At 42.8% G+C, this 136,192-nt stretch overlaps 1 protein-coding gene, 1 long non-coding RNA gene and 1 other non-coding gene across 3 annotated transcripts; 1 reads left to right on the forward strand and 2 right to left on the reverse strand.

Moving 5' to 3' along the window:
- Positions 1-4,053: 4,053 nt before the first annotated feature.
- LOC128106384 (uncharacterized) lies at positions 4,054-9,057 on the forward strand. Its single transcript, XR_008216684.1, has 3 exons — positions 4,054-4,150; positions 6,382-6,467; positions 8,843-9,057. It is a non-coding gene; the product is annotated as an uncharacterized LOC128106384 (long non-coding RNA).
- Positions 9,058-56,650: 47,593 nt separating this feature from the next.
- LOC128106783 (U6 spliceosomal RNA) lies at positions 56,651-56,762 on the reverse strand. Its single transcript, XR_008216834.1, has one exon. It is a non-coding gene; the product is annotated as a U6 spliceosomal RNA (small nuclear RNA).
- Positions 56,763-68,453: 11,691 nt separating this feature from the next.
- Positions 68,454-119,647, reverse strand: Cog6 (component of oligomeric golgi complex 6). Its single transcript, XM_052730134.1, has 19 exons — positions 119,462-119,647; positions 117,977-118,120; positions 114,366-114,437; positions 111,602-111,660; positions 108,684-108,795; positions 106,513-106,595; positions 106,089-106,159; positions 104,152-104,245; positions 98,930-99,058; positions 98,763-98,854; positions 95,625-95,689; positions 91,644-91,735; positions 89,510-89,627; positions 86,437-86,568; positions 85,965-86,132; positions 82,497-82,604; positions 81,133-81,186; positions 78,645-78,724; positions 68,454-69,573 (listed from the first exon to the last, which is right to left on the reverse strand). The coding sequence occupies exons 1-19, from the start codon at positions 119,612-119,614 to the stop codon at positions 69,426-69,428; spliced, it is 1,974 nt and encodes a 657-aa protein (XP_052586094.1). The 5' UTR covers positions 119,615-119,647; the 3' UTR covers positions 68,454-69,425.
- Positions 119,648-136,192: the final 16,545 nt, after the last annotated feature.

Raw genomic sequence — 136,192 nt, forward strand, 5'->3', positions numbered from 1 at the left:
ATGAGGGTCTGTTTCAGAGGTGAGCGTGTATTGTTTTGAAAGCAAACTTTAAACATTTACCCACTGGTATGTTTTTGATATTTGGATTCTTATCCCCAAAGAGTGTGATAGATGAAGCCAAACTTCACTGAATTTCTTTCTGACCTGAGGTCACGCCCAGACGGGAGCTGTTTCCTTAACTTTAACAGGATTAAAAAGTTAGTTGAAACAACTGACTGCTAAAAATAAAAAATATTTTAAAAAAATGGCAAAATTGACATCTCTGAGTTCCTCCTTTTTTGCAAATTTCTTCCAGAACTTCTGTGAAGGTTTTCATAGTGTGTTAGATATCTAGGTTTATGTAAAATATGAAAACTTAAGAGGCTTTGAAAATCCATTTTCTTTCAAAGGAAGCCCTAATTATAAGGGTCAGGTCCCACAAAACTTGGACCTGCCCTCGAGCAGATCACCCATTGAGCATGAGATCTGCACTGGAGCATTTAATAACAGAACTGCAAAACAAGTCTGAAAGTTGCCCACAGAAGGACCTGAGTGAACACAGGGGTAGTTGGGAAGTTAGAGAAGTCTCAAAGATCCTTCCAGCTTGTTATTGTGGAGATTTTTTTTCACTGATGCAGCTGCTTAAAGTATGATTTTTGGCTACTTGAGTCTGCATCACACTTTCCATATTAAAAATTATATATATATATATATATACATATATATATACATATAGATACATGTCTTCAAGACATTTTAAAGTGTGTATTTTCCTTTCCTATAAGTTATGCAGTGTCTGTGTTTGAGACTAAACTCTAAAACGTCAAGTAACAAAGGCCTCTAATCCATGAGACTGTATCAGGTATCACTGCATTACGTAAATGAAACGTAATAATATAATCCCTGATACCAATGTACAATGAGTGCTGTGCTGAATAATGGAGAAAGCCGGACGCTTTCATTTACTTGAATTCCAAGAATGGTCTTAGGAGCAAGAGAACTTACTGTACCCGTGGTAACCCTGAAACAATACTCTCACTGGTTACACCTGAGGCTCAGAATAACTCATAACTCTGGCTGGCATTGTCTTCAGGATGAAGAAAGTGGAGTCTGGAGCAGTTAATTCTACACCAGGGAGCACTAACACTGCTCTTTCTCTTCCCAATCCTGTGCCAGGCACCAGTGAGCCATCACCACATTCTCTGACACGCCGAACACAGCCCAGTCAGTAAACCAGGTCTAGACTAAGAATGCACAGAGGTCAGGAGATAGGGAGGAAGTGCGTGGATAAACACCCCTCACCACTTCCTCCCACTCATCTGTCATGACTGCTTCATATTTTGACACCTTCTTAACATGACTTCATTCTCATAAATACTTGTCTTTAAAGAAAAATAAGCCATTTATCCAACCGATGACTGGAACGATGCTTCCTTCCTAGTGACTCTCTGTGGTCGAAGATGACCGAGAATTCTGTCTTTTGACTCGGCTCTCCCAATGACCTCACACACTTGGTGCAAAAGTCTCCACTTGCTCCCCCATGGCCCACTGCTTCAGGCAGACTCTTGCTTTCTCTGGCTGGACACACTGTGTGAAGCCATCTGTCTAAACACGGAATCCCTTAGCCCACATCCTCTCAGAGCTCATGTTGAGGCCCTCTCAGCTGTCTCCAGCTCCAGCCTGGGCAAACATCAACAAAACAACTCATGGCGGCGCTACCTTCTTTCTGAATTGTATTTAATCATGGAAAATTAAATTTCATAATAAGTGATGTTTTTAATCTTCTGTGAATGGCTTTTCTTTCATCATCCTGTATTCTCAAAGCAACAGGTAGAAAAGATACCCAGAAAGAAATAGATTATTTTGAAGGGGAAAACTAATCAAATAAAAGTGATAGGCACATAAGTATATTTTATCTTAACAGTGCTTATGGAAGTGTCTAGTGATACAGATGGTATGGGGGAATGGAGGCCACCTTTACCCAGTACTCTCAATGCTCTCTACAGCATAGTTGAGACCTCACTCCAGTGAAGGGACAAGTCCTGAAATATTGCACACTTTTCTTCCCAGCTTTCAGCAAGAACTGTGAGTAATGCATATTTTTCCTGTTTTAGTGGACCTGGGTCTTATTTATAAAACACAGTTCCTAAATAATTAGACTAACTAATGAACCCTCCCTTCATTCCACCTGGCCCCATGCTAATAATGTTTAAATCCTGGAAATGTCTATGAGTTAGGAACTTAGGTGGCTGGGAGAAGGAGAAAGAGCACCATTTTTCAGAATCCTTCATCTCCCCTCCCCAACCATTAACATATTTATTTAATGTACATCACCTAAGGGCAGGTACAGGGAATAAACACTGATTTCTAAAACCTAAATATACACTCTAAAAATTAGATGTGGGCATTCCAATTTCTTAGAGACCTAATTTACAATAGGTGAGTACCTATTCATTCCCTACTCAACACTTTCATGGAGGTGTTAATTATTCTATATTTTAGCCAAGTAATAAAAACAGAGACTGAAAAATGTTTACAGCTTAGCCTGTCTCCAAAATAAACCACGGCCTCAAAGGAGCTCAAGTCAAGCAGGTCCAGCTTCATCTCCCAGCCCTCACAAGGAAGGGAGAGAGGCAATGTGTGGGTTTCCCTTCCAAGGGACAATCTCACCGGTGGGTCTGGAGATGAGGCTGTTGGAAGGTGGGGAAGGAGATCCGTGTTTAGGGACCTCTCAGCTTAGCCTGGCATGTTATGATTCCTGGCATGCATCACCCACCAGAGGAAGCAGAGTCACGCTGTCTCCTTTCTTTGTTAAACCTTCAATAAACTGGTTGGTTGGTCTTGAGGCCGGAACTCAGGAATAACCTTGAACTCAGGGTGTAAGGGAGAGGGACCTCCTGGCCCTCTTGTCTTCACCTGTGAGTGATGAGATAGTTGTTGGCTGTCATGTCCATGTCTGTGTGGTTCTGGAGCTCAGACCCAGGGCGTCGTGCATGCTAGGCAATCACTCTTAAAAGCAATATCCCAGCGTTAGATCTCCAACAGATTTAATAAATGTCTAAGAGAAATGCATTCCAGCATAACTAGTATGTCCCTGCCTATTAAAAATTCTTGTTGCTACTGGGAGATAAATCAAGCCTCTTAAGGAAAAACTCATAGATTAATGGACTTTTCAACAGCAAACCCTATAGATTTTCTATTGCTATTGTCCAATGTGGCACCATAATTTAGTTGCCATAGGTTATTTTTGGATAAAAATGTTGCTTAGTGAGTCTTACAGATCATGACTGGAAGTCTATTCCTGAACTGAAGAGAATATATGTTCATAGATAAAAGTTCCACCATGTGGCATGGTAGTAACCACTGAGTTCAGCTTGCTCTCGTGAAGTGATTTCCAAACCCTGAAGTGATCTAGACAGATGAGTAAATTTTCGGAGTAGGTGATTGCCTGGTTCCTGGGAGAAATGGAGAAGAAAATCAATCAGGAGACTCATCTGAATAGGATCAAAAATTCACACTGGAAACCCATGCTGAGCCATGGAGGAGGCTCAAGAGCATCATTGGGAAACAAAACATCTAGTGCTCAACATTTGATTATTTTGCAAGGAAAAGTATAAATTCAAAAATCCCTTCAAATAGAATGTGAAACGGGACTGCATTGACAACTTTTGTTTTGGCAGTGACCACTTTAGATGTTTGCCTAATAGGAACTGTACAAATAAATCATCAACAGAGTCTACTATTATAACTGAGTGCCTTTGTTAGGAAATTCATAACCCCAGAAAAACATGGAGTTAAGCAGCCAGTCTGAGTGTCACTGAGGGGAAGCAAAGACCTGAAAGAAGGCAGTGTGTGTGTGTGTGTGTGTGTGTGTGTACATGTGCAGTAAACTGCTACTGTAAAAAGGAAGTACCTCCTTCTACAGCCGTGGGTCTCAACCTTCCTAATGCTGTGACTCTTTAATAATATAGTTCCCCAGGTTGTGGTGACCACAACCATAAAATTATTTTTGTTGCTACTTCATAACTGTAATTTTGCTACTGTTATGTAAATCTCTGTGTTTTTGATGATCTTAGGTGACCCCGAGAAAGAGTCTCAGACTCCCAAAGGGATCTTGACCCACAGGCTGAGAACTGCTGGTCTAGAAGCTTGCTCCTCCACACAGACAACAGTAGGTAGTGGTGTCTTGATCCGGATTCCCCACTCCCAGTGTCTGCTTTTCCTCTGTGATATTTACCTTGAGAAGTCAAGGAGAACATGTCTTCCGTTCCACTCCAGACAGACAGCAAAGGGCAGTGGCTGGAATCAGTGACACAAACTGCCGGTGCTGCCCGAGTGGCAAAGCCAACCAATGCTTGTGTCCCAAATCTGTGGCTTCCTCAAAGAGCCATGCTGCAGCTAATTGGAGTCACTGGATTTTCTGTTCTTTCTTTTCCCCCAGTGAGATGATTCAGCTGCAGTAATTAAGGGACCAGACTGCAGCACTCTCTCTGATGGCCAACAGCATCTCAACCAGACCACTCCTCTGGTCCAGAAACAAGCTCGGGATCATGTGCTCCAATTACGGGTTGGAGAGATTGTGTTTTCTTTTTCCTCAAAGTGGAAAAACTGAATAGCCTCTGTTTGCTGCTTTGCTGTGTTAGTCACAACAGAAGCTTAAACCGCTAAGTTGATTTCACAATTTTTTTGCACATGTTTTTACAATAGAAGCATTTATACAAAGACTAGTTGTTTTCTTTTCTTTTATTATCATTATCATTATTACATAATCATTACTCTTAGTACTGGGGATCGAACCTAGAGTCTCTTGCATGCAAAACAATGGCTCTACCACTGAATTAACCTCCAGCCCAGACTGTGTTGTGGAACATTCCTTTACACTGTGAAGATGTATCACTGTAATTGGTTTAATAAAGAGCTGAATGGTCAATAGCTAGGCAGGAAGAGCTTAGGCAGGACTTCTGGAGACAGAGAGGTCTTGGAGGAGAGGATGACAGATGACACGGAGAGGAAACAGGAGCTGCAAGATGGAAGGGAGGGAAAAAGCCACGAAGCAAAATGTAGATTAATGTAAATGGGTTAATTTAAGTTATAAGAGCTAGTGGGACAAGCCTAAAATATAGGCCGAGCATTCATAATTAATAATAAATCTCCACGTTGTTTTTTTGTGAGCTGGCGGCCCAAAGAAAAATCCATCCTCAAGGCTGTCTTTTCTTTAACAAAAGAGTCCCCTGCTAAACAATGAAGATGTGCCGCTGGGTTTTCTCACTCCTCTCACCTATACCAGCACATCAAGTAGGGGCCTTCTGAACATTTTTGCTTAAACATCCCAGGACCAGGACTGATCTCAAAAGGGAGGTTCTTGGAACACTCTCCAGCTGAGTCATGTTCACACCCACCCGTCACCCAGAGACTCTCAGAGCCCCACAGTGGTTCTCAACCTTCCTAATGCTGTGACCCATTAATATAGTTCCTCATGTTGTGGTGACCCCCAGCCATAACATTATTTCATTGCTACTTCATAACTGTAAATTTGCTGCTGTTATAAATTGTAATGTAAATATCTGATATGCAGGATATCTGATATGTGACCCACATGTTGAGAACTGCTGGATTGGAGTTACACTCATTTGTGTATTCTGACCTGAGAGCTACATCCACGCAATCTAAACCACAGGAAACAGGAAGTGAGCTCGCTGGGCTTCTCCTTTTACAACTTACCTACTCTCATCTCAACCTTGACAAGCGAGTTCAGATTCCTCTGCCTCTGCCTCTCATTAGCTGTGCAACATGTGGTCTACCCAGAATTCCCCTTGTCAGTTTGCTCCTACGTTCCAGACCCATGGCTCCAGTGTAGCCTTGGTGCTTCTCTAGAGGGCGGATCTCCCGCTCTTTTTCTGGGCTATAATATGAGTAAGGAACATGGCCACAGCAATATTGATTCTTTAGGAATGAATGCCAAGTTACTATTACCCTAGATAATACGTGTCTATTTAACCAGGAGTAGAATATTACATGAATGAAGATTTACTATACACGTTCACTAGTTATCTGATGAGACATCTAGTATCTTTGATTTAAAAAAAAAAAGAAATGTCACAAGATAGTATGTAACTTTCCATCAAATAGGTGGATATAAAGTAAACCGTATCTGGGCACAGTGACCCTTAGCTTTCATCCTTGAACTTGGGAGGCACTGGGAGGCACAGGGAGTCGGATTTTTGAATTCAAGATCAGCCTGACCTACATAATGAGTTCCAGACCTGCTGGGGCTACACAGTGAGACCATGTCTCAAAATAATAAGTGAATAAAGATAAAGTGAACTGTACCATTAAAAAAATGCTTTTTGGGCTTTCATTGGGTGATTGGCACTAGGTTAATGTGTGACTTACTTTCCACAGGACGGTGACCAAAATATCTGACAAAACCCCGGAAGGGAAGAAAGACTTGTTTGGCTTCTGGTGTCGAGGGATACCAGGCTATCTTGGTAAGGAAAGCCCACTGGAGCATCGTCATGCCTGGACTACAAGGCCGTGGCCTGTGTATGGTTGCAGACAGACAGCAGAGAAAGGCAGATTAGAACAAGGACAAACATAACCTTCAAAGCCTGCCCCTTCTAACCCACTCTGCCAATCTGACCCTAGGCCTCCACAGCCTGCAGAACAGCACGGCAAAGGAAGGACCACATTCCCACAATATGCACCCAGAGAGCACATTCCAGCTCAAACCTGTTAACAGCTGGGAGGAGGCAGGCAGGGCCCTAACGTCACTGGAAATCCTTTCTTCCCAACTCTTAAGGCAGAATCCTGGGAATGGCCCTTTCTTGGTTGTTTGTTTCTGTCCTTCCCAGAGAAAGCCCTGCTTCATGTCTTCACTTCTTTCCACTTTCCACCTCTGCTGGGGCCGTCCATGTTGGACTATTCCCACAGCTTTCTTCTGAGTGCCATACTTGTTCTTCCATCTTTCCCCAGGGATTTCCCCCACATAGCCATAGTAAACTTTTACAAGGATGTGCCAAAGCCCACACAGGCTGTCCCCTCTGCCAGGTGCCCAGTCTCATTTCCAAAGGATACCCCCCTCCCTTCATTTTTCAGATTTTTATTTAAATGTCTTTTTCTTCTTTACGTGGATTCTATCTATTACTCTCCCACTTTGCCCATTCTTTCTCACTCATGGGTTTGCTTCCAATTTATTGTCTGTGTCTCTCAAAGGTCTCTGAACCCCGGGCAAAGCATGCTGGTTTACTCGCCAACATGTGCGGAAAAACCTAGGAAGCAAATTGCTCAGTTCTAAATGATCAACGTTTGCTGCGTGGACAAGGAGGAGCAACTGGAATTGGGTGTTGACAGTAGAGAGCATCTGCTATTAGAAACTAAGGTTTAGAATTCAAGTTGGTGAATGAGTTCGATGGAGACAAAATAACAGAGAAAATGGAAAGTGGGAAGTTGCTGGGTGTGTGGGGGCACTGGAAGCAAGTGTGTGTGTGTGTGTGTGTGTGTGTGTGTGTGTGTGTGTGTGTGTGTACACACGGAACATCTGGGCAAAGATGAGTGTGAGGACAACTAAGTGCATCTTGTGACTGCCTAGGAATTGATGCTCTCAGCTGGTGCTGCATGTCTTCCAGGACAGACATCACCCTGTGCCTCATGTCAACCCGAGTCCCAGAGAGGTGCCATTATCAGTTTTCAAAGCATGTTCCACCAAGCATGTAATATTGTACACTTGAGGCATTTCTACCCAAAGAGTGATTTTGTATACATTCAATTGGTGTCCCTGACACATCTCACATGGCTGTTCCAAAGTGGACAAGACATTTGTGAAGGAAGTCTGGCAGAGACATTGGGAAAGCTCTTGGGAATGTAAGCACATGCCCACGGCAAGGAACTGTAGAGGAGGGATACGGACCCTGTGATACTGAACCCAGCCATTTCCTGCCCATAAGAAGCTTGAATGAGGACAGTGGAGGCTTTGCGTTGTCACTTAGAACCCATTTAATTCTCCACCTTTATAACCAATGGGGATTAAACACCAGAACAACAGAATGCCTACCAACTAAAGGTCTCCAGGGAGAAATGAATTATGGAGTTTCTGGTAAATCTGATCATTGACATAGGATCTCCCTCCTCAGTTCAACACATTAATCCTCTAGTAAAAGGGCCAGGTGGGTGGGACACAATCTTTGCATTCACTAGCAATCAGACCACAGTCGTGTTCACTGCTTTCAATCAGCAGTATCTCGTACCCAGGTGGTGGGGAAGTGAGACCGGGTGATGATATTTCGGTAAGTTTCTTAGGCCAAAGGAAAGTCTGTGATTTGCCCAAGAAAAGTGAACAATGAGCAGGAGAGGGACAACCTTGGCCTTTTCCTTTGGCATGAGAAGCCAAGTATGGGAGAGTAATGTTGGCATAGTTCCTCAAATGTTTCTTAATCTCCTGGGGAGAACAGTGTTAGACTCCTAAGTACTGTATTGTGTGGATTGCTCACCTGTAGGAAATTGTAAGCATACTCAGAAAGCACCAAATTCTTTGCCGTCTTTAGCTCTCTGATTAATGGTTCACCCTTCAGTCTAGTATGTTGTGATTGGGGTGTGATGTGTATGTTCAATACGGTCTGTGTCTGAAGATGTAGACATCAGATCCAAGAGAATCATGTAGAAAATCAAATGGTGTAGTCATGAAGGTTTGAGAGGTTGTGGCCTGGAGTTTTTCAGGACCAGGTTGTTAATTCAGCTTCAATAAAGGTATGAGAAAGTAAAGGGAGTGGAGTGGATTGCTATAAGGGCAGAGAATTGGATGTTTGCGGATCAGATCAGCCACATGTCCGAAAGGACTAGAACTGACAGCTGTCTTCCTGTCTCCTAGAAACAGCTGCTCTCTAAGATGCCAAGTGCCCACACCTGATAGCCACTGGGAAGCCCACTTCACATTGGGGAGACCATTCCTCCCAGCAACAGCTTGGATCTCAAGGCTCGCAAAAGCTCATGTGTGGTCTTCAGAATGCAGCTATTGGTAGGCAGTGGGACCTTCAGGAAGGAGAGCCTCCTGAGAGGCCCTTGAAGAGGATCTTGAGACCCTGATTCTCCTTCCTTCCCTTCACCATCAGGTGAGTGATTTGCTCTCCACACACCTTCATCGTGAAGCACTGCCTTGCCACAGGTATAAAAGCAATGAACTTGGATGATCATGAACCTGAACAGCCAGCCAAAATATCCCCTTTCCCTTTTTAAGTTGGTAGGCTCAGATACTTTACTACAGTGGGAGAAAGCTAATACATTCCACTCCCAGAGGGCCAAGAAACAGAAGAACACTTCTCAACAGTGTATGACCATCAACTGGCATGGGATCTACTCAAAGGCTTTTTCTCACTTCTGCCCATGAAACTGTCTTTCACTGGAGATGCAAAAAAGACCTTGTCAGAGTCATGCACCTCTACAGACTCCCACCCAGATACTTTTTACAAGCAGCTCCCATCCAAAGAACCCCAGTCACCATGGTCCAAAGTGACTTTTATCAAATATAATAAATTAAATTATTATAATTTTATCAAATTATCATTTGATTTTGATATTAATTATCAACATTAATTATCAAACATAAATTAAATATTAGATATTAATGAGACATTAATGTAAATTAAATTTCCTTAGTCTATTACTTCCTCACAACAAATAAAATCTAGTGTTACTTAATTGTCTAAAAAATATTGCTGATGGAAATCTTCATTTCCTTCTGTCTCTGCTCAGTTTCTCCTATTCTTCCTCAGAATTCCATCCAAAGTACACTCCTATTACCACTAATCTGTTCTCCATTTCCATAATTTGTATCCATAATATGTTTATCAATGGAAAAAGAAGCATTGTGATATACTGAGTAAAGGTGCAACAAAGACCCATGTAATAACACCAATTCCATACCCCCAGTACATTAGACTACATGGCAAAAGATACTCTGCAGATGGAAGTAAGAATCTGAAGGGGGAAAGAACACCCCAGATTGTCTGGTCAGGTCTGGTATAATTACAAAGGTCTGATGGTAAGAAGGCAGGTAGATGAGAGCTACAGCAATTAATGGAATGGCGAGAAAGCACTTAGGAAGGACAGCAGGATGAGGCCACACATGGAGGGAAATATTCAATCAGGATAACCCCACCGACAGTCATCTACACTGTATGACTCAAGGTACTTTCTTTCATTGGCTAAATAGTAATCTATAGTGTGCATGTAAGACAATATGGTTAACCTCTCACCTATTGAGGGATGATTGACTTGTTTCCGCTTCTATACTGTTCTTTCTAAAGATGATACTTATATCATGTATTATGTATACTTATATCATGGATGTGAACACAGGTTTCTATTCCTCTGGGGGTGAGTGAGAAAGGTTGTAACTGTCAGGTCCGAATGATGACTAGATGTCTCATTTTATAAGAAACTTCCACACTTTTCCAAAGTAGCTGTCCATTCCCACCAGAAGTGTCTGAGTGGTTCACTTCCACCTCTGTGCTCTGGTGCTGTCCCTACTTTATTTCTAGATATTCAGTGGAGTGTGACAACACTCCACTCTGTTTTAGTTGTCTCTTTCTTAATCACTGAGTTTTAAATCAATGGTCCACTTGAAGTTCATGTTTGTTGCAGATATGAGCTTTAATTTAAGATCTGACTTTTATTTAACCTGTAGATATCAAGTTACCCTGGCATCACCTGTTGAAAAGACACTCTCATTATTTTACTTTATCACATACTAAAGAACTTGTTTATGTTGACATGCTTCTAGGGTCTCTGCCCCATCACACTGGTTATATTTCTGTTTCCAGTTGACACAATCGTGCTTACTGAAGAACTCTATCGTTCTTCTATATTACTATTCTATGTCAGGATTCTTTTAACTACTCTAATGTTTGCATCTTTGGTTTTTTGTTTTTGTTTTTGTTTTTAATCTGAGACAAGGTTTCTCTGTGTAACAACTGTGTTTCAGCTGTCCTGGAACTCACATTGTAGACCAGGTTGGCCTCAAACTCACAGAGATCCCGAGTGCTGGGATTAAAGGCATGTACCACCACTGCCCAGCTAATGTTTGCATTTTTATATGCAAACTTTATAAAAAAAGGTTGTCTAAAAGCTTTGCCACTATTTTAGAAGTAATTACATTGACCTATTGACCAATTTACGGAGTACAGACATCTTTACTATACCAAAATTTCCAATCTCTGAATGTGAATGTTGTGGAATATTTTTTTTACTATGTAAAGATGTGTTGCATTTTTTTAACTATGTAAAGATGTGTTGCATTTATTTAATTATGTAAAGATGTGTTGCTGTTTTACCTTGCCTGCCTAAGGCATCTGAGTGGTCTAATAAAAAGCTGAATGGCCAGTTGTGAGGGAGGAGGTATAGGTGGGACTTCTGGGCAGGGAAAGTAAATAGGAGGAGGAATTTCGGTTGGGGAGAAGAAAGAAAAAGAGATTCCAGGGAGATCCCAGGAGCCAGCCAAACAGACACAGAGGAAGCAGGAAAATAGGACATACAGAATGAAAAACAGACAAAAAAAAAAAGCCCCAAGGCAAAATGTAGATGAGTAGAAACAAGTTAAATTAAGTTAAAAAAAAAAGGCTAGTGGGACAAGCCTAAGGTAAGGCTTAGTATTCATAATTAATAATAAGTCTCTATGTCTTTATTTGGGAGCTTAGTGGTGACCCCAAAAAATGGCAACTAAATATGAGCATAGTATGTATCTCCATTTATTTAGTTTTTGTAATCATTTGTTATGACAAAGTCTCACCATATAGCCCTGGCTGTGGCGGAACTCACTATGTATAACAGGCTGGCCTCAAACTCACAGAGATACCTTCTGCCTCTGCCTCTGCCTCTGCCTCTGCCTCTGCCTCTGCCTCTGCCTCTGCCTCTGCCTCTGCCTCTGCCTCTGCCTCTGCCTCTGCCTCTGCCTCTGCCTCTGCCTCTGCCTCTGCCTCTGCCTCTGCCTCTGCCTCTGCCTCTGCCTCCTGAGTATTGGGACGAAAGACGTAGTCCTCCATGCTCAGGTGATTAGCAAGAAGAGACAATGGATCCACCAAGCAAGCTGGCTACCTAGGCTAGTTGAATGGGCAAACTCTGGGCCAGAGTGAGAGACCATGCCCCCGTCTACAATTTGAAGAGCAATTGAAGGAGACAACCACTGTCAACCTCTGGCCTCAACATGCACAGATGTACAGGTGCACCTGCAGACATACATGTGCCCACATACATGCACACCACACTCATATGCAAGCAGAAAAGTAAAGGAGGAGTGAGTGGGTTTGCCCATATCTGTTTGAAAAGATGAGTATGATCATACAGCAATTTCGTAAATTCTCACTGGAAGGTGTTTTAATACATTTGAAAAAGGAGTCACTTCCGTTCTGTGCTTCTGTTACTGCAGCTGGAGCTGAGAAGGCTTCTTGTCAGCTGGCTCCGCCCTGCTTGTCCTCAGCTGCAATGGGCAGCCTGATTCTTCTCCTCCCTAGCAGCTGAAACAGCTCTGAGAATGTCCACAACTGGAGAAACAAAGCCATGCCATAGCAATGCCCCCATCTGCTGTGATCCGTTGACCAGGAGGCATCCTGCAGAGAACATGCCTGAAGAACAAGCCCCCGGTCATCTGCTATCACACAGGTAGCCAGATGTATTCTGCTCTGTTAGTTTAATTGGCACATCATCCATAAATACAGGATTCCAATAAAAAAATGAATGAGAGTCTAAATAACTCACCCCCAGCAGCACATGGCCCTTTCCTGGGAACATCATAAGCAATTTATCTGCCATTTGTTTTTCAAGGGTGGGGACGGGGGTGGCATTAAGTTGAAATCTAAAGTAAGGAACATTGATTTACAGGAAATTGTTCCCGCATACAGGAATTCATCATCTGCAAACCCTGTTTCAGGGACTGTGCTGCAGGAAGACTTGTTGTTTGAGCCCGAGACACCACCATCTGTGTGTCTGTTCGTAAACAGGTTTTTAGCAATTCAGGGATTCAAAGTTCACAAAAAATTATCTTTTGTTTTAAATCATCTCAGACAGGCAGCACCAGCGGCTTCGGGCTTGTGTGCACGGTAAGAGTCAGGTGGGCAGAGACACCGGGGACATGCAGGGTGGCACCCACCGAGAGCTAACGCCATTTCCCAGGAGATGGTGCTGTATGTGTCTTTCTGAGACCAAACGAGAATGGAGGCATGTCCCAGTCGCTCTCAGTGTGAGGACTTTGAAAATCCCCATAACTTTCTGCATGTCGCTGAGTCTACAGACAGTCTTTCACTGCCTCACAGATTTATTGGCAGAACTTAATGTCCATATGTTATGGGAGATATGAGCCTTTAGTGACAGGTAACAAGATGTGTCCCTAAAACCACTGTCCAGAGCGCAGAACTTGATCTGCTGCTGGAGGGTGACGCATCCGGGGGAGCTGGAGCTGTGAGCACTGCCAGCTTAGCCCGGGCTTCCTCTGCACCCCACCCCCACCCCACTTCCTCCACTTCCTCTCATTTTCAGCTCAGATAGGACCCTGAGCCAGGACAGTTTCCCATTTCGGATTCTCTTAATCCAAGGCTGATTGCTAACAAAGTTTTTGTATTTCTGACACAAAGGGCCCCAAGAGGGCCAAGTGTGCTTGCTGCCACAGGTGAAGTGAGTGTATCTGCCCATCAGGCACAGAATATGCCAACCTGCTGTACTGGCTTCAGAATGTGGAATTATCCAGGTAGAAAACCCTAGGTGGCAGGAAGTAGGGATAGGGGGTTATTTTGCTTTCTGCTCTGTCTCTCTGTCTCTGTCTGTCTCTCTCTCCCTCTCTCTCCCTCGCTCTTTCCCTCTCCCTCTCTCTCCCTCTCCCTCTCCCTCTTCCTTCCTCTCCCTCTCATTTCAAACAAAATACTCAAAAATCAATGCATGTGTATTTTAAACATGCCTGCCCTCTTCCTAGAACCCTAAGCCATTCCTGTGTGACTGGAAGACGCTGGGGTTCTGAAATCCAGGCAAGACTCTAGCCCAAGAGAAGTCTGAGCAGGCCAGGAGCTGGTGACTTGGGTTTCACTTCCCTTCGCCTCAACTCTAATCCTGTGCTGAAATACAAAGAAGCCGCAATCAATCACCAACATCAGCCTCTGTCCCTAATGCTCATTTTTCATTCATGTTATCTTTGAAAGAAGGCTTGATGTTGCTCAGTTTCCAAATCAGTGACTTACTGTGATTTGCTCCCCTGAGCCATCGCTCAGCACTAGGGGCTGAAGTGCTGTCATAGGCTGAAGGTGGTCTATCTCACTCCTACTGCTTTAGAATAGAACACACACACACACACACACACACACACACACACACACACACACACACACACCCCACTGCCAAGGAGCCAGGAAAAGGAAGAGCAGAGCTAGCTCCAGCACCAACCCTCTGGTTACTTTCCCAGAGACCAGTGTCATTCCCCAGGCCCATGGCCCATGGTTCGGCATGGCTCCGGAACCCACCGCAGCAGCAGGTTGGATGCTTTTCAGCCATGAGTCCCTGAGTTATACCAGGTCTTCCCTAGAATCTCATCCTATGTACTCTGAAGCCATCTTTTAAAAGGCTTATTGAGATGATGTCTACAGCAAGCCACCTTGTCTCCATTTTGACTTAAAGAGAAGAGTCTCGTTTGTTTTGGTTTAGCTCATTTTTACTCTAGTTTGTAAATACAACAACAACAATAAAAATCAACAAATTCACTTCTATTCTATATACCCCACATCCTTTACCCTGATTTATGTCTTCTTACCCTGCTTCTGTTCATATTCTGTTCATAGGCAAGTAACACATGTTTCTCTTTTAGGTGTGGCCTGCTGAATCTCTTAAGGCCTTAAGCCTTCCATGCATAGGTCTAAAGATGGTTTCAGATCTCTCTCTGACCATGTGGTGCACTGTGGGCTCTCTCAGTATGAGTGCTCATCTTCTTTCTTTCTCTCCTTTCTTTCTTCCTCCTCCCTCCTCTCTTTCTCGTTCTCATTTTCTTTCATTCTTTTGGTGTGGATTGTCATAGGTTCTGGGTTTGTGTTTTCTTATTCTAAAGCCTCAAGTCCTTTAAAGCCCCACTGGCTTAATCTCCCCCAGAATGTGCTCAAGCTACTTCATGTCTCTTCTGTGGCAAATATGATCCTCACTTTGTAAAAATAAATTCAAGAGACTAGTGAAACTGAAGCCATCTTTAATATGCAGTTGTTGTCTTAGTTGGGGTTTCTACTGCTGTGATGAAACACCCTGACCAAAAAGCAAGTTGGGGAGGAAAGGGTTTCTTCGGCTTACACTTCTGGATTGCTGTTCATCACTGAAGGAAGGCAGAACTGAAGGAGCTCACACAGGGCAGGATCCTGGAAGCAGGAGCTGATGCAGAGGCCACAGAGGGGTGCTGTTTATTGGCATCTCATCGTGGCTTGCTCAGCCTGCTTTCTTATAGAACCCAGGACCACCAGCCCAGGGATGGCACCACCCACAATGGGCTGGGCCCTTCCCCATCAATCACTCATTAAGAAAATGCACTAGATTTTATGGAGGCAGTTTTTTCAGTTGCGTTTTCCTCCCTACAGATAACTACAGCTTCCGTCAAATTGACATACAACTAGCCAGCACCATTGTGCAGAAAGGGATGCCAGCACAGAGAAAAGATCAAGATGGCGGACACGCTCATGAGACAGACATGCCACAGTGGTTTTACAATCCCTGGCCATGAGAAATGCCTGCACTCTTTCTCCCAAAGCCCAGGACTCTAGAGATTCACAATCTAGTATAACCCATTCCCCCAGTTCTCCAACCTTTTTAGGATGAAAAGCCTTATCTAATGGATATCCCAGCGCTTAAGACTGTCCCCTCTTCTGATCACAGGCCCAGATCTGTAGCAGACTACCTGTTACTTTCTGACTCAGACTTTTGGAGACCATGAGCCACCAGCCACCAGCCAGGGGATAGCGGGGTCTGGTGCCTCCTGCTTAACTATAACTCCAAAGAACTCTCAGTGCCCCTCAGATGGAAAATGGACCATAACAATTTATTTTTCATACTTCTAAACTTTAAAAAAAATCTATTATGCTATGAGAACACCCTAAGAGGAAAATTAGTTTCTATTTCTTTCATTTCCCAGATGGGGAAGTTGAAGGCATAGCAAGAGAGATCATGTGTAGAGCACTAAGCTAGAGGTGAGCAGTAATTCAAAGTCTTCTCACTTGGCTGTATTTCCCCGTTTTCACTCTTTCTAAGATCTCCACTGGGTGTCTGTGAATCGCCATATAGCACAATGCTAACAACACTTAACTTTTGTGTTCCTAGAAGGGGACCTTCCATTGCAGACTAAATATGGCCACCTTTTAAACTAAAAGATACTGTTTTCCAAAGCCCCACACACCCGCAGTCTCTCCTTCAACACACACTAATATTTTAGGATTCCATTAGGTTTAAATAAAATTGTTCTTTAAAGCCAGGTGGTGGTGGTGCATGCCTTTAATCCCAGTACATGGGAGGCAGATCTCTATGAGTTCAAGGCCAGCCTGGTCTACAGAGTGAGTTCCAGGACAGGCTCCAAAAGCTACACAGAGAAACCTTGTCTCGAAAAAAAAAAAAATTGTTCTTTAATTGTTCCTGGCTGGTTACTGTGTGCCGATCCCCAACCCCTTCCTCCTGCATCTCGCCCTGTCTGCACACTATTTCTTTCTTTAACCCTCCTGCCAATCAAATTCATATAATTCATTTCAGGTAATGACAGAAAATGCCAACTGTGGCGATTAGCTCATCAACAGCTTCAGGAACCTGCTGGAATTTTCCTCAGAAATCAGTGCATTCAACTGTGGTGTGCTGATTGAGATAATGAGCTGCAAGATGAAAATTAAGAAATAATGGAATGGATATCTTTTTTTTCTCTCTCTCTCTCCATTAGGAGAAAGAGGAGGAAAAAGAAGAGGGGGAACCAAACTAACACATTTCTCACTTAGTTTCTTCCCACAGCTCAGCAGCCTGGCACAGCTCCTGCCCCTGGGTCCCCCAAGCAGGGTGAAGTTAGCTAAAAGGGAAAGACAGGCCCAGACACTTCATTCTTGGACGCCACAGCTCGTCTCTTAGGGAGAACAGCTATGGTGCAGATCTTAGTACTTTCTGCTTTTCAGCCACCCAGTGAACTTCAGTTGTGAGATTTTTAAAGATTCAAAGTGAGGCTTTGGAGCGTGGAACGCGGACACATTGTGTATGTACATGTGTTTGTGATTGCCTGTGTTGGTGACATGAGTGTGAATTCCGAAGAAATCATTTCTGGAATGTATCTCAAACAGTCTGTTTGCAAATCCAGATGGCTCACACTCTGGACACTTTACCACAGGCATGACAACCCTCATCAAATCTCGGTGGACCCTGTGGCTTGTTTACTGAGTTGCTTTCCATCATAATGAGCAGCGTTACATGTGAGCCTGCTTTCCACGGCCGTTTTTATTGTACAGAGATTGCAATGGCACTCAGAAAACATAAAAAGCCTCTGTGAATGCTTGCACAAATCTACAGCTTGAACTGAGACACACACAAATATATAATCAACAGCTTGAAACTAATTAAAAATGAGTCATAAATTGATTAAACTTCACATGAAAAATATTACTTCCTAAATATCATTATATATTAGTATATGTGTGTATACATGTACATACACACACACACACACACACACACACACACACGCACACACACACACACACACACACACACACACACACACACACACACACACACACACACACCTGCAGTAGAAGAAAACATTTCTACTGTGGGTGCATTTCCCTTTTTCTCATAGTTTTCTGTCGTTTTATCTTTTCTTGCTTTACAGTTTATGGTCCCTTTCCCAGTGAAAGACTGCTGGATATGATAGGAGGCAGCCTCGCTGTGCTGAAATGCCCAGAGGTTCTGAGTTCAAGTCCCCCCACTCTATCCCAGTGCATTAATGTTCTTAACTCATTTCTTTAACTTTGTGTGCCTTGTTCCCAAGAAGAAAGGAGCCTCCTGGACATTGTCTTAAGGAGATAATGGTAACTGGCTCTCTGTATCATTAGACCTATTGAGATTCACAACTTTGTTAGGTCTAAAATGTCCCCACATTTCAACGTCTCTGAACCTGCATTGCCTATGATGGCTAATATATTATGCCACATTGGCAGTACATTGTTTTCCTTAATAGTGAATTAAGCAATGTTACTTCTTACAATTGTGTCTAGACTTAATGGAATATAGCTGGGATTGAAAATATTAACCTTGTATGTGATGTCATTCAAGAGTCTCTTTTTGTTGTTTGTTAGCACAAGGTGGACCATGGAATTAACCTCCTTGGCCTGCTCTGAACATGTAAAGAAAGTCACCAAGTCCCAGACAACTTGAAGGGGGGACTAGAGAAGTAGGAAAAAATGTCATTCTCCTACTTAAAAGACCCCTCCCTAGGGACCACCTCCAGCTTTTGCAGGAAGGCCCTGAGTGTTCATTGTGCATCCCGGTAGAACACTTACTTAAATAAAAAAAATACAAATAAAAATAAAAATAGAAAAATTTTTAAAAATTATCGATTCTACTTCTTTAACCTCCTGCCACAGGCAAGGAAAGCCCTACCCTCTGATAGAGAATCTTGAACTTCGTAAGTTCTTGAAACAGCATTTCCAAGCACAGGGTACAATGAGTGCAGAGTCTATACTTTACAATCTCTTCTCAGAGGGCATTCACACACCAGCCTTTGGAGGGTGCCATTGCCTCTGTCAGGTTGGGTAACTGATACTGTATTTTGGGAAGATTAGATTAAATTTTAACCCAAGGAAACCGGGCTGCTAGTCTGCTTCTAGTCTTGTATCTCACCCCTATAGCCTTCTCCATCCCTTCTCCCCACATTATCCCCACATGTGAGAGAAAACACAACGTATTTGTCTCTCTAAGTATAGCTTATTCCATTTAATATAATGATTCCTCAGATCCATCCATTATCCTGTAAATGACATAATTTTATTCTCTGTTACAGATAAATCTCTCTCTCTCTCCCCCTTTCCTCTTTGTGCGTGTGTGTGTGTGTGTGTGTGTGTGTGTGTGTGTGCGCGTGCGTGCGCGTGCGCGTGCGTGCGCACACGTGTGATTTTTGTCATCTGCTCAGTTGTTGATGGGCATCCGGGATGGCTCCATATGTGTACTATTATCAGTTGTGCAGCACTAAAGGGATGTGCAGTTTTCTGTTGCTCTGACTTAGACTTCTTTGGCTAGACACTCAGGAGTGACATATAGCAGGATCACTTAGTAGATCTAGTCTTGGATTTTGAGAAGGCCTAGTACTGATTTACACAGTCGCTGCCCTGCTGTGGAATGTCTTTCTATACGCTGTGAATATATGTTGTTCTCATTGGTTAATAAATAAGCTGCTTTGGCCTATGGCAAGGCAGCTTAGAGGCAGGTGGGAAATCCAAGAAGAGAGACAGGAAGAGAAGGCGGAGTCTGGAGAGACACCAGCCTGCTGCCCAAGGAGCAACATTTCAGAAGAGCGGTAAAGCCACAGAACACGTGGCAAAACATAGATTAAGAGAAATGGGTTAATTGATAAGAGCTAGCTAGCAAGAGGCCTGTCATAAGCCATACAGTTTGTAATTAATATTAAGCCTCTGAATGATTATTTTATAAGCAGCTGTGGGACCTCGGGGCCAAGTGGGACCGGATAAAACTTTCGACTACACTGCCTACTTTACATCCAGCAGCGGTGTACAAGAATCCTTCTTTCCCCACACCTTCACCAGCATTTGCTGTCATTTGTTTTCTTGATAACAGCCATCCTGACAGGGGTGAAATGGACTCTCAATCTGATTTTAATTTGCATTTCCATGATTCACAATGACAGGATTCACAATCCCTTAGGGGATACACTTCTGGGCATGTATGTGAGGCATTTACAGAGAATATTGTCACATGGGGGAAGATTCTACATGAATGTGGATGGCAGCATCCGAGAGAGTGGGGGGCAGGGGGCGGGGAGCATAGACTGGATAGATTGAAAAGGCCCAAGTGAGAACCAAGGTGTGAGCAGGCTTCCTGCTGTCACAAGTGGGGTCCTGCTGTAGCCACCATACCATCAACACTACAGTGAGCTGTATCTCCTCCAAACACCACATACACACTGTGTGAGTGGAGCACAGGGTAAATGCTTTCATTTCTAACACCACATTTACGATTCTTTTTGAAAGATAGCATCCAAGTGACATGAAAAGACATTTTCTTCCACTAATTTCTCATGTACAAACATTTGGATGTTTTACAAAAAGAATGTTCATGCATAAAATAACTTTGTGATTGTACATGGTGACAGGGGTTCCAATCCATCCAGCAAGGAGGATGACTATGCCAGCAGCCTGAGCTACAGTGTGGATTCAAAGACAGCATGGCCTCCAGAGCAAGACCTTGTCTCAAAAATAGAGAATTGGGAGCATCCATTTCAACAAAACTTTCCCCTCTTGAGTGGCCTTTCCTAGCATGTGTGGTCACAGGAATAGAAGGGTCACTAACCCAGAGGATGTTAAACACATTTCCAGGGACTGATTGACCGTTTGTATTTCTGCTTTGAGAGGTGTCTACTTGTTGATTGAATGACTTCATTTTGGAGCACTTACTTTTTGAGTCCTTTACAGATCTCAGATCTCAGTTCCTTATTAGACTGTGTAGTTGGCAAGGACTGACTCCTTTCAGCTGGCTCTGTCCACTCTGTTTCCTTGGCTGCACAGCCTTTCGGCTCCATTTGTTTATTCTTGCTGTTATTTCTTGGACCACTGGAGCTCTTTACAGAAAGTCTTTGCTAATGCTTGCACTATGAAATGTTTTCCTTGTGTTTTCTTCTAGCAATTTCAAAGTTTCGGGTCTTACCTTAAGGTCTTTGATCCATTTTGAATTGATTTTTGGGTGGAATGAGGGGGGAAAAAGAATCTATTTTCATTCCTTTACATGTGGATATCTAGTTGGCCATCACCACTTGTTAAAGAGGCTCTTTTCTTCGATGTATGTTTCTGATGTCTTTGCCAAAGATTCAGTGGCTAGCGTTAGACGTTTATTTCTTGGTTCGCTGTTCTATGACCCTGGCTCTGGCTGCTGTTTTGTTAGTGGGGCTCTGCAGCATCATCGGGCATTGTGATGCTTACAGCATTGCGGGCTCTCTCTGTCTAGCATTGGTTTGACTCTTTGTCTTCCATATCAATTTGGGATATTTTCCTGGTTCTGTGGAAAGCATAATTGTAATTTTGAGGGAGAATGCATTGACTTTATAGATTGCTTTCAGCAATAGAACCATTTTTTTAAAACAATATTAATCCTGTGATCCATACATGTGGGTGCTCTTTCCGCTTCCTAGCATCATCTTCAGCTTTTTCTTCAATGTTTTTAAGTTTTCACTTCCTTACCCCTCCCATTAATCTCCTGTTTTCCCCAGACAGTTCCATGTCTACTGCCATGTTGTGTACATGAATATTTTTGTTTCCACGTGAAATCTAGGAACCAGAAATGGTAGAAAAGATACAGTATTTGTCTTTCTGAGACTGGTTTAATTCAATAGAATTCTCTCTGGTTGCATGCATTTTCCCGCAATGGCATGTGCTGTTCTTCTTCACGGCTTGAACTTTTCTGTTGTACAGACACATGCCATATTTTGTTTATTCATTCCTTTGCTGTTGGACACCTAGGTTGGTTCCACAATGGCTATTTTAAATACTGCTGCAAAAAAAAAAAATCATTGATATGCAAATATCTCTGAGTTTTAACCTTCTTGGTTAAGCTTATTCATGTTTGTTTATTTGTTTTCTCGAGTTCATTTGAAATGAGATTATTGATTTAATTTCTTCCCAGGCAAGTTTTTTGCTGGGAGGAAATCTGCTGATTTTTGTATATTGATTTTTTTTCATACTGCTACTTTGATGAAGGTGTTTATTATATCAGAGTAGTTTATTTTTAATTTTAGTTATAATTTAAGTTAGTTTATTATTTATTTGAGTTATAATTCCAGTATAGATTTTAGCACCTTTTAGGTATGAGATCATGCCATCTGCAAATAGGGATAATTTGACTTCTTTTTTTCCTAGTTGTATCCTTTTATTTTCTTTTACCTTTTTGCTCTAGTTAAGACTTCAAGCACTACACCAACTTAGAGTAGAGAGAATGGTCATCTCCTGTCTCATTCCAGGTTTTAGAGACAATGCTTTTAGTCCCCCAACCCCATAAAGTATAATGCTAGCTATTGGTTTGATTCATATATATGTTATGGTTGTGTTGAAGTATGTTATTCATATTCTAGTTTCTTCTGGGCTTTGAGAATAGAGATGTGGAGCTTTTTAGATGCTTCTTCTTCGTCTACTAAGATGATCATGACTGCTGTCCTTATTTTACTTATGTGCTGGATTCCATTCACTGACTTGTGCATGTTGGATCATCCTTGCATCCCTGAGATGAAATTCAACCTGGTTGTGTCTAATCTCCATAGTATGCACTTGAATTCAGCTTCTTTTATTGGGTATTTTTATAGCAATGTTCATCAAGGAAACAGGCTATGGCTCTCTTTTCTGGTTGTGTCCTCTTCTAGTTTTGGTGTTGTGGTAACTTATAGAACGAGTCTGACAGTGTTCCTTCACTCCCTGTTGTAGGGAACAGTTTGTGGAGCATTGGTGATAGCTCTTCCTTAAAGGTCTGGTCTAGTTCAGTAGTTAATACAACAGTCTCAAACTTCCTATGAGAGACGCTGTCAAAACAAGGTGGAAGGCAAGGGTTGACACACAAGGTTGTCCCTTTACCTACACACACACACACACACACACACACACACACACACACACACACACACTGTGGCACACATGCACTTAAACATACACACACAACCATGAAACAGATGAAAAAGAAAAAGCTAAAGTGCATTGCTCAGTGCCCTGGTGTTTTGTGTCATTTCCTCTGTGAGTTGCTGGCCCTTGCTCTCTCTTTAGACTAGGGTCTGTTTTTGTTAGCCTGGCTTCCCCTGGAGAAGTGATGGAGGCAGCCTCTGGTGTGCCGTCTCCTCTCCTCTCTCACTTTACATTTCAAAGCAGGGGCAAAACTAAGCAAGCGATAGAGACCGTTTTGTCCTATTGAGTATGTGCATCAAACAGCTATTTTTTTCAATGGTATTCTCCCTGCAGCAATTTTTTCTATCCTCTTTACCCCAGTAGATAATCCACACTGACTACAGGTATTTTTGCTTGTCATAATGAGAGGTAACTACTACCATCAACTACATAGAGACCAGGAGTGCTAAACATCCTAAAATATGCAGACGGAAAAAGTATCTGTGGTGTTTTGAAAGAAAATGGCCCCCATAGGTTCATAGAGAGTGGCACTGTTAGTAGGTTTGGCTTTGTTGGAGTGGATGTGACCTTGTTGGAGGAAGTATGTCACTGTGGAGGTGGTCTTTGAGGTCTCATATGCTCAAGCCACAGCCAGTGTCTCAGTTCATTTCCTGTTGCCTGCCAATCAAGATGTAGGATCCACAGCTCTAGCACCATGTCTGCCTGCATGCTGCCATGTCCCACCATGATGATCATGGACTACACCTCTGGACTGTAAGTCAGCCCCAATTAAATGTTTTCTTTTATAAGAGTTGGCATGGTCATGGTGTCTCTTCACAGCAACAGAAACCCTAACTACGATACTGTCCCCTAGTGTCAACAGTACTGAAGCTGAGAAACCCTGTTCCCTTTTATTCATAAAGAAAAAAAAAAGAGGTCTGACTGACTTCTTTAAGAAGTACTCTCGAAATCTCTAAAATGGGTCATTTCTACTTCGGGTGAGTCACCGATCGTGACCTCATTTCATAGACAGACACAAGTGTCTTGTCCTCTCTGCTGTTTTCTTCACTCTCTCTTTGCATTTTTACTCCTCAAACTCCTGCAGACTCAGTTGCCTCCAGTAATTGGACCATCTCTGCCCCCTGCCTAGGATCTAAACAGCTGGAAGCTTGACTTTGACGAGCAGAAATCAGGAGTCTTGAAACTCTAGGAAGCAAAAATGTGTGCAGATGCTTAAAAATATCCCGCCTCAAAGTATGTCAAGGGGGGAGCCTCTAATCATAAGCATTAGGGGATATTCTAAAAATGTTCAAGTAGAATCTGAAAATCTAACTGAACATCTTCTCTCAGTTTGCTTTTACATGAGAATCAGCTTGAAGCATTCAGGGTTAGACTATTAATTTGTAGGGCCCTTCAATAGGGACGCCATCTTCCCTGTCCTGTTTCAGCCCTTAACTGTCACCCCCATGGTGTTTTGGTTCTTATGTCAATTTATTTTTATCATACTTCTGCCTCTATTTCTGTTCTTCAATCTGATGTAGGAAAACAACTTTGGTGGGCATTCCTATTGTGAATATTTGCATTTTTGAACAACATCTGAATGGCACCATGAGTTCAACTAATTTAAAATTATGAGCCTTGCAGGTAGCAATCAAAATGATTTTGTGTAGATAAAAATTACTACACTGTGCAGGAGACCACAGCAGTGTGCTCTAACACATGAAAGAAATCAGCCATAAAAGTGAGAGAAGCATGGACATTTGCCTTAAACAAAAAGTGGTTTCAAAAAAAAAATTCCATCAGCACACTGGAGCTGTTTGTATTATTATAGTTTGTGAATTGTGAATACATGCTTTTTCATAAATTCATTTGTGAAGAGGTGGCCCATACACATACATACAGATGTATGTTCCTCATACAATTTTCTAGTTATTGGCCAGTGTTTCCATACTTGTTATCACCAGTTAAAAGTACATTAGTAGACCTTATAAAAATGAATTATCATATGAGTATGACGAAGGATTTCAGAAGCTGACAATCTACTCCAGGCTTCCACTTACCTCATATCTAAGCATGCTAAGGCCCTTTCCAGCACATGGTACTTATTTTCACACTTAAGTATTATTCTTTAAAGAATATATTTTTCAGTCACTCAAAAACAATAGTAGAGTAATGCAAGCAACCATTTCTGAAATTACTGAAAAATATCCCATAATTGGTATCAATAACAAATGAAGGGATTTTGTTCATAAGAAAAAGAAAATCTACAAGATGGAAAGAAATGACCGTGAGAAAGGAAACTTGCCCATTAAGACATGATATTAAAGGGAAAAAATAGAACATAAAATAGTAATATTTTCAACTACAGAATTTGAATTGCTTGTATTTTACTTCAGTTTCCTTTTTACTTAGGGAGAAAGTGAGGTAAATCACTTCCTTGAGTCTCAGTATCCTCACAGGTAAAACAGGGTAAGCAACCAGAGTTAGCATTTGATGTAACCAGAGTTAGCATTTGATGTAACTGCTCAAAGGAGGTCTTCAGGATAGAACACCTTCACGTTGCAAGGACAACATTACAAATCCAGGAGGAAGCATGGCTACCTGGCCCCATCACTGACCCTGTGGTCAGATCCTGAAAATTTGTACTCTTCTCTCTTCTTGCTTAATGATTCCAAGCTAACCAGTCATCATCTAGAGACGAAGAAAGTTACCAAACTGACGAACCCATGGTCTCTTAGCATCTCATACTCCAGATTGTTACAAGGTGGTACCCACTGCTATGAACTGAGGAAAATGGCCCTGCTGCCATCCTCATGTCCATGTCAAATAAAATGACGAGGCTAGCAATTCATAATCTTTTCAGTACACAAATGGTAGCTGACTTTCATTGACTGCTTCTCTAATGTCAGCGACAAGCCTGAGTTCTTCATATTGGTCTGATTTAAGGCTCACAGCAAATCAATTAAAAAAAAATAGTCATGTGAGTATTGTGACTCCTACTTTACTTCTAGAAGAACCGAGGCTCAACAAATTCAGTCATCTGAGTAGCTCAGATCATAAGATGACAGAGTTTTGGCTTTGAAAGACTGTTCCGACGACTGGTCACGCAGTGAAGTGGCGTTGGGGTGAGTAGACACTGAAAAAAGAACAAGAAAGGAGAAGTTGGCAGAAAGCATTACATTCGAGGTGTCAGTCACATCGGGTTGAGGCTTGAGGGAGTCAGTGGAGGCAATGCACCTGGCCTGCTGGCAAACTAGCTATTCTAAGAGACAGGTATGTTCTTCCCTTTGTGTGACAGCCAATTGGGACAATAGCCCCAAATAACCCAAGTCTCCCATGCAGGGAGATGGGAAGGGCAGAAGTCCTGGTGTCAGGCAGAAGGGAACTGGCTTCCCAGGAAGGGATGTCACCAAGTTCCCACAACTTGTCAGCCCATCTTGCAGGACCGACTGGATCCAGAGAATGCTGGGTGGGATGGCCTACCCCCAGACAGTACTGCTCCATTATGTCAGCCAGACTTCTTGCCTTCTGTTTAAGCCTAAGCTTCATGTCAGGATTTCAAAGACAGACTTCGAGAATCACTGGTTCCTTTGGTTGTTTAAGTCTTATCCATTAGGGCTGCTAGAGTCCAGACTTTATCTAAAATTGGCAGTAACAGAAGTCATGACTGAGATAAAGATGGAAGCAGGTATGAAGAGGTGAACATGAATCCGGTATGCTGAGGCAAGGATGGATGGCAGAAAGGAACCGGTCACTATAAGAAAGAGCTAGGGCACAGTACAAGCTTTCAAGGGAGCAGAAGCGCTGCCCCATCTCTGTTTACATGCTATAATGGACGGGTTGTCATTCCCTCCTCCTCCCTCTGCCTCACCAGGTAGCCTTTCTGTGCTTATCAAAGTATAAACAAGGCACGGTGGATTTCCAACTGACTCATTGGTCTAAACCACCGAAAAGGTTTACTGGATCAGGAAGGCTGAGCAGTGCCCATTGAGAAGTTATTTATAGACTTCCTTTACCAGTGTTCTGTTCTGAACACCATCTTTACACAAAAACAACATGTTTATATTGTTTTGATCACAAAGCATGATTTTCAGTGATAGGTTTGTCTTGAGGAGTTTCTCCAGAAGGATTTCACACACATAAACAGCATCGGTGGAACTCTAATAAGCACTGTGCTCATCCCTGCTCTTGTATAATTTATTGCACTGTTTGTGATGTGCTGGCCTTGTGAATTGTCTCCTACTTGCTGCTGAAGCTGTATTGAGTCATTTGCTACCTTGGTGAGGGATGTTTTTCCCCTGTTTTCATATTTATGAATTTGTCCCCCTGGGAAACATCAAGGTCAATTTCTGCCATTTGTTTCAAGATGCAGAAGGTTTAACCAAAAGTGATGTTGATCACGCTTGTAGTCAAGTATAGACCTGGGTCTTAAATACGTATTTACAAACTGAGAACACTTAGATGGGAACACAGAATAGTGCAAAGGAAACAAGAGAAAATGAAACCAATAAAAGAAAAAGAAAAGTAGAATGAAATCTGAACTGTGTGTTCTTAATTCTCAGGGTCCCACTCTGTGAGATGGCAAGACCTGATCTCTGCCATGGCTCTTCTGGGTTAATTGGAAGAGTCTAGGATGAAAATAGGATGGTGACACATAATAGCTAACAAATTAGGTTTTCAGTTATTTCAGGGTCTTAGTTTAGTCCAGTGGTCCTCAACTTTCCTACTACTGTGACCCTTTAATACAGTTCCTCATGTTGTGGTGACCCCAACCATAAAATTATCTTTGTTGCTACTTTATAACTGTAATTTTGCTATAATTCATAAAATTGTTATGAATTATAATATAAATATTTTTGGAGACAGAAGTTGATAAAGGCGTCACAACCCACAGGTTGAGAACAGCTGGTTTGGCTGGTTTACTTCTTTGGGGGCTATACTGATTTTGTTTGTTTGTTTGTTTGTCTGTCTGTCTGTTTGTTTTGTTTTGTTCTTTTTTCAAGGTAAGGTTGCAGTGCCTAGCTCAGACTGCCCTGTACCTGTCATTTTCCTGACAGGTATTACAGGTGTGGGCTACCATACCCAGCTATTTTTAAAGAAAGTAAATAGCAAATCTAACTTCAAGAGAAGGCTTTAGCCTATGGACAACTTATTGAGTGCCTTTCTAGGCTCTTGGCTGATGGCCCTGGAACCCCAACAATGTTCTCTGCACACAGAAGCAAAGGACAGGAGGTAGACAGAAAATACCATGCACGGTATTCATCGGCTACCCTGCGGCTAGGATGGAAACACGTGAAGAAAAATGGGCTTCAAGCTAGAAATCATATTCAGTACAAATGAAAAGACAATGGTCCCCTGTGGAAGCCAATGTATACGAACATAAGCACAAGGAGACAGCTGGAACAGCAACTTCACTTGGAAGTCAAAAGGAAAAGAGCTTTGGGTGGTCACAGGAGAACTGCGCCATAACAATAAAGGCCAGAGAGGCATTTTGAACACTCAAGGCTCTGAAGATTTAATGGCCAAGCATCCTTTTTAAGAGAACATGATCCACAAAAACAAGGGAATAAATCAAGAGCTAGATTAAGGAAGCAGGGGCTCCAATAATAGATCTGGGAAGGGAAATCCCTGGAGACTGACCAATCCAGGTTAGAGGGAAAGGCAACCATGGGTGGAAGGTCACCAGGAAAGAGGGAATTGGTAGGCTAGCCAACCAAACACAAATCATTTTTATGGGACCACTATTGTCCTTTTCTTTGACTCTTCTACCCATTATTTTGTTGCTGTTAGATTTATTTTTTATGTATAGTGTTTTGCTAGCATGCATGCCTTATGCCAACAAAGGTCAAATGAAGACATAGGATCCTCCAGAACTAGAGTTTTAGATGGTTATAATTCTCCATTCTTACACACACAGTAAGTAAATCTAAATTTTTATCTGTTTATCATCTATCTATCTATCTATCTATCTATCTATCTATCTATCATCTATCTATCGTCTATCATTTATCATCCATCATCAATCATCTGTCTATCATCTATCATCAATCATCTATCTACCATCAATTTATATGCTACCTGTAGGTTTACAGGGTATCCTAAGGGTAGGGCGCTAAGGAATGAACTAGTGTCCTTAGGAGAAGAAAATCAAAGCTCTTGTTCTCTCTCATCTCCTCCCTGACTAGCTCTCACCTGTTTTACAGGGGCAGCAAGAAGGAGCCACCTGCTTCCAGGGCGTGAGCCCTGTTAGACACTAGACTGGATGACACATGTAACTGAGCCTTCACGCCTCCAACTCAGTGGGAAATAAAGTTCTGGTGTTAATCCACCTTGTGTATAGTATGTAGTCATGGCCGTCAGAGCTGACTGAGGCAGAATTTATTGAGCAGTTTCTATGTGCCCAGCACTGGTGTAAATGCTGAGGGTGCTAGAAAAAGAAGCTACAGGGTTTGCTTTGGGGAATCATAGTCTAGCCTGGGCAATGATACATCCCCAAACGTTTCAATACCAATTGACCAGTGCTGCAATAGACCAGAAGGCACAGGACCATAAGTCCGATCTGTTATCACCGAATGACTGTTTAATCACTTGTGATTCCAGACTTCTGAGACCCTAGGAAATAGTGGGTTTCCTTGTGAGCTTGGCTGCTTTCCTATCCTTTAACAGAAGACAAATCATTGCACCTACTCTTGGGACAATCAAACCTTTTTAGTGTTTTGTTTCTAAGTTTATCAACTGTTAGTGTGATGATAACATTGGTCATAAATGTCTGTTTAAATGTAGGTCGAACAAGGGCTTGCTGTTTGAAGCAGAAAGAGAAAAAACCTGAATGTCCATATTCTATTCATATGATGAAAAAACAACATGGGGAAACCCCAAACATAATCAGCAAGTCTAACTCTAACCCAGTGCTTCTCAGATGATAGCAGATGAAGAAACACATGGTCATCTTGATAAAAGGCATCGTCTCAAAAGCCAAACAACCCAAGCAAAACCAAATTAATTACTTAATAACAAAGGAAAATAAACAGCAGCAATAACCAAAGTGTCAGTATCTCTGGAAGTTAATATTGTTTCTACAGCTCATTCATACCAATGTTTTTGCCAGGATTGAAAGTGACTGGGTTGAAGGAAGCCAGATGAAAGCCACAGAAGCCCAATGTAGAAGAGCACTGTGACTTGAGTTCCATGAGCCAAGTTAGCAACTTAGAAGGAATGCTAACTAGCTGTGTGGCCTCACATAGTATAGTACACCTAGCCTTGCTCACCTTCACTTTTTGTAGCCGTAGGTTTGGATAATGATGATCCAGTTATCCTGAGGACGAAGTGAGGTCATTGATGGGACATACATGGTAAGTCTTTATCAGCTCTTCCATTAATACTGACATTAAAAACTGTAGGGAAAATGTGAATTAAGCAAGTCTTGTGGGGTGGGATGTAGAGTGGAGACATTTGATATGGACCTTGAAGGAAGATAAAATTAACGTGAAAGCAATTGCAACTTACTGTCACCCCAGCACAAATTGGGTCAACAGTCTTCAAGGTAGATTAAATAGGGTGTTTTTGGTTTTGTGTTTATTTCCTTAATACTTGATGGAGAAAATGACCTCAACTAGTAGATTTGGCTAGGAAGGTAGCAGGGTGTGGGGGTGGGTGGAGGTAGGGAAGTGTTGGGGGGTTGCTCTTGAATACTGTTGATGAGTTCTGGAATGGTGTATTGATCCTTCACACCAGAGCTTTGATATCTTAAGAAAAGATCTCAGCTCTTTTGAAACCATGACAAACCAGCCTGGGTCTACTGCACAACAGCTCCATTTACTGTTAGTATATAAACATCGGTTTGGCAATAATATAGAACACAAGAGCCAGAGGGCCCCATTCATAAGGAAACTGTTTGGATAAGAAGAAAAGCCACTACAAATCCAATTTGTCTACGAAGTCAAATTAGAAAAAAAGGCATGAATTTAAAGGGTGATGTCTGCATCAAGAAATACTTTGGATATATGAAAATAACTTGGCTAATTGGCTGTGTGGAAAATTCAAGAGTTCTTCCAAACTGGTTAGTCGTAATCCCCAAGTTATTCAAGTGGTGGGAAGATGAGTAATGCTCTAAATATGTAGCAAAATGGTAGAATCTGACAAAACTGGTACGATACAGAAATTAACCCCAGTCAGACCCAATGGCAGCTGTTACGTGTGGTTTGACTGTTCTTAGATAGATCCACTGATAACCACACTGGGGTGAGCTCGCTCGCTCTCGCTCTCTCTCTCTCTCTCTCTCTCTCTCTCTCTCTCTCTCTCTCTCTCTCTCCATTCTTCTCACAATGGACTCTTCCAGATCTTTGATTTAAAACTTCATCCTTAGTCGGGCGGCGGTGGCACACGCCTTTAATCCCAGCACTCGGGAGACAGAGCCAGGTGGATCTCTGTGAGTTCTAGGCCAGCCTGGTCTACAGAGAGAGTTCCAGGAAAGGCGCAAAGCTACACAGAGAAACCCTGTCTCGAAAAACAAAACAAAAAAAACAAAACAAAAAACAAAAAAAAAACTTCAACCTTTTCCTTTGATTAAAACTACAGCAACAAACAATCTCCATTTTTTTTTTTTTTTTTTTTTTTTTTTGAGACAGGGTTTCTCTGTGCAGCTTTGCGCCTTTCCTGGGACTCACTTGGTAGCCCAGGCTGGCCTCGAACTCACAGAGATCCGCCTGGCTCTGCCTCCCAAGTGCTGGGATTAAAGGCGTGCGCCACCACCGCCCGGCACAATCTCCATTTTTAATTGCAAAGGTATTCGAGAGAAGAAAAGATTTTTTTAATTAAAACTTTTCAAATGACGATTAATGCTCTAGTCCTTTCAAAGTGACCACATTGAATATTGCTAGCATAGTGTTATGGGGGACATGGCAGAGTAAGATAACAGAAGGAAGGAAGAGTTGTCCTTGTGCAAGCCCTGTCTGTGGCAAAACCAGGAGGACTATGTATATATTTACAGAACAGCTGACGAAGAGAAGTGAAAAATCAAGATTCCAGGAGAGACTGTTTGGTTATAGATCTAAAAACACAAAAGAGCAAAACACTCATCCCCAATGTTTGTGCCTTGAAGGGATAAGAATCTATAGGCTCTTATTTAGACCTGCAAAAACAAATACTCTTGGCAGCCTTGAGAAGTATGAATTTAAGACTGAATGAGGAAGACTGGGGGTGTAACTCAGTGATAGAGCATTTACTTAATGTGCACAGGTTCAATCCATAGTCATGCACGTGCATGCACACACACACACACACACACACACACACACACACACACACAGAAGATTGAATGAATAATCATACAGATAAGACACTTAAGCAGAAGACATTCTGTCGATGAGATTAGGTGGCAGAGTACTGAGCTTAGTAAGAAAGATGTATATGTGGATTCAGCAAATCATCAATTGTGCACACGACCCAGAATACTAAGATAAAACTTCTAGCCGGGGGGGTGGGGGGGGGGGGGTGGGGGGGGGGGGGGGGGGGGTGGGGGGGGGGGGGTGGGGGGGGGTGGGGGCGCACGCCTTTAATCCCAGCACTCAGGAGGCAGAGCCAGGCAGATCTCTGTGAGTTTGAGGCCAGTCTGGTCTACAGAGTGAGATCCAGGACAGGCACCAAATCTACACAGAGAAATCCTGTTTCAAACAAACAAACAAACAAACAAAAACCACTTCTGGTCTGAAACATGGCATTGATTCCTCTTCCACACAACTCTCTTACAAATCATTGATCCCTTCACACCCCCACACAAACTCAGCTCCCTTAAGGATACCTCTAAGGAGGTCGAAAAGGATTGCAACATAAATTCAAAGTAATATGCAAAGTACTTACATATCTAACAAGCGAACATTCTGACCCAACATCAAGAATTTTAAATCTTCAAGTCAAACGCTTCTCGAAGTCAATAGCATGAAGCAGAAACACAAGGGCTAAGAGAAGGTGTGGTAGGACGATAGGAGACAAGATACACATCAGCTTTAATTTGAGAAGACTTTGGCATTGCCTCTCTGGAAACGATCCTCCTGCCCCTCTTCTTAGTGAGAAGAAGAGGATGAAAACCATCGAGGCAGTGTTAGGGTAAAAGACCCCAAAGGAAATGGTTTGTTGTTGTTGTTGTTGTTGTTGTTGTTGTTGTTGTTAATTAAAATCCGGAAACGTTCTTGGGCCTGTGTTGGTAGCTTCATACTTTCTGGAGGCCAGAGACGCCAGGAAGACAGTCTGGATTTTTCTTGTCATTTTCCCTTGAATGAGCGCTCATTACTGGAACCCACACTGAAGACTTGAACACCTGGAGTGGAAACTGGACAGACCAGCTCATCACTGTCTCCACTCCTTCATCAGGTAAAGCCTTCTTCTCTAAGACAGTGACTCCTGAATGACACCCCACTCCCGGAGACCCCTCTTATGTGCCCGAGCTCTGCTTTCCTTTTTTTCTTTTAAGATCCTTATAATAAAATATTTCTTTCTAAAACTCAACCACTGTGCTCCATAAATTTAATTCTTCAAATTCATGAGACAAGAACCCAAAAGCCACTCACTTGGGGTGGCTCTAGTTCAGTCAGGTTATGGGACCTTAGCCCTCCCCCACTCCAAGTTAAGCTCACCAAGAGCCAAGAAAGGCTCTTTCTTTCTCAAAAATACCACAGTGTCCATATCATTTCAGTTCATGAACACATCTGCATGCTGATATTTCACAGGTCTGTCCCTTGGGCTCTGTTTGTTGTTTTTAAAGAATTTTATTTTTTTGCCTCCCAAAACTACATCACTTCAAATGGCTTGCTTTAGTCTCTGGTATCTTTGAATATTTGATGGTGTACATGTCATTACCTGTTCATAATTACATTTTTTTCTTTTTTTGGTTTTTTCAAGACAGGGTTTCTCTGTGTAGCTTTGCGCCTTTCCTGGAACTCACTTGGTAGCCCAGGCTGGCCTCGAACTCACAGAGATCTGCCTGGCTCTGCCTCCCAACTGCTGGGATTAAAGGCGCATGCACCACCACCACCACCCGGCTCATAATTACATATTTTAAAGTCAGTGACCACAGTGTGGACACCTTAATCGCCCTCTGTATGATAGTATATTTACTAACTGAAGTAACTAACTTTGTGAGGACAGAGAGGAGAATAGGGAAGTGTAAGAAAAAAGAAAAGAATGACAGAGGAAAAAATGTTCAGTAAATGGAACTTCAGGACATTTTTCAATCACCTATCCTTTAATAATTTACAGGCCTATCTTCAGAAAGCAACACATAAAAACGTCAATGACAATAATAGCTAACATGTAATTCTGCCAGACACCATTTTCAGTGCTGCTTGTATATTTACTCATTTAACCTCCACAGCATCCCTACGTACTGTGTGTGTGTGTGTGTGTGTGTGTGTGTGTGTGTGTGTGTGTGTGTGATTATCTGAAGAGTTAAACTGAATTTCCTTTTGGGTTATATTCCACAGCATTTTCATCAAATGTAGAGTTATAGATAAGGCAGATGACAAAGCCATCTGGCCACACTCTATAGAAGCCAGGTTCCTGGCCAGAGTTTTCCAAGACATCATCATCTTTGGAATGGCTCCAGAAGCAAAAGGTCCTGTGTGGGTCACAAGATGATGATGATGGCGATGATGGTGGTGATGATGATAATGATGTCGATCATGATGGCCGCAGAGGCAGCAGCAGCCAAGGGGTGGCCCAAACAGGAGCAAACATCAACATTCAAAGACAATGTTGTCAGTGGTAGGATTTCTTGCTCTGAAAGTTTCACCTTCCTGAGTATTCACAGTGAGAGCTGAAATAAAGATTTATCCAGGACCATCTGAAGGGAATAGGTGGAGACAGGATGGTCAATAAGGTTTTCTGTGCATATAATTTCTAGATAGTGGTTGTGAGGAGAGAAAAAGTTGGATGTGGTACTTTGAGAAGAGTCCACATCAACATACCTTCATTCCACAGTTCCCTCCCACATACCTGAAATTCCACAGGAAATTTACCTACTGTCTGGCAACCCCACCTTTTAAATAAATATATGCATATGGGTGATTAACCTTAAGTAAATGTATTTTGAAACCTAAAGCAGGGAAGTAAGTCAGATGTTTGCTATAAATCTTACTCTGTGTCTTAATACCTCTGTGCCCTAAAGCCAAGTAACTTCAAGGTTTCTCTTTTGTAAAATGGGCTAATTCTTGTTTTATAAGAACGTTGTGAGAATTGCATGCACACACAGACACACACCACTTGTTAGAGAATCCAGTTAACCACTACAGCATCAGTTCCCTCCCACATCCTCCAACCCAATTAACCTCATCCTCTTGGCAGACAAAGGGAGAGCCCTTTGCTGAGATCAAGCTGACCCCCTTGCCTGGCACTGGGCCTGTGCACAGCAATCACCCACACGCTTTTGTTTGCTCCACTCCCTTCACCTTTGACCCAGTCTGCTCACTTCAGTGTGCAGTGTGGTGAGCCAGTATCACAAAGCAAAGGGACATTTCCTACCTTTGAAAAGAATGGGCAGAGACCCAGCAGACTTGTGGTGCCTGCCATTTCCCATCTGTAAATTTCTCAAAATCCTTTCCAGTAAATGATCTCTTAGGGCTCATAGCACAATGCATAATGCTAAACGTCTCAGTCACCGTGTGCCTTCTAAGTAAAATGGTTTCTTAAGAGCACGCGGTTGCTAAGTTATGAATGGGAGATGGTTTTGCCACTCTTGTATTTGCATGTGTGCTAGAATCTCAGAGGCATTGCAGAGATGAACCAGCTAGTAAATGTTTCTGCTCGATTCCCACAAGGAACTGATGGTGAAGTCGCTGTGGGTGAAGTCCAGGGTCACCTCCAGAATGCGGAGCCCTTAGGTCAGCAGGCTTCAGCAGAACGGACTGACATCTCAGAGCGGCTCTTCCTGAGAGCATTTTAAGAAACAACTCTCACTTTCGCTGCTTGAAATATCACTGTGGCAAAGTTGAATGCTACGGGTTCCATTGTGAATGGACCTTCCCCTACCGTCATCCTAGTGGGGTGGGGTAGTCTTAACTCCCGGACCCACTTACTCCCCTCCCGCTCAGCCAAAGTGCTGCAGGATCCCACTATTGTGCGGAGCCACGGGCCTTTTTCCAGCCCTCCCCATTTGTCTTCCATCCCCTGCCAGATGTATTTAAACAGGCTGCGCTGGGGTTGCGGCAGCTCTCTTTATCTCCCTACACATTCCTTCCTCTGCCTATTCATGCTGCTGCAGAGGGCTGGACCAACTTCCTGAAATCTTGTGGGATCTGGGGGCTTTTCTCCCTGGAGCGTGGCCTCGGAGCCTAGTTGTTTTGGGTAAGTAATTTCCTCCCTTCTTCTCACTGGAGTCCACAGAGCTTCCTTTGCTCAGCGTGATAGCCCCCTTGCACCACTGAGAAGTTTGCCTGCGTCCTGGACCCTCCCTATGCTCTTGAATTTCCTGCTGTCAGAATGCAGGATTTCCTGACTGGAGATGTATATGGCTGAGGCACGGCTAGGCTCTATCCTGACCACACCTCACAGGCATCCTCTTCCTCACTGTACAATATATCGTATTTATGTCCCAGGATGATGAGCTCTATCCCTCTGTCTTTACCTTGATGTATCATTTCCTTCATTTCCCTAGGCTGAACAAACCACAAAGTCCTTCATCTTCTACTTACTCTTAGCCCTGTTTTGATTTGAAAAACTTTTCTTTTTGTGTGTGTGCTTCAATTTTTAGTTGGAAGGATTTCTTTAAAATAAAGTTTAAATAGCTAGGAAAGAAGGTGTTACATGAAGTTTAAGCCCGCTAAGACCTCTTCTAGTATCCTATTAAAAACAGTGGCTAACTAAAAAAAATAAAAAGATTGGTAGAAACATCTACGAGTCTACTCTCTGCTCTCTTTGTCTTTTGGACAAGTGTGGGTGCCATTGCATATCCTGACAGTTCCCACATTCCTAGACTCCTCAGCAAGCCCCAGCCCTACTGTTGGAGCAGAGCCTCAGAGGGGCCCCTCCTTCAGTTGCATCCATTGCTGCGGCACAGCACCCAGGTTTTCCTCAAGGACAGAGTAGGGTGAGCTCCAGACAGCTCAGAGAAGCCTCTGTTGGCTATACTAGAGTCACAAGGCTGAAGTAGTTACATTTGGCCATGAGCAATGCTGGCACCCTGAGACCGGGCTTCCCTCCAATCCCAGCTCAGTCAGTGCAGCTCATCAAGGTCAACTCACTCGTCCACAAGGCAAAGCTCACTCCTGAGTTCCTACAACTGAATGGGCCTGAGTGCTAATGTTGACACCAACTTTTTCTTAGGCACATCCCTAGACAGCAGAGTGTCCGCAAGGGGAGCCTATACACTGGGGGCTCCTGAGCTACCTGCTTCCTACCACAGATGCCCCAGGGCAGGAACCAATTTAGAGATCCCAGTTCTATCCTCTTATAGAACTATTTGGATAGCTTCAATCCTTCTCCTTATCCCTGGGTCTTGATAAAGGATCTCATCTTCATCCGAACAGGTTTTCTTAACTTTGAATCGAAGGGAATAAGGCCCTGGAAATCTCCTTACAGGATCCAGACAATGGCTGTGTGAATTATTCATTCCCTCTCAGGAGACTAAAACCTTCCACTAATCCCAACGCAGTGAACAGCCTCCTTGTTCTAGATTTGGAACTCCCTGTGAGCACCCAGCCTTCCTGCTGTATCCAGTGTTTACAGCAGCTGGTGCAGAATGAATGTTCTGTCTAAATCAGTTGGATGAATCTGGTGCTCCTCGGCCATCTCTTCTTTGAAGGTGGCATTTGTCTACTCCAACTCACTGTTGGATTTTCCCAACTAACTCCAGCCTTTATTGATAGACTCCACCGGTTAATGCTCACAGCTCCTCTGTCTGTCAGTTGTCATTGTGACAATACCTGAGAGAAATCAACTTGAAGGAAGGCGGAGGGGCATTTTTTGGCTGGTACTTTCAGAAATTTCCATCTGTGGTTCTGTGGCATTCTTGCTCTGGGCATTTGGTCACATAGCACACTGTGGTGGAACCATGATGTGACAGACAGAGGGAGCAGCCAGGGTCCCCAGATTCTCTTCAAAGGCACTTAACCCCTTCAACTTAAAGGCCTACCATTTCCAAGCACGAAGTTGTGACTAAGCCTTCATCACATGGAAAACAGGGAGATGCTCAGTGTCCTTTCTTTAGCATACTGCTTCTGCCCTGCAAAAGTTCATCTCCAAGTCAGTCTACCTCTAAGTGTACCCAGAGTCCAAACAGCTCCAGCACTGCTCAAAAGCCCAAGGGCAAAATCTCTTCAGAGGAACAAAGAAAATCCTTAGCTCTTGACCCCTATTAAAAAAAAATAGAGCAGGTTATAAACTTACCCCACGAAACAGATTAAATGTCCCCATTCCAGAAGTGGGGAATAGAGGTGTGGACCAAAGAAAGTAAAAAACACAACAGAGAAAACACTGGTGAGCAGCGTTTCACGTCTGTCACACTGAGCATAGGAAGGCCTGGTGTGAGCTCCAAAGGGCTTGGGACCTGCAACCTTTGTGGTCTTCCTGGCTACGGTCCACATGCTCATCCCCCGGGGGTTGTCTCTACAGCTTCCTTTGGCACTGTACCATGATCCTGGTATCTCTGAGTCCCTGGAGTCACATTTCCCTGTCAGAGCCACTTGTAGACTGTGCCCTGTGGTACACTGGCAGCCCAGAATTTCCTTTGGAATCACAGAGGAAGCCTCTGTGACCCCATCCCTGTGCTTATAAAGTCAGCGTTGCCTGGGCTTGGTGAAGGCTTGCCGGGGGAAGAGTTACATCAGAGCCCCTGGACCATGTCTATAGTAGGGTCTGCCTTCCCCAACTGCTAACCACAGGGAAGTGAATCCTGAGGAAACAATTCTGTAGGCTTCCTTGTGCATGCAAGGCACCCTGAGACTCTCTTCTCAAATGAAAATACTTAAAACGAGTTTAAATTTTTAGATCTATGAGACCTGTAATGATGGGTGGATTCTTGAAGATTTTTGAGATGCCTTCAAGGCCTCTTTCCTATTGTTCTAGAACAAATTATTTGGGTTCTTTTTCATGGCACTAGCCCGGAATATCACATGCCTTTTTTTTTTTTTTTTTTTGAGTAAAATGCTGTTTCAGATCTTCCCACTTGGCTTTTTCCTCTTCCCTTTTCCTATTTGACTAAAGGCAGCTAGCATCAATGTGCATGATGCAGCCTCGATTTTGTGCTACCTTGATATTTTTCTACCTTGGTACTCGGCCACACATGGCATGGACAATAGTCAAATTCTTTGCCAGTGTGTACCATGGAGGGACTCTAGTCCAATTTCCAGCCGGGCGGTGGTGGCGCACGCCTTTAATCCCAGCACTCGGGAGGCAGAGGCAGGTGGATCTCTGTGAGTTCGAGGCCAGCCTGGTCTACAAAGTGAGTTCCAGGAAAGGCGCAAAACTACACAGAGAAACCCTGTCTGGAAAAATCAAAAAACAAAACAAAACCAAACCAATTTCCAACGGTCCGTACTCCCATCTGAAATCTCTTCCTGTTCTGACAGTCCTAACTGACCATAGCCCTTACTGTTCACATTTCTATCAGCATTATCTATTTATTTTAGAAAAGCCAGTGTTAAACACTTCTATTGCAATAATAAAACTCAAAACTTATATGTGGCACAGGGAGTGAGAAATGAAAGCGTAGTAATTCCTCTCACCAAATAACTTCACGGGAGAGCAAAGGGTGGGAAGCGGCTTACAGGAGGGAAAGCCAGGAAGCTGAGATTAGCATCAAGTATCAAAACCCAGGAGATGCTGGAGCTGTAGCGGCCTGTATCACCACCTCTCAGAAAACACTCAAGGGGTTGTCTGGAGGGCTGGGCTTTTATTGGATGATGACAAACAGTGCCTCCCACCTTAAACCTAACATGCTTAAAGCTTAGGAAATAGAACTTGGATGGTCACAGGGTCCTGAAAAATCTATTAGAAAAACTAGCAGATGGGGAAAAATGAGGCCTTCACAAAGAAGGCTTCAGAGGGCCCTGCTAGTCTAGCGACAGATGCCTGTACCATGAGACAGAACAGCGAAGGGACCTGTTTTAGAAGGCAGAGGGTCTCAGAAGGTGGGAGGGGGTGGCCGACAAAGGTTTCTTTGTCTCTCCCCTGTGCAGTTTGGGCTCCGCAGCACCGCAGTAAAGATGTCTTACTATATAATAGACAAAGATCTCACCTAAAAATAAACACCGTCACAGCTCACACCTCATCCAAAATTCTAAAGTAAAGCCTTCATGTGTGCCTTGATAAAACACTTATATCTGGAAACCTAGGTTCCAATGACTGAAACTGATTTTTCACTTCAAGACAGAGTGAGTATCTTAAGGTTTAGGACACATGCTTTAGATCGCACAAGGAAGGAGAAGAGGACATGAAGAGCTCCACAGCCAGGTGAATATCTACCCTATTCAGGGTAGATAGCTATACAAGGAACACAGTGGAACATCAGAAGAAGCTCCAGATGGATTGTGTATGAGTCTGAAGACACCAGATCTCCCCATGGCAGAACTATGTGCAAGAAGCTAAGGGAGGAGGCCCCTTTGGTCATTCTCGATTTAGAAGCTCTACACTGAAGACCAGAGTGATATGCACCACGGTGATCCCTGGGTGCCCAGTGGTTTCATAGGCATATTCTAGAGAGATCATCATGTTCATCTGAGGCCACCCTTCCTTCCTAGCCTCAGATGGCCTTCTGCTTGCCTATCATGAACTAAAAGGACCTGCTTCTATTCCAGAAGGGATCAGATTTCTGTCCATCTTCAAGTATCCCTGTGCTGTACAGCATGCAGGTCTGTGAGCCTATGGCTAGGGCAGATGGTCTTCATCTGCTCTCCTATGGCCATAGCAACAGAGGTCTCCAAGTAAGTGGCATAGACCGGGAGCAGAGGGAACTCTCAGCAGATCAGCATCACAGTTTTCTGAGATCCCTCTGGAATGCTGATGAATTATTGCCTTCAAGGCACTCTGGGTTTCCTCTTGCCTGGATCTTCAGAAGGCTTCGGGCCCATATTGTCATTTGTAGTCACAGTACTAAGTGGGAATGGGCTCTCTGTTAGTCATGCTTCCATCACTGGGCAATAATGGAGTGGTGGATCAACTTTAAAAGAGTCTAATTCTAATTTGGCTCAGGGCTTATGAGATGTCAGTCAATGGTTGATCGTCTATTGCTTTCAGTCCTGTGACAAAGTGATGTACTATGGTGGAGATGCCCAGTACAGCAGAGCTCACCACCTCATGGTAGGTAGGAAGAGAAACAGGAAGGGGCCAGAGTCAATGTCTCCTCCAATGTCCTTGGTGGCCTGACTTTCTCCCATTAGGCTCTAACTTAAAAGGTCTAGCCCCTTCTCACAGCCCTCATCACAAAGGCCTTGAGGGAACACTCGAAACCCAGCTATGTGCTTGCCCACAAGTGATGTCTGTACCTGCGGCTCTGTGCAGGCAGATTAGGCCAGGGATCTGTCTCCGGGAATCTCCTGAGTCATTTAAACAGATGCTCTCAGCTGACCCTAAGGGTGGGGACAACTCTGCCAGCCCTGGAGTCTCGTCGTCGTTATTCTTTGTTGAGGTAAGCTACTCTACCTGGAGTGAGCCACACTGTGTCTAGGCTGAGCTGTCCCTTTGGTCCAGCCACACTACCCCAGGCTTGCTTCCCTGCCCACACTTTCTTGAGTCCATACAATTTGGGGCCCCTTCCAGCCCAGCTTTCTGCTTCCTGTAAGTCTGAATATAAAACTATCTCCCTAAGTCTGTAAGTACATTTTTCTCCTTTTCAAAATGGCTTCGCTCAAAGTAATGGAAAATCAAGTCCGGCTTGTCTGTAAAATTTGCTTTACATTGTATATGAATACTCTCAGTTTACAAATGAAGCAGGCTAACCAACCAGTGGTATTCAGATGTCCTGGGATTAAAATGCAACAGAGTCTAGGTCCTCGGCTGGTACAGAGTCATCTGTCTCAGTTGGGGACTGTGTTTCACATGGGTCATGTAAGCTTAGTTTGAACCAGCTTGTAGTCTAGGTTTTTGTCCTGTTCGGAGTCACACACATGAAAACTGCCACCTGCGGCTTCTTTTAAAAGTCGTCGAAGGTTCTCACTCCAAGACTTTAACATGAAGCGAAGGAGGAAGTGAGAGAACCGTCTTCACCTGCTGCATTTCTAGCTCATGTCATTCTGTGACCTTGTGGTAGAAAGCAGGAGTTTGCAAAGACAACATTTACTTGCATTTGAGAAGTAGGCATTTCTTAACAAAGGGCCTCGGATTGAATGATACAGCTTTGTCTCCACCTGCAGGAATGAAAAGAATTATGTCTGGGTTGACAATACATAAAGCCTCACAGACTGTCATTAAAAAACGAGGTATAACTGGTAACTCTTATGGTTTACTCACTCATTTTCCTATAATAAAGTAATTATTGGAGTCAAAGTGGGTCAGTTAAAAGACATGTCAACCAGTGTGCTTCTTTTGTAATTAAAAAAAAGATTTATTTAAAAAATGTTTTTATTTTGTACGTATGGGTGTTTTTCCTACATGGATGTCTATGCACATGTGTGTGTGGCACCTGGGAAGCCCAGAAAAGGGTGTTGGAGTTTCTGGAGCTGAGTGGCAAATGATTGTTAGCAGCTTTGTGGGAGCTGGGAACTGAAACCAGGTCCCCTGCAAAAGTAATACATACTCTTAGCCACTGAGCCCTTTCTCCAGCCCTGATTTTCTAACTTTTTAGCTGAATCTCTATGTTGTACATATAGAGATGTCCGGTCATCCGTGCACAATGTCATCAATGGTGAACGACCACCAATGGATGGTTGTGTAGCTGCCGCCCACAGCCAGACTAAGACATCACCTGGGAAGCTCTCTCATGATCTGCACTTGCTTTTACATAAGAACCCAAATTCTCAGTTCTTTACCAAACTATCAGTCACAGATTGCAGGAGAAAGGATGGTGGGCAGGAGATGAGAAACGGGCTGTAGGGCATGCTTTTGTTCCTGAGCACGGTGGTCCAGGAGCGGCCCCCAAAGGACCATCACCTGCGTCAGCTTCCATGGGGGTAAGGTGTCAGCAGCCCCCAACCTTCTATGGCTCCCTACTGTGGCTTGGGATGCTCTCTGCTGGGCTCTTATGCCAGTCTGGATCTAGCTTCATCTTCGTTTACATAAAATTGTTCCTTAAGACTCATCCATACAAAAACTACACAAAGACTGAGGTTTTCCTCCCTAGATATATTTTTAAAGGATTTCTCATGGAACCATGGCTCACAGTATTTAGGGAGGAGTCTTATCTGGCCAAGGTGAGAGTGAGGTAAGCACCCACAGGTTCCCACCACCCACTGGGTGGGAATCCACATTTTACACTCACATTGAATAAGCAGTTGGAGTCCTTTGCATGTGGCCCAAACTGTAACTCCTAACCAAAATAGTTCCATTTCAGTTTTAGGTCCCCTGAAGCTTCTCTTGCCCAGGATCTCATGACTTTTGTCTCAGGGAGTTTACTAGTTTTTGTTTGTTTCAGACAAACAGTTACAGTTAGGCCCTTTCCTAGTCTAAAAGGGGAAATCAACAGTGTTCTTCTCTAAGTGCCTCTTGAGAAGGAGAAAATTTCTAGTCCCACAAGGTCAGCTGGTTCTTAACTTCTCTGTATGTAACAGCTGATTTCTCCCTTTACCTGACATGTGCGGTTGCTAGTTCTGTGATCACAAAGTCTATTTCCAGGCTTAGATTTAGAATCAATTAAAGATCCCATCTCCATCCACCGGTCCATCCAGGAAGGAACAACGTCACCGGTTAATGGTACAGACCCAGGGAAGGGACATAGGCAGAGAGGAGGAGAGAGATGAATGTACAACTCAGCAAATCGCAAGTGGTTTTGTTTCCTTTCCGCTTGAAAAAGTCTTATTAAAAACCACCAGTTAGACATTTCTAATACCAGAGTGTTCTTGTTAAAGTCATCAGAAAAAAAAAATACAAGTGGATGCTTTTCAGTCGGAGTTTAAGCCCATCTCCATAGGGGTCTGGGGAGGCTGCCAGGTGCTGTTGGTAAGAGGGACATAACTCGTCTAGTGCATCCATATTGTGGGCACACTCTAGCTATTCAAAACCAGATGGAGGAAATAGAGGATGGGGGGAGGGGGGAGGAGATTCAGAGAGTGAATAAGAAGACAAAATGGCCCCAAATTCTTAGCTATGGCTCTTCATGTGTTGAAAGCCCACATTGTGTGAAGCAGCAAATCAAAATAAGGTTATTCAGCTATCACAGACTGCATCAAAAATATGAAATTGTTCTCTTCTAGCTGACTAGTTTCTCATACCACTTAAAAAAAAAAAAGCCCTCTTCATTAACCACTGTGGTTTACTGTCCTATGGGCCACAGTCACTTCAGAGTTTCAGGGAAACATAATTTTTAAAAATTTTTCTAACTAGTCAACTAATTTTGCAAAGTCCAGTGAATAGAGATGAATTCTCAGACCTAATTTGATGCTAAAAAAAAGAAAGAAAGAAAGAAAAAAGAGTCCTCCAGCCAGCCGGCTCTTAAGTGTCCGTGTATTTTGTGGGAGAGCCCTCCCTCCCCCTCCCTTCTCTAAAACAGCTCCCCTCTGGGTCCCTGTCCCCCCATCCAACCCCTTCACCTCTGTCTTTTTTCCTTGGATAAGAGCCTCACAATGAATAGGCAACATTTTTAAAGAAAGGATGGGAGGGGGGGTGTTGAGAAAGAGAATTAGAGGCCAAATGGGGCCCTTGGAGGAAAAGGAATTCAGCGGCTGACGTAACTCCATGGCATTCACTGCTGCAGAGAGTAATGAACTTTTTGCTTAGCTAGCAGTAGCTCACCTCATGTCCTGCACTCATCTGAGACCATTTTCTAAGAAGAAAAGAAAGCCATGTGGTTCTCAGCACCATCTATGCGCAGTGTGGACGGCCGCCTACCTTCGCTGCTGGACTTTTGTGCGGGGAATGTACAAGCTCCTCTCTTTGTCTCCATGCCTGTTTCCTTGGGTGGTATTCTTTTGTATGAAGAAATGGGGAAGTTGTATGGTTTGCCACCCATTTGGAAAAGGTAATTTTTGCCTGAAAAAAAATATGTGTGCCATAATTTGGTATAATCTTCCATGTGCAAATGTCCTCAGATGTCCCCACATAACAGAATACATATGAAACATTCAAACATTTATCTCAAAGTTGGCTGAAAGTGTAATGTCTTAAGAAACTACAAGATCTCTTTTCTTGTTTCTTCTGTGTTAGTACAGATGCCTGGCCAGAAATAATGATTTTCATGGGCTATGTTACCATCTATAAATTACGTTATTCCAGACAAAAGTCATGTTTCCTTCGGGAAGAATTGGCTTCTAGGACACACATGGTAGAGGGCGACACTTATGCTCCCTCATGGTCCTGGATCTCCTTATGTTTATGTATCCCAAAGTAATGGTCTTTCACATTTATTTTGGTTAGATACTTGGAGTGTGATGCCTGAAATCCTCAAATGTCATGTGTTTGGAGGAGCACTTGCTGACACAAGGGTTATACCTGGGAGAAACACGCTCTGATTGGATTTCCGGCGTGAACTTGATTTATTCATAAGTCCAAAGTTAGAAACTCTCATCATTCAACTTTCTGAGATATTCTTGGAATATCATTGTGCATTTTTACTACAGGAGATTAATTTGTCAAAGTTCTAACACAGTTATAAATGTATTTACTCCTCAGCCATCTGAAAGTTTATTCCAAATCAGGAAATATTATGAACTTTCACAGATCCTACCTAGTAAATGGCTATTAATTTGATTTAATGTAGGATGAGATTGGCATGGACTATTTGGTTATTAGATTCTTGAACATTCGTACAATATTTATTCATGCTAGTTCAGTTATTAGGAGTGAGGTCAAGACGGAGCTCCCTTTTTAGGTGACTTCAGGTCAGACTCCCAAAGAGGCTCTGGCGTGATGAAGCCACAGGAAAAAGCTGAAAGAGTCTATTCAAGGGCTCCTGGATGTCTCCTGGAGGCGTCATCTGAGATTTATACCTCTGATTTCTACAGGACCCCTGGGCTCCATTTGACCCCCCTCACCTCCATGTTGTTGAATCTGAGAAGTCACAGCCTGGAGGAACCTTGCCAATTCACTTCCTCTAGTGAGCAAAAAAATAACAAGATTTACAAAGAAGAATGTGTGCTATCTGGCCTGAGGCCCCAGGCCAGGCAGGAACAATGCTCCAGTTCATGGAAGTCCAAAGGATCACATAGAGACTAGCTTGCTTACATAATAGGAACGATCAGTTTATGCCTCCCCCTCCAAGTTGCCAGCCATATTGTTCTGCGGAGTCATGATGCCTCCTGGTACCTCCATCATAGGGCAAAGTGGTCCAGAACTGAATTAATAACCAGCACAATTGCTGATATTTATTGAGCCATTTGTCCTGTATCATGTTAAGGTCCTGTTTTAGTGAGGGTTTCTATTGCTATGAAGAGACACCATGACCATGGCAAGTCTTATAAAGGAAAACATGTAATTGGGGTGGCTCTCTTACAGTTCAGAGGTTCGGTCCATTATCATCATGGTGGGGCATGGTGGCGTGCAGGCAGACATGGTGCTGGAGATGTAGCTGAGAGTCCTACATCTTGCAGGCAACGGGAAGCAGTCTGTGACACTGGTCGGTATCTTGAGCATAGGAGACCTCAAAGCCTGCCCCATAGTGACACACTTCCTCCAACAAGGCCACCCCCACTTCACCAAGGCCACACCTCCTAATAGTGTCACTCCCTATGAGATTATGGGTGTCAATTACATGCAAACTACCACAGGTCCTTTCAGTAATTCTTATCCTTACTCTGCCTTGCAAGTGGAGAAACTAGGGCAGAGTGGTTTAAAATGACTCATAATGGTCAAGTAGGATGATGGTTCAAATGTGTGCAAATGCTTTGAAACATCTTCCAAAGCTGAAGTACAATTCTACTCTCTTGGTCTGAGTTGGTCGTAGAGACAAATTATAATGAACACAGTGTTGTTTGAGTGATGTGGAATGCTCCCTGGGCTTGCATTCACACATTTTCCTATTTTAATAGGTTCTCCCTCTCGGAGATGCACACAGCTTTGAAGTGCCTCAGCCAAGTCATCAGTACACAAGTTTTGAAAGCAGACCATCATACTCTACCATTCTGCCCTTCCTGGTAGCAAAGGAGATTATCTGAGAAGCTGCAAGTCTGACAATCAATGCATACTCTCTCGAGCTGCATAAAAATACAATCTATTTCCAGAACCTCAACAGTCCAATGATGGCAAAAGCCACATCAGCTATGTAGGGCCACTCCTTTTCTAAGAGATTCTGAATTAGTGCTGGTTGAGCCATTTTGCCTGACCCTTCCTTTTAAAGGCTCCAGACAGAGTTAGCCTTATCTGTCAGCACATTACTTCAGGCAGGGCTGTTATATCATTAATCAGGTCACAGCTTCTCTTAGGACCATTTCTGCTCTGAGGATACCCCACAGTTACCTTAACCACATTGGATAGAGCGTCAAACATTATTATCTTTTTATCGTCTATTACTTTTGGGCTAGGAGTAAAATACAAACAATTCACCTCCTTAACTGGACCTCTTTGGCAAGTGGTTATCTCCCATTAGAATTGTTGGGACTCATTTTCAGAACATTTTGTCTGTGGCCATCTTATTATTACAACTAATTTTGATGACCCCAACACTGAGCTGAGTCAATGGTAGTTCTTGACTCTCTCCTACACCTGCAGTTAGAAGCGTGTTAGTCCTCCTTAGAAACCGTTAAGTGGTTTTCAACACGTGACCATTATTTGACATAATCTCACGGGCTATAGAAAATATACTTTCTCCAGTACCTACTTTTTAGTACCAAGATACTTCGTATATATTCTATTCAGGGGTTCAGAAAGTCCTTGGTGAAAGGCTTCCTAACTACTTAGATCTAAGGGAGAAGGGCAGGGTGTTGCGATTTTCACCACTGGGGCAAATATCGGAGAAAAGCATGATAAAGGAGGAAGGGTTTCTGTTGCTCATGTTTTCAGGGGTCACAGGCCATGGCTGGATGGTTGTGTTGTTTCTCGGTGGTAAAGTAGAACATCATAGGTTGAGAGGTGAAGCTGCTCACTTCACAGTGGCCAGGGAACAGAGAGCCAGGGTCAGACCAGGGCAAGAGATGACCCCAAGGCTATCCAGCTAGGACTGGCATCCTGAAGTGTCCAGGACCTCCCCCAACAGCACCAACCAACTGGGGGCCAAGCCTTTAACACTTAAGCCTGTGGGGGATATTTTATTTAAACTGGGACAGATGACCTTGAGGATATGGAAAGAGAGTGAAGAAGAGTTAACCTGACTCTGGAATTTCAACACCTGTCATCTTTTAAAGGACAGACACCGCCGCTTCTTTGCTGCTCCCTCTGTGGGCTCTCTTCACAGCAGCCGCTGGGGCTCCTCTGCCTCCACTCCAGGTAGAGTTAGCGCCCCCTAAGTTATGCAATGCTTCTCACTCCTGACCCTGGCCTCGCTTGTCTCCCAATAACTCCCGTGGTTTCCACTCTAGTAACACCTGACAAACATGCATCCCAGCTTCACACCCCTTTCTAACTCAGTCAATTCTCACTCTTGAAGTATCCAGCTAAGTGGCATCTGATGCGGGATATCACCCTCTCACCCAACCTGATCTCTGCTCTTGGCCCTCATCACTGCTGGAGTTGATCTCCCACTCCGTGTCCTGGGTATTCTGAAGAGAGCCCAGACTCTGGCCATGGTATTCTGGCAGTCTTTGTCGAATGCTTCCTTTTCCTGTATGTAATTCACTCACAGACCTCATCAGAGAAGTTTCCGTGTGCTGCGGATGGCAGTTAATGCAGAAACTCATAACTGGTCAAAATACAGACAGGCAAGGTGTCGTGGGGGGGGGGGGGGGGGGGGGGCTCAGCCGCAGATGGGATACCTGGATGACAGCCACAGCCTCCAAGGCTCAGGACCATTGTGCAAGTGGGGTGGAGAGCTTGGAAGAGCCAGAGGCTGGGGAGAACTGGAGTGGGTTGGCGTCTTCTAGACACGTCAGGACCGATGAATGAGTGAACTCTCAGCAGCTGATCTTGGCTGCACAATACCTGCACATGCCAGTCGACATGCCAGCATGGACGAGGAGGTGCTCATGAACCCCAGCTCCTAGGTGAGGAGCTGCCGTTAGCAGATGGCTTCTGATGGAAGGAGACTAAATTTTCTTCGAAGATGTGGGCCCTGGTAGGTTGGTACAGTGGGTGGCCACACACCCACACTCTGTCCGAACTGTACAAACTGAACTCGGCGGGTTATCTAACAAAGGAGGGGGCATGAAGCTGGGAAGTGGTGCAGAGGTTAGGGTGGGTCTGGGAGGAGCTAGGGGAGGAGCAACAGTGAAGTCCATCAATATACACTATATGCATTATGAAACTCTCAAAGAATTAATAAGCATTTTTTTAAGAAAGAAAGGAGATCACGCATGCAGAGTCCTCCACCTCCCTCTTGACACCGTGCTCACTTAGCCGATGCGGTGGTTAGTGTGTAGCTGAATCAATGGCTAAGCTCACCTATTCCTGGCAACAATCAAAGAGAGGAAGGTTGGCAGATAAGAAGTAGAAAAAGACAGAGAGAAATCAACAAAGACTCTTCCAACGGGTAGGAAAGCAAGCGAGCCAAAGCAAAGGAGACTAACAAGAACGTGAAACAAAGCAAGGGGAATCTGCAAGCCTCCCCGGAGCCAGGCGGTTCTTGCTAGCAAAGCGGCAAATTCCCTCTACTGTGTCCGCTAACGACCAGACCAGACAGGCCATGGGACAGATGCAAGACCAACCCTCAGACTACCAACTGGTTTGGGGGCTTGAGTCCTCAGTTTCTCAGATTGCTTCATAAAGTATTTCTAGCAGATCCATGAGATACCCCTCGCATCTCTTCCCCATTTACTCTTTCATCCCCTCTCCTGACCCAGGACAAAGTACATGGTCTCAGTTTTACATATCAGAATTGCCGCGCAGAGGGCCTTTGCACAACCGGACTCCCTTATATTCAGCAACACCGCCGGGAAGACAGAGGCAGCCATTTTACTGGAAACTACCTTTTTAACATGTCTTCATTGTTTGTATTGGGTCTACATTGGAAATCAGAAAATGGGGCAGAAGGCTTCTGGGTATCTGTTGATTATTCTTTGAATAAAATTGGCCAGAATAAACTTTCTTCAAATAATGGACACACAAAACACACAAGGTGTACTTTGTCCATCTTGCCCCTGCTGCCTCCTCTGCCACCTCTGCCTCCTCCCCACTGCTGCCAATTTTCAGCTAATAGTTCCTAGAATCGAAGCCAAACACTAAGAGAGCTGATATTACTGTTCTCCTGTAGTTGATTTTTTAAAAGGTCTTTTAAAATACAGCCATTTCCCCCAATTCTTTGTTGATCAGAATTCTGCCTAGAAAACATCTTTCAGAAATATCTCTCAAAAGATTATTTTAAAATACTGGTATTACTTTAGGTGCCTTCTGGTTATAATATACACACACACACACACACACATACACACACACACACACACACACACACACACACACACACACACACATATATATATATAATGTGTGTGTGTATATGTATATGTATATGTATATGTGTGTGTGTGTGTGTGTGTATATGTATATGTATATGTGTGTGTGTGTGTGTGTGTGTGTATTGCCTTAGTATTGTCTTAAAATACTGTAACGCCAAAGTAATGACTAAGTGATTAGGGGTTTGTACACTACATGAGCAAGATCACAGGCTGTGAGAAGAGGAAGAAGAGGGCTTCCTGAGGAAAGACCTGGTTTGTTGATGAGGAAACCAAGTCTGAACTCTACCCCAGATGTCCTCGTTCTTCATCTAGAACCTTCTCTATCACTCCTAGAATCAAGCAGAGACAACAGAGCTGTTGTATTTTATCTCCTCTAATCTACCTCAAGCAACATAACAGCATTCAGAGGACCCCCATTTCAAGACCTGAATTGTTCAGTAATTTTTATGTCTGAACCCATTTGAGTCACAACATCATTATTCCCACCTTACCCACAGAGATGCTACCCTGCCAGAGTAATCTACATGAAGTGGCAGGTGACAGGCATAGGATGGGACTCCAGATACTCACATGTTATAATGAATGGCCTCTCTGTAAGTCAGGATGCTCTCTTGGGTCACAAGAGCATAGAAATGCCTACTCCCCACATCTGAGTACTGATATTTCAATGTCATTACCACTGCTTTGCATCATCAGACTATCACAGTAATAACGTATTTTCAACCCCACTCCCTTGGAATTATCTCAGTTCAACAGTAATTTTATAATGACATACAGATATGAGCATTGCCACTATTTTAATATTTTGCAAACTACCCCAATATAAAAAAGTATTAAAATTCTGCCCCAAACTGCTGATGAAGTAATTCTAAACAAGAGCACCTGCCACATTGTATAAAAATACAGAGAAGTGAAAAGAAATTTCATAATATACCAACTCACTGACCAGACCTTTGGAGCTTTATATACACTGCATTGAATCTAAATATAATTCTTGTTTTTTTTTTTAACACAATTTAATGAGTATCTGATATTCTGTTCTAGACAATAGAAACAATTAGCCTGACAATTTATAGAGACGTTTTTCCACTGGCAAAGAGAAGGCTTCCCAAAGCCTTAAAATTACATGCAGTTTAGGAAACAATAGATAATGTGGAAGACTTTGAAAGTCATGACTAAGGTTTCTTTACAAAGACATAAACTTGAAACTGATTAATGAGAATTCTATCAATGACATGCTCTCATTTACCCTTGAAAATAGTAAAGGAAACAGTGGCTCAGGCCTGTTCCTGCTATTCAGCACCCCTGCCTTGTGTACTGTGTAGTATCTTTGAGCCCGTACACTGGCCACACACCATACACCTATGTATGTGACTGCAAAAACAACCATGTTTCCTTGTGTGATAAATGTGTAAGTCTGTGTTATTAATATCTAGACACCCTGGGGTAAAAAGTAAGAAATTTGCAAACAAATAAAAGAAGTCAAAAATTTATAAATTTATATTCATAATTTCCATCTGGACCGGTAAGAATTCAGCAGATTTTACATGGGTCAATATTAGCATTTCTGATTCTAAAATTTTCAAGCAGTGAGGAGCTAATTATGAGGTGGGTGGACTGTAGCCATAGAAAAGAACTGCTAACTCGGGTGCATAGAGCACCAGCCTCTACAGAATCTGGCAGGAGCTGGCCTTGTGTAGACAAAGGGCAGATGAGAGGGCCCATATCTCTAACTTACTAGGCACTGCCAATCTAACTTCACACAACCTTCATCTCACAGATTTTATGTTGTTTTGCTCTTCTTCTGACAGAAGCAGAGTGAGAAACAGGTCATCTACTTCTAGTAATTGACTCTCTTGGTAGCCTGGCTTCTGTTGTCAGTGGGTCTATTAGCAACTTGCACGTCACCATGACCAAATTACCTGGCCCAGAGAACTGAGGAGAGAAGAATCATTTTGCACATGAATTCAGAGACTTTCAGTCAGTTGATCATAGTGGGCAGGCCTGGTGGGCAGCTCTGTCCCTGGAAGCGGAACTGTCAGGTAAAGGCTGTCCCCATCACCATGAACCTGGAGGCAGAGTGGCCGGAACAAGAGGCAGCTGTAACCTTGAAAGCCCTGCCCCTGGTAACCAACCCCACCCGCAAAGTTCCACAGTCTCCCAAAATGTCACCAAGGTCTAGGGAACAAATGTTCAAAACTTGAGCCCGTAAGGATGGTGACTTTTCAAAACCACACTACAATGGGGGAAAAGTATAAGTTTTATTTCCCTTTGTCCATCAGAAGTCTCAGGAATGGACAATTTCCTGTGCTTGATGTATCCATAGCAAGGGGAGCTTAAATCCTATGAGGGTCCTCCCCCCAGATCGTCAGGAAGTCAATTTGGAAAGACATTATGGTTTCCATCTTAGTCCAAGACTCCTTGGAGGAAGAAGTGACTTGCACCCGGAAAGGCATCTCTCTGAGGACTTTAGAAACAGATCTGTTCCTTCTTCTGTCCTGGCATTGGGATGGACGGAGGGCAGAGAGGAAAAAAAAAGAGTATGAAATACATAGACAAGGCTTTGGTCCCTGCTGTGCCGCCGCTCGAAAGAACTTCCATTCTTCGGACCCTCCTGGTTCCTGCCTAAAAACTACCAAAGGCCTGTGCCTGCCTTGTGGGGTTGGTGTGAGAACAAGCCATCAAAAATACAAAGGACTTGGCTTCAAACTGGCAATCCCAAATGGAACATGTACAGAACAAAGGTAGTCCTTGGGACCATGGAGGAGACAGGTCCTCCCCAGCTGGACTGGACGTTGAATGCTTTGTAAATTCTTTGGTCCCTCCACTGGGGCAAAAGGGCTGAAGACAGATGGAAGAGGGATGCGTGTTTTCTGAAGAGATATAGTGAGCCAAGTACTTGATCACTTGGACCATACTTAAGTAGCTCTTGGGCCAGGCAGGGAAATTTGAGCAGAACTCTGAACCAGGATATGACACTGTGGTGCCAGGGGCTAACCTTGGAAAAGTACATTTCAGGTGTTTATTGAGAACTCCAACGACTTTTGATGACCATGGCAGCTCAACTACAGTTCAGGACTGGTACCCCTGCCCAGAATACAAAGTAGAGTAAGCCCCGGACCTAACCCCAGCCCCAATCCTGGCCTGCAAACAATGGAGAGCTAAGAAATGGGGACCGCAAGCTACCAGGGTGGGAGCCATGTCTGTTTTGTTTAGCATTGAATGCTTGGTTCTATGCCAAATGCCCACCTAAAATGACTCATGGGTGTTTTTTTTTTTTTTTAATAAAGTGTGTCAAGAATTGTTAGGTAAAGTAGATATGAAATATACTCTGAAACCTCACAGGTTGGAGAGGCACCAACAGGTTCACAGAGGAAATCAGAGAAGATCAAATGAAATACCACGTGATTGTAAGTAAATCAGAGCAAGGCAAGACGTTTTGTCAAAGTGCAGAGGTGAGCCTTGGTACAGGGGAGAGAACACATATCCTCAGACCAATGCACAGAGGTCTAGTCACACCAAGCTTGCATGTGATGGGGAATGAATCGGGGGCGGGGGCATTGCCAGTGACCCCTGGGGAGAAAGCTGGGGCTGTAGGGCTTCATTTTGGAGACAACATCAAAATGGGAAAGCAAAAGTTTTATTTCTCCTTTGTCCCAGCCTTCAGCATCCTCACCCTGTTCTTGTTGGATGTTTTCCTCAACACTGACTATCATGCCAGGAGTCTGGTGGGCACTGGAAATGTGCTGTGCGGATAAATAAGAGAGCAAACTTGGCAGGCAGGAGAAAAAGAGGACCCATGGCTACTTTCAATAACCAAAGAACTATGCACGCTTCCAGGTGCTTTACACAACCCTGCTTTCGGACAACTTCCACAAGTGGACAGACTGCTGGAGTTTCAGGCACGTAAAGATCAACGGGATTAAGCATGCTTCACCAAGTCAGCAGCTGCCCCAGTGAGGAGGTGGAACGAGAATCCACTGGAAGTACTGCATTCCTGGATTCAGGCATTCCCATGACTGCCTCGGGACTTCACCCACGCTCACTGGGATCCCCACGTGATAGGGCAGGGCAGGGCAGAGGCTGTGGCTCCGGTCATCCCACACTGTAATTCCACCTGAGTACCTCTGGTCGGCATTCTTGGGTACGAAGATTATGTACAAAGAAATTCGTGGAAACCCCGGGATATCGCAGGGGACAGCTAGAGCAGTTAGTTACTTGGTGAGTGCTGGCCGGGAGGCTGGTCCTGAGTTGCTGGGCTTGGGACAGTTGTCCCATCAACCTTGAGTGCAACGGCCCCTAGCGGTGGCAGTGCACAGCAGAGCCATAGCTGCTGCTCAGGACACTAAGGAAGCAAGGGTTGCTTGATTTTTTGGTGGGTGGGGTGGGGTGGGCAGTGGGGTGAGGGGCTGTATTTCTTTTTTAAGACAAAGAACACTAAAAAGACAATTAATACAGACAGACAAGGCCTCGCAGAGACAAGACGGGAAGGCAACCAGGCAGGGAAGTGATTTTGAGAGAGCTTTCCAGCAATAAAGAGCACAGTATGGCAACACTTCCGTTGTCACTAAACTCTGCAGTAGTTACAAGTTGATGGTGAGGAGTGAGAGGCTGTGGTCTTAAGCCCTTTTTGTGACGAAGGAGCTTTTCAGGATCCATTCCTGAGCCTCTCCACTTAAGCAAACTGGACAATGAACTTTGTTCAGAGGTTCTGACTAACGGCCAGTGCCAACCGGAGACACAAATGGATTTCCTTCTCCTTTTAATACGGTAAAATGGAGTAAGCTAAATAGCACCGAAAAATGAATAAACAAATGCTAAGGAGCAGGAAGGTGTGGAAAAGCAGGGAAATCGCTGACCCAGGGATGGAAGACCAGGGCTATCGTCAGGCTCGTCACCTCAAACAAAGCCTCTTCTCCCTTCCTCCTTATTCATGAAAGGCTAGATGTACCACATAACTTGGAGGACCTTGGCGAAGAGGCCACATAAGGCTCCATGTGGCTGCTTCCTGAAGGCGCAGAGGGAAAGGCGCTGCTCTCAGTATCCCCCATTGCTGTCACAGAGCCTTAGTGTAACACAGGCTGCCTTGTGAGCTCTGAAGGGGATGACACTACCTGACAGCCCCAAGGGAAAAGTCAGCTAATATGCTGAAGACGACAGCAGCAGTGATTGATGCTAATTAAGGAAATTACGCAACGGCCACCTGTAATAACACACAAGAAAAAAATTTTTTTTTCCGAGACAGGGTTTCTCTGTGTAGCTTTGCGCCTTTCCTGGAACTCACTCTGTAGCCCAGGTTGGCCTCGAACTCACAGAGATCCGCCTGCCTCTGCCTCCCGAGTGCTGGGATTAAAGGCGTGCGCCACCACCGCCCGGCCAGAAAATATTTTTTACCTTATGGTATTAATCTCTATTTTTTAGGACAGTGTTGTCTATTGACCCAGGATAGGGCACTGAAGACAGACAAAAGGAATTAATCAGTTCACGTCTAGCTTGGTGAAGCAATGAGAAGCTTCTTAGGGTTACACACAGGAGCAGGACTGACTCAAAGGCAGCTCTGCACCTCCAGAAGGCCCGCCTTAGCAGCCTCATCCCTGAACTCCTTGCAGGACTTGTGGGCAGCCTAAACGGTTGGAGAACTCATCACCTGAGTTGTCTGTTATCCTGAATTCCCTGGTCTGTTGCTTATGATTTTGACTAGTGGGTCAGTTCATAATTTAAATCTGTCTCTTGTGTAGCTATTTCTTCTGAGTTGACATATTCTTTCCTGGAGGGAAAAGGTTGGCTGATAGATTCGGGAAGTAAAGGAAATTTACAAGGTTCAGAAAGTAAACAAAACTTACAAGGCTGAAGAAGTTCCTGAAACAAGATTCACAAGGCCTTTTCCTGAGGTTATACAAGCAGTAACCAATTATCAAGGCCCTGGGTTAAGGGGGAGTTCACCAGTGTGACCAATAAATGTTAGATACTTAAAAAAAAAGATTCAATGTATTTTATTTTTTGTATATGAATGTTTTGCCTAGATGGATGGATGTGTATTGTGTATGTAGTGCCAGCAAGGCCAGAGGAGGGTATTGGATGCCCTGAGGCCAGAAGAAGGTCACACATCTCCCAGAACTGGAGGTATAGATGGTTGTGAGTCATCATGTGAGTGCTGAGAATCAAACCTGGGTCCTCTGCAAGAGCAACCAGTGTTCTAAATTGCTAAGCTATCCTCCCACAAGTACAGGATGCGTCATGAGTCTGCCTGTCGTCCTGTGCAGCGGCCATGTTAGTCTTCTCTGTATCATTTCAGTTCTATGCGCTGTCCGAACAAATGAGCACCGCAGACTTCATTTCAATCAATTTATTTTTTATTAAAATAATAAAATATTGTAGAATGGGAATCAATGATAGAAGCTTACTATTTACAGTTGTCACAGCCAAGAGTTCTCAGATTAAGGTGTTGCAGATTAAAGGCCTTGAGGACTATTCTATTCTCACTACTATTCAAAAGGTGAAGGAGTGAGGAAGCTTCTTTCAGAAGGGCATTCATCTCCTTCAAGAGATACCCATCTTATGGAATCACCTGCAGAAGATTCCCCTCTCCCCCAGTCACCTTCAGGGTTCAGTTTCTGCATATAAACGGGGGTGAGGGATGAATACATAAGGCATTAGAATACTGCATTCAAATATTTCCCTCCACTCACAGCTCTGGACCTAACACCTAGTGACTGGGCATTATTTGTGTCTGTCACTGTGGCAGACTATTTGGCACGCACAGATTATTTAATTCGCCCCACAAACCTGTCCCACCTTGCTACAGTCGATTACCCCACTTTACAGTAGAGGAAACTGATGTCTTGAGAGACTAACTTTCCCGGGGCCCCATAGCCAACAGACAGAATTCAAATTAGAACAGATAACACAATCACTACCTATGCTGGGTAAAGAACACCATGAGGCCCTGGAAAATGATACTGCTGCTTCAAATACTTTGGCAAACAATCTCGATATTTCCACACAGAAATTCTACTCCAGAGTAGAGAAAATTCTCAAAAATTTACACAAGTATATGCATGCAGCACTGTTACAGAGATTTTGTCCATAAAACAAAAGAGACACGTGGAGCCGGGCGGTGGTGGCGCACGCCTTTAATCCCAGCACTCGGGAGGCAGAGCCAGGCGGATCTCTGTGAGTTCAAGGCCAGCTTGGTCTACAGTGCGAGATCCAGGAAAGGCGCAAAGCTACACAGAGAAACCCTGTCTCGAAAAACCAAAAAAAAAAAAAAAAAAGAGACACGTGGACTAAATGCCCCAAAATACATTTGACAGGACAGATAAGAAAAATTATGACCCAGGGATGTTTACAGCAGTAAACACGGTCCATTCACAATATAGCAAATGAGTCAAAAATAAGTTACCTCAAGAAAGATACCACCTTAAAAGAGTCAGAGCAAGCAGATCTAACAATAAATATTTGTACATGGAAAAGGTCAAAAACCAAAACAAAACAGAGAAACCCCACCTCAAGTGAAAAGTAGGAGCGAAACTCCAGCAGTTTCCTTTGTGGATGGGCAGGTGGGACACGAAGGAAGCTGTGAGAGGGCTGAAAACATTCCAGTTCTTAAACTGGGTGGTAGAATGCATGGGCTGCTTTGTCACGCTTTGTGGTTCACATATTGTAGGTTAGATGTCATATTTTGAACAAAGCATGTATCACATACTTTAAACCACTGTTTAAAGAGTGACCATTAATGGGGATGGAGAGATGGCTCAGAGATTAAAAGCACTTGCTAATCAGCTCACAACCATCTATAAGTCTAGTTCCAGGGGATCCAGTGCCCTCTCCTGGCCTCTGCAGGCACCAGGCATGCACGCACGTGGTGTACTTATATACAAGTAGGCACTTAAACACCCATACCTATAAAATAAAAATAAATAAATCTTTTGTTTTTTACAGTTACTATTGAGACTTAGCTGCAAAGTTAGATGGGTGTATGAGGAGCTTCCTCTTCCTGCCCCCACCCCAGGCATGGACGCCTACATAAGTACAAAGGAAAACCACAATTCCAGGTGCATGGCTATGATTAACCAGGCCTGTTTTTCTGGCCCCTCCGAACGAAAGGACTACCTGGGGCTCTGGAGCCTGGACAAATAATCCTGGCAGCACAGCCAAGCAGATGAAGAAGATGTAGGCCACCCACACAGCAATCAAGAGTTCCTCTGGGCGGGCCAGGAAATCACCATTGTCCCTGCTCTGTATCAGCGCTAGGCCACTAACCTAGCCGCAGTAGGGGCAGCATCAGTATCAGTGTGCAAGCAGGCCCTGGGCCCAGTGGGCCAGCAAACCCCACCGTCAGGTCAACACCCACATGTTCCAGCTGCAGCAACGCCAGAGAGTGCACAATCGCACACAGGAGAGCTAAAACATAATTACCTCACGAAAATGGGCCGCTAAATCTCACTGGCCCTGAGTGTGAAGAAGACAGATACATGGGCGAAAGTGCGAGATGAACTGGAGGGATCTGGGAGTGCCTGGCAGGGTCACCTGGGTGGCCAGAGACTCTGGATCCTCCTGGGCAGTGTGAAACCCAGATCTCAGCTTCTACAGAAAGGTCTGCATTTGGGGAACCTTAACTCTTGTTTAGGGGACACTTGCCTTATCTTGGTGACTTCCAGTCTGCCCACGCATGGCTACCTGAACCAGCTGTGACACATGACAGTCACTTCCCTGGTGGAACTCAGAACTGGAACCAGGGAGATCTAAGGACCAGAGGGCGGCTACTCCCGCAGAACTACAGTTGCCACTCTGTAAAGGAGGCCCCTACAAGTGCCAGTCTCCCTTCCTCTTCTGGAAGTTTGCATAGGACCTGGGCTTTGTTGGGGTGCAGTCCAGCATCACCCCTTACACAGACAATTCTATACTCAACCCCAGAAATCGCCACTGCTCCTGCTAGGAGCTCTCCAGAGAGGAAAGTCTTGGTTGCTCATCTCTTTTGGAAGGCTTTGAAATAAATCATGACTCCGACATGCTCCTGGAGTGCTCACCACCTTACGAGGAGTGAGTGGCCACGCCTCACCTCGCGGTCGGCTCTCTAGCTGGAGAACAGTCTGACAATTAGCACAGCTTAGTCAGGAAGGAGCTAAGCTAGCTCGTGTCTCAGAGCCCTCGCACGTTAAGGGTGTCAAGACTAATGATCTATTTTCCTTTCCACATTAGAAAACAGATAAACGCTAACCAACTGGTGTCATTGAGTGTCAGCAACACGACTCAAAACATGTAGAATGCTTACTGTAGGCACTGCTTAGGCAAGGGGATAGAGAAAGAAAAAATCGAAAAGGCGAGAAAGAAGAGGGAGCCTACCCCAGCTCCAACCCACGCACAGCACCCTGCTTGTGGTCCATCGCCCTGAAAATCAGGAAACACCAAGCCCAAGGGGAGGGTTAATTGCTCACTCCAGGTCCACTAGCTTTCTTGACATCTCAACTGTATGCCTCTGACTTCACAGGCAGCTTTTGCTTTCAGGGACAGATCTGTTTCTATGCATGATTCAAAGCTGCTGGTTCCTCGGATAAGTTCAGAAGTGCAGAAGATGACGAGAAGCATTCTAATTACAAGCGATTCAGCCTGGCACACAGAACTCTCCACCTGTCCAAGTCCCAGACTTCTGACCCTCTCCAAGATGGCCATCTGCTTCTGCAGCAGCAGCATGGGGAGGGGCTACCCATGCAAGTTCCCACAGAGAGAGAGAGAGAAATTTGGGCCAAATGCTTAGTACTAACAAGGTTTTAGTTCTGTTGAGATATTCAGTGGCTCTGGTTTCGGAGCAGGGGAAAATGGGGTAGTGTGAGGGAGCTGACAGAACCCGATTTCAGTCCATCTTGATGGAATGTGGGAGTTACAAAGGCCACTCTTGTTCCCCGCAGGTTTTCTGGTGCAGGCCAGGGTGGGCTGGCTGTTACAGTCCTCTGAAAGGACCTAACTGGGTTCCTGTGTTGGCTTTCCTTGAGTGGCAGGCCACCCCAGAAGCCTCTGAAAGGAGGCCCTGAAATGTTAAAAAGTGAGTTGGCAATCCCTTCCTTCCAGGCTGCCAGGCCAGAGAAGAGGTGGGGGCATTGTTGCTGGAGGCACAGAAAAAGGGGGAGTACAATGTCTGCTTGGTGTCATGAGTCAACTGGTAAAGTGCCCCCAGTGGTGACCCCACAGGTCAAAGGTCAGGCAAAGGGCGAGAAGATGGGCAAGGAGGGCACGGTGGTGCAGCACTGGTCTGGAAGGCAGACATGGCCTAGCCAGGCTGCCACAGCTATCAGGGATCCTAGGCACCCCCTCTGGTGAGGCAAGGGTTGGCTATTTCATCCTGTAACAGAACCTTGGCGGCAGTAACTTGACATTTGAGCCTCCATGGCATGGCACCTGGCTAATGGCTCAGGGTACGTGCTCAGCAGACTTGGGAACTATGAGCACACAGCAGTGAAACTGTGAAGTTTGGGTTCTGCTCACTCCTCTGCTAACCACTCAAGTTCTATGAAAGTTTCTCTGAGGCTACTGGGTATGGATGAAATTCAGTTTTACAGTAAGCTCGGGCTCAGGATTAGAGATGGGTTTAGAACAAGCACAATATCCACCACACGAGAAAAGTGCTTCCCTATTTGTTAAAAAAAACAAAGTCAAAACCAAAAAAAAAGACAAACAAAAAACCAAAAACCAAGAAAAGAAGAAGGAAGAAGAAGAAGAAGAAAGAAGGAAAGAAAGAAAGAAAGAAAAAAAGAAAAGAAAAGAAATCAAAAAACAACCCACATAGAAGGAGACTGGCACACCCAGTTATAACTGGGATTCATATTTTTCCTTAAAAAAACAAAAACAGAAAACAGAACAAATCTTCCCCTGGGAGCTGAAAGCAGTGTGGCACATATACAGTACCTTCTCATTAGCGTGAGGGAGAACCACAGCTTTAAGATCAAGCCATTCAGTGAACAGAAGAAAGAGTAGCTCATCTCCCGTGCGTACGACACCAGGAACCTTTAGAGATTAGAGCGTGAAACCCCAACAGAGTTGGTGGAATCCAAGTGCCCACCCATGGAGGGAAGGAAGGAGAAACACCCAGTGTGCCTGGAACCCCAACACGCCGTGAGGACCTGGCTCGATTTACCAGCGGATGAAAGAGCTGGCACTGCCAGCCGCTCACTGAGCTGTGACTGGCCTCGCTGGCAAGTGCGCCGTGGAAGAGCTGTGGACTTGGAGGAGTGAGAGACACGGCAGGGGCATGACAAAGGACGCTCAGCCTCGCTCATCAGTCTTGGTAAGCAGATGTCATCGCCATACTCCCTTGTTGAAAGCATTAACAGCAAAAATGCAAACCATGTATTTCCAAGTAGATCACACTGAAGAGAAATACATCAGTCAAAGTCAAACATCTAGAAATAGACTAAAGCATATAAAGCAAACAAGAAGAGACTGAAAACATAAATCATAATTGCTATGAAAGCTTATACAGCTCGGATTAAACACCAGAAAGGCTACAGAGGATCACAGATTGCATGAACGGATGAATGAAACTATCATTATTAACATGTGGAGCACTTCACAGGGTAACTACAGGAAAGACTTCATTCCTCACTCTAAAGAGGACAATTTACTAGACTATATTATAGGCTGGAATACAAAGTAAGCATAAAAATGTCAAAGGACTGAAATACATGATGCATTTTTGATGCAAAGGAATAAAAAGATCACTGAGAAATATTTTTTTGTAAATATACATAAAAAAGCATAAAAGGTCACTATGGAAATTAGAAGATACTTGAAGTGAAATCAACCGATGGTGGGGAGCTCAGCCCCAAGAGATGCATCTGCATCACAGCTGCTGCATCACAGATGCATCTGCACCACAGCTCCTGCATCACAGATGCATCTGTATCACAGCTGCTGCATCACAATTACATCTGCATCACAGCTCCTGCATCACAGATGCATCTGCACCACAGCTCCTACATCACAGATGCATCTGCACCACAGCTCCTACATCACAGATGCATCTGCACCACAGCTGCTGCATCACAGATGCATCTGCATCACAGCTGCTGCATCACAATTACATCTGCATCACAGCTCCCACATCACAATTACATCTGCATCACAGCTGCTGCATCACAGACACATCTGCACCACAGCTCCTGCATCATAGATGCATCTGCATCACAGCTCCCGCATCACAATTACATCTACATCACAGCTCCTGCTTCACAATTACATCTGCATCACAGCTCCTGCATCACAGACGCATCTACACCACAGCTGCTGCATCAAGGACACATCTGCATCACAGCTCTGGCATCTATGGCTCAGGGAACATCTCAGAAGATGGGGTGGAAAGACTGTAAGAGCCAGACTACCAGGAAATCTGATGTGAGATGGTCTCTCCTAAAAATGGCTCCGTGAGCAAGACTAGAACAACAGTAGTATTAATGGACATGCTAGTGTGATGCTGGGAGGAGTTCCCATCCCTAGACCAAGATGTACAGGAATTAAGGACCTCAGGGAGAAGGGAAATCAGCCTCTCCCCAGGAAGAGCCTCCTTATTGGTTATCCAATGCAACGGTCAGCCTTGAAACCAGACACATACAAAAACAGATATGGACTCAGAGGGCTGTATTTGTATATTTTTGTGCACACACACATACACACGCAACAATAATAATCAAAGAAAAAGAGGCTACCAACTTGAGTGGGAAGGATGTGGGAAGGGTTTGAGAGAGGGTAGCTGAGAAGACGGCATAGGGAGAAAATGGAGGGGAAGTGGTATAATTCCATTTTAGTTAAAATATATTTTTTAAATTAAAAAGTAAATGGAAGCCGGGCGGTGGTGGCGCACGCCTTTAATCCCAGCACTTGGGAGGCAGAGCCAGGCGGATCTCTGTGAGTTCGAGGCCAGCCTGGGCTACCAAGTGAGTTCCAGGAAAGGCACAAAGCTACACAGAGAAACCCTGTCTCGAAAAACCAAAACATAAATAAATAAATAAATAAATAAATAAATAAATAAATAAATAAATAAATAAATAAATGAAGGAAATGGAATAAAAAAGATAATGAAGACATAACATATAAAGATCTATGTATGTAGGTAAATTTAGAAGGAATTATAGATTAACATGTCAAATGTTATATATAAATGAAAATATCACTGCAGGACAATGTTTAGATATCAATTATAAAGTTCCATTTCACCAAGGTAGAAAAAAAAGACCAAATAAAATACAAAGTAGAAAAAAGGAACTAATGAAGAGAGAGCAAAAATAAAGGAAATAAACAAAAGGACAATAAAGGAAATCAAACATTTAAGATCATTCTTTGGAAATGGTGAGCCCAAAATAAGAGAGTCTCCAGAATCCATCACCAGGCAACAGGATGATGAGCAGAGCACCACGACACTAAGTCCAGGAATGGAGTCACACCTAGAATGAAACTTACCAAAGCGGACACAAAAAGAAATGAAGCCTTGATAGTCTAAATCAGAACTAAAAGATACAGTATATAAACTGCAACTTCCAATAATATAAACTATAAATAGAAAACCCAATTAAGAGAAAACAATGTCCGTTAGAAAGGGGCCTGGATGAAACACAGCCAATGTGCACAAATTAATTCCATTTCACTGTAGAGCAGTACAAAAATTTAAAAAGTAATATTTTTGTATATCCATACGAAAGAACCGTAGCATAAAAATACAAAGTTATAGTTATACTCGTAGGGGAGAGTTATCAAAAGCTGTTTGGAAGACAGTAACCCCTCCCCCATTAGGAAATATTAATATACTAGGCTTTTGATGATCAGAAATAAATTAATTCATAATACATAAGTACATGATTCATACTAATACATAAGTAAATTACTTTCCTGGTGGCAGAACATTTATATAAATTTCATCTTTTATATAAATGTTATATAACATTTACATAAAATATAAAATCTCTGAAAATTTTAGACTAGCTCAGATTCAGTTTTTAAATATACAATTCCAAACACTTTGCCAGAAAATTATATATCCCCTGAAGTGAGCAAATGTTTCACATGAATACTTTTGATCCTATCTAAAATTTCCTCCAGTTCAGCTCATGTTTATAAGCTTAGCATTATGATGAGTTTTTATTTATTTTCATTGCAAATGTTTTTATTTTAGTATTCACTGGCATCAATGTTAGCTGGATTTGATAGATTGGCATGCTGTTATTAATGCAATTCTTATGCTAGTTTCTCAGCTGACATGTTAATTTTATATTTGGACCTATAACATCTATTTTCAAAAGTAATTTGAGTATCAAAGTATTTTCATAAATATATGACTGATAATCACACCTAAATATAATTATGACCCCCCAAATGACCATATGTAGGGTTGGCTATACTCTATCAACAGCATATTTTTTTTTTTTTTTTGGTTTTTCGAGACAGGGTTTCTCTGTGTAGCTTTGCGCCTTTTCCTGGAACTCACCTGGTAGCCCAGGCTGGCCTCGAACTCACAGAGATCCGCCTGGCTCTGCCTCCCGAGTGCTGGGATTAAAGGCGTGCGCCACCACCGCCCGGCTATCAACAGCATATTTAACTTAAAAAAAAATGGCCTGCTGGGTGGCAGTGGCGCACACCTTTAATCCCAGCACTTGGGAGGCAGAGGCAGGCGGATCTCTGTGAGTTCAAGGCCAGCCTGGGCTAGAGAGTGAGGTCCAGGAAACCCTGTCTCAAAAAACCAATAATAATAATAATAATAATAATAATAATAATAATAATAATAATAAAAATAAAAAGGCCTGGGGAGGCGGCTCACTTGTTAAAAGTACTTCTGAAGGAAGCATGAGGAGTTGAATTTGGATCCCATCATTCCTGTAAAAAGCCAGGTCCAGTGGCACGTGCCTGTAATCCTATCGCTGGAGTGGAGTTAGGAGGGTCCTGGAGTCTTGCTGGCCAGCCAGCCAAGCTGTACTAGTGAGCTCCAAGCTGTGAGAGACCCTGCTACAAACTAAAATGGAGAGCAACAGAGGATGACACCTGATGTTCACCTCTCGCTTTGGCGGTGAACATACCTGCACCCCCTCCCACACACGAGAAAAACAACCTGCTGCAAGAACTCAGTATTACTGACTCTCCATTCTATTCTGAATTCAATCTACATGTTTAGAAGAGATAAAGCTTTAGGTAGACAAATATTCCTAACTTGGACAATTACTATCACTCCTACTGACAGCTCTCAGGAAAACATGCCTTACCTTCTGCTTTCAAAATAGCTTGCCAGGTGGTGGTGTTTCTAAATCTCAAAATCAATTAAGATCTCAATATTTGAATTTAAGATGTGCAAACTGGCATGTTACAGTTTCACTTTCTACAATTCTTTATCAAAAGTTTCAATTTACAAGTGGTAAATTCAAAGAGTAAAACACAGTGGTTTGACAGTATATTCAATATTACGAAGCCATCACCACTAACTCCGGAGTATTTCTACCTCTCTCCAAAGGGACCTGTCAGCAGTCAGCTCCCATTGCCTTGTCCCTCAGTCCCTGTAAGTTGTTACTGTGCTTCACGTTTCCACATGGGCTTCTCCCTCACACTTCATACATGTCCCACTTCATAGTCAAGCTAGATGGAGCCTTTTATGCTGGCGTCTTTCAATCAAGACTCGTCCACACTGTAGCATGTATCCAAACTTCACTTTTTAAAAGGGTGAATGACATTGTTTGATGAACTTTTGGATTCTCTCCACTTTGGGTGGTTATAAATACTGCCATAAATATTTCTATAAAAGTTATATATTAATCCCAGCACTTGGGAGGCAGAGGCAGGCCTCTGTGAGTTCAAGGCTGGCCTGGACTACAGACCGAGTTCCAGAACAGCTAGGGCTGTTACACAGAGAAACCCTGTCTCCAAAAGTCAAAACAACACCACAAAATTCTGTGTAGATGTGGTTTTCTAATTCTCTTGGCACAGTGAATTGATTAAGTCATATAGTGATCCCATTTAATTTTTTAAAAAGCCATCAAGTTATTTTCCACACCCATTTTATGCTCTTACCAGCATGGATGACATTTCAACTTCTTCATTCTCACACTCACTTACTGTCCTTTAAAAATCACTACTGTACTAGTTACCCTGGTATGTGTGAAACAGCGTCTCTTTGTGGCCTCAGCTTGCATTTCCCTAGTGACTACCAACATGGAAGTCTATCCAAGCAAGGGCTTGCTGGCCATTTCTGTACCTTCTTTTCACGTCATTTTTTTTTGTATCTTCTTTGGTGAAATGCTTATGCAGACTGTACATATAAATAAAAACTCAGTCATATTGGAGTTGTACGTTATATTCTCAAGTGTAATCTGCACCATAGGCCTTGTCAAATACATGCTTTGCAAAGGGTTTTCTCCCTTGTCTCCTCTCCTCCTCTACCTCCACCCCCAAGGATTTTTCTGTGTAACAGCCCTGGCTGTCCTGGAACTCGCTCTGTAGACCAGGCTGGCCTCAAACTCACAGAGATCCTCCTGCCTCTGCCTCCTGAGTGCTAGGATTAAGAGCCATGCCTGGCTTTTCATTTTCTTTAAAAAAATTATATTAATTCTTTGAGAATTTCATACAATGTGTTTTGATCATATTTATTCCCCTCTCCCAGCTCCTCCCAGGCCCACCTCCAGACCAACCCAATTTCATGTTCTCTCAGACCCTTTAAGTTGTGTTGTGTTGGCCAACTAATCTTGGGAGTGGGGTATGTCCTGGAGTGTGGTAAACATACCAGAGGTCACACCAATAAAGAAAACTGACTCTTCTGCTCAAAAGCTAGCAGTTTATCAGCTAAAGGCTGAGTGTCCACCTCCCCGTCTATGCTTGGATTTTATCTGGCTTGATTACAAGCCTTGCCCTTGAACACACATTTAAAAACATTTGATAAAGTCTACCCCCTGCCCATTGGGTATCATTAAAAAGAAATTCTTAATTAAGAGAGAGTGTGAGTGTGTGTCTTGCTTAATGCAATAGCACAAAGATTTATAACAAGTTTTGTCTATAAAAGTTTTGGTTCTTACATTTCAGTCTTCCATCTACTTTGAGTTCATTTTTTAATATGATTTGAGATGAGTTGGACTTACAGTTGTTCTAGCCATTTGTGAAATGATCTATCGAAGAGTCTTGGCAGCCTTATTATTATTATTATTTTTGTAAACGTTAACTGTGTCTATATACAGGTTTACTTATGAACTCTAAATTTCATTTTAACCACAGTCCTGGTGCATAACCGTTAACATTTAAGTTTTCTGCTTTATGATTGTGGGAAAGTTATAAGCATTCAGTATAACTCACATTTCCAATTTTGAATTTGACCTTCCTTGTGGGCCTCTAACATTCTGTGCCTGTCAGTGTTGGACAGGAGCAGCAAGCCAAGCCAGCCCATAATCACCAGCACACGTTACTGATGCTCTACACTGATGCTGTGTGGTTAAGTTCTGCTGCTCATATGGTTAGGTGGATGGAATGTATTTCCAACTGGGCACTGTCATCTTACTCTGGGTTTATCTGGATGGAACCCCATAGTAGACCCATCCTGGTAGCCGTACCACATTGTTCTGAGTACTGTTGTACTGTCGTTGGTTTAAAGTTTTGGCTATTCACAGTCTTGTATGTGTCTATATAAATATTAGGAGCAGTCTGTCCTTTTCTGAAAGAAAAAAGAAGGCAGATAGAATTTTCATAGAGATTGCACTGATCTGGCCACTGGGGAGTACTGCCACCTTGAATCTCCAGTTCTGCCCACATAGGACACATTCCCATGCACCAAGCCATCTTTAATTAGGTCATAGTTATGCAAATCAATACAGTCCAAAATACAAAGCCTGGCATCAGCAGACCTGAGTGTTGTATTTATGCTGGCCTTCATAACCTTCCATTTCAACATGCTTCTCAGCTTAATACTGTACCACATCCTACCTGGACCTGGCTTCCCTCCGCTGTACTTCCTTCTGCTCAGTATTTTCCCAAAACACATCTGTGAGAAGTATAAAAAATACTACAAAGATTGTTGCTCCAGAAATAGTTTAATACATATTAAGAAAACCAGATAACAAGAAAAAATATATTTTCTCTTAGCAAACAAAATGCTAAGTGCATCAATCTTTTTTTCACAGTAGAAATAAATTATGCACAACGTAAGTACCTGCCTTGTATTATGCTGTTCTGATAAAAAATATGCCACATATATTCATTGAAAAAACCAACAAGACAGATTGACATCACAATGGATAACATTGCTCTGAACAACCCTTATTAGTGTGAACACAAAACAGTTTGGGGGTGGCTAGATTAGGTGCATACTATGTGGTGAATACCCACCCTGAAACACAAGGCTTTCCACAGGCAGGCTGAGGCTGTCTACACAGGAAGCCGACTGAAGGGTCTCTCCCCATCTTCTCCAACTTTTCAGCTGAGTGTATATTTAAACACACATACAAATGTCTGCAAGGAACGAGGCTGCAGGTACAAAAATAAGCAGAAAGGAGATGACAGCCTCAACTTTGCTTTCTTCTAACAAACCCTTTCACACTTATCTGGGGGACAGAGACATGGGCTAGGTTCGAGAAGCTATTCATCACAAGGAAAGCAGCGAAGTCGTCCACAAAGGGACATTCATTACCAACAGCTGCAGTTTAGATGTCACATGGTACTAACTTAGACCGCGTTGTACTTAATCCTGAAATCTTCCATTTGACTTTTTGCCTCCATTTATAATCCCAAATCAGTGGGACCTTTAAGCTGCTATGCACAGGCAGCTAATGAACAAGAGAACATTGCTACCTAGAGAAGAGACACAGCAGTACAGACTCAAGTCAATATTGATTTATCTCCATATTAGCTGAGAATGAAAGAAATTGACCTACGATCTCATACAAGGAAAACTCTAATTCTCAAACTTCAAAATAAAGACTCAGATTAAAAACCCAAACTCCCTTTGTTTCCAGGCACCAATAATCTGCAAATGCCATCAAGATCATCAGGAGAGCAGTGTCTTCACTTGCTCAGGTGTCCTGTGTAGGATGCTCTCCGGATCTTTGTATGCGTTGACTGGGTTCATCACAGCTGCATGAACTTCCTCATAGGCTCTGCAGACCAGCTCAGTAGACTGCTTTACAATCTGCTCCCTACAGATGAGCAAACAAAACCAGAACATGACATAACCCGAAGCACTGAAGCTCACATATATGAATGATGCTGAATGATATGCTTCATCTCCACGCTGACCAGTTCCTACTGGTGGGGATGAGTAATTACTGTTTACTAAAGTCCTCCTCATTAATATGTAGCCTCCAAAAGCCAGGGGCTGCATTTCATGCACTGCTTGGTCATTAGGACTAAAACAGTGCCTCACATATAAATATTCCTTGACTTAGGGTAGGCTTACATCCTGATGAAACAAGCTAAAAACATGGGAGGAGAGAAATGCATTTAACATCCTTACCTACCAAACACTGCAACTCAGAAAACTTTAAATGTGTTCAGAACATTTAACTTTAGCTTAGAGTTGGGTCAAATAATCTGATAAAGGCAGTAAGGAATTATTTTAGTTGTCATACATGTTTATGCAATGAAGCTGTCAATAACAGACAATATTCTTTAAGCTGTCTTTCTGGGATCTATGTTCTTCTTGATAATAATGCCCACAAGAATACGTTTGTAAGACACGGGGCTATGATTTATAGGTACAGTATGTGGATGGAAGCAGGAGAGAAGTCCATACCAAGATGTTAGGTCAACAGTACCTGGTTCAGATCTACCTTTAGTGAGTTAAAGGAACTTGCCAATTTTTCAAATTGCTAAAGATTTGTAATTTGCAATTGCAAAATAAGAGTAAAGAGAGAGAAGACATGTTGGTAAATGCTCTGCACACAGTGCAGTGATGCTGACTACTTTCCACTGGGAAGGAGGACGGCTGAAGGTTGATGGAGAGCAAATATGGCTCAGCAGTTCAGAAGACTTGTTCTGCCATGAGGAGGATTAGAATTCGGACCTCAGCATCCATGTAAACTGCCTAGAACCCCAACCCCAAAAAATACTGGGACAAGAAGACTTTGGGGACTGATGGCTCCAAGCTTCACCATGAACATGTAAGCTCCAGGTTCAGGGAGAGATCATGCCTCAAAGGAATAAGCAGCGCATGACAGAAGGACTCCACTCACATTCACACCCAGATGTGCACACACACACATCCTAAAACACAAGAAACTAGCTGGGAATCCACTTAGTCACATGAGGTTCATATGGTCTACTGTCTAGTGAATTTTCCGATATCTAACTGAGCTTCACAACATGTACCAAAATAATGTCAACATTATTTTTCATAAGTGAAACAGCCAAAACCCATTATGGGATGGTATTTAACAACTTTACATATACATTTGAAAACCATGTTTTTTTCCGCTTTGTTTTGTTCTGTTAAGCAACAAGTCAGAAGTGAGCTGCAGAAGCAGTTTCTAGCTCATCACTCAGAGTGGGATGATGATGGATGTTAGGCTGGCCACAAAACTTATTACCCAAACTTCATACTTCATAATTTGCTGCAATCTGATTACAACATAAAGAATATATAGAATAAGGACTATGCTGCCACACAAAAGGTTTCAAATCAGAGTAAGGCACAAGGCTGTGTATTAAACATTATTTTTAAAACGCTAAATAATTGGCAAAAGTAGCATACTAAAAAATCCTATGTAGTAATTTAATTTTTGTTTTCAAGTCATTATAAAAAAATAGCGAAATTGAGTTGTAATTCAGGCTATGTTTCTAAGCTAAATTGGCTTACAAATGTCAATAATTAACAACAGAGCTGAGAAACCACTAAAGGTCTTCAAAGGAGAAAACCAGAACAAAGCTGAAACACAGATAACTAAACAAAATCAGGCCGTGAGACCTTGTGAATGGTTTCTGTGGTATGACTTTCCTAAGGATAAGGAGATTCTAAGCAGTGTTGGTGTGTGACAGCACAGGTCTTTCCCATGCTGCTCCCGAGTTTGAGAAGCTGCTGAGACAGGGAAGGAAGGAAGGAAAACTGAGCATGCACTGGGGAAGGTAGAGTGGAGGTGGAGGGTGAACACAAGAGCCTGGAAGTGGTCAGAGAGGAGGGGAGAAAGGCGGTTCCTTCTCCCTGCCAGCTCAGCCACAGCCAGGAGCGCTAGAAGTGGGGGCCCCTGCAGTGAGCCCACGGCCAACCCTCATTCAGAAACAAGAACTCTGACAGTGTGGGACATGGAGTCACCACCAAGTCCACACACTCACTCTCACTAAATATTTCCGGTGAATTCTACATGGCGTGGTGGAGAAAAACAATACTCTGAAGGAATTCCGAAGGGTGGAACTCAAGTTAAGGTGTGTCGCTCACTACAGGTACCTTGACTTTTTTATATGTCCTCTACAAAGTACTGATTAGATGAATCTTTGTAGACCATCTTCAGCATTTAGACTATACTATTCAATTGACAGATGAGAGCATTTTAATGAGCTTGTCTTTTAAAAATGATATATTCATCTTAGTGTACATACGTACACACACACACACACACACACACACACACACACACACACACACACCCCACTGCACGTGGAGGAAATGTAGTCCCTATATAAACTTGTTGGCTATTGCACGTTAGTGGTTACTTCTGTAGTCCTCAAACAACTTTACCTCTATGTATTCTGAACTCTCTATTATCCCTCCTTTTTTATTTCGAGTAGAAACTACCCTGCAAGTTCACCCTTTATCTTGGAATGCCTATATAAGTGTCTTGTCTGTATACCACGTAAGTATCTGTGCATTATGTATCTGTCTGTTTTTCTTCCTGCCTGGTGTCACATTATCTCACTAATTAGCAGTATCATGAAATAGTTTGAAATTATGAGAATCATTATAGTGACAAATTATTGGTGTCTAAAATGGAACAGCTTGAGGGAGTGTGTAGCTAAATCCAAAAAGATCAGGAAATCACCTAAGGCCGGCTGTGTGCTTGGGACCTCTTACAGGTGCGCCTCTCAGAAGTGCTGTGGAGCACTACTTCCAGCCTGGGCATGCACCTACCTGCACTTAGATCAATCACAGCCACGTTCACAGCTGATGGATGAAAAGCTATGCTCAGAATGGTTTCTGTGGTATGATTTTCATAAGGATAAGAAGACTCTAAGCAGCAGAAGGACTGGACGTCCATAGTGAGATAGTGTTCTCCAGACACAGCAGGGTCGCTAGCTGCTCCTATGAACTCATAGTGGCAAGGACTGTATGCAAAAGTCCTGTACAAGGTCAAGCCAGCCAAGCCAGCATGGACAGCAGAGGAACACATTAAGCAAACTCCCAAGAACTACTGGCAATTGATGGCTGCTGGGGAAGGGAAAAAACCACCCATGCATGTATGAAATGCTCAATATTTAAAGATTATAAAAATGGAGGAAAATGTTATTTTAATAAAAGGTGTAGTCATTTATAAAGTTAGACCACTAACCACCTGGTGTCTCTGCTACCATGAAATCTTGGGATTAGTTTACTAAATGGTATTCTAATCCATTCAAGCTAATTTTCAAAAATCAGAAAACTCAGCTCTTGAGTGGATATAAAAATGAATATGTCACAATCCCAATTCATGTCAACACAGAAACTCCTAATGGTAAAGCTGGTCACAGAATACTTTGCTAAACCAGACAACACACACCCAGGATGATGTGGCCTCAGGCCATTTATAGGTATTGCGAAGGAAGGCTCCAATAAAACAAGTTATGTCTAAGCAGGCTAATGTGCTATGGTACAAGGAAACTCATGACCTTTGGACTATCCTTTTAAGCACCAGACTCTACCGCTTAACATAGCTACACAGTTTGAGACCTTTCAAGCTCCAAAGAGCAGAGTCAAGTAAAGGGTCACCTCCTCCACCAGTCTCTTTTGTGGGGCAAGGAAGCAGTCAGTATGACACCAAAAGATCAATCCAGTAACTCTCCAACGTGTCTCACAGTTAGAGAGCAGCTGGCCACACCATGCGTCACACAGTAAATAGGATAATTGTGGAGCTAACTTACCATGAGAAAACTGAGGGACTGAGTCTTCACTTGACACTTTTACCCAGAGCAGTGCCATTGGTTCCCTGTACTTCAAAATGCTGAACGTTAAGATATTGTTTACCCAGTTACAAACGTCAAAATTTCAAAACTCTTAATACAGATCACTATGGACACGCAGAGAAATCATTCTCATTAAAATATGCTCATGTAAATTGGTTGTATTTTAAGCAGTTATTTAAAGCACCAAGCTACCAAATGAATCGCTTGCTTCGAGAATCAGGGAGCTTGTTAATCAGCACTTAAGATTCTTGTTGCCTAACAACCTGGTCCAACTTCAGCATTACCAGAAATCTACTGTTCCTAAAAATAGCTTCTTTCCATGTTCAGGTTCTGCGATCACTAAAGTGAGCTTTCGTGAGGTGTAATTAAATGCACACCGGGAGAAAGGCTTCAACAGTGAAGGGCTGTGAAGACAAGAAATTGAGGAATCATACGAGTGTTGGTGTGTAGAGCTTTTGTGTTGTTGGTTTTGTTTTGTGTTTTGAGAGAGGGTCTCTTATGCAGCTCTGGCTGGTCTGGAACTTGTTATTTAGACCAGGCTAGCCTGAAGCCTGCAGAGATCTGGCTAGCCTGGCCTGTGTCACCACTCATGGCTCCATAAGCATTAACAAATATCCTCCAGCTTGTACTTCATGCTCTTTCGGTTTGCTGTTAGCCACGTGCACCAGCACCCTTTATGAACCGACCCTATCATCACTAGTAAGTGTCTGTTTCTCATGCTAGCGCCTGGTCTAACTGCACTGGTGTCGACACAGCTATTTCAGGTTACTGTGATGAGTGCTGCCGTGGCCTGGCTTCCATCAGCCTTTTGATTGTCAACTGTCCTCTGCACGCAGGGTGCATGTACTGTAGACCGCAGGCACCAGGCTACGCTCTTTCATTCGCTCGGAGGGATTCCTTCCTGCCTTTCCACTGGCACGCACTGTCTTCCACCAGGCTGGACTTGCACCTGCTGTCTTGCTGTCTGTCTCTTCCTGTTTCATTTGCATTTGTCTCCTTCTTTCCTTGTTTGCTTCAGAGGGTGCTGCAGGTCTCCTGTCTACCCTCACAGTACTGCACACCCCATGGATAATTCAGTAGCCTACATCATCACAACACTACACTTCTATTTCCCTCTACATCAGTGGTTCTCAACCATGGGTCACAACCTCTTTGGGGACAAACAACCCTCAGAGGGGTCGCCTAAGCCCACTGGAAAACACAGATATTTACATTATAATTTATTACAGGAGCAAAATTACAGTTAAGAAGTAGACAGGAAATAATTTTATGATTGGGGGTCACCACAGCATGAGGAACTGAATTAAAAGGTCACAGCATTAGGAAGGTTGAGAACCACTGTTCTAAATGCTCCCTTAAATGGTCCACTCACTCACTTTCAGTCTTCCTTACTCTGAGGTTATGTTCCTCAATATCCTTTTTCTTCATTCTGAAGAATTTCTTTTATTATCTCTTATAGTGCAGTATGCTGGTGTTTATGCAGATGATAAGATGTATTAATTTTGCTAAGCTTTCGAGGTTTTTGTTTTGTTTTTTGGTTTACTGGGGCTAGGAACTGAACCCAGGGTTGCAAGCACCGTAAGTAAGCTCTCTACCATTTTAGTTCAGCATGCTAAAAACGACACCCCATTGTCTTCTAGCTGTATTGTTTCCAACACAAAGTCAGCTCCTATGAACACTAACTCTTCCCGTTGGCTGCTCTAAGATGATTCTATTTATAACCGGCTTTTGATGATCTGACGACGGAACACCCTTGTGCAATGTCTCTGTTCGGGTTTCTGTAGCTTATTGGGTATGTGGATTCACATTTTGCATCACATCTGGAGAAAGTTCTTGCATTAATTTTTTTGTTCCAATAACGTGACACTCCTATCATGTATAACTGAATGTATACACATATATGTGTGTATGGGAGAGAGAGGTGGGGGGCCTCTTAATACTACTTCACATGTGCCTCCTTCCCTCTTTAGTCTGGCTGGTCTTTCCTTTAGGAAGGATGAATGCTTCATTTTACATACTGTACCTTTAAGTGTAAGGGCCGCACTCTCAGTTGGTAACATTTCTTTCCTTATTCTCTCAGTATATTGATGCTTTCCTTTAATTCTTGTACACATTTCCAATACCTGCTAATTCTATAAGCACTGTCTCTGGGTCTGTTTCTATTAATGGGTCTTTTTTCTCCTTTGGGTTCACACTTTCCTGCTCCTAAGCAGTCCTGGGTGTTCCTCCAACTCTGGATGCATGTCTTTAAGTGTGACACTTGCAGGCGTCCTTCAGAGTACTGAGTTCTATTTGGAAGGTAGTCAGCCGAGGTTAAGATGAGCGTGGCATTTAATATGAGTTTCAGGCAGCCCTGACTGCAGGACTCCATCAACCCACCTGTAACTTACTTTGAAGGTCTGGGTTTTCTGAGTTCTCTAGAACGTTGTCCAGGCTAAAGCTGCTTTCCAGCTTATAGGTTTCCAGAAGGTATTCTTTCACTCATGTTTCTTTTCCTTTTCTCAATTAAAAACTTGTTTTAGTTTTGTTTATACAGGTTATTTGTTTAGACAGATAATGAACACAAGTGCTAGTTATAAGAAAAACAGGTCCCACTTCCTTCAAATCAAAAAGAAAACAATTTTTTCACTGAGTCCATGCTTTTACTTTTAATAAATATAAGAAAAAATGTAAGAAAGAAATTGACCCTAAAAAATAGTCCTTCAATCATACACACTTTCCTGTATGCTCATTTAGAAACATCTATCCTCCCTCCACTTGTTAAGCTACTTATGGAACACATTCTGACACTGACATATGCTGTGGGATGGTCTGGATGTCAATTGTGTTGCTGATTGGTCAATAAATAAATCACTGATTGGCCCGTGGCCAGGCAGGAAGTATAGGCGGGACAAGGAGGAGAAAAAACTGGGAAGTGGAAGGCTGAGTCAGAGAGACACTGCCAGCCGCCATGATGACAAACAGCATGTAAAGTACCGGTAAGCCACGAGCCATGTGGCAAGGTATAGATTTACAGAAATGGATTAATTTAAGCTGTAAGAACAGTTAGCAAGAAGCCTGCCACGGCCATACAGTTTGTAACCAATATAAGTCTCTGTGTTTACTTGGTCGGGTTTGAGCGGCTTGGGACTGGCGGGTGAGAGAGATTTGTCCTGACTGTGGGCCAGGCAGGAAAACTCAAACAACAGACATAGTCATAATTGCGGCTTCTATGGTGCATGAGGTGACCACTGGAGTCTGGCATCGAAAAGAACAGCGGCTTTCTAATTTATCCAAAGGGTAAAAGGAAAAATTCCCTGAAACCACTTAATTTTTCTATTTCTCCACTTTCTAGACAGCTTTACTTCCTAGTCCCTTAAATCTGCTCAATATTTTCCTTTAAGACTGAATATCCAATCAAAAAAATCTCCTTTGAAAGCCAAACCTTAAGATAAAAAAATGAGAGTGGAGCACTGTGCACATCTCAGTGGACTCAGAGCCCACTGAGGTGACAGGGACAATCACAGCTCAGAACAGAGCATGACCAGGGCAGGCAGGCAGGTGTGAGAAGGAGGCTTCCCACGAACTCAGAACAGAGCACTAACGGAACAGGGCAGGTGTGAGAAGGAGGCTTCCCACTACAATTCTGGTGCAATCGAGCTTTTCCTCATGTCAAACCAAGTCACCGTGTCTGCTCACTGCTGTAGCCCTGGCCACTCTGTCTGCTCACTGCTGTAGCCCTGGCCACTCTGTCTGCTCACTGCTGTAGCCCTGGCCACTCTGTCTGTTCACTGCTGTAGCCCTGGTCACCGTGTCTGCTCACTGCTGTAGCCCTGGCCACTCTGTCTGCTCACTGCTGTAGCCCTGGCCACTCTGTCTGCTCACTGCTGTAGCCCTGGCCACTCTGTCTGCTCACTGCTGTAGCCCTGGTCACCTTGTCTGCTCACTGCTGTAGCCCTGGCTGCCTTGTTTACCTATTCTGGAGTTCCAGCTTCAGAAAATAGACCAGCAATGTGCTGACTTTGACACTGCATCTTTTGAGGAGTTTGCAGCGTTTTCCTCAAGTTCAGAAGCTATTTTCTACATTCTTAATAAAAATGTTGCTCTTAATTTAAGTGACATTTCAGACTCACTTCCATAAATGATATATGGTTTAACCCCTAACCACTAGTCTGGTACATTGAAAGTACTTAATTCTTACCTGGTAGAATAGAAAGAAAAAGATACAGATTTATTATTGCCTAATCTCCTACTTGTAGAGAATTTTATTTGTATTTTTCTTAAAACCAAGGATGCCAAGTTATAATAGAATAACTTGCTACTTGTAACTGTACTATTACAGTGTCTTAGGGTATGAGATGGGTCTAAAAAGTAGTTTCCTTGTCTTGAACACACTAGCAATGAACATGACGGCTTGACATACAATTTTTCACTTGGTCATGTGAAAGCACACACACTCAGTAGAAAACTCAATATGGCAACATTTGAACTTTGAACTTTTCCCAGGTTGGTAAGATGCTTCCTTGTATGCTCTGATGTTGAGTAGAGAGCCATGCCCTGGCATCATGGTAGTGTGGACCCATGTGCCCTGGCAGCCATTCTAGTATGGGCCCATGTGCACTCAGCTTTGAACTATGATGTTCAGGTCCATTAACTGAACTTTAACTTAAGATAAGTTTACCAGGATGGATGTATCCCCATTCTAAATCAAGGAGACATCTATAATATTTCATAGTTTTAGATCTACAGAAAACCAGTAAGAAGCAAAGTAGTCCACGAAAGAGTCATCCATATTGCAAAGAATGTGCGTCATAATCCATATTATCAACATTGCCTTGACATGTTTAGAATAAAAAGGAATTTGGCATCATGTCTATGTAACTCCAATTGTAGTCACAGCAATTTAAAATCATTAGCAAAATAAGCTATATATTAATGAGAGATTTTGGAGGAAAATACAGATAAGGAATAAGTATTGCCAAGGTTAATTCCTTGATGGTACTAAGGCAGGAAAAACACCGAAAACGATTGCTCTTCAAAAGCAAATGTCTCAGTCTTAGAAATAACTTATTTTTAAGAAAAATACCTGATGTTTAAAAAGTTATGCATCTCTCCCACCTCCTTCAGAGCAGACACTTACTTCACTGTGGCGCTGAGTAGGAAGTTCAGCTGTGGCATCAGCAGGTGGTCTGGGGCTGAGAGGTAGCGGTCAAACTGAGCCTGAGAGAAGAAAGGGACATGAAATGTATGGACTGGCTAAGGAGCTATCAAACAGCCACTGTGGGGGAGGGTTAAAACTTCAGAAAACCCTCCATTACAACTGTCTAGGGACTTCTGTTCAAATGAGCATTTCCTAAAACATTATAACTGGAACACCCTAAAACTGTCTGTATTAACTTACTTGGACCTAGGTTTGGAAAGGTTGGCAAGGCATAGTGGTTAGTCAAAGAGTTTACATGTCACTTTCATTTTGTGTGTGTGTATGTTATTGTGTGCACATGTGTTTGTGGGTGACTGCGTACAAGAGGACAGAGGACAACTTTGGGCATTGCTCTTCAGGTACCATTCATCTTTTTTTTTCCCTCCAAGACAATGTCTCTAATAGCCTAGAATTTGCCAAATGGGCAAGACTGGCTAGTGAGCCCCAAGGATCCTCCTAGCTCTCCCTCCTCCTCCCAGCACTGAGATTACAGGCATGCACCACCACACTTGGCTTTGAAGTGGGTTCCGGGAACCAAACTCAGGCTCTTATGCTTACGTAACAAGCACTTTACTGACCGAGCCAACCCCAAACTTAAAACTAACTTTCTAAGAAACTTGGGCCTTTTTAAGTGATTCTGAAATTCATTCACTGTCATTAGAAATTTTAAAGATGAAATTTCAGTTTGCCAGTACAGTTTTCACTTGGTGTATAAGCTACGACTGTTACTTCTACGTGGGGTCTTTTACCATGATGTAATGAACCCATCCATCTCACTTAGGACTCTGAACTCTGAACTCTAGACTGTCTTAGCAGCAACACTGCCATTCTGCTGTCTCTTCTGCATGACTATTATTTTACAAGACTTTCATTACTTTGGGTCCTGATGGTTGTGATGGTTAATTTCAATTGTCTATGTGTCAGGACCTGGAATCACCTGGCCAGGAGTCTCAATGATGGACTATCTAATTAGGTTGGGCTGTGGCCATGCCTGTTAGAAATGCTCTTAATTGGGTTAATTGTGAGAAGACCCACACTGAGTCTGCGCAGTACCATTTCATGGGGTAGGACAACACGAAGAGCAGAGAGGGAGCGGGACGTGTAGGCATTCATTGTTCTCTTCTGACTATGGGCTGCAGCGGCCAGCGCTTCAAATCCCCATCAAGACAGATGGGACCTTTAATTGTGAGGTAAAACAAACCCCCTTTCCTTTCCCTTGATTTTGTCAGAGTATCCTATCATAGCTATGGGAAAAGAAACTAAGACAGTAATATGTAGGGCATCTCCACTCTCAGAATTATTCATCGGAGTCCATTCATTTAGTTATCTGAAGAGCTCAGGACAGATGATAACTGCAGTAGGCCAGCCTCCAGGCTCTGGAAGCTGATTCCTAGATGAATCAGTTATAGCAAGAGTCCTGCTGTGAAACTTGCAGAGGGGTCATCTTATAACTGACAGGGCTATGTGACTTACAAGTCATGCCATGGGGAGAAATGCACCGAACATATATGCATATCTATGATGCATGCACAGAACAAGCAGTACAAAAGAGCATGCTACCAAAGTGGTGCTCATACTGAAAGGAAGGAGTAAGTTTTGTGTGTGTGTTGTGTATGGGTGTGGATTGCTGTGTGCATGAGTGTATGTATGTGTGTTTGGAAGTATGCATGAATGTATAAGTGTGTCAATGACTGAATGCATGAATTTGAGTCTTTATGTATATGAGTACACACGTGTGTATCAGTACATCCATGAGACTGGAAATATGTTTGAGTGCATATGATTGTGAGTGTATGTATGAGTGTGAACATGTCAGTGTGAATGCGCTTAAGTATGCATGTGTCTATGTGAATGTGTATCAATGAGGTTACGTATGAGTATGTGTGTGTTCATGTGTGTGACTGTGTCTAGTATACATGTGAATGTGTGTTTGTACACGCTGTACAGTGCTGGGGACTGAACACAGGATTGCGTGCATGCCAGGAAAGCATTCTACTGTTACAACTGAAGTTGTTCACTTGAAAAGAAAGTATAAACTAAAGGTTTTGTGAATCTCATGCTGAAGAGTAATACACTATTCTAAAACAGGAATCCAGGCTCAGTTAGCATCTCAGAAAAAAAAATCCCAAGTTTAAACCAGGAATCATGGCAACAAAAGTCTAATTCACAGCCTAACTTCACATCAGATTAGGAACCAAACTCTGAAAATGAAGAAATCCTACACTGCTCTACTGGTGACTTGAGCGAGGTCTGATGGCAGATTACAACAAATGGTAAATCCTGGTCAGAGCTGATAAGAGGAGTGGACACACAGGAGCTACAGGGCCCATCAAGAGACAAACTGTCACCCAGGACATCATCACCACAGAACACCGCGGCCAGCACCGCTTCAGGAAATCCAACTTGAAAGGCTTTGTCATGCACTCACCATTGCTGCCTTCAGTGCCACAGAGTCCAGGCTGGGCAAACTGGCTAAAGAGCCCTATAAAAAGTTATGAAAATGGTCTATTAGAAGACTGCCCACGTTCAGGAAATCATGTACCTGCTTCCAAAGCAGCGTGTTTTCTCTCAACTGCAGTAAGCGTAGGGCCAAAAATGAGGAGCAAAACCACAAATTTATCAATAAAGGGAATACCACTGCACATGCAAGAAAAGCAGGTGATACAGCACTTGGAGGATGCTGGTGAGGTGTGGAGGCCACGGTGTTTTAGGGAACAGAACTGTGAGGAACTGGTTCCCCGTCAATTAGCTACAGCAACACAGAAGGGCGAAGGCTGTGAATTCCTTGCTGTTGAAGGCAGATTACTTTTTGGTTTGCTCCTCATTTTTTTAATTAACATTTTTCCCCTTTATTTTACATACTGACCAGTTTCCCCCCCCTCTCTCCATCCCCTCCCACTTCTATCTACCCTCCTCCTCTTCCACTCCCCCTGTCTCCATTCAGAAAGGGGTAGGACCGAGCTCCTCTCCCTGTATAAAGACTGGGCAAGGTGATCCAGCATGGGGAACAGGTTCCCAAAAGCCAGCTAGGCACCAGGGACAAGTTCTGATCTCACTGCTAGAAGCCTTACAGACTAAGCTACACAATTGTCACACACGCAGGGGGCCTAGGTTGGTCCCATGGAGGTTCCCTAACTCTTGGTCAGAGTCCAGGTGTTCCCAGGAGCTCAGGTCAGATGTCTCTGTGGGTTCCTCCATCGTGACCTTGAACCCCTGGCTCATACAATGCCTGCTCCCTTTCTTCAGAAGGATTTCCAGCTGCTCCTCATTTATGGCCCTACTCTCACTGCAGTAAAGAGAAAACACTTTTCTCTGGAAGCAACTACATGATTTTCTGAACTTGGGCAATCTTCTAATCTTACTTTGTGTTAGGTTTCCCGCCTCTCTAGGACCTATTACTATTGGGATTCTGTAAGATCATTTTGGCCCAGAACATTTCCCTTTACTGATCTGCTCAATTAGATGGAGGATAATATTACCTGTACAACAATCTACGTATTTATTTGGCTGAAAATGAAATGGGACTTTAGAAAGTCATCAGTGTGAACATCTTGTACACTTTATAATACTCACTTGTTTATTTATATCTTGTGATACTAATTCCTCAGATATTTTCATTACTTCTAACCGAGAATTATTTGCATTTTCAGGCACTCTCCTGACCCTTTGACAGACACTATGATAAGCCCTGTCTCAGCAGAGAATGTGAACATAGAGAGTCAAGATGAAAATCTAGAGTCCGTCTCCAGAAGCCACCCCGAGCTGCCCTTTGCCGGGGGAGGCGGTGCTCACCTGTTCAGGTTTATGCTGCTGTACAGTATTGTAAATGTAGCTCAAGCCAACACGAGTCAAAACGTAAGAGGCTTGCTCATTTATAAGAGTGTCCAAATGGGCTTCAATCTAAAATCAAATGCAGCAGGAAAAGCATTTCAGAAGAGAACTAACAGTGGCAGCAGTAAAAACGGGGCATGCTGGAACTTCATCATAGCCTTGTCTTGGTGTGGCCCAGATTATGGGACCCAAGGCAGCCTCCACAACAGACTTTTCTTCCCTCTGAGAGAAATCTTCTTACTTAAAAAGTTACAACTAAAGAGGATTCCAGGACTGGCCACTAGCTAAGGGGTGGGAGCCCACAAAGGTTTCCTAGTGAGATCTGAGCTTGCTTTACACAGCAGGGCTGCATTAGGTGACGGCTTGTCCACATACATGGTCACCAGGTGTCTGAGATGGTCTGCACTTGGCTGTGCTGGGGGAGGTCTTCTGCTCCACCCCTTGGCATTCCTTTAAAAGCCCTTTAGTAGAGACAGAAGGGGCTGGTGGGTTGAGACCCAGGCCCTCCCGAGGCTATCCTGTGTTTTCTGTTTGTCTCTCTCTCTCTATCCTTCTATCTACAAATTCGCCATTTCTCCCTGCTCAAGAGCATCCTGGGGACGTAAGAGTGAGCTAGCCTACCTCACTAGGGAATATGGGTTGCTTCTCAGCTATTTTAAAAGCAGAACTCAAACAAAAGTCACAACAACCATGTAAAATAAAATTACTCAGGGATAATACGGGCTTGAAGGCTACATTCTGAGCCTTCCCTACATTCCCTGGACAGCTTGTCTAAAGAACCCTGGTGGGAATTGGAGCTGCAGTTGAGGAATGGGGTGCCTGAAGGAAAGTACCCCAATAAGAAGAAGTTGCTCTTCCCATTTGCCAGGTCCCTGCTTCCCTTCCACACCACCAAGTGGCCCCAGTTTTACTTGCCAATGACACAGAGCCCCCGCCAGCTCTCATTTCTGTCAGCACATGAGAACCTACCTAGTTCAAGTGACTCCAATACCTGTACTCCTAACACTAAGAAGCCTACTACATTCTTCTTTTTAATGAAAATACCCAAGGAAGTACAATTAAAAATCCTTACTTCTTGGATTTACTGAAAACAAAATATTAATAAATAAAATTAATTTGTTCAAATATAAGCATTTAATGAAAGTGAAAAGGAAACTAGTTAATGCCAACAACCACATTAGTCCCCTGGAGGAAAAACAGAAGACAGAGAAAGTATCAAAGAAATAGGTAAAAGAGAAAGAATAAACTGGAGAACAGATCCATGATAGAAAATGAAACAAAAACAAGATCTCCAGACTATAAGACAGTAACACACAGAGAAATGGTTAAAAAAAAAATGAGTAAATGAAAGGTTTGACTCTTCAAACTGAAATGGCTCTCAAACATCTAAGATGGAAATAACAGGAAAAGAGAGACCCCCAGACATTCTGGGGAAATACCTGAACCCAAAGGAATATCCTTACAGGCTTCAGGTGGAGAGGCTGCTCCAGACCGGAGCCTGAGACCTCCCTGCTGTTAGCAGCAATGCTGGGGAAAGCTAACTGAGATGGTGCCTGGGCACCCAGAACCCTACATCAGCCCATCAACATAAACTGTGTCTCTGGAGGACCCTGATGAACCATGACAACCTTGTGTGTCTCCAGAAGTATGTGTGCAGAGGCCTGCTAACACATCAGATGTGGGTAGGGAGAATACGGACCCTGGACAAACCAACAAACTTCAGTTAACAGATACTGAACTTTGTGCCGTGCAGAAAATGTACAGAACACTGAGGACAGACAAGCATGTGACTACTGGTAAGCAAAATAATGAACATTTTCAGAAAACACCTCTAAACCTTTCAAGAAAAGAATGAGATGAATGGCAGAGATTTAGGTTTGGACTGGTGACAAACATAAAACATGAAGTGCATCAGTCCATGGAAACAGTTTAATCATGTCTCTTACATGGCTCAGCTAGCAACAGCATTTGTGGGGACAGCACTTCAGCACAGCAGTGTTGGAAAGTTTAACTGCACTGGAAAGGGGAGAAATCGGGGTAAGTAAAGCAATCTCCCGTCTGAGAGTCTATGTGTGGAGATCATGAAAGCTGAGGAGATCATGAGGCAGGGGGATGCGGTCGTGAGGAAGGTGGGACACAGTGCAGTAAGACGTGAAATGAGCAGGAGGGACTGAGGGGGAACGAAGCTAACTGGAGAGGGCGTGGGGGGGGGGCAACGAGGAAGGGAAGGAAGACCACAGTGTAATACGGACTTATGCAGATGCTATCATGAAACCCATTATTTGTGGGCTAACCTAAAAACTTATTAAAAAGAAAAAAACAAGCCTCTCCAAGGGGCATATAATACAAGTATTTAGAGCTACCAATACAAATTCCAAAAGAAATGAACATCCAGGTAGATGAATGGGAGAGGTTCAGGGCTGCCTTTTTACAACAAACTCCAAAATTATTAAGACTTTATGATTATGGCCATTCTCAAATGTTTTTAAATGAATTAGAAACTAGAAAACTTGGATGTATCAAAAGCCACGCCTCAGAAAAATATAAGGCAACAAAACGAATTTCACTGTACCCACTTCCAGTTGACACTGAGGCCTTTGCTTCAGCCCTGTTCCCTTGAACACTGCATCTACCAGTATACGGCAGTACCAGAACCCGAGGACTAGGTGTGGGAGGCCTGCTCCCACCTTTTCATGGGTTCCTGTGAGGAGGAGAGAGGGGTGAGACACTTTTAGATAGAAAGATACTGGAGAGGAGACAGACAGAAACACAGGTTAGCTGCAAGAGGACCTGGGTCAATACCCAATGGCCTTTTCTGTTTATGCAAAAGGGCTCTTTATAACAATGCCAAGGGGTGGGGCAAAAGACCTCCCCCTTTCTAGATCAAAGCACACCGCACAGCCAAGTGCAAACACCTGGAAACCATGCCCATGGTCAAATCATCCCCTTATGCAGCCCTCCTGGGTAAAGCAAGCTCAGATTCTCGGACCCTGAGTAAGTCTCACTAGGAAATCTCTGTGGGTCTCCAGTTAGGTACCTTACGAATGGCTTTGACTTAGCCATCATACAGACTTCTGAGAGACACTAGCTGGCTTAGGAGAACAGTGACTGTTAAACCATAGCGTTCTGCCTAATACTGCTTTACACACAGATAAAGTGTGTCTGGCCTCTGTAACACAAGCTATACCAGCTACACGGCCTGTGAATCAATCCGTAACCATTTCACATTCTGGCTTCTTTAAAGCTGAAAACCAAAATTGTGTGTGTGTGTGTGCGCGTGTGCGTGCACGTGTATGTGGACATCCTTCAGACAAACTGCCTTAAGGAATTTATGAAGTTAGGCCATCGATATTTGTCCAAAAACTAGTAATTTAAAGCTATCACGTTGAAAAAACAAAATCACCGAGACGCCACTTTCTAGCAAACTACCTGAAACTGAAGCATTTCCAGGCGCCTGTCTGTGAATTCAAACAGAGCCAGTGTTGTCTTCATCATGTACAGTGAGTTGACCATGAACGTGGCCATGTCAGCCGTGCCTAAATTGCTGGCTGAAACCGTACACATCTGGAGGAGAGGATCCAAGACACACGACAAAACCTGTAAATGAAAAGGAAATGAATTTTTATTTTAGTCAGGACATGGTCCTGGGTTTACAGCCTTTCAGAATTAACACCAAACAAACTGGAAGACAGCCAGTTATAAGAGTACACGAAGGAAAGATTTAATAATAAAACTAGATAGCATAAAAATGGGCATCACTGAATTACCCTTTAAAATGAAGAACTGACTTAATATTGAAGAAAAAACAATAAGGGACTGTCAATGTCTATGGTCACATACGCCAACATCTGACAAATGTGTAATAGAGGAGGAGCAAGCCATCAATGCATCTACAAACTACCTGCACGAAGTCAGCCTGCCGAGCGTCCAAGGGCACAACTGAAGAATCGTGTGAGGCCAGAACCTCCCGCAGCAGAGTGAGTGTCTGATTCAGGGCGGAACTGGGTCCAAGGTCAGGTGGTGGGAGCTCAACCTGGACAAAACAACAGTTTACTTGCCGCCCATGTTTTCTTCAGAAGTTCAAACACACAGAGGGCCCATGATAAAAACTAATGTAACCATGGCCGGGCGGTGGTGGCGCACGCCTTTAATCCCAGCACTTGGGAGGCAGAGCCAGGCGGATCTCTGTGAGTTCGAGGCCAGCCTGGTCTCCAAAGCGAGTTCCAGGAAAGGCGCAAAGCTACACAGAGAAACCCTGTCTCGAAAAACCAAAAAAAAAAAAAAAAAAAAAAACTAATGTAACCTAACACATGTCTAATGTATTAAAAACTCGCAACCTATTGACAGTTAATTTTGAAGTATGCTGCTCAGAGTGACAAGGGTTTACCAGCCTACCCCAGAGTTATTATTCTAACTTTCTACATTAAAGCTCAAGAATTTATGAGAAAAGTTGGTGTTTACTTGAATTACATAATTACATTTGTTACATATTGAATATAACCTGGTTTTATTTTGTTTGTAGCCCAAATGATAAGAGTAAAGAAATCCCCACAGCAGCGGTATCTATCACTGAGAAGCATCATCCACTCTCGGAGCTCAGTGTCAGGTTGGAGCTCTTGACTCCGTTCTCTATCACGGGCCCCTGGAGAACTCCAGATTGACCCAGAGGCTATGCACTTGGAGAAGTGGTTCACAGAAAATAAGTACCACTAAAATTTTGACCAATAAGTTTAAATCCTGGATCTACCCCTTAAGTCACTGTGTGACCTTCGGAAGACTAAGTTCTCAGAGCATCAGAGGGACTCTGGAGGACTGGATGGAGCCCTGTATCAGCTCCTGACCAGAACCCAGTTCCCTCGGGTAGTAGAAGCTAGGCTTAACATGTCACTGCTGCTTGGAAGCACCACCAGAGGGACCCTGTGAACTCTCTTTTTGCTCTTAGTTCTTTTTAATTCAAAAAAGAACTTATGCAAGTATGAGATTCTGCCTATAAAACTTTAAAAAGATATCAGACTACTTTCAACTTTAACAGAAAAGTACTGGAAATGGAACAAAATTTGGCAATTAGAAGTCTTTGTAAGAAACTGCAGCCTTGTGTCAGACAGAAAAAGAGAAAACTTTTTTTTTTTTTTTTTTTTTTTCGAGACAGGGTTTCTCTGTGTAGCTTTGCGCCTTTCCTGGAACTCGCTTTGTAGACCAGGCTGGCCTCGAACTCACAGAGATCCGCCTGCCTCTGCCTCCCGAGTGCTGGGATTAAAGGCGTGTGCCACTACCGCCCGGCTAGAAAAAGAGAAAACTTTTAAATGTCAGAATTTATTTAAGAACTTTCCATACATAGAAGTTAATGAGTAATTGACATCAGTAGGAATGGCAGAGCGACCTGTGGAAATACTTTCTTTGAGGAAGGTAATATTAACAAGAGAAAGTTACGAGACACATGAGCAAACAAGAAAACATGGTCCAGAACAACCAAAGGAAAGGATGGAAACAATGGCCACAACAGACACAACGAAATGCTACAGGTGAATACTGTAGCTGGAATGGAAACTTCACTACAGGGGTTCAGCAACGGATGTGAGCGGGCACAAAAAGTGGTCACTGCAACTACCTGGTCTGTGGAGCAGAAAGAAATGGAGTGAAATGAAAATTAACAGAACTCCATGACACCCCATCACCAACCTCAGCACAATGCAAAGTCCAAATAACAGAGGACAAGGAGCAAGAGGTATTTGAAGAAACAATGGAAGATGAACACTGATCTCAATGGTCAAGCCGGTGACTGAATCTCAACATAAATCTGCAGTGGTCTCCATGGAGACAGCATAACTCAAAAGAGATGGGCTGGGGAGATGGCTCAGTGTTGAGGAAAACAGGCCATTCTTTCCACAGCACCTTGATTCAATGCCCAGCGCCCACATGGTGGCTTACAACTTTCTGTAACTCGTTAAGATTAGCAACCAATGTGTCACCAGAATGCACTAGATGTCATATACTTAAGGGTTGGAAGAAGTAAAACGTCAGCCAAGAATTCTATTTCTGGGAAAAGAAGTCTTGAGAAAGCAGGAAAAAAGGATACGACCAAGACAAAAACTTTTTTTAGTAGTTCTTGTTTGTATTATCTTTTCCTCCTCATGAATGAAAAGACAACTTCATGAAGATAAAATTATAAATTATGTTGGTGGGCACATGATATAGCGCATTGCTGTCTGTGATAATACCAGCACAAGAAAGAACAGAACTGTATAGGAGGAAGGAAGCAAAGGAGTCATGGAGAGATAGGGGGATGAAGACTCAGACACACATAAAACAGAGCAAACTAAACAGATTCCACACTCAGGAAGTCAGCCAGAGGTAAATAAATGGGTTATACATACTAATCAAAAGGCAAAACCTTGAGGATGAATCAACTTTTTACAAAACCACAATGAAACTGCATGTTATCTTCTAACAAGTTCAAAGGAAAGACATAAAATAGAGACTTTGCAAACAGCCAAATGAAAGCTAGCATAGCCCCACTGTAAGACAAAACACCAGTAAGATAAGTATCTCTGAAAACAAAGGCCATCTTCTGATAAAAAGGATCAACATGGGATGGAGGATACAAGAGTTACCTCCATAGAAGCATCTAGCAACAGAACCCTGAAGCTGACAAAGAACAACTAGTCCTGCTACAGAACTCTGCTTGACTTACAACGCTAGGTCATACAGGTCTCTCAGGTTAGTTACACATATTTGGAAAACTCTGTATTGAAAAATGCTTAAAAATGAAATATTTAGAAAACATGATAGTGAAACTCACCTTGAGATTTTTCTCCAATTAGGATATAGTTATGCAAATCCAGAAAGATGAACTCTAACCTGAGGTACACTAAGCTTCCCTAACATGAATTTGAAGGGGGGAAAAAAATCACTGAAGTCAAAACATGAAAGCAGCCCATTCAATGCTGCAGCTCTGGGACACGGAGCACACTCACCTTGTCCATCAGTTTACTCGCATGGAGACTCAAACTGTTGAAGAATATTTTTTTGCTTAGCAAGTGCATTTCTTCAATTGTCGTCAGGAGAGTAGCTGCACTGTTTCCAACGATGCCACTAAAGCAAAGAACATTTCATTTCAGATCGCAAAACAGAAGCCAACACAATTCAGCTCACTGAGCAGTGCTTTAAAGAGATCTAGATATGGAGGCTGGAGAGAGGCACAATGAGTAAGACTGCTTGTTTTCAAGCTTGAGGGGCTGAGTAGGAACCCCTAGCACCCACATAAAAGCCATGCATGGCTGCATGTGCCTGTGACCCCAGCACTGGGAGCCCCAGGAGCCCTGTGACCAGCCTAAAAGGCAAGCTGCAGGTCCTCAAGGGAATAAGGCAGACAGAAACAGAAGAAGTCACTTGCCATTCTCCTCTAGGCTCCACATGCAGAATGGCCTGTGTCTCACACACACACACACACACACGCACACACACACACACGCATACATACACCATGGCGTGAGAGGAAGGGAGATACTAGGATACTAGGAGATTGATTGACCTTGTAACAAAAACAGAAACAGATATAAATAGGAATGTGAGTGTGTGTGTGTGTGTGTGTGTATGTGTGTGTGCGTGTGTGTGTGATCTATTCACTAAAAATGATCAGTCTAGTTTCATAAAAATGTCAGTTTTCCTTTCATTTGAGTAAGGGGATTAAAAAGAAACAAACTAAGTTTGAGCATCTGCAGTATGAGAATCTGAAATGTAAAACCGTGTACAGCATTGTTTAGAAAGCTTCAGGTTTCAGAGCACTCAAGATCTGGGTATTTTGATGAGTGATGTTGGATTGCTAAAGGCTTTTATAACTAGTCCACAATTCTGGTCCCAAGCATTCTGGGTAAGGTTCAGTCAACCTGTACCGTGCTTCCAATACTTCATAACATATTTTAGCAAGGCTGTGAGTCAGAAATGATACCTGTGAAATGCACAACAGACATGCATCTTGATTACACAGCAAAGTCTGGCTTTAATTCTAAAAAAGACAATCAATAGCTCTTACTGATTTGATAATTAGGTTGCATAATACTGAGTTCTTTTCATTAAAACTAACATATCCTATCAACACCTTATCTACAAACTAGTTACTCAACTTTATACAGCTGCTTTTTGTTTTTTTTTGGTTTTTCGAGACAGGGTTTCTCTGTGTAGCTTTGCGCCTTTCCTGGAACTCACTTGGTAGTCCAGGCTGGCCTCGAACTCACAGAGATCCGCCTGGCTCTGCCTCCTGAGTGCTGGGATTAAAGGCGTGCACCACCACCGCCCGGCCCTATACAGCTGCTTTAAATAGCAGTGTATTTAGACTAATTATGAAACTCGTCTATTTTGAAATAATTGATTATATTAGCTTATTTGTTGATATTCAATTTTCTATTAAATAGATTATTAGATCCATCCAAGAAATTTCTCACTTTATAGCAAGGAGATAAGTACGTACACTTATTTTCCTCACTGATATACTGAAAGGGATTTTAATTTTAATATATTTAGGTAAGACACATGGTTTCCAATGTTATAAACTTACTTTTCTGGAGAGAAGATGAAGCTATGTTTATGTTATCATTCAAGCAAAACTAAATGCCAATAAAGAATCGAGGACATTGGTGCCCAGATGACACAGTTTACTCATTATGTCCTAGTCTACCCATATGCAGTGGCTCAGGTTGTCATGGATCTCATTTACTAAAGCTGCAAGGCTTACTTTGTAGACCTATTTCATTATGTACGTTGAATGTGTGTGTAATGTGTGTGTCTGTGTGTCTATCTGTGTGTGTGTGTCTATCTCTGTGTGTCTCTGTGTGTGTATGTGTATCTCTGTCTGTTTCTGTGTGTATGTGTGTGTCTGTGTATGTATGTATCTATGTGTGTGTGTGTGTGTGTGTGTGTGTGTGTGTGTGTGTGTGTGTGTGTGTGTGTGTGTGGTCATGCATGGAAAAGGAAGGGAGAAGAATGCAGGCCCCAAGGCATAAGGTACACTGAACATGCAAGGTCTCACACGATACACACAGTAGAAACCGGAGTGTATTCTGACAACAGAGAAACACTCCAGGGCATGTAGCACATTTACTCTTCAGTTACCTGACTGTATGGTGGTAAAACTTGAGGAGGTTAGAGATTTTATACAATAAAACTGCCCCAGGTTCAGCAAGTATTACTTGTTCAATTCGAACCTATGGAAACACGAAGAAAAATTCCTGAACATTTATTTCTTAAAAGTATACCTTTTCTTCATTAATGATGGGGTATAAACAACATAAAAATACTCAAGAGACAATTTCATTATTGTAGCAATCACAAAATGCTTTCTAAAGAAACTTTGCATATTAAGTCATGAGATAAAAACACTTTAGTACAAATTCTTAAAAGACTCACTATCTGCAACATTTGACTCAAAGCAGGTAATACTGAAAACCAGGGCAGGGCCACTCTGCGGTTCGGCACCACAGCATACGTAGATCTAGTTGAGACTAACCGCAAAAGCAGCCCAGCATTCCTAACACAGATGCTAGTCTGCACCACTCATAAAAAGGGAAGAAAGAATTCCGCCTGCATCACACCGTTTGTTCCTGTTAGCAGAGACCAGGAAAGCTATCAATCAACACCGACGTATCTGTCCAGCTGTAAGGCTACTGGGCAGGAGGAGCAAGATCTAGTTGAAGATGAACTTACTCTTCCCAGAATCTTCTAATTAACTCCTACCACCCACTGCTCTCTCCCTTAGTCAGCATCCCCTTGGTACCGATGATGCTCACACCATCTATTCTGTCTGTCCTTACGCTGCTACTCCTCTGATTATCTTTCTGCTTTCTAAACACAGATATTGTTTCTTACATCCTTCAATCTCTGCAGCATCTGGTACAAGCCTGCACACATGTTTAACAAACCCTTTGAAAGTTAAGGTTTCTCTGTTCTTTGATTTCAGGATATAATACTGTTAGCAAATATATGTGTGCATTGTATGTGTAACATTTTACAAAGGCCTCTTTAGTTATGGAGATTAATTTTATTAAATATTATTTGCATGTTAATGAAAGTGACTCCTCTTTGGCAAGAGGCAATAAGACAAGGAATGACATATTTTAAAATCATCAATTTCCATATGAACATCTTTCTTGGTGTGTGTTGCATGCAAGTGTGAATACCCTTGCATGCCTATGTAGAGGCCAGCAACCTACATATGGTGTCTTCCTGAATCACTCTCAACCTTGTCTTTTGAACAAGGTCTTTCACTGAACCTAGAGCTCACTGGCTAACCAGACTGCTTGTCAACAAGCTCCCATGATTACAATTATATATTACATCACTAAAAATGGTGTTTTTAAAATCTTAACACAACTATTAAACTATAAAGGCCATTAATTATAGACAGATGGAGACATCAATTCTTCATTCCTACTCCCTTCAGAAAGAAGTGAGAAGAGCAGATGGAAGACAAAAAAAGAAAGGAAAGAGGGGAAGGAAGGAAGACAGAGAAGAAATGACAGAAACCCACCTCTGTCATCCCCGAGCTCTAAGGGAAAGTGGCACCGTGGAGTCACAGCAGAGACAGCACAGAGAACCCGGAAAGGTAGTGTGACAAATGCCACACAAAGAAACACCCTTCTCACAAAGGCCACAAAAGATACCAGTCATTCAGCAAAACCACAAGTCTTAGGGAAAATGGAATCTTTGTTACAAGAGGACAAAAAACAAAACAAAACAAAAAACTAAAAAAGAGACTAAGGATGTGAGGGCAGCAGTGGGCTGGGAGTTAGACTGGAGATGGTGCTGGAGAACTGTCCTCGGCAAAGCTTGAGAACAGAGAGTGCGGCACAGATCCGACATCCAAGTACTTGGTAAATCACCGTCCTTATTAGAGGGACAAGGGAGACGTGGGGAGATGCTTAAAGGGGTAGACAGAATGCAGGAAATCTAACAGCAGCAAAGCCAGGACACAGGGGACACGGGCAGTGCTGTCCTGTTAATGCCAGAGCAAGGATGGGACAGAGGGAAGGGGGGAGGGAGGGAGGAGTAACTGACAGGTCCCCATGTCCTGACCTCTGTCTAGGCAGAGTACAATGCCCATTCCAAGCCATGCGCTACCCAGCTCCATTTCCCATGCCTCTTATCTCTGTCTGGACATCTATTTTCACAGAACGCACAATTCAAGGAGGTCAGGTGCACATGGCACGTTAAAGATTTTATTAGAAGAGAGGGAACATTTGTGGGAAGGAAGGGCTGTAACCCATGGACCTGAAGAGGACAGACTCACAAATCCTGGTTCCCCTGGCCAGGAGTCTTACTGTGAGTCTGATGCTGAGGAGACAGCATCCTACATACAATGGAAGTCATTTTAAACAGACTACAGAGTTCTTGTGTGCTAGCTATTTTTTGTCAACCTGACAGAAGCTGGAGTAACTTTGGAAGAGGGAACTTCAAATGAGGAAATCTCTCCCTAGACTGGCCTGTGGACCAATCTGTGGGACATTTTCTTGACTGAAGATTGATGTGGGCAGGCCCGGCTCACTGTGGGCGGTGCCACCCATGTGCAGTTGTTTCTAGACTGTAAAACAGATCGGGCTGAAGAAGCCATGAGAGCGAGCCAGAACACAGCACCCACCCACGGCCTCTGCCTCAACTCCTGCCTCCAGGTTCCTGCCCTGACTTCCCTCAGTGATAGAGTGTGATGTGAAAATACAGCAAAGTCAACCATTTCCTCCCAAGTTGCCAGTGATCATAGTTTTATCACAGCAATAGAAGCCCTAACCAAGAGAACTTTCATCTTAACAAATACTGTTCTTAGGGATGTGCTCGCTTTATCTCTAATGTAAAATTCATTCTTCTTTTAAGCAGCTAAATGTCTCCTAATAACATGATAATAGATGTTTGGACTGCTAAGTAAAGTTGTAGGAAAATAAAATTTTGGGGTGGTGGTGTTAAGACAGGGTGTCTCTGTGTCGCACAGACCAGCCTCCAACTTACTACATCACCCAGGTTGGTCTCAAACGCAGTATCTCCTACATTAGCCTCCTAGAACGCTGGGGGTATAGGTATGGACCACCATGTTTGGTAAGAGCTTAAATTTACTCTCTCTAACTCTTTTAACAACTGTTAGTAGTAGACAAAGCAAGTAAAATGTATATGGATTATGACTGTCTGAACATCACACTGGCAGGAAGTATTTCATTTGGTGGAAAACATAAAATAATATCAGGTACTTATTATCAAGTTATGGTAATATTTGAATTTATCAACATAATAAACTGTCAAAAGGTAGGTCATTCTGAGGTTTGTTTGCCTGGATCAAAACACCAAAGAAAACCTTAGAAATAGAAAATATTCAGTTTATGATAAGAACACATCATAAAAATTAATGTCTACATACTAACTTATATTTTTGTTTGTGAGCCTAGCCTTTAACGGCTGAGCCATCTCTCCAGCCCTAATGTCTACATACTAAAGGGAAATCAGTCCACTGCCAAGCTTTCTTTGAATCCATAATGGAAAGAAGTCTGTGGCGGGTGTGTGCAAGCACCGCAAACCACACACCCATCTGCCTCACACACCCTCCAGTGTCCACAGGAGGCACTGAGAGCAGGGCCTATGGGAGCATACTGTAGCACAGAAGAGTTGAGGACTGGGACAAGAGCAGAATGTGTTCTGAACCTGCTGACTCCAGAGTCTGCCCCCCAACGGCAAGTAGTCTGGCAGCAACAGCAACAGGTAAATATGCTCATATTTGGACTAATCATTATTGATTATGATGATAAGCAAAAGGCGGCACTGTGCTCCAGGCAATACAGTGACACACTCATTCACTCGCTTTTGTTCCAATCGAAGGCTGTCCTTGCTCGCTTAACAGTGGCACAGGAAGTGTAACCTAAGCTGAATGTGAATTAGCTATTCCCACTTTCTTAGGGAGCAGGCAATGGTTTCAGCTTAAGTGCATTTTATCAGTCTAATTGATGTGTTAATTTGACAAAATTGTGGCTCGATTTCAAGCTGTTACTTATCAATTTCTCTGAACTAAGAACAAGTCAATACTTTGGTCAGATACCTGAAACCACAAAAACCCTTTACCTTTAGAGGCCGACACACACCCTCAGTGATATGTCCAACAACTTCTTGAATATTTTCTTCAACACCTAAAATTAAGTACAACATAATTATTTTTTCCCAAGTTATATCTAACTTCTGTAAGTTTTAAGAACTATTGATCAAAAATACTTAGGATTAATGTCATGTATGGCATTTAAAATAAATAGCAACATTTTGTTAAGTATAATTTTTGATATGTTTCTTTTTTATTTAAGGAATTTTTTTATTCATTTTACATACCAAACATGAATTCCCCTACTCATCCTCCTCCTGCTCCCCTCCAGCCTTTCCCACCTTGGCTCACCCCCCTATTCCCTCCTCCAAAAGTGTAAGGCTTCCCATGAGGAGTCAGCAAAGCCTGGTACATTTAGTTGAGGCAGGACCAAGGCCCCCCCCCCCCCCCCCCCCCCCCCCCCCCCCCCCCCCCGTATCAAGGCTGAGCCAGGTGTCCCACCACAGGTAATAGGCTCCAGAAAGCCAGCTCATGCACCAGGGACAGATCCTGATCACACTGCCAGGGGCTCCTCAAACAGACCCAGGTACACAACTGTCTCCCCTATGCAGAGGGCCTAGTCTGGTCCCATGCATGTTCCACAGCTATGTGACATGTTTCTAGTGGTGCTGGTAACTAGTATGTGTCTATAAAATGCTGATAATTAGTGTGAATGATGAGTAACAAAATGAATTCTGTTGTAGAATATTATTTTAATTGTGCTACATTTGTTTATGCTGTGGAACATTTGTTTAATGATGCAAAGAAGTGCTGCATTCTTTTCTGTTGCATTTGTTTAACTCTGTGAAGCTGTGTTACTGTGCCTGTCTAAAACACCTGATGGTCTAATAAAGAGCTGAACAGCCAATAGCAAAGCAGGAAAAAGGATAGGTGGGGCTGGCAAGCAGAGAGAATAAATAGGAGGAGAAATATGGGAGGAGAGGATTGAGGAATGAGAGAAGGAGAGAGGACTCTAGGGGCCAGCCACCCAGCTACACAGCAAGCCATGGAGTAAGAAGTAAAGAAAGGTATTTAGAATAGAGAAAGATAAAAGCCCAGAGGCAAAAGGCAGATGGGGTAAATTAAGAAAAGCTGGCTAGAAACAAGCCAAGCTAAGGCTGAACATTCATAAAAAAAAATAAGACTCTGTGATTTACTTGGGAGCTGGGTGGTGGGCCCCCAAAGAGTAAAGAGTAGAAAAAAAGCAACTACAGAACCCTTTTGTGAGGAAACTGAGAGGAACACAAAGCAAACCCCACACGAGCCCCATGAGCAGGAAGAGATAGGGAAGGCACAGCAGGACAGTTCTGCAAATGCCTCACTGGAGGCACAGTGTGGCTAACATACGAGAGTGGAAGGCTGAAAAATGACTATGCCTCCCCAGGAAACACTGGCATTGCTGCTGATTACCACCAAGCACCATACAATCATAAGGTGAGGCAGACAGGCAACCACTTTCATTTTCAGAGTGAGGCTCAGAATTAAACCTAACAATAACTTACCTTCAAACCTCTGAACACTGTCTCTCACATAAACTCTTCTAAAGGCACCTTCAAGAAAACACATCCCTTCTCTACCATCCCCAAACCCCTTTAGAGAGGGGGTGGGGCCTCACTATGTAGCCCTGGCTGGCCTATAACTCCAGTACTCAGAAGGCTGACACAGGAATGACAGTTTGAGGCCAGCCTGAGATACACAGTAAGACCATGTTTTACATAAACAAAAAGTGTAAACTTCGTACCAATCTAAGACATATGCTTCATCAAATCTCAATACTGAAGAGCTGAGTTTGTGACCTAAGTGCCACCACCAACTTGTACATGGCTTCTCCCACAAATCATCTGATGAGCCACAGTGATGTACAGCTACTCTACACCACCCAGTCAGATGATACTAGGAACAGCATTTCTCTCTACTTCCTATCAAAATCAGAACACCCTTAACTTACACACTAAACCCCAGGCTCTAAAATAAGTCTCTTGTAATGCTTGATCTCATCAACTTGACTAGATTTTAGAATCATTCAAGACACAAATATCCGGGTATATCTGTGAAGGCATTTCCAGAGTGGTTTAATTGAGGCAGAAGACTCACCCTAAATGTGGACTGGGCCCAAACTGATTCAAATGGGGGAAAAGAACAAGAGTGCTCAAGGCACACCAGCATCATCTCTCTCTGCTTCTGACTATGGGTGGCTATGATGGAGCACCAGCATCATCTCTCCTTGCTTCTGACTATGGACCACTATGATGGAGCACCAGCATCAGGTCTCTCTGCTTCTGACTATGGACTGCCATGATGGAGCTCCAGCATCATCTCTCTCTGCTTCTGACTATGGACTGCCATGATGGAGCTCCAGCATCAGGTCTCTCTGGTTCCTCACTGTGGACCACTCTAATGGAGTCCCTGCATCATCTCTCTGCTTCTGACTATAGACTGCTATGATGGAGCATCATCTCTCTCCGCTTCCTAACTGTGGACTGCTATGACCAACCCCCTCCCACTTCTGCTCCCACGCCTTCCCTGTCCCAGTAGAACTCTTTCCTTCTATTATTGCTTTTGTTGGCAATTTTATCACAGCAATCAAAAAAGAAGCTAACACACCTCTTAAGAAAGTTGTAACTAAGAAAATTAGAAATTTTATAGACATCAGCAACTCTAGAATATAGTCATTGTTCCCCCTTAAAACCCAAACAAACATTTTAAGCACCTATAGTAATTATCAAAATAAAGAGCTTTAGAACAGTCTCCTGAGAATGAAGAATCTGGGTGGCAGAAATAAACCAGTACAGCTTAGTGACATAAGAACACTCAGCCTGTTCACTACATCCTTGCCTTTAAGCATGATGCTGAGGGTCTGAGCTAATGTATGCTGGGCACTCCAGCCATGTCTTAACAGAGAGCAGCAGTCTAGTAGAAGGCAAGCAGACCCTAAGCAACAGATGACAGCAAAGAAGTCTATTAAGCAGAAATGAGGCAGGTGTGTGTGTGTGTGTGTGTAAGAACAGCTGGACGCTTATGGACCATCTAAGTGTGAAGTGTTTATCTCAGTGAAGACAGCAACGGAAACACAGAAGCCACGTGTATTTTCTCTATTAAGCATTAGCAATAACTGTCAAAACACTGACCCAGTGCCGTTACATGCTTTAAGAGAGCTTCCAGATGTTCCTTCTCAGAGGCAGTAGCTTGATGGAGCCATGCCAGCATATCTCCCACATACCTAAAGAAAACCACCTGTTAGTAAAGATGTCCCAGGGAAAAGTGTCAAATCCTCTACCAGTGTCAATTACTATACCTCAAAGGGTCGTGGGAGTGCATTTCAATGGGTCTAGGTGTACCTCCTGGCCCTCCTCTTGTGAGAGCATCAATAAACCCTCGAACAACAGTACTGCGCCTGGCCGTTCCAAATTCATCTAAGGTATACCTAGAAGAAACACATTATGAGAGAAGTAGCTACGTTTCCCTAACAGACTCCTCACTCCATGCCTAAGATCAGCAAGACAGGAAAGCTTCATTTGGTTCACACTCCTCAAGCAGCACTATCTTGAGACCAAGAGGGACAAGTAAGTTTAGTGTGCTGAACATTCAATCCACAGGTACAGATCTTGCTCCTTCAAGGAAAGAATGCTTGGGACGAGGCAGTAGTAGAGGAAGCAGCAATAGGAACAGCTGGCTTGGCTTCATGGCAGCTAAAACATGATGCTCCAAAGTTTTCAGAAAGCCACATACTAGGTCCCAGAAGCTGGTTAGAATTCTACAGCCCAAACACCAGGGCTTTTTCCCCCATATTAAAATTTTCTCCTTATGTTACTATAACTTAGCATCAAATACTGACCCAAAATTGCTACTAATTTTAAAAGCTTATTTTGACTCCAATGAGACATATTAGTTGTTCATTACATTTATTAACTGGCTATCTATGAACAGTAAATATCCTTTCTCTTATATCACAAGTCACCCATTATGGCTGAAAATGGGGAAACTTTTCTATGGTAGAAGAACTGACAGAGAAAGAAAGCTACAATCTAGAGTACAGGGCAATCTGGGATGAGTTTGTGGGGATGGTTGGAATCAGATCTTGTTTCCTAATATAACTGCCATTCTTTATACCCTCCAATTCCACACCACCATTTTTAAAATCCCTAAACAATATTTTACCAGCCTAAATATTAAGAATGAATTCAATAACTAACAAACAAAATTTACTAAAGTTTTCCCAAGACGTCCAAGAGAATTATTTTCTCAGGCTACATTGTTTTCTTTATTATGTTGTAGATATAATAAGACGTCCATGTTCTATTAAAAATAGGAACATTGTTGGATGTTTTATTATCTATACCATTTCCAACTGAGAGGGAAGTGGGTGAAATGACAGACAGCTAGTTTTACGAACACGGACTTCTTCTGAGGACTGCTCACTCTAGTTCTGAGATCTCTGCAGAACGCAGCCTAGCAGAGGGAGGGGAAATGCACAGACCAGGCAAAGCTTGGTTACAATGCACAAATGCTTCATTTACTTTCTGTACTTTAAGGCAATTTCGACCCAAACAGTTCGTGTTTGCTTTCTTCTCTGTGCTCTTTGATCACACATGTTTAAACCACACAGATCTTTCTGGCAATCTTACCAACTGAAACTTGTGATCCAATGACTGATACTTATCATAGCAACACCCCCAAACCTTCACCTTTTTAAGCAGAAAAACCCCAATCTTCCTTCCCTAGACCCCAAATCTAATAAGGTAACGACTGTTTCTAGGATTGGGGCCATGATACCAGAGACAAGTGAATCCACTCAGTGTTCTCAAGGGAGTATGCTTATCAGGGGTGGTGAACACCGGGATTTAACCTGTATAGTAACATGAAGTCCCATTTAATGTTAAAGTTAATCATCCTGCAGGATAAACATAATTTAAGAAAAACAACATGAAGCTCTCAGAGACAGATACAGCTAAAAGGACTTTCCCAACAAAGGTCAAATTTTCAAAATGTAGCTTTTATAAGAGTGAATAATCAAAATACATAAATATTCTAAACTTCTTGTCAAAAAAGCAAATTAAAAGGAAAGAATACTGTAGAATCTCCTTTTTGGAATGCAACACAAATTCATAAAAAAAAAAAATAAAAATGGATCAGTTTTGTACAAGTTGCCACATCCTGAGGTAACTTGTACTCTTCAGGGTTACTAAAAGTGAAGAGCTGGCAATTTGTTTTAAAAACTTCAATTTGCCGGGCGGTGGTGGCGCACGCCTTTAATCCCAGCACTCGGGAGGCAGAGCCAGGCGGATCTCTGTGAGTTCGAGGCCAGCCTGGGCTACCAAGTGAGTTCCAGGAAAGGCGCAAAGCTACACAGAGAAACCCTGTCTCGAAAAACCAAAAAAAAAAAAAAAAAACTTCAATTTATACTCAGCTTTGCAAGAAAGATCTGGACACTGCTGTTCATTTATACTCAGCTTTGTAAGAAAGATCTGGACACTGCTATCCATTTACACTCAGCTTTGTAAGAAAGATCTGGACACTGCTGTTCATTTATACTCAGCTTTGCAAGAAAGATCTGGACACTGCTGTCCATTTACACTCAGCTTTGTAAGAAAGATCTGAACACTGCTGTTCATTTATACTCAGCTTTGTAAGAAAGATCTGGACACTGCTGTTCTGGCTTCGTTTCTGTTGCTGGGATAAAAACACCCGACAACTTTGGAGAGAAAGGGGTTTTTTAGCTCACAGTCCATCTCCTCTGGAAAGTCAAGGCAGGACTGGAAGCAGGCCACAGCACATGCACAGACAAGAGCAAAGATGTACACTGCTGCACGCTCACTGCCTCCTGGGCCGCTTCAGCCCAGTGAGCCCTCTTCCCTCTTACACAGCTCACACCCAGTCTGCACAGAGTGCCACCACATCCATGTGGTCTTCTCATCTCAATTAAAAGTCAAGGTGATCCCACGGCACCCTGGCACATCCACAGCCAGCCTGAGGTACATAATTCCTCTTTTCAGGTGGTCCCAGTTTGTGCTGAGTTGACAATGAAAACTGATAGGTACAGTGGTTTATTAATGTAACACATTAGAATTACAGTTACAATGACTAAGAAACACAAGACAGGCAACTTTCTCAAGGACTTCAATTGACATTTTCTTGAGAGGGCTACACACTGCTGTGATGAAGTTCATACACTGCCATCTGCTGGTTAACAGGAAGCACCCCACAGCCGTCAAACACACTAAGAAAGATGATGACATAAGAAAAGGCGGATTTTTCTTTCTTAGCCTTCACCATAGCCTGCTGAATGGCTGGGCTCTGCAGGCTACTTTCCTACTCAGTCTCCAAACATCTCCGACAGCCTTCCAGATTCTATTACTACCCTGCTGGTTTGTGCTTCTCAAAGTAGGTCTTTGCTCTTTTCCTCTGGCTTTTGAGTTTCCCTCTGCTGTGCTGTTGGCTCCACAGACCCCTGCTTAGGCCGCAGCTTTCTGCCCGCCTCCCCACTGGCTCAAAATGTCTAGCATCCACGCTGCACTAAGCATTAGTTAGGCACCTAACAGAATGAGGCCCTCCAGAGCCTCGTAAAGCTGGTATTGTTACTCTCCTCATTCTACCTAGGAAACCAAACCTCACAGAAGCTCAAGGCCTTGTTCGGAATATCTAACTCAAGAATCCACTCTAAAAGTTCAGTACTTGGGTCTGGGAAGATGGCTCACTGATACAGGACCTGCCACACAGCCGCGAGGATCTAGGTTCAGGTCTCCAGTACCCATGTAAAAAGCCAGGATGATGATGCACACCTGAAATCATAGGCCTGAGGAAGTAGAAACAAGAGGGTCCTGCAGTTCACTGGCTGGCAGGTCATGCTGAATGTGTGAGCTCTCGATTAAGTGAGGGACCCTGCTTCACAGAACAACAACATTAACAATAGCAACAATAGTAATTAGGTGAGTGAGAAGACATCCAACATTGACCTCTATGACATAAATCAGTCTAGATGCCCTTCAACAGATGAATGCATTAAAAGTCTAGTGCACATACATCACAGAGCATTAATAACAACAAAGAAGTATGAAACTTTTCCCTTTGCAGCAAAATGGATGGAACTGAAGATGTCATTTTAAGCAAAATAAGCCAAGTTTAGCAACTGTGAAAATAATTCCCCACCTCTAAAAACCCTTGCTCTGAAGCAAGGCCTACCAGGAATGGGATGGGGGCAGTGGAAGGTGGCCAGACTGATGTTACCAATGCACACTGTGTGCTAGCATGGAAGTTATCAGTGTCCAAAATACATGCGGCATTACAAAATAGTAACTTCTGAACAAGGATAAATCTGTGGCCAATGCAACGCTTGCTGAAAACCAAGCACACGTGTCTGAGGAACTACAAGTCTCTGACAGATACAAGTCATTGCCAATACTATCAGGTAGGAGTGATTTCGAAGCTGCTATCAGTAGTCAGCACCAGCTTGTCATAGATGCACATTAACTCACAGCCAGTTCACACCTTTCCAACCAATTCACATCTTCACACCATCTACTCCCTCAAAGTGGAGTATTCTGCCTCCTCCCAGAAAACACCTTTTCAACCTGAGACTCACTGTATACTCTTTCCCTTAGGAAGGGCACCCTGAAGGTCACCCTCCTCTCCTACCACGGGACACTTGGGCCACACAGCACCTGGAACATGGCATTCAGACTATCAAAGACACATCCTATTATAATCCATTTGTTTATATGATGTCTGAAGTTCTAGGAGCCTGAGGGAAGCACCCAGAACAGGACCTATTCTCTAACATGCACTTGTAAGCGTCATAGCAATACTGTCATTAACAGGGCTGGCACAGTGTTTGTGTTCTGTGATGAAATCGTGATAAATACTTCAAACATCGATGAAAGGGGACCCCGCAAGGGTCTCTACGACAGGTGACTGTGAGCAAGTGGGTGGCTACGGATGAAGCCCTGGTCATCTCTCACAGCATCAACACTTGCTGTCCTTACAGCTCATGTTCATTCTGCTCCAGAGCTTTAAAAATGCACTGACTTTTGTTTTAATATTAAGATAGAGAATTTAAAAATCACCAAATTAAAATGCATAGGGTTCCTACCCAAAGCATTAATATGAAGATCTTAGATGGTATACTTCCAAGAGCAAAGACCTGGACCTTTTTAAAAAATGCCCATTGATGGAGCCCTGGCTGTGAATACTTTTTTTCATCTCAGTTTAACTGCATTACACAATCCTTATATAACTGCATCCTCCCAGGGCTGTGTTGCTATAGGAGTTTTAGTGATGTACAATTCTAAGGGAGTTAATGAGATGGCAAACTGGCTCAGCCCCCTGGCGCCACACAACTAAGAGACAGTCATACTGCAGGGAGGGACACCTTGGTCCCCCCTTATTGCATGCAGCATTCCAATAACCCGGTGCTCCAACAGTACACACAGAGAAGAAGGAAGTGTTACTGAGCATCTCAGTGACAGGAATCTGGTAATGCTACAATAAGGTAATAATCAAAGACAAAGCAGTAAGTCTTACTTGTATAAGACAGGCCTGTCCTGCAGGGCTTCCATGGCCTGAGTTAACACTGCAGACACATCACAGGACTCTTGTGTCAATGCTCTGCATTCACCTGGAACATAATCAGCATTATAACTTCTGCTATCTGTTCACACTTCCAGCTCTTTTCTTCAGAAGCAATCACTATCTCATTTTACACCTCAGATTTAACTAAAATGTACTTGCAAATCCCTACTATGTTCAAAGAACTGAGGAAATTCCCAATCTTTCAGACTCATAGAGGTGGTTCATTTCCAGCACACGATGACTGAGAAATGCTGAGGCACCTTAACATGGCTCTACCACTCCTGGGAGCCAAGGCTGCACAGCTGTCCAACACCAGCTTAGATGTTAAGGAAGCACAAAACAAAACAAAACAAAAAAATAAACAACAACAACAAAAAAAACTGAGGCAATGACCTGCCTTTGAGGAAGTAAAGTCCAGCCACAAGGATAAAACAAACGTGAAGTTATATAATAAAACAGCAGCATATCAATGCATCACAGTTAGTCACTGCATCACAGTGGGTGTGGACTGCTCCAGGGGGCACACAGAACCTCATGTAGTCTTGAAGACTGAGACAAGGCCTGGATACAGAGAAAGACAATGCTCCAGATGGGAGCAAACCATACAAACAAGAAGAGGTAGAGAAACAAGGAATCTAGACCTTAAACCAACAGAGCAGAGGACTAGGCATCAGTACAGTGTAGTGCAGGTACAGCCAGCTAACTGCATTAACTCCAGCCCTTGCACCGGTCAGCTGATAATACCTAACATACTGCACATTCACATGCCACTCTTGCTCAATGAAACCGTCTTCTCCGATTTAACACATTATTTTGTAAACACTTACTAAAACATTTTAAAAGCAAAATGTTTTAGTCAATCTTGAGGGACTTCCAGGGCCTGAGTTAACACTGGAGACACACCACAGGACTCCTGTGTCTAGGCAAAATAACCTCTTAAGTTACCTGCACTCAATTCCTGGAACCTGTAAATGTTACTGCCTTATGTGGCAAAAGAAACACTGATGATGGACTGAAAATTAAAAACCTTGATGCTGGGGAATTTTCTCACACTGCCAAAGTAAATTCAAGGTAACCTAAAATAGAAGAGGATGCCACAACAAGTCAGAAATGAAAATGGGAGTGAACTGGACAGACATGCGGGCTTGAGGGTGGAAGACAAGGACGAAGACGGGTCACAAGACAAAGCAAGCAGGTAGGAACCCTTAGTGACAGCCAGCAAGGAAAACTCAAGACTTCATCCTTACAAACGTAAGCAACCCAACTAGTCCAACAGACAGACAAGGAAGGAGAGACTACGTGACACGCCCTTCCAACACTAATGTCAAGGTGAGAACCAGGCCTGATTTCCGCTAAACCGCCAAAATGACACACTGATCATTCTATCTCATCAGTGGATTGGAAGATGAATCCACCGTTTATAACATTAAAGCTACATAAGTGGCACGAGCTGCCCAATCAAATGCTACCTTCATTTATTTATTCTAGGGCAGAAGCACCGTCTTTGCTCTTTTCCCTTAGAGAATATATAGTCGTTATTTATCCCGCTCTTCAGCAATGTTCTGGATAAAAACCTAAACACGGTATGTGAACATGTAGAGTTTGCTCTGCTTTGTAAGAAATATAATTGGGACTGAGAGATGGCTCAGCAGTTAAGGTACAGACTGCTCTAAGAGGACTCAGCTCAGTTTCCAGCACCCATGTTGGGAGGCTCACAACCACCTGTGACTTGAGCTCCAGGGGATCCAACACCCTGTCCTGGCCTCTGCGGGCACCTGCACTCACATGTGTGCTCTCCACACACATATACAAACACGTCTGAGGAAGTCAGATAAGGCCAAGTGAAATTTTAAGGATTAAGTACTAGTATGCACAAAAGAATCACTTACTTTGAGCCCATCGGTAAAGTCTTTCATAAGCCGTTTCTTGAAGCAAGGCCATCTGTTCCATAATTTCCAAACTTAAGTGAAAATTAAAGAGTTATACAATGTAAACTTTAGCCAACAGTTAGATCTAAGAATCTAATTATTCATGTTTAATTACATGACAGTTTGGCCCTTAACGTTTTATCATTTTATGGAATTTTTTCAATCATTTTTTACAATTAAATAAATGTTAAATATTAATTCCATCAGTTAATTCCAACTCTTATTTTAGTCAAATATATAAGGCAATGAACTTCCACCTTTCCCAAAGGCAAGTGAAGATTAAATTCCTATTTCACAGAATATAGTTTCAAAAGGAACCTAGAATGACTCTGAAAGTTTACAGATACAAGCAGCAATGTGATTGGCTTACCAAGCAGCTACTCACCCTGCTGTCTGCTGGTTGGTTCGCAACAGAACTTTGACATCATTATGAATCTGCTTCACTCTTCCTAATGCCTTGAAAAAGTCCTTTAAAATTAAAAATGTCATTAAAAAACAAACAAACAAACAAAAAAAACCAACCTGTGTTGTCAGGAAAACTATACTACCCTGAATTAAAAATCACTACAAAGGTGAAACAAAATTCTACCACTTATAATGAAGTCTTATGTAGATTTCAACTGCAATTTTATAGAAGGCATAGTAAGTATTTCTTCGCATTTTAAGAGCGACATTAATTTGTTCAGGCTTTGAAGGATGAAAACATATAAAATGGCAGCCTCTTCAAACAATTCCTTTGAGAAAATCCCACCAACGTGGAACCACAAAGCATGATAACTCTGCCTACTTCATACAAGTTGACACTACGCTGCTAGAAAACTCAGATAAGTAACATATGCTTGACAAATAAGGTATATTTGATAATCAAAGATTTAGAAATTTCCAAGGTCTACTCAGGTTCACAGTAATATTTGTCTAGCTTTGTCTTTGCTCACTTTAAGCTTTAGCTGTTTGGATAAACTAAGCCATACAAGAAACCTGCCATATTCTATAATGGTGTATCTGGTCCCCCAAGAAAATTTAGACAAAAGTTTCCATTCTCTCAGGAGCTTGAAGAAAGTTCCTGCTTGGTAAAAGGAATCACTCTTAACTCCAGCAAGAGGAACTTGTGGCCCTTCCATTAACATATGACTGGTGCCTATTAACTTGTCAGGGTCAATGCTAGCTTCCTTAATCTCTGCTCACAAGCCATCCCAGCTCACATGCCCCTTTCTCTCATTTAATCCTATGTGCAACTATAGAGTATAAACAGTGTAACAAACAGTATGCTGGTTCCCAGTAATAGTAAATGTGTAAAGACTAAGGAAGTCCCTGTTCTCAGGAAGCACACAGCTGAGTAAGGACTGTAAGCCTGAAGACACCTTCTAAACACAGCTGAGTAAGGACTGTAAGCCTGAAGACACCTTCTAAACACAGCTGAGTAAGGACTGTAAGCCTGAAGACACCTTCTAAACACAGCTGAGTAAGGACTGTAAGCCTGAAGACACCTTCTAAACACAGCTGAGTAAGGACTGTAAGCCTGAAGACACCTTCTAAACACAGCTGAGTAAGGACTGTAAGCCTGAAGACACCTTCTAAACACAGCTGAGTAAGGACTATAAGCCTGAAGACACCTTCTAAACACAGCTGAGTAAGGACTATAAGCCTGAAGACACCTTCTAAACACAGCTGAGTAAGGACTGTAAGCCTGAAGACACCTTCTAAACAGAGCAGCCCTGGATACTCAAGCACAGCCCAGCCTTGCAATCACTGGACCACCTTATGTCTCTGCTACATATGCATCTGTGCTCCCTCACCAGGAGATAAGAACAGAAAATGCTCATTAAAGAGACAGGACTCTGCTCGAGAAATACACTGGAGCCTTAGGATTTAGGAGACAAGAGTCCTTTCTGGACAAAATAAATGTCTTTAAGGAAAAAAAAGAAAATAGCCTTTGGGAGGTTTTATGATTTTTTTCATTCAGTCTGCAAAGGGTGACAAAGCATAAAAAAAAGATAAAAAGCAAATTCCAATTTAAGAAAGACAAAGAGTTATGAAAGTAAGCAATGTATCATTGTCCTAATCAAAACAGGGGGATGAGGAAAACATGTATATGTATTGTTTACCCTGAAAAAGGTGATACAACAGGCTAAATCCTGTATTCCATTTCAGAAATAGTCCCTGCAGATCAGGCTGACCTCAAACTCAAGAGTCACCTGCCTTTGCCTCCTACATGCTGGGATTAAAGGTGTGTGATATCACTCCAAACTGGATAATTACAGAATATTCTTTTAAATATAGATCTACAAATACAGTTTGTACAAGAATAGTGAACAGGTAAACTAGTTCACAAAGGATCAGAAGTGAAAAGAAGGGGTAATGGAGGTTTGTTTTGTTTTTTTTAAAGTTATGTTGTACTTCGACTTCAAAAAAATCTGTAACTTCAAAATAAACAAAACCCAAAACTAATTAAAATACATGCCTTAACTTCAAATTTAGATGGGAAAATTAAGTCTTGAAAATCTCATCTTCTTTGTAGCATTTGTGATTGCTACACTTAGTAGCCAGCACACGTACCTCAGTGACAGGGCCTCCTCTTGTGCCTCGGAGAAGAGCCATCTCATCAGAAGTCAGCTGGAACTTGGATAAAAAGGCGTCTGCTACTTGTGCTCTAATTTCTAATCTTTGGCTATAACAACAAGAAAAATGAAGTATATTATGCTTTGTCCAACTACAAAGCAAACGATATCCCTGACATGGTAGTTTATCAAACCAAACAAAGCTGTGAAAGATTCTCAGAATCTCTGAAAGCCTTGTTTCCACCTCAGACATTGCAGGGTCATCAGCAGGCAAGTGATAAAATCATTCCAAGCTCATCAGGGATGCAGGTGACGTAATTAGCTGATACTGCTCTGCCCTGCATGTCTGCACACAGTACAAGCTATTGTTCATTATGTAAAGGGAGAAATACGTTCACAAATGGTACCTGTATTACTAACTTAGAGCCGCTTACAAAGGCTAATTTCTAAGACAAAAATATGCCCTGGATTTCAAGGAATTCCTCTTAGTTATTAATATATCCTAAAGGTTTTCACATGAACCACAACACAAACAAAAATCAGTTGTGTGTTTTTATGTTACAATTTATTTTAGTTTTATTTGTTAGAATTAATGCATATTAGAATGAGAGGCCAAGAGTTTGTGAGTCAAAAAAGCCATGTCTCTATTTTGGCCTTCCTCACTTGTGATGGCTGTTCTTGGTTATCAACATGACTACATCTGGAATTATTTAAAACCCAAATAACTTGCCATACCTGTGAAGTATTTTTTCTTAATTAAATCATTTGAAGTTGCAAGACTCATTTCTAGTCTGGATCTTTGAGGTGGGAAGACACACCTTTAATCCAGATCTTTTAAGGTAGGAAGATCTACCTTTTATCTGGACCACACCTGCTGGCAGTCCATACAAAGGGCATGGAAGAAGGAAGCTCTCTGTCTGCTTGCTCTTGCCTTGCTAGCAAGTCCATCCTTCACTGCATTAGAGCCTACTTCTTCAGGATTCCATGGTATACTGAAGACCAGCTAAGACTGGTGGACTAAACAACTTCTGGATTCTTGGAACTTCCATTCATAGGCAGCCATTGTTGGATTAGCTGGATCACAGCCTGTAAGTCATTCTAATAAATCTTTCTATATAAAGAAATTCATTCTGTAAGTTGTTACTCTAGAAAACCTCTAGTACACCACTCTTTCTGCTTGACAATAAAAACAATATTATAAACTATACAATCTGGATGTAACATAGGTGTGGTAGCTAGCAATTAGGAAAAGGCATGCTCTAGACTAGGAGGCAGTCTACAGGGACCAGAGGACTGGAAAGGGTTTCCATCTAAAGGCCAGTCACTGCCTGAGCTCCCTGAGCAGCAACTCAACGTTCCTGATGCCTGAACCCTGGATCTGGAGCTATATACAGCTGGGCACAGTGGCACATGCCTGTTATTACAACACTATCGAGGCAGGGAGACAGGTGGATTGAAAATCTGAGGTTGGGATATATCTGTGGTAGAGCCCTTGCTCAGCACATATAAGACCATCAGTTGGATCCCCAGCACTACCAAAAATAAAAGAAAACCCCCACAGTATTTCACCAGTAGTATTCAAAGAGTAGCAATGTTCTATATTAAAAACATTCTGTTGAGAATTACAAAGATAAGCATTAACACCATTCATGTTCATGGCAGGACATGTCTACCTTGTGTTACTTGTATCTTTATGTTGAAAGACTTTAAATTCACCAAGTCAATGCCCTGGGATGAACAACATACATTTTTAAAAGGGAAACAAAATCCAGGTATTTACTTCAAACAATAATGTAACCCCTTAATTAATTCTACACAGAGCTAAAAGGTATATATGTCCTACTATACAAAAGTCATCTAATGTATTTTAACTTTTAGACAAAGCACCAACCCTTGTCACACAGGTTAAAAGTAATTACAAAGCATCATAAAATTCCTTGAAACAGTAGAAATTAACTATTTTACTTATAACCTTCTTTGGAGGTATTTTTTTTTTTCTGATCCTCAGATAAGCTTTATTAGGGTGCACAATAATTTGGGGGACACAATATATCATCACATTTCCCCTTTTTGTCTAAAATAAAAAATAAAGATGTTATAACTAATATAAGAAAAACTATATACAATAAGTACAATAACTATATACAATATATATATAAGCAATAAATACATCAACAATGTCTAGTCCATTTGCATTTGACAAATTCAGAGAAATATTCCATTATATATCTTATTTTTGTGAATACAAAGGATTGTATCTAATTTACCTTCTATCCTAATTTGCATTACCAAAACTATCTTTTTATGTCTTTCAAACTTATACACTTCACACATCTTTAGTGTGTTTCTTCTCTGAATTTCTTTTTTTTTTTTTGCAATACAATTCAGTTCTACATATCAGCCATGGATTCCCTTTTTCTCCCCCCTCCCGCCCCCCTCACCTTCCCTCCAACCCGCCCCCCATTCCCATCTCCTCCAGGGTAAAGCCTTCCCTGCGGACTGAGATCAACCTGGTAGACTCAGTCCAGGTAGGTCCAGTCCCCCTCTGGAGGTATTTTTAGACGTATCTTTGGCATCAATTATTAGGCACAAAGGAGAATCAACCTCCCAGTGGTTTCAATTATTAAAGTAGTGTTCCTGCCATCTTGATTGATCATGTGCCAATCATTACAACCGATTCCAAATACTGGTGACCTCTACTCCAAAACAGAAATAATCTCTCGAACTGAGAACCAGGCATCATGTTCCCAATGGCTGTTTTTATGTTAAAGTTACTACTAGATAAAGCTTAGGAACTAAGGTCCTCCGTGAACCTTGAATCACAGTAACCATTATTTTCACTTTGACTTAGTATTATTTACAACTTTCCACTTAATCTGCATTAATAAGGAGGTGACTGTATAAAGAAAAACTTACCTTTCTGATTGAAGCTTAGTGGTTTTTACTATTAAATCTTGAGTCTGTTCTTTTGCTGCCTGAAATTATAAATACACCACACATCAGTATATTCCAATCTCATAAAACTACTATCACCACTTCCTGGAATTCAGACAAATGGCACAGAGCTCAACACAAATGACAAAGAGCTCAGAAGGCCCCTGTAGTTGGCATCGATGGTTAAGGCTCAGGAGCTACCTTTCTAAGAGGCACTCTCTCAGAGTTCTCAGCACACACACACACACACACGACGTTGAAACACAGAAGAAGACAGTGTCTGGATGCTTTCTAGAGAAACACAAGTACTGGGAAAGCCACCTGAGGGCAAGGACATGGCTTCAGTGGTGGACTGGTGAGCTGCGTTGAATCACTGGTCTACAGTGGGTACAAAGTTCAACAGTGCAGGTGATGGGAATGAAGTCTCAGAGCCAGAAAACACAGGCCCTGGAGACAGACCTGGTTGCTTCTGCTCAACTTTCATACCAAGCAATGCTTCCCGTGCCTACCTTTTAAGCCAGAGCCCAAAACTCAGAAGTGAACTTGGTGAGCATCATACTATCCAAAAATCAGCCAGTCATCTATGAGGCAGATTCCAAAACGGCAGAAGTGTGCCCAACAGGAGTCTCAAAACCCCAAACTATAGAACACGACAAATATAAGTCATTAGGAACTGCTGAGATGGCTCAGTGGAAAAAGGCCAAACCTGGGGACCAGCATCTGAGCTCTAAAACGCACATGGTAAATGGAGAGAAACAACTCACATAAATTGTTCTCCAACTTACACACATACGCCATGGCATATACACAGATAATAATACATAAATTAATGTCATAAAAAATTTAAGGCAATAGCAATGAAAGGAGAGACAAATGGCCAAGGATGGGGCAGACATAGTGTCCATGCCATGCAAAGACAATGAGCCAGAATTATTAGCATACCAAGTCACTAGTGAGTAGACACTACAGAACCCATAACAGATAGCAACACACAGAGTAGAGGGGTCAGTCAGTGGACACTGCACAGCACCCATAACAGACAACAACACACAGAGGGGTCAGTCAGTGGACACTGCACAGCACCCATAACAGACAACAACACACAGAGGGGTCAGTCAGTGGACACTGCACAGCACCCGTAACAGATAACACCACACAGAGGAATCAGTCAGTGGACACTGCACAGCACCCGTAACAGACAACACCACACAGAGGAGTCAGTCAGTGGACACTGCACAGCACCCATAACAGACAACAACACACAGAGGGGTCAGTCAGTGGACACTGCACAGCACCCATAACAGACAGTGACACACAGAGGGGTCAGTCAGTGGACACTGCACAGCACCCATAACAGACAACACACACAGAGGAGTCAGTCAGTGGACACTGCACAGCACCCGTAACAGACAACAACACACAGAGGGGTCAGTCAGTGGACACTGCACAGCACCCATAACAGACAGTGACACACAGAGGGGTCAGTCAGTGGACACTGCACAGCACCCGTAACAGACGACAACACATAGAGGGGTCAGTCAGTGGACACTGCACAGCACCTGTAACAGACAACACACACAGAGGAGTCAGTCAGTGGACACTGCAAAGCACCCATAACAGACAGTGACACACAGAGGGGTCAGTCAGTGGACACTGTACAGTACCCATAACAGACAGTGATACACAGAGGGGTCAGTCAGTGGACACTGCACAGCACCCATAACACACAGAGACACACAGAGGGGTCAGTCAGTGGACACTGCACAGCACCCATAACAGACAACAACACACAGAGGGGTCAGTCAGTGGACACTGCACAGCACCCGTAACAGACAGAGACACATAGAGGGGTCAGTCAGTGGACACTGCACAGCACCCGTAACAGACGACACACACAGAGCAGAGGAGTCAGTTAAAAGAGGAACTAGATCAAGCATCTCAAGGAAATGGGCCGTTTTCATGTTGGAACTTTACACTGAAGAGCCGAACTTCTGTGGGTCAGGTCTCTGAAACTGGAGGCAACTAAGGCCTCTCCCTCCTTCCTGCTAATTCTCTTCTCAGTGGGAATCTGTCTTTCTGCTTCCTAAACATCCTGTGAAGGATGAGGACACCTGAACCTCTAGTGATATTTTTCAGACAGGCTTGAACCGTGGTTCAGTCTGTCACTGACTCTAGGAATAAAGCTGAGTGTAGCAGCTCCAGAGCACTGTCAACCAAGAGTCTCCAAGTCCAACAGCATCTCCAAATGCCTATACTGCTTGATATTTGCCTTCAAGCTTAACTTCTACCCTTTGTAGTCTAACATTAAAAAATTCTTCCCTGTACAGACCCAGCTTAATTTGGACTCATCCTCAGCTAAAGAGAACCTGAAGAAAAATTGTATTTTTATTACATGATAAATTCTTGTGTAGAGAAATTCTTATTTTTGAAGAATTTGCTGTTTTCCTCTAAGTATTTGCTACTAGTTCCTGAAGAACTTGTTCCTGCTGGACTCTGGCATCAGAGATCTCAAAGATCCACCAACATTCTACAGAAAATCTGCACTGTTAGAGGCCCTTGGAGTTAACTAATAATACAAAGCCATCATGAAAAGAAACACAGGGCATTCATTCATGTATTTGGGCTCTTGTAAAACTGTAACATTTGCATCTAACCTTCCTCCACAGCATCACGTGGCAGACGTCTGTACATTTTCGAAACGTCCCTTTCCCATTAGCTACATTGACACCCAGGCACTGTGAGGTACCTGTAATCGGCTTGTCATGTCCTGACAGCAGCTGCTCATTGCCTGGACATCTTCATTAATGCTTTCAAGTTCCTGAAAGGGGAGTAAATACTATCAACTACTGCACACAACATACAGAAATTTCTCCTTCTGAGGTCAAATCCCACAGTTTCTGTTGTTTTGTCAAAGCATAACAAAGGATCTTTATGAAATTCATTCTTACAAAAAAAATAATACCTACTGTTACAAAGGTGTAAAGAAACTGGTCCATTTCTTTTAGAGGGTATATGAAAACAAAAAATATCAGATGAATATATTTTACATACATTAACATAAGAATAACTACATAGGTAATAAATATTAGCTAGATCTAGCCACTCCAAAGTTATATGTACTTCAAATTTATATGTATATGTAGAATTGTATATATAGTTTTATCTGTCAATTTCTAAAATTGAAAAAAAGACAAATCATAGCACAAAATAGTAAATATGCAACAACACACACAGGACAGTCAAGAATTCTCTAAACAAATGGACCCTTAAACACTTTAGCTAACAATGGAAAGGGTTTACAGAGCAGCAACTGTGATGAACCTGTGTTTTCCAAAGATGTCTACACAAAGTTAAAAGTCATAAATTAAAACACACAGTGCTGGGGGCTGGAGAGATGGCTCAGAGGCTAAGAGCACTGGCTGCTCTTCCAGAAGTGCTAAGTTCAATTCCCAGCAACCACATATGGCTCACAACCATCTATAATGAGATCTGGTGCTCTCTACTGCATGCAGGCATACATGCAGGCAGAGCACTGTACACAAGATTTTTTAAAAAATAAAAAAGTTAATTAAAAAAAAACACACACACACAGTACCTCATCATTTCTTTAAAAAAAATAACAAAACTTTCATTTTGAAAACATGGGAAAGCAATTCAGTGCAACATGATGACAGTTGCTTCTGAGCGATGCTAGCCACGCAGGGAGTCGATCAGCCATAAACACAGCCCATTTATAAAGCTTTCATTGAATTTTTACTGAATTACCTAATTCCCCTCGTTGAACAAAATTACCGACTATAAAATATAACAAGTATATGATAAACTATTTCTTATAGACTTTTAAAAATATCTAAAGTTGAGATAATGCTCATGTACTCATTGCCCAGCTTCAACAGTTATCAGCTCATGGCCATTCTCTCTTCTTCTGTCTACCCACTTTCCCCATCCACGTTTCCTCTCTCCATATAAACTGAATTATTCTCATGCAATTCCAAGTGTAATTTTATCTATGAACTTCTCTTTATGTCATTCTGAGAAGATAATAAGTAGACTATCACTCAGGTTTAACAACAATTCCCCCACCCAGCCTGCTCTTTCTTTCTTTTTTAAAACAGGGTCTCACTATGTACCCGGCCTGGCCTTGAATTCAAAACTCTACATCAGCCTCCAGAGCACTGGCATTACAAAAGTGCATCAAACTCAGCAACAATAACCTTTTAATGTTAAACGCCCTGCTCGAACTTCTCCAACACCTTCAATTTTCTAAAATAAAAACAAAAAAAACCAACTGTGTGCATCAAATAAAAAAGATTTGCAAATACTTAACAGGATGATATTTGTTTCCTGTTTAGTGTATAGATTGTTACTCCAACTTATGCATTGGAAGAAGTCGCTCAGTTGCTTACACAGTTGGAAGGTTCCAGACTGCTCTGACTGCACCATCCCAGTATCAGCGCAGTCTTCTGTCCCCAGTCCTGCCTGCAGTCAGTCAGATCCAGAGCACCACTGCACAGTTAAACTTGCGGCATGAGTTCCTTAGCACTGATACTGCACACCTTTAACAGGAGTCGTGTATCAGTGGCTAGATCAGTGACTCTTAACCTCGGTGATTCTTCACCTCTGGGATACAGGGCAATGTCCACTGGCATTCTTGGTTGGAACAACTGGAGACAAGATAGCTCTACCAACAACAACTGGGTATAGACCAGGGATGCTGATAAAAATCCTACAGTTCAGAGAAGATTCCCTAACATCTATTTAGCCCAAAATGTTAATAGTCTCCAGGCTGAGAAAGCCTGAGCCAGATCCATGAATACAACTGTGGCAGTGAAATCTCATATTCTAATCATTCACTGGCTGGACTACTATGAGACAAGCTTTCCCTCAGCACCTGTATGCAGCTGGCAGAGAAGAGTGCTGATGTTTCACTTCCATTCAGCAACTCAAACACAGCAAGCTGGTATACTTAGACCCACCAAAAGTATCGAGTGAGGGTTCTGTCTGATTTGGTGTGTACACACAAGGCACATGTGTGGAGGGCAAAGGACAACTCCAGGGACTTGGTTTTCTCCTGCCACCTTGTGGGATCTGAGGACCAAACTCAGAGGGTCAGGCCTGCTCATAAGCACCTACCTCTACTGGACTGAGTGATCCTGTTTGACTTTTATTGTCACCGTAACTTACAGATGTCATGTGTGATGTGGTCAGTTCGCAGTTATTCTTTGTGAGGTTCTTTAATCTAATTCCTTCCAAGACACGTCCGGTCATGATAAGATCATTCTGTTCAGTAGTCAAACGTGCTTAGAGACTACAATCTGAACGTGTTCATCACTACTGTCTTTTTTTCTTATATGTATGTGTGTGTGTCTACACGTTTGTTCGTATGCACATGCGCACATGGTGCCCTCAGGAGGCCAGGAAAGGGTGTCAGATCCCCTGGAGTGGGAGTTAAGTTGTGAGCCACTTGATAGGAGTGCTAGAACTGAAGCCTAGTTCTCAGCAAACACTCTTAACTGTCTTTAAAAAAAAATGAATTCTGCCAAGCTTTCCTTTTCACCTCTGAAATTATTAGCCTTCAATCAATGAAATCCTAGTAAATGCTTTAAGACTGTTTTTTTCAAGTCCTTGCTAAAACCATGTATATCACTTCCGCCTGACTTGCATATTGTCAGTATACAGCAGTATTAACAATGTCATATTAATAGTCATAAAATATTACACAATAAACAAATTACATCATAATAAATAACATTTATCTTCATCCTATGGTTGAATAAACCACAGTCAAATATATTGAATTGTTATTCATGTTGAAATAATTATCTTGATCTAGAAATTAGGTACTTTAGGAGATAACAAAAGTAACTCAACACTACCAATCTCCAAGTGAAGAAGTGTCATCTAAGGTAGTGCATTAAATGGGGAAATATTTCCTCTGGAAAATCATTCAGAGAAATGTTAATTTTTTTATTAAGAAGTTACTATTCCTAGCCAGGTGCACACCTTTAATCCCAGCACTCGGGAGGCAGAGCCAGGTGGATCTCTGTGAGTTCAAGGGCAGCCTGGTCTATAGAGTGAGTTCCAGGACAGCCATAGCTACACAGAGAAACTCTATCTCAAAAAAAACAACCAAACAAACAAACGAAGTTACACTTGATAATTTCTCAAAATAAATATTACAACTTTTTAGTAGAGGCAAAGAATTCAGAAATCACAATAATTAAAATAAAAACAGAGTTAAATTAGTTTTTATTTGACCATGACACATAATCAGTTAACATTGCAATTTAATTAAAAAAAAACTAATCAAAACACCAAACACATAGTTTCCCATAAACCCTAAGGGCAGTTACGTACCTCCTTCACCTCCTTGAAAATGCTCACAAATTCCTCATTGATGGCCAAGCTTCTACGCTCAATATCGCCACGTAAATTTCTTCGAGTCCGCAAACTATTTTCAACAAAAAATGTTGAAAGTGCCTTGAGAGCTTCCAACATCTCCTGTACAAGTGACAACAGAGGAAAATCACTAGGGCTGACTTTGAAATGGTTTCCTGATATCCAGTCAAAGTCCAACGAAATGATTTTCAATTGGCTCATTTCCATTAAACAACTCAAAAAGTAATGTCTTTCTAATTACTAAGCAGTAAACTTACTTCCAGAACACAGGAATAGTATACCTATATATAACATATAATCGTATATGTACAAAGTAATATACAGCAGAACTGCTTTGACAGCACTTCTTTATGCACTTAGTATATGTTCTGAGAGAGGGTAAGTGAAGCAACAAGTATAGAAAGTTATAGCAGCATGTTAGGTCTGCCTGTGCAAAGGAGACTGATTTTGGAATGTCAATTTTAAATCATCGTCATAACTTGGCTCAAACACCTTTATTAATTAAAACAGGAACCATTACAACTGACACATTTTTGCCAATGAGAAATATTTACTTCTGTAACACAAACATCTATGTTTTGGATTCAATGAACTCCTGGAAAACATTTTCTTCATGCAACAAGTTGTTGAGATGCTTGAAGAAGTGAAGATAAATATGGTCAATGAGGCAAAACTTTATTGCTCAATTTATTCAACTTTTGAAGCGCTGCTCGTGTGTCAGGCAGTCCGGAGTTCTGGAGAAACGGGCCCTTTATGTGACCAATCCTTGAAGTAGGCTTGCAGTTTTCCAATTGCTGAGCGCACTTCTCCGGTGTAATATGGTCTCACTGGGATTGTAAAGGCCGGCAGGGAACACACAAATCGGCGATCACGAAGTTGTTTCCTCTTCGTTATGTTTTCCGGGATTGAAGTTGACTTTTGAGAAGTGCTTTGTAGTTTCTTCTTCATCCAAACACTGAGCTTTTATTCCAAGCTCTCCTATTTAACCCCCTTTTTGTAGCATGTCACAATCTTATCTAGTCCTGAGCCTTATTTTTCAGTCAACATTTTAATGCTTGTTTTTAAGTATGTCAAATTCTCTCTGGCCGCTTATTTTCACTTACCTACATATTTAACTACCGCTTTACGACTCTCACTTTACTTTTTTTTTTCTTTTATGCCACGTTGGCATGGCCAATACACCTGGCTACTCCATTCTGCAGAAGAGAAAGCCAGCCCTGCGAAGAGCTGCGAAGTCCTGTTCTAGAAGGGTCGCGGGGGGCGTGTGGGTAGGTATTCCAGTAAGAACACAGCAGGGGCGCACAACAGTCTGTGCACAGCTAACCACGAAGCCAGGGAGGAGTCTCCCTGCGCCCGGGGCAGCAGCTCCGGCGCTCGCCCGGCAGTAGGGCTGGGGCTGAGGCTCGCAGGTCCCTCCCGGCGCCCCCGCCCCCCTCCGGGTACCTTGTCATTGTCCAGCCGCGTCTCCAGGATCTTGTGCAGCTTCCGTGACAGCGGGTTGTTGGGCTGCGCGGGGGTCGCGCCCGCTCCATTACTGAGGCCGTTGGCCGGCCCAGAGGCCGGGACCGCAGCCACTTCTCCACTGGCGTCCGCCATTGCGGACAGACCCGGCGCGACGGGAGCACTGCGCATGCGCGCCCGCCAGCGCATGCGCACATCCGGCCGAGCATGCGCGCCGCCACCTGACACTCCGTTTACTTTAAAATCCTGGAAGGAGGCGGTAGCACATTCAGCAGAGAAGAAATTGGAGGTACTAAAAGAGACTTCAGGAATCTGAATCTAAGAAATGCAGAACTAATGATGTAGTAATATGTAAAATACGCTGAAACCAGTACCTGGCACTTGTGGTCAACAGAACTGATTCGAATTAAATTCCCTTGTCTGAATTCATCTCTCTGAAAAGCATCCGTGGAAGGTACAGTGTGCACCAGGGCCTCTGGTGTGCACTGGACAATCTACTTTGTGCACTGAAACAAAGGAGTTAATAAACGTTGTTGGGCCAAGACAGTATACAGAAGACAATGAAGAGAGAAAGAAATTTGGCCAAGATGGTTACTCAAGAAGGCTTGCAAGGACTTGGCCTTTTATCTGAGATCTGAAGGAGATTCAGAACTGTGAGAAACTCCAAGTATGAGAAACTCTACATGTTAAAGCCTAGAAAAAGAAGGAACTTCACTGTCTTGCAAACTGACAAAAGCCAGTGTAGCTGGAAAGCCTTGAGCAAGAAAGTGTTTTGCATATATATATATATATATATATATATATATATATATATATATATATATGGTTTCATCATGATGAAATATTGGATGGAGTTGGAAGGTCAATGAATGAGTCATTGATGATTTTGAGTAGTGGGTTTTTTTTCGAATGTTTGTCATTATATATATATTCACTATATACATGCAATACCTGTGGAGGCCAGAAGAGGAACTGGAACTGGACTTACAGATGGTTGCATGCATCACATGGGTCCTGAGAACTGAACCCAGGTGCTGTGCAAGAGCACCCAGTGCTCTTAACCAGTGAACCTTCTCTCCAGCCTCCACTATCACTTTTTGATTATAACATGATGGCAATTATTAATAATGACTATATTGGGGTGGTATTATTGAACCTTCTCAATTTGACCTACACGTTCAGAGTCACATTATTGCCCTGGCCTTATTCATAGGCACTTGCTCCATGGCAGCAACATTCTCACCATAATGTGTTACTGGCGACAAACGCATCACACTTTTCAAATCTCCATGTACTAATCCCTACAACCTACTTTAGTCTTTTTCAGATGCTATAGCAAAATACTGTAGACTTGGTAGCTTATAAACAACAGAAATTAATTTCTTGTTGTTCTGGAGGATGAGTGGTCCAAGATCAAGGCACCAACAGGTCTGGAGTCTGCTGGGGGTCCCTTTCATGTCCGTGGAGAGACATACTAGTGCTGCTTAACTCATCTGCTAGAAAGGAGGATAAGCTGGCTCTCAGAGCTCTCTTCTGTAAGATCACGAATCCTGATCATGGGAGCTTTGCTCTTATGGTCTAATCATATCCAGACATTGGCAGAGGCCAGGAAGTCAGTGTCTGAATTTTAGGGAGACACAAGCATTCAGACCACAGCCCCACTCTTCCAAGGATGTCAGTCCCTGTGACCCTTATCAACTTCTATATGTCTTTTATATTCCTCTCAGATAACTCTTTCCCCACCACTTCTTAAAAAGAATTTATTAATCCCCTATGCAAAGTCCATAGCAATGAAAATATAACTCCTATTGTAAGTTCCTCATGACTTATAAGAATATCATTTATGGCCGGGCTGTGGTGGCGCACGCCTTTAATCCCAGCACTTGGGAGGCAGAGGCAGGCAGATCTTTGTGAGTTCGAGGCCAGCCTGGTCTAGAGAGCGAGATCCAGGAAAGGCGCAAAGCTGCACAGAGAAACCCTGTCTCGAAAAACCTAAAAAAAAAAAAAAAAGAATATCATTTATGTTTTTGTTCATTATTTGCACGAAGGGACCAGTCTAATCTGGTTTTGTACTCCACTTAAGTGAAGCTTTCGCTGTGCCTCCAACTTTTGTCACAGCTAGCCTCAATAGCATATACTGTGGTCTACACAGTACAGTAACTATCATTACCAATCCCATAGAAGCTGTTACTTAAAAAAGAAAAGATAAGAGGAAATGGGGTAAATGTACAGTTCTCATTCCAGCAACTGTCCCAACACTGTTGTTGGAATGTAAGATTTCTGTCTTTTCTAGAACATTAGTTGATCAAAGTTTGATATCCGGTGAGGTGACTTACACTGTCACACAAAAAGATCCAGAGCCTTTGATGGGTCTGTCTGTATGAGGTTTCCATAGTTTGCTTTTTATTTTGCCCCAGAGCACGGTAGTTTTAGGAAATGATCTGGTGGTTTTCTGGGTTCCATCCTTCCTCCCACACTCCATAGCTAACTCCCTTAGGGTCTGTCATACAACTATCTAAGCCTCTTTTGGTCCATTCACCTAGAATCATGAGGAGTTCTCAGCCCTTGCAGATGCTCTTTCAAGGTCCTAATATCTTTTAAGGCAAGATCTTTTCTCTGTCAAGTGCAAGCACCTAGATGTCAGAACAGGTCCTATTCTACACACACACACACACACACACACACACACACACACACACACACACACTATGTTTCTAGATTATATATTGTGACTATGGGAGGTAATGAACAAACAGAGGTATTGAAGTCTAGCTAAGAAGAGCATGGGCCCTAATACCATCTCCTGGCTGTTCCCATAGCAGGTTGTTAATAGTTTCTACTTTATAAGGCAGTTCCTTCTTCAAAGTGAAATGTATACCAAGACTAATGAATTCTACATGTTTATTATTTCTTGCAGTGTAAAGAACTTTTTTATATAAGAAGCAACTTGTATGTGATATTATGGTAATGTAGAAAGTATTCAGTAATTGGTGAGTTGTAGAAAATCAAGCACCTTCAAGTATGACTTTAGCTCCAAAGAGTGAACTATTTCTCCCTTCCTAAGGGAAGAAGTCTAATTATCCCATACAGCCAGTCCTCCTGGGATCTGTGAATATTCAGAGGCTCTGCTTTGGCTGCCCTGGATAAAGTGGGTGCTCAGTAGTTAGTGGCTGACAGAGGTAAGGAAATACCTGTTGTTGAATCCATAGTCTTAACACTATTTTACTTTGTTCCTGGGCTCAGATGGGTGACTAGAAGAAGGATAACTGACACACAGAGTTGGTGACATGTTAATCTTGTTACCAAGAGCAAGCATTGTAGTGGGGCTTTTGATATACAAGCATTCATAGGACTCAAAACTGATTTTTTTGTGTGCTTATGTCCTGATCCCAATGCTAATTTATTGGCTAATTAAGAAAGCAGGTCATAGAACTGCAGGCTAAGAACATGGATGGAAATCACCCATCAGTGTAGGGTCTTGGAGGAGGAGCCACTGAACAGATTTTAGGACTACTGACCATTTTTCTGCTTTTGCACAACATTGAAAGTCTGGACACAAGCTCACTTTGGCTGCATGCCCATCTATTGATCAAGACACCATGATTTACAGACCCAACCTGACAGCATACAACTCAGGAGAGTTATTTCTAGTCAATGTAATAACTATAAATTTGTGGTTTGTGAGACAGGTAAGAAAGTAATCCATATAAGAAAGGAGCAAAATCCAACTAGGTAGTAAAGATATTAGTCACCGCACTAGCATGGAGTAGAAGGGTAAGAACCAATTAACTTTAGCAGTCAGTGGAGATTGATTGCAACCAGGAGGGAGGCGAGTTAGCAGTAAGATGTCAGGGACTCAAATTAGGCAATTAGATTTATGAAAGGGGTTAGAGTGAGTCTTGTATTGGAAGTTGTGGTAAAAATAAAATAACCAGGTGAGGCCATTTGCAAGAAAAGGGAAGGAATTGAAAGGCCTCTTTTCTACATTAACGGGTTCGATGTATAACACACAACCTAAGTCAAACTTGCTGGAGAAAATAGGTTCTAGCTCCTTGTCCAGAATATCTAAGAACCACATAGAACTTCTTGAACAATTGGAGGATGAATGATTTAGCAGTTTCTGGATGGTGTGAAGATATGCATAGATGAAGACAATGATTGAACCAAATCCTGGAAATCTAAATTTTTCTTGTACCAAATGTAGAAAGGAAAAGGCAAAAAACAGGTCACACAACATAGAAAATACATGCAAAGGAAAAGAAAATTTAACAGTACATCTGTACATCTCAATAAAGTGAATGATTTTGTTTTTAAACTTGGCATATTGTACTTGCTATTTAAGCTCTTAAGTTAAGATTTTAATTTTAGAAGGTACAGCACTAATAGACACATTTTGACAATATGGTAGCTAGCACTTTACCTGCAAGGGGTAACTTGTATAATCTCTAGTAGATATCTGAAATTGTAGGTATCCCAAAACTCCATACATGCAATGTTTTCTACATAGACAGACTTCATCTTTGACTGACACATGCATAAGAAACCTTTGATGGCTAATCTTGATTGTCGACTTGACCATGACCACATCTGGAATCAACTAAAACCCAAGCTGCTGGACATGCTAGTAAAGGAATTGCTTAATCAGATTAGCTGAAGCAGGAAGAGCCACCCTAAATCTGGCCCACACCTTCTGGTGGTAGCCCACTTAAAATGAGATGGAAGAAGGAAGCATTTGCCTTTTGCTTGCTTGTCCTCACTCTCCCTGGCAAGTTCATTTGTGTATCCTGTTGCTTTGGCTCAACTTCACTTCTTCAGGATTCCAACATCGTCACTGCTTTGTGTTACATGTTCCTGTGGTGTTGCAAACATGATATGCTATGCATGTTAATATCGTAAACATACTGCAAGTTGTTGACTGTAATCGAGGGAGGGAAAGGAAAAACATTTCACACTAAGCATCCTACTAACCTGGGCTATGTTAACTTCATTATTCTATCCCAAGGAAAATCAAATTCTTAGGTCAACCTCAGCTTCCTAATGAAATATCCAATGAACTACAAGTGATAAGGACACTATTGATACTAAGCGTATTAATATGTGATATATTTTACGTAAGGAATTAAGCAGGGAATTTTATGACACTTATCAATCTAAAACAAATTAAGGTGGACCAGAAAACTGGCAAATATCTCATAACAATGAAGCTACTAAAAATGTGCATGTTGTTACTAAAATATTATGAATTTTAAAAATGCTAAGTAAGGCCACAAAAATCAAACACAGATGGCTAAAAGCAATTTGTTTCATGAGCACAGATTTATGGCCCGGTTAATCAATATTTAAATTATATATGTGCAACTCAGTTGTTAAGCCATTTCTCCACAACTGCAAATTAATATTAACGAGCAATTCGACGACACTCAACAGCAGCATTCTGTCACTGTGCTGGAGCAATCATTGATTTTAATTTTAAATATTAATGTGACACAATTCTGTCAGCTGAAGGAAATAATTGTCCAGAAACAGCAAGACCTAAGTCTGGTGAGACTCTCAGAGATTTGAGAGCAAAGCGTCCAGGTGACTGCTTAGCAAAACGTCAATCACTTGCCAGTCACAGGCAGGTGACTCTGACTGATTTACATACTCATTGTAAATAGCTGATTCTGAGCTGATGTGGTTTGCAGACTGAGGCCAGACTGCTTAAAGAATTGCCTCGTGTCTGGGATGGACTGGTTCATTATGGACAAGCAATTCAATCATTGGGCCATGGGCACTGTCACTCGATCCAGCTGGTGGAGAGATGAGCACAGAGAGGAGTCTGCGAAAAGGGTGACAATAGACTGGCAGCCTCTGTGAGGTCCCAGGATCCCACTGAGAGGCCTGATTGAAGATGGGCTGCATGTTCCCAAGGACAGGACTCCTCTCTAAAGCTAACAGAAGGAAGCCAGGTTATCTCACACTGGAGCAGAGGAGACCTGCTTTTCTAAAAGTATAGGAAGTGACTGCTCCTGTAGCTGGTCTGGGAGAGCATTGTAATTTGAGGCTTCTAAGTAATTTATCATGGTCATCCACACTGAGTCATTTTCACTAAAATATGTTTGACAATTAAATTTAAATTCGAATAGATAAAGAAATTGTGAAAGAGAGGAATTTGATATGTAATTAAACATGAATTGTGTATGTTCAGTCTGCACTTCCTTCTGCCATGACTCAAAATTGCCACCAATACGCAGGGATGACGGGATGTCGCCTGAGCAGAGAGGAAGAATTCACAAAGACATTTCCGCTGAACGCAGAAGGATGGTAGAGATTGTTCACATGCCGAGGAGAACGCAAGGTTTCGTGGTGAAGTCTGACAACAAATGCTCAGGCTTCCACTCATAATTTGTTTCATTTCATTTTTCTCTCTCTCTCTCCATTCATCCTGTTTTCAGCCCTCGAATCCTCCCATGAGGAAGTGAGGTAACATAGACACATGAAATCCAGCAGGCCCATGGCGGTGGTAGTCACTCTCAGTACAATCACTTCCGTTAGAACTCACAGTGACACATGAGAATCCTGGGGCAGGGTCCTGGCTGCTGAGTCCTGGCATAACTTCAGTCAGGTGGAATCAAACCCCCGAGTCTGTTCCTCATGGTAGATGGAGAGAACCCTTGCTTGCCAGACGCTGCCATTACAACTTAAAAGAGAGATAGTGCCTGTCTGAAAACACTGAGCTGCAATGTGTTTCTCCAAGGAAAGCTTTAATCCTCAGGCCGCACAACATGGAGATGGATGTAGAGAAAATACTATTTCTGAAATAACAATTTCACTTTGGAGTATTTGTAAATTTATGGGAATTGCAGAGAGAACATGAGCTCTCATACACCCTTGATCCATGTTAGTGTCCCTTCGTGTCAGTCTTAAATTCCTGTGGTACATTTGTTCACATCAAGAAACTGACACTGGTATTTTATTAACTAATATCAAACTTTCACCAAACTGACTTCCCTAGGGTTTTTCCCCCCTACTGCCCTTTACAGCACAAAGATCCATGCAGGATACTGAATTTGATCCTCATATTCCTTGAGCAAAAATATCTTAGGGTTTCTATTGCTGTGATGAAAAATTATGACCAAAAGCAAATTGAGGAGAAAGGGTTTATTTAGTTTACATTGTAGTCCATCACTGAAGGAAGTCAGGGGAAGAACTCAAACATGGTGGGAACCTGGAAGCAGGAGTTGATGCAGAGGCCATGGGCGAGTGCTGCTTACTGACTAACTTGCTCCCGATGGCTTGCTCAGCCTGATTTTTTTTTTTTAAAGAACCCAGGACAAGCCCAGGGATGGCACCACCCACAATGGGCTAGACCCTTCCTCATTGATCACTAATTAAGAAAGTGCCTTAAAGGCATGCCTGTAGCCTGATCTTAATTGAGGTTCCCTCCTCTCAGATGACTTTATCTTGTGTCAACTTGACAAAAAACTATCCAGCACAGCAAATTCTTCTTAGTTTTCCTGGATCGACAGGTGCAGTCTTTTGTAGGTATTTAGTAAATTGGCCTCAGTCTTCACTGATGTACTCTGGTTAGCTTAGGTTTGAAGTAACAATATGGCATCCATGCTACCTGGCGTCTATATAAGACCATTGGTAGGGTTCACTTACTCACCTAGGTGAGGTCATCTCTGTAGACTTAACTGCACTTACTCTGTTGCCCTGTCTGCACCCCAGTGTGGGGATGGGTCACTGAGCCCAGCCCACCTTCAAAGACCAGAGGAGTATATTTATACCCACGGGGAAGGGCAGGCAGCAAGCAGCAGTAGGGTGTGTGTGTGTGTGTGTGTGTGTGTGTGTGTGTGTGTGTGTGTGTGTGTGTGTGTGTGTGTGTGTGTGTGTAGGGATACATCTACATGTATTAGTTGGAATTCTTCTGTCAGGGAAATTAGTATGTTTTAAGCCATCAAATAATGAAAGCCAAGTTGATAGGCTTGAGGTTTCTTCTCCTATTTTCTGCCTCTTCTATTTTCTTCTATTTCAAGAATGAGAAATGTAACCTTTAAATCTGCAAGCAGAGAGCGGGTGAGAGTTGAACACTCTGATTACAAGGCTCTTAAAGCCTGGTGTTCATGCTTCTTCCAATCCCACCAGTCAGAGGAGCTCCTTGAAGTGTTAAACTGTGCCTCTGGGGCCCCAGCAGGTGTCGCTGTTGAGAAATAGAAATTATGTCTCTCTGAATACTAAACTCTTGGATTGAAGTGAAGTATCTTATTCATTATTATCACTCTTTCAGGAAAGATTTCTTTTTTAAGTAAGTAAGAAAAAAAATAACATTCAGTTTCTCAAATAATCAACTTGGTCATTTGAGATCATATTGAAATGATCAATATGAAATCAATATAGGTTTCTTTATCAATTTCAAAGTTAGTATTGTTTAGCAGACTGCCTCGTATTTAGTATTCAGATCTATCTCTAGTCTTGAAATAGTGAACATGGATAATAAAATGGTAAGTGCAGAACGATACATTTCATACTGAAATTACAACATCTAATGTGAAGTTCCACAGCTTCTGTTCTGAATGGTTGCTCTCAATACATAGCAGTTCATTGATTTTGTAGTACAGGGTCTGATTGACTTCAGTGTGTGAGCTTTTTCTTTTTTAATAACTTTTATAGTAAAGTGTAAAATAAAAAACCAAGAGATTTGAAGATCATTGATATTTTTTTGTAGACTATTTTGTATCTGACACAATAGTCATTTCAAGATCAATTGTTAGAACTGATAAAAATAGATAAGAGCTGTTGTGGTTTTGACCTGATGCCATTTCGTAAGGACTTTGGGGATCAGGTGGATGTGTTTTCTTTGTGGACCCAAAGTCCTTTTACTTTTTTAGGTTACTTCAGTGACCATCTGATCCTCAGATTACACAGGAGGATGCTTTAGGTGGCTGCTAAACTGGGTTGACAAGATCGGTTCAGAGATAGTGCAGAGAAACAAAAGCCTCATCAGAAGACAGCCTTCTGAAGCCTTCACTCAGATTTCATGAACTCAGGGGAAACGTTTATTCCTTCTTCTTCCTGATGCCCAATAATCTTTAAGATATACCATAGTATTGAAGGCCAATTACAGGGAAATTCTTTCCTGGTCATCATTTTAATATTGCAAACTCAATAACAGATTGATTGCATTCTGTTTGTTTGTGTGGTTGGAATGTATGTATTTACTTAGGATCTCATGTAGCCTAGGTTTCCCTGGGACTTCTGATCCCACTGTCCAACTGTCTTTATCTCCTTCAGGCTGGCTTACAGGTGTGCATGGTTATGCCTGGTTTATGTGGTGCTGGGAATCAAATCCAGGGCTTTTCGTGAGCTCTACTGACTCAGCTCCATCCCCTGCCTGAATGTGTCTCTACTTAAAATGAGTCACGGAGAGCCAGTGAAATGTCTCAGTAGGTAAAAGCACTTGCTTCAAATCTGACTGCCTGAGTTTGGTCCTCAGGATCCATAGGGTGGAAGGAGAAAACTAACTCCTGTGAGTTGTTCTCTGAGCTCCACTCCACACATGGGTGGCATGTCATGCTTCATGGGATTTGGTGCAACAGTTGCTTTGATCTGTTGTGATTCCCTTTCTGGGGTTCATAGATGTGTTATAGCTCCCTAGGAATAGTCTCTTACATTGCACCTGGCACCTGGGATCTCTCCTAAGGTTTTTTGAACTTTCCAGACTTTTTCACATGATTTTACTGACATACTATGGTGAGAAATCTGATACCAGCCTGATGGGCTGTCGGCGATCACCTTGTCCATCTCGTTACATGCTCCAATTGTCCTGGACCCACTGACATTTGAAAGTGGGCCATTTAGGAGATGAACAAGTATGAGGGAAATAACTGTATAACCTGGGATTGTTAAAAAAGAAAAATAAAAGGCCATAGAGGTCCCTTGCCCTTTCTGCGCTGTGTAGACACAGCAAGAGAAAGAAAGAGAGAGAGAGGGGAGGGGGGAAGGAAGGAAGGAAGGAAGGAAGGAAGGAAGGAAGGAAGGAAGGAACGAAGGAAGGAAGGAACGAACGAAGGAAGGAACGAAGGAAGGAAGGCAGGCAAGCTTGGGAGCTCCTTCCCTCTGTCAGATAAGGTGTGCTGGAAAGAGAAAATGGCTGCTGTCTGTGGGCCAGGAAGCTGGCCTCAGTAGATGTGGAGTCTTCCGGTAGACTTCACACCAACTAGAACTATGAGAAAGATATTTGCATTGTTGATAAGCCATCTGGGAAGTTCTTGGATCTGGTTCCTGCAGTCCAGTGCCTCTCAGACTGCCATCCTGCTGTGTTTGGAGTAGAAATCAGGATAATCAGATCCCTCATTTTGCAGTGTTACTTGTCCAAGGTCAGACAGCAAGTTGGCAGCTAAATCAAGCCCAGAACTGTGTGTTCCTACCTTCTAACAATGCTTAAATCTTACCAGGATTTTTTTTTGTGCCTCCTCTTTTCTTCTTTACACTTAAAAATGCAGGTTAGAGGGCATTGCTCAAACAGCAGATGTTCACTCTTTTCTCTTCCATTTAACCAGATTCAAGGTATTCTTCAACTCAAGGAAATTAGATTCCCTCCCTTCCTTGTATCATAATTTTTTTCTGAGCTACACCCATGTTCAAATAAGACCCATGGTGGTTTCTAACCAACACAGCAGCTGGTACACAAAGAATGTAACAATTTATCATCAAGCATAATATATGTAATTTCTGGTTGAGCATCACAATTCTGAAAGAATAGCCCACGCAGGTTAAAACAAAAACAAAAGAATAAAAATAGTAATTAAAAGTGCATTTTGAAGTGTGGTGGCCCACTCCTTCAATCCCAGCATTCTGGAGGCAGAGGCAGGTGGATCTCTGAGTTTGAAGCCAGCCTGGTCTACATGGAGAGATCCAGGACAGCCAGGGCCACACAGAGTAACCCTTTCTGAAAAAAGAAAAAAAGAAAAGAGTGCATTTATAGCAGAGAAGGTGCTTGTGAGTCCTTGGCTTATTGGTATTGCCACCACATCTGTACTAAACCACACATCTCAGGTTAGAGTGTTTGGAGGAGAGAGGCATTTGGGAGGCTGGTCTATTATTACCAGAACAGTCATTAAGCCACAGTCTAATACGTACCTTCGTCCCTAGAGGAAAAGTTAGGGGAGATAATCCCCCTCTGCTGTACTTCAGACGCTAGGGGGCTTCTAGGATCAGGAAACAGGCTCACAGCACTGCAGGAAACTCACTGCAACCCCAGAGCGAGCATTCCTGCAAGCCTTCACTACCAACTAAAACAAACGGAGGACTTAGTCGTCTCTCCCGAAAGTGAGGGGACTTGTTTGCTGATGGTTTTATTAGGTAAAGGCTCTGACCAACATATAAATGAATAAATAGTAAATAAATTACAACCAGCTTCTGAGTCATTACCAGTTTGTTTTAGGTCTAGAACCTGAATTGTGATATTATTTCCCCCAAACATTTTTCGTTCTGATTACAAAGGCCAGAAGTTGGTTCTGATTCTTTTCAGAAATGATAGATATATGCGTTCTGTCTTAAAATGTCATCATGTGGACTTCCTATTTTTAATATTTTAGCTTTAGGTATCTCTCTAAGATGAGATAAGATACATGCTAAATAGATGAAGGTACTGCTTTGGAAGAAGTATCCTTCCTCTGTGTGTATGTGTGTGTGTGCCAGATATAAATGTTAAGTGTCTTTCTCTACATTGCTAACTTTTTCACTCAACCTAGAGCTTTGATTTGTGGCTGGGCTATAGCCAACAAGCCCTAGCAATCTTCCTGTCTCCGCTCAGCACCAAGCCCTGGCTCACTACTGTTTTTGAGAAGGTACTTCATGCTTGTGCAGTAAGCACTGTACCAACTAAGTCATTTTTTCTAGCCCAGAATAGGTCTAGTGATATATATTATATATATACACATATATGCATATAGGTGTTTTTCTTGCATATATGTCTGTGCAGCACAGGCATCAGATCCCCTGGGACTCAAGTTACAGATGGTTGTGCCACCACGTGGGTGTTGGAGCAGCTGGTGTTCTTAACCACTGAGCCATCTCTCCAGCCCCTATTTTGTGTCTTTTTTTTTTTTTAAACACCTGGTATACAGTCAGCTAATATTGAGGAAGGCACATCCACATCTGTCATCATAAGATATGTTTCTTTGTTTGAGAAGTGGCAGGGGATGCGACTGTTATGGTACCCTGGTCCATGCCTTTCTTCCCTAAGGATGAGGGTCAACACACTGATAGAAATGGGGAAAGCTGAAATGCCCATAGAGTAGACCGAAGACTCAGCTTCCAAGGCAGCCTGGGCAAGAGGCACTAGATAAAGGAGGGTCTGGGGAGAGGAATCAACCTGGCTCTTCACAAAGGCAGCAGACAAGCTTCCTAATTAGGTGCCGGTATGGGATATTCTGCAGGGAGGGGCTAGAAGCTCCTCAGCCTGGGCTTCCTTTTGAGGGGGTTTTAATGAAGTGATAAAGAGTGAACTTCTCCCTTGTCATTCTCTCAAATGATTGCCTCCTGTGGCCTTGTGAACTGGAGTCTTTTCCCATTTTGGCGTCATTGTGAGACAGATCTGAGACCTGCAGACCAGTGAGAGGTTTCTCCAATAAAGTAGCAATGTGGGTACCTCTGTCAATAAAGCCCTGAACTGGAGGCCAAGGTAGGCTTCCTGGGGTTCAGAGACAGTTTCTTAAAGTTAGGCCTTTGGGCTCTATGAGTCCCAAATACGTTCAGGTAGAAAAAGAGACTGTGGGCCCCTCTCAGCCCCTGTTTTCTTGCTCTCCTTTTGGTGTCTGCTCTCTCTCGTCCGTGTACTTCCTCTTGTCCACGCTAGTGTCTGGCTGCTGGCACATCCGATGCTGTCTCCCGCTCCACACTCCGTTCCTATCCTTGTATCACCTGTTCTAGTCACATTGCCTGCACTCTCCAGCTTTTACATGTAGAGATATTGATCTTCTGAGACATAAGTGCCGAATGCCATTCCATTTCCATTCATTCGTTCACTCTAGTTGGCAAGTCAACCAAGTGTAGCATTTAAGACACAATCTTGGGCAGTTCAGCCCAATGTCAGCTTCGAAAGTCAATTTCCTTGTTTTCTCTGTGTCTCACCAGCCCTGCTCTGGTGCTGCCAGCAAACTGGCCACCAAAATAAGTAATAATTAAATGAATGTGCTAATATTGATTTTGTTATCACTCTCATTGCGTTTCTGAAGGGGTCAGTAAATCGTAATCTTCTACATCTGAAATCTGAACAAGTAGAAGTGGGGGGGGGGCTCCCAGGTAGAGCCCAAAGTATTGTCTATCTCACTGTTGGTAGCTCATTAAGGCCTGTCACTCCATGAAGGGCAAACATGTCTCTGACCTGAACCTTGAGCATGGCAGGCATGTCCTGTCTCTGACCTGAACCTTGAGCATGGCAGGCATGTCTGCTCCTCCGTGGTCTCTGCAGTGAGGTAAGAGAAGAGCTCCTGGGTTCCGAGACTGCTGCTGGGGTGGGGATGTCACCAGGTACACGGCCTCTCCTGACTCTTCCGTCTGCTTAGCTGACAGCTTTGAGTACAAGGGCCAGGGTTTGTATGAAGTCAGAGAGCTGGGAAGAACTTTTCCATTTCACTACAGCTAAAATAGGAAACTATTTCCTCAAGGAAAACCAGTCCTTTGGGGAATTATGATACCAAGCTGTCAATTGTAACTTTCTTTTGTTACATCAGTCTACTAACATACTGGCCCACACGATGTCCTTTATTGTTATGATGGGGAGAATCAAGATTTCAAAATTCTCAGACATTACAACTGATTGATAGTTTATATTATTGTGCATAAAAATCAGTTTTTTTTCCCTGGGAATGATAGCATGTACCTTTGACCTCAGTGCCCAGTAGGCTGAGGCAGAACTGCTATGAGTTCAAAGCCAGCCTAGGATATTTAACAATACACTGCCATAAAACCCCACAGAATGTAGCAATAATTCTTATCTCCATCAGTTGTCATCACAAAATGCATCTCTTACATACTTACATACTGTAAGAAAACAAAACCCAAACAGAAAACAGACAGAACTGAAATGATGGCGAAAGAATAATAATTTCAAAGTAGCACAAGAATGCTGATTCTTTAAAGACCAAACAGTGTACAAAGGACTGGTCATGTAGCCAAAATATGTATTGTGGTCATTTCCCACTTTTGACAGCTCAGCGTGAAGCCCTTAGTATATTAAAAGTGATTTAATGCTTCCTGATTTCTAACTTATGAATAAATTATTGATTTAAAATTTGTGCGCTACTTTAATGTATAAAGGAATAATATATAGAAATTACATGACATTTTACATTTCCAAGGTAATTTGCAAAGTTTAAATGAATAATAGAGACGGCTCCGCTGGGAGCAGGTCAGAGAACGGACGGCACACGCATTATTTCCACGAGAGTGCCCAGGGAATACAGTCATAGAAACCGCTATGTTTAGAAATTATACATAACGAGACAAACACAACTCCTCCGGGGGAAGGTGACTCTGAGTCTACAGAACGTTGAAGGAAATCCACAGGAAATGGGATGGGCACCCCCAGTTGGTATAACTATGGTAAGGGTATGCATGGCATGTTAGTATTGCTCACATGACTTGGGAGCCAGGGACCTTGTCCCTTGTGTAGAAGATGGATAAAATGGAATAAGATACCTTTGCAGTAGCCTTTCCAATCAGTCTCGGGATGGGATCTGGGAAGCAGAAGGATTATTTCAGAATGAGGGAAAGGAAGGGCAGATGTAACTTCCAAGCGTGCATTCTAAATCTTGGACACTGCTTCAGTACTGGAAACTACAGCTACAGTTGTCCGGCCGCCTACAGTCTTCTTTGGTACCTACGGTCTTCCTGCCTGCACTTCATGGGAAACTCTTTGCATCAAATGATCCTACAGTACTAAAAACTTCAGTCTCTCCATCGTTCACAGGTCTGACTTTCATAAACAGTTTTAAGGCTATTCCAGTTTCTATTGCCATGCTTTTTAGAAAAGGCTTGCCTTTCAAATACATGCTGCGGACTATCTACCACGCTCCTTCACCATTTGCTCGAGAACTCATGGACTCCCTACACTGCTGCGTCCTCTCTCTGCTGTAGTGCTTTGTCTAACTGCTTGGCTACAGTGCCAACCGCTTGCCTCAAAGAACATGCTAACAGCGACTGAGCCAGGAAAAGCATACTGAAGGCCTCCAGAGAGTCAGTGTTCTGCTGAAGGCATCGAGGATCCCGACTCCTTTCCATATTCTGCATCCTCAGCCCCACCCGGCTGAATTTTGTTGTCGTGTCTGTCACCTCATGACCAAAACATGGGTGCTCTGTGTGACTGAGATGCTGTCAAATCGGAGCACACATGACAGTTCCGCCGCCGCTGCTGCCGCCACCGCCACCACCACTTCTCAGAACGGTGACATGGCCGGTCAACCCTAAGGGCAGGCTAGAAATAAAGGCTTTAGCTCTTACAGCTTCCTACCGAAAGACAGGAAAGACAGGACCAGGAAACAAAGTTGAACCTCCTAGACATGGCTATTCCAACGGTTATAAACTAAGAAATCACCTCTTCCTCTCCCCAGTGGCCAGAGATGCTTGGTTCTGTTCCCTGTGTTTCACCGCTACATCACAGAGCACACCTTATTTGTTGAAAAGGAAGTTCCACTTGTGCTACAGCCAGTATAATACTCACATGATGTTGATTTATTCATTAATTCTTCCACTCGCGTTCAGCTGTTGAGCCTCTACCCACCATGCCAAGCATGATAGTACCATGCTGACTAGTGTGTATTTCTGGTCATTGAGCATATGTATTATCTATAGTGCTTAGTTAGAGATTGAAGGGTGAATCTAATTAATCTTATCAATAAAAACCAGGAGTCAGCTATCAGGGCAAAAACCTGAAAGATCAGAGAAACAGAGGAGCAGCCACCAATGACCTTCTACCTCTCGGTATCCTCGGACCAAAAAGGCCGAGATCCCATCTCCACCCCACCTTATCACTTCCTGTCTCCACCTCCTGAGTGCTGGGATTAAAGACATAAGCCACCACCACCCAGCCTCTACGGTTGACTAGTGGATAGATCTGCCCTCTGATCTCCAGGCAAGCTTTATTTGTCAGAACACAAACAAAATATCACACAAGAGATACAGGTAGTGGAAGGGGGGAAAAACGCAACTATGGTGACTTAAACCATATTAATGCTTTATTGTTTACTTAAAAATATTCATGAGGATCTGGGCATCGTGGCACATGCTCATGATTCCAGCAGAAAGAAAATTCCAGAGGAGGTAAGCAGCTGACAATGTGAGGGCGTTGGATCGTGTCTCTGTGGCCTTCCCCATTCTCACGAACACAAGATCAGTGCAATGCCAAACATTTCATGCTTTAAGAACATGAGCAAAGACAGCCAGGAAGTGGGGAGAAATGTTCTCCTAAGCATCCTTACTTGAGCAAAGAACAGTTTTCCCAAGTCCTCCTTAGATTCACAGGCTAAAAGGGAGTCAAGCAGCCACTGCTAAATTTAAGGGATCTAGAAAAGCATCTGTTGAACAAGGGACATGGGACCGGGAATTAATACTGAACAGCCAACTGAAAGTGTTGTCACAGAGGCCTGCAGTCTGCCATATGCTTTTACCTTTGTGATCTCATCTCGAGACTCACTAGGATGGCTAGCCAAACGCTCTGCTCTGGAACCT

The sequence above is a fragment of the Peromyscus californicus genome, unplaced genomic scaffold, assembly GCF_007827085.1.
Source record: "Peromyscus californicus insignis strain IS unplaced genomic scaffold, ASM782708v3 Scaffold_9__1_contigs__length_137607984, whole genome shotgun sequence".
Lineage (NCBI taxonomy): Eukaryota > Metazoa > Chordata > Mammalia > Rodentia > Cricetidae > Peromyscus > Peromyscus californicus.

Coding starts and splice junctions, on each gene's coding strand:
- Cog6 (XM_052730134.1), bottom strand. CDS start 119,614: ATGGCGGACGCCAGTGGAGAAGTGGCTGCGGTCCCGGCCTCTGGGCCG. Junction 86,133..86,436: donor GGCAGGCTGACTTCGTGCAG/GTAGTTTGTAGA, acceptor TTTCATTTACAG/GTTTTGTCGTGTGTCTTGGA. Junction 69,574..78,644: donor CTACTCAGCGCCACAGTGAA/GTAAGTGTCTGC, acceptor GCTCATCTGTAG/GGAGCAGATTGTAAAGCAGT.